Below are 140,282 nucleotides of genomic sequence, written 5' to 3' on the forward strand. Positions count from 1 at the left end.
CAGAGGGGGTGACCATTTATAAAATTTTTGTAAAGTGTTTTTGGCCGAAATCAAAAGGGGGACAGGGACAGGGAAACCTGCCCATTAAACAACTGAGTTTCCGCAGACTGAAATCACCAAAGGGACCCAAATCCACCCCCAAGTACTTGATAAAATGAACAAATATCTCTTGGCTGAAATCACCAAGGGGGATCAACCAGACCAAAAGGGAAGCTGAAATCACCAAGAGGGAACCAATCCCATTTGATTAAACAATTGAGTGTTTGAGAGTCCACCCATCATAAAATGAGGGAATTAGTGTGCAGCATTGTTTAAAGTCTATTAACCCTATAATGCCTAGTGCGACATTTTCGTAACATTTAATTAAAACGTATCTGGTGCCAAAATTATAAAGCTTTTGGAGCCGACGACGATATCAATGAAATTGTTGCACTTCACTAGTACAAATGCATACCGGTAGTGACGCATTTTAGCAGTAACCTGCTTGAATAGGGGCACATGTTTTGACAGATTGTGCGTTTGAGGTTAGTGCTCGTTGGCGTTCAGTGCATTTTACGATAATTTTCAATCTAGTGAAGTTTTAGTGTTGATATTTTTTGTATATGTTCATAAAACTGTAGTTTTTATGTCAAAGGTGTAATACGTATAAAAAACATTATATTTATTATATAGTTCCTCTTTTTCAAAATGTTCATCTTTTGAATCGACGGTGACAAAAATTATCACAGCATGGATTGGGGTTTGTTTAATGGAAAACGGCGAATTTATGACCTAGATGGAAGCGGTACAGACTCAGACAAGGAACCAGATACTAATAAGGATGAAACTGGTAAATAAAATGTGTATTATATTTAAAATTTTTGATTTTACTATATAAAATTTTATTTATATTGCTATTCAAACTATTTTGATAACAATATTTATTTTATCCCATGATAGGAAGTGAATATACGCCCGAATATTTTGATTTGGATGAATTAGAAGACCTCGTAGTTAGTAATGATAATACTAGTGAAGATGAGTTAGAAATTCCAATAACTACAAGTTCAAAGCCATCTACATAAAAAAATCGAAGAATTCCTGTTTGGCGGCACATTTCTGGAGCTAGTTCAAATGTAGTACTGAAATTGGCCCAATCAATTCCTGTTGGATTGAACCATTTATTATATTTTGATAACTGGTTTACGTCACTTCCTTTGATGACAACTTTATCAAAGAAAAAAATATTTAGCTTGGGAACTGTTAGAATCAATCGTTTGCCTGGCATCCCACTAATCAAGGACAAAGATTTGATGAAAAGAGGCAAAGGGTCCCATCAAGAAGTGACTGCTCTAGTTGAAGATACTGAAGTACGTGTAGTGAAATGGGCAGATAATAGAGTTGTAAACCTTATGTCAACTTTTGCCTCGGCAGAACCAAAGGCCAACTGTAAGCGATATGACAAAAAGACAGAACAAACCATCACAATCGATTGCCCCGCTATTGTGAAAACCTACAATCAGTTTATGGAAGGTGTTGATTTAATGGACTCGCTAATTGCACTGTACAGAATTCACATCAGATCGAAAAAATATTATCACAAATTATTTTTTCATTTTATAGATGTGACTGTTGTGAACTCTTGGCTACTTTATCATAGAGACTGTGAGAGCCTTCAGTTACAAAAAAAAAAAAGATCCAAAGTCTGCAAGAGTTCAAAATGAGCATCGCCGAAGCTCTTCTTCTTGAAGGAAAAAGTAATAGACCAACAAAAATAGGCAGACCTTCTACTAGCTCTACTGATGTTGAGTTTGCTAAAAAAAAGAGAAGAGGTCCTGCCACCAAAAGTATCCCTGGAAGATGATGGATGGTCTTCACCATTACCCTAAGGTCACAAACAGGGGAAGATGCAAAAATGTAAATTGCAAGAGTGCACCAGTATTTGTCTGCAGCAAATGCGGTTCATCTTTGTATCACAAAAGAAAAAAATTGTTTTGTTCAATTTCACACTAACTAAAATTATAAACAAATACATTTTGTATTATATTTTATAAATAAAATAAGTTTTCAGTTTTTTTTTTTTATTTAATAATAAAATAAGATGAAAAATAATATAGAAATGAAGGTGCATTTTTTATTCTTGTATTATAAATCCATGGACGAATATGACAATTTGGTTACATTTAAAAAACACATTTTATATTTTTTTAATATATTTTGGTTGTTATATATATTGGCAACTATGAAAGTAAAGAATAAAAACAAAAAAAAAAATTTTCCTGAAATTAAAAATTCAGGCATTATAGGGTTAAGGAGCTCTGTTCATGAAGTCACCCAGGGTTCTCCTGGGTCTTTAACTGGCCCTGGTTAGTACACTTGGTGAAACCAAACCTAGTGACACCACTGCCTTTACAGAATGGGTGCTTGTATTCACCCTGCAATGAACTGGCACCCCATCTAGGGATTGTTGCTGGGACAGACATGACCTTGGATGGGTGGATAGATGGAATAATTAAACATGCATAGCAATAATGTATAGCTCATTGCAGGGTGAATATAAGCACACACATACACTTGTAGCATCAAATTAGCTTCACCAAATCCCCTAACCCGCATGCGATTGGAAGGAAACCTAAACACAAAGTGGGAAAGCCCACCAGGAAAACATACATATTCCAGACAGGGACACCTGGAACGTGACCCCCATACTGCGAGGCAGCAGTGTTTCCTCCATGTCACCGTGCCTCTACATGTTTAATTATTTAAATAATGTATACTGTTAATAAAGTTAACAATTTATCTGTAAAATATAATATAGTAGGGAGCTCCACCCTCTGCTTGCTTCGCTCTCCAACCCCTTGTTTTGGTTAACTCAAAATACATTTTAAAGAGATTCGTTTTGTCTTGTTAGTTGTTATATACGCATTATGTTCACTTTTACTTTAAAACTTCAGTAAAAACAATATTTGGAATTAACCTGTCTTCAAGATTGCATTGAATTGTGATTCCTTGTTCGGTCTTACATCGTGATAATGCAATGTATAACTGGCCGTGAGTGAATATTGTGTCTTTCTCTCTTATAAATAAACCAACTGTTTTGAATGTTTGTCCTTGGGATTTTTTCACTGTCATTGCAAAAGCTATTCTCACAGGAAACCGTAAAGTTTTAATACAAATGGCATATCAATATCTCCTTTTGTGTCTAATGTTATTCGCGGAATATGTACTACATTACCTTTCTTGTCACCTGTTAAAATTTTACATGTTAGAATCGTTCTACCAATTTTCAATACAACTAATCTTGTCCCATTGCTCATTACGATACATCCTTTTTTCAACAGTAATTCGGCCGGTGGGAGACCGGATGGTGTTAATGTTTGTAGATATTCTGTGGGATATTGTAAATTGATGTTTTCATCTTCGGTACTATCATCATCAACTGTTTCAGCATTTCGACATGCAGATGCTTCTTCTTTGCTAAGTCTTTGTTTACATTTCTTTTTTTCAGAATTTGCACTCTTTTCGCTCCTGCGCTTTTGTGTTTCTTTTCGTCACGCCTCTCTTTCTGCTTTGCTTAATTTGGATGTGTCATCTTTAACTTAATATTTTTTTAAGCTGCTCTTTGTTCTGTGTCGTGGGATGTGAAAGTGTGTCTCTGTCTCACTTCAAATGTCTCTCTGTCTCTTTTCAAATCTGTCTGATGTGGATGTCAGTATGACGTGACTTGACCGTGTCGTGTGTGTCGCGGGACGTGAAAGTACAACGTGACTTTACGGTGTCGCAAAAGTGTCTTTCTGAAGTCCCTCTTTGCAGTGTCTCTCTGTGTCTCTTCAAAAGATCATGTCTCGTCGCCCAAAAAGTGTCCTCCCAAGTTTTTTTTTATGTAATTGAGAGACATATTTAATGCATTTCATCATAAAAATATCAGTTATACATCCTAATATTCTAACACCACACAGCTCCAAGTGGATAGCTCTTGGACATCTAAATCAACTTAGAAGCCAGTTATCATCATGGGACAGGAAATCAGTATGATCTCTAAATATGCACTCTCTTCTAATTCTTCCATTTGTGACATCTTCTAACAACTCTAAAACAGCCATGGTAGTTGGAATAGTTTGGCCATTCTATGCACCATTATATTGTTACAGATTGATTATAATCAATAGCCTTAAATTTGTAAACAATATGCAAACTAATTTCAGCGTATTTGTTAAAGCTTGCATCATGGAGGTGAATCTAAAAAAGAAAGAGAAAGCACATAGAAACAGAAGCCCTGCTTTGATACTGGGTGCTGACTGTTTGCAAAACCGAGCGGAATCTTGTGTACACATGTTCTGAGACTGCTGCGATAATATGTGTAGCTTTAGTATTTATTCATCTCAAAGTGAGTGTAGAAATGGGTATATTCAACATTTTTGTGCATATACACCCCAGGCCTTCTTGAAGTTATTGGAGGGGATCACATAAAGGTCCTAATGTAGGACACCATAGATCTGCTGGGAGATTTCAGTGCCCACGTGGGTAATGATAGAGACACCTGGAGAGGCATGATTGGGAGGAACAGCTCCCTTATCTAAACTCAAGTGGTGTTTTGTTATTGGACTTCTGTGCTAGGTATTGTTTGTCCTTAACAAACATGATGTTCGAAAATGAGGCTCATAATTGTACTTGGTACCAGAGCACCCAAGGCCAAAGAGCTATGATCAATTTCATAATTGTGTCATCAGATTTGTGGCCAAATGTTCTGGACACTTGGATGAAGAGAGGGGTAGAGCTGTCAACTGATCACCACCTAGTGGTTAATTGGGTCAGATGGAGGGGGAGGCACCTGGACAGACCTGGAAAGCCCAAGCAAGTAGTGAGGGTGGACTGGAAACGTTTGGGGGAGGCTCCTTTTCAGAAGACTTTCAATTCCAACCTCTGAAAGAGCTTTTTCTGTATCCTGTGGGAGGATGAAAGCATAGAGTCCAAATGTTGAAAGCCTCCATTGTGTAAGCAGCTGCAAAGAGCTGTGACCTGAAAGCCATAGGTGCTTCTTGAGGTGGCAACCCAATGGTGGACACCAGAGGTAAGGGATGCCATCAGGCTGGAAAAGGAGGCCTTCCGTGTATGATTAGCATGGAGACTGGGCCAAAAGTGCCACTGCCTTGGCGGTCAGGGAAGTAAAAACCTGGGTGTGGGAGGAGTTCTGAGAGACCATGGAAAGCAATTACTGAACAGGCTCAAAGAGGTTCTGGCAAATCATCAGGCGACTCAGAAAAGGAAGGCAGATATTCACCAGTGCTGTTCTCAGCATGGGTGGAGAAGTGCTGACCCGGACTGAGGATGTTATCTAGCAGGGATGCTGGATGAAGATCAGCATGGTGCTGCCTCAAGTGGAGGAGTTTAAGTACCTCGGTGGTTTGTTCGCAAGTGAGGGGAAAAGTAATGATGAGCTTGACAGACAGATTGTGCCAGCAAGAGTAGTTATGCAGTTGCTATACCGATCTATAGCAGTGAAGAAGGAGCTGAGTCAGAAGGCGAAGCTCTCAGTTTACCAGTTGATCTATTCCCCTACCCTCACCTATAGTCACGAGCTTTGGGCTTGACCAAAAGAATGAGATCATGGATATAAGGGGCAGAAATATGCTTACTCCACAGAGTGGTTGGGCTCTACCTTAAAGATAGGGTGAGAAGTGCAGACATTCAGTAGAAGCTCGGAGTATAGCCGCTGAGCCTCCACATCAAGGGTAGCCCCTGGTATAGATTTTCCAGGCATGACCAGCTGGAAAGAAATCCAAAAGAACTTCAAAAATCCCCAAAACCATTTCAGGGAATTTTGTGTTTCACAATTTTTCAAAATCTCCTGTGAAACAAATTTTATCACTACTTACAAATGTAATGAGAAGTCAAGCAAAATGACATCTTTTATTGGCTAAGATTACAATATGCAAAGTTTCAAGGCAGCTCGAGCCCCTTCTTCAGACAAGATCAACATACTGCTCAATGATTATATTTTGAGATTTTTTTTAAAGAAAAGGAAACCGAGTGTGTACACGGCTTGGTTTTTATATTTTTGCTTTTTTCCATTTACTAATCTGATAAGGTAAAAAGTTGTGTATTTCACAATACTACTCCATTTTTTTTATAAAATGTCTCCGGATTTCAGTCAGTGAAGGCAAACATTGCCACAGAAAAAAGAATTCTACCTTGAGTTAAGGTGGTGTGATTTTTGAGATGTGGTTATTTATGGCACACATATCTCTTTGAACTTGAACCAGAATGCTCTAACTCGGGTTCATCTAACCACATATTAATTTCCAACATCACAGCTGGGTCACTCTTCGGTGCTTTCACGTGGTTCTTATTCAGTAATGGCTAATGTGTCACTCTCCCATACACGTTAGTGTTCTGCAGGGCCCTTGATATGGGTTATTGAACTGGAGGAGAGGTGCACCAGATACTGAACTCCATAACATCTTCAAATTGATTGTTGCCCACTCTCTGGGTTCTCACACAAGTTTCTTCCTTGTCTGCTCAGAGTGCTTTGAGGTAGAACCATTTCTAGGCAGAATCTGGGTGGTTTAACATGGCATCCATGTGCTGATAATTAAACCAACAAAACCCACTGAGATAGTCAAATATTCATTTGCAGACTTTTCTTATTTTTACTTTTGCATGATGATATCTTTACCTTTGTTGGAATGCACTTGAGATCTTCAGTCTCTGATGTGCTAATTGATAGTGTACTCGACATAGTGAACTCATCATTAGATATGGGGGTCTTTCCTGACTATCTAAAGACTACAGTTGTTAAACCCCTGCTCAAGAAAAATAAGCTTGACTCCTTTGTTTTTGAATACTTTAGACCAATTTCTAACCTCCCTTTTTTAAGTAAAATTCTAGAAAAGGCAGTTATTAAACAGCTTAATGATTAGTTGATTGAACATTCTGTCCTTGAGAAGTTTCAGTCAGATTTTAGAACAAACCATAGCACAGAATGGAGCTGGTTAAAGTAGTAAATGACTTGTGGGTTAATGCGGACTGAAACCGTGTATCTGCTCTTGTTCTCTTAGACCTGAATGCAGAATTTGGCACCATAGACCGCAGTATGCTAATAAATCACCCCTGAAAGTGGGTGGCCCTCTCTGGCAGAATCTAAAATTGGTTTCAGTCTTATTTAACAGGTAGTGATGATTGTACTTCGGAGCCCCGTAATATTGTATATGGTGTACCACAAGGATCTATTCGGGGTTTTTTTACTTTTTTTCAGTCTATATGCTTCCATTAGGTCAGGTTATCTCAAAACACAAAGGCGAGCTACCACAGCTATGCAGATGGCACACAGTTGTATTTGTTGATGGTGTTTGATGACCCTGATGCTCTTGGCTCTCTGATCCAATGTCTTACTTGCATTTCCAAATGGATGAGTAGTAACTTTTTTCAAACTAAATAAGAAGAAAGCAGAAATCTTTAAGTGATTGGCAAATGTGGATATTGTGAGAATATGGGATTAAACTTGATACCTTAGGTTTAAAAGTCAAGACAGAGATAAACAATTCAGAGGTAATTATTGACTCTTACTTAAACTCTAAATCACATATTAACCATATTACATTTTTTCACTTAAGGAATATAGCAAAAGTCCATTTATAACTTTACAAGACATTTCAGTTGTATTCCTTATAGACTATATGGGTACAGAATTATCATATTCTTCATGGTTCTGCAATCTGTTCTAATCTCTATCTTTTCCGGTTCTTCTTTGGTGGTGATCTGCAGCACCAGCATCATGCAGCCTCCTGAGATGATGGATTGAAGGTGGGTGTCCCAGCTGTCCAGAAGATTAACATCATCAAATACTATCATGTCAAGCCTGAAAGCAAAGAGGACTGATTTACAGCCATTTATGTTACGTAGAATTCCCAGTGGGAATATGGGTGGTCTTTGTGGCCTTAGAACCCTTGCAGATTAAAGTTTTTTCCTTTAGCCTAACTGGATTTCTTTTTATGTTCTCTCGGCCATCTCTCCTTACCTTTTGCCTTTGTTACTTATTTTTATATTATTGCCTAATCTTATAAAGTTTTTCATTTCATATAATTTTTGTTGTTTTGTAAAGCACTTTGTGCTACACTACCTGTGTGAAAATGTGCTTATAAATAAATGTTGCTGTTCAGATGTCCTTCATATTCACAATGATTCCTTAACTCTGGGATTTACTTGTGGAGGTTAACCGTAAGGTAAACTACTGCCACGTCTATGGTAATAAAAATAAAATTAATCATGGGTAATTCCTTTATTGACTGTGTGGAGCAGATCTAGGCAAAGCCACACTTGTAGTGGATTTCACTCTGCACAAGAGAGGAGTCAAGCTGTAAGAGGCACCAATGACACTCCAATAATAGGCCCTTTGAGGACAACATTAAATCTGGGACTGCAGAGACACCACAAGCCAGTAGAGGGCTGTCTAACCTGGAATGCCTGGACCAGCAGGCAGTCACAAGATGACCTGATGGGACTCTGGAAGTGTTCATGGGAAGGGGCCTTAAAAGGATTTTCTGGTCATTGGGTCATCACACTTCGTGGCAGGGGGTGTCATGGACAAGGGTTCAACTGGTGGGAGGATGCAAGGTCAGAGTTAATGAAGAAAAGGTGTGGGAAGTGAGAAAGGAGTGTGCTGGAGTATGTTTGTGGTACCCCCACTGATAGGCGTGGGGGGGGGACGGACCGTATCTGTTAGTAAAGGCCTGGATGGCCACCAGGTTTATTAGCTTTCCTCTTTTATTGTTACTTTGAATTCTCCTTGAATTATTCCATTTTGCATTTATCATTTATTTCATAATTCAACATCATTTTTAGGCATTTTGTCTACTTGGACATATTGGGGTTCAGGGCTCTACAGGGCACAAGTAAGAATGTTAACTATGGCATTAACATGCAATTCACATGTAAGTGGTCCTCTGTATAGTGGATACTGTGGTCTACTGTCAAAGGTTTATCTGACACAGATAAAGGCAGCCTTGTGGGCTACTGGGGTATCTAGCTTGGAAATGTTTTGCCAGATTGGATTTGATTGGCTCCTCAGATTTCCATGTGGCATTACCACAGGATGTCTTCATAAACAAGACAGTGGAGAACCAATCCCAGCAGTAGAATACAAGGCATGAACCAGTCCAGAAATTGTCTCTGGGCATGGGAGTGAAACCGGCCTTTCACTTTAGTTTACATTCAATAATAAAGCTTGCAGGCACAGTGCATAGCTAGGAAACAAAATGCCAACTGCTATGCTAGAACCTATCCTACGGCAATAGATTTACAGGGTCACATTCGTTGTTTTTTTTTTTTTTAATTTAAAAGTATAATGCTGTGTTAAGAAAGTACATCACTACAAGAGATCTACTAAAAAAGTATAGTTTGGCACTTCACTTTAATCAGTCTTTTAGTTGTATATGACAAAATGGAAGCCTGAACAGTATGGATCTAAAAGTCTTTCTTTGCGAAATGACCGAATTGCTCAAGAGCACTGAAGGAAGAGCTGAAAGGAAGGCAGCCGTATCAACTTAAAATGTTAGAATTGGCCCAAGATGAACATGACTAGTGTTGTTTCTTTGCAAGCATTTTGTCCATGATAGAATAATTTTAAAAGAAAGGGACATCACAAATGAATAGAGTCCAGCATATGACTTTATTTACCACAGAGGCCATGGTGGCCCATGACAATCAATTGCATTTCAATATAAACACTCATCTCTCCTTGCAGAGCAAGCAACTGAATGTTACACAGTCAGCAGAGCAGCAGCAACACAATAAGGCCAAGTGTCACACCAGACACACAACGCTCTTCTGATTCCACTGCTTTCCATTTATTTAGGGCTGGGTTTACTCCATCAATAACAGTTCTCTACAGGCCTTGGCATTAAACTTTAACAAAACACCTGAACATGAAGTATCACGGAATGTTACAGTTCACCACAGCTTCTTGGGCCAGAGTCAAGGTGTGGGTTTTTTATTAACTGTTCTGCATTGTCTTCCTTCCAGAAAAAAAAACAGCATTTACACTGTAAGAAGGCCCTTTGTAGAACATGCCTGATGAACCAACAAGTTTTAATGCTATCATGAAAATGTTAAAAGGCCTCAAGTTGTTTAGGGATGTATAGTACGGCACATGTTAAAATCTGCCCAATTTTAGTCCCTTCCTCTCCTCCACACACATTTGGAGAAATCAACCTATTCATTTTCTTATTTTGCTTTTTTTCCATATCAGGGCTGTGGGAAGCCTGGAGCCATTCCTGAACGAGGAGATGGCCTATTCAGGATCCACAAACCCAGACCCCCTTCACCTTTGGACAATTCAGTGACAACAATGAACTTAACTTCATTTGGGGTTGTGGGTGAAAAAACAAAATTTCTAAGAAAAACATTCGAAATACAAACGTATTCATAAAGTATTCACATTAAAAGTAGCTGCATAAAAAAAAAAAAAAACTTTAGACTCCAAACCGTAAACACACATTGACTGTAGTGGTTTAGGACCACCAATCACTCCATTTGATTGTTTGTGGACTATGAGAACCCAGAGGCAAGCTTCACAAACTGTACACAGAAAATACCACCGTCAAGAATCAAGCTGGGCTCCAAGGTTTGTCTCGCCCACCACAGTACATGCTCTTTCTATGCATTAACTTTTCAAACCCTCTTATGTAATAGAAAGTCATGGGCAGTCAGAGCCCATCCTGGAGGAGTGACTTCTGTTCTCAGGGAGTACTCACATATACACAGGCAATTTCAAGTCACTTTTCGTTTTCTATAAAGAGGCATTTTAAGTAAATTGCTTTTCATTTGATTGCGTTTTGAAGTGTAACTCTACAGCCCAGCTGATGTTTCCTTGCTTGGTCAAGTCTAAGTTCCTGACATGCATAAAAACTGTCAAAGATGCAAACTTTAGAACCATCCTCTTCTATCAGGAAGCACCAAATTCTTTTCTGCGTTCTTCTGTAGACATCTTTTTAGCCTAGTGTGACAGTCAGTCAAGCTCCTTAATAGTAACATTTATATGATGATGTGCAGACCATGTGCAAAACTGCTTTGTTTCTTCTAATGGTTATTAGCAGTATCAATAAAAGGTCTAGAAATCAGACATGATGAAAAAAAAAAAAAAGTCTGTTTTTGCTGTCTACTATTATGAATTTTCCCTTGATGAATGGTTGTGCACAGAAATAAGGAAACTTTGCAGATTCTTCAAACAAATTTCTCAGCTTCTTTGGTATTTACATAACCAAGGAGATCTAACACTTAAAACGGTAGTGATGCACATCATGTTAACTAGCTAATCTAGAACACTAACAGAGCAGATGATCAGATGCCAGAAATGCTGGAACATCTACTGTACTTAAAGGAAGGGTGAAGCCATGGAAGGCAAGCTATAGTGCTGATGCAATGCGACTACAGGCTAAAACTGATGCAGTGCTCAGAAGACAATGTGATGTAACCATTAAGCACATGCTAACTGCTAAATATAACCATGTTTTTATAAGGAAATTCCTTTGCATATGCATGTTGCGCTAGCGGTCATTAGTGTTACTGGCTACAATAACACATGCATTAATCTTGCTCTGTTTATGAGGCAATCACTTATACATAATGTGTGATATCAAGGAGGGAACAGCACTAATCTGATCCTTTAAAAAGAAACCTGAGAAAGAATGTACTGTATGTAGCTCTCCTCCTTTCTACTAAACTACACTGTCTGCTGATCTTTTATTTACACAAAAGAATCCACAGAATTTCACATAAAATCTTAGTTTTCGCCAATGGCAAATGTAATTTGTTATGCTTCACTTCCTGTTATATTTTTAATATCCATTCCAGCATTTGCACACCTGCTTATTTCATTTTAGGCACTGAAAATCAAGCTTTAAAGGACTACTCCTCCCATGTTTTTTTACATGTTACTTAACCCCATGTAGTTTGTAGTGATGGGCAAAAAAAAGTTTCTAAAGAATGGGCATCTATGGAAACCAATGCTGGACCATATTCTGTCATAAGATTTGTTATCTCTGTTTTCCATGACAACTTAAGATTAAAAATTGTTCTCTGCCTTCACTACAGAGCACATGGGGTGAATAACATACTGTATAGAAATATAATTTCTTGGAGGAGAATTCCTTTAATCCTAGCAGCAGATTCTTTGGGCTGTAGGGCAGGAATATGGTCAAACACTAAACTGAAAGAACTACACATCCTGGAATCAAACCTTCAGTCCAAGTGCTACAGGATGAAAACAACTTCCTCTACCAGCCTGACATCTAACACTTTAGGACATGTGGCCGCAATCCCCTTTACTGCTCATCATCATGTCTGTCACATTAAAAGATATCTGCCTACATCACTTACACCACCTCCTACCTCTTGCAGCACAAAGACTACCTGGCTAACAGTGCTGACTAACAGCTCCAGGGACCTGGGCTAAATTCACTCAGATTTCACATTCTCCTTTTATCTGCATGAACTTTCCTTGGATTCTCTCAACAGCTCCCACATACCAGATATCTGCAAATCAAAACGAACCCCAGAGTGAATGTCTCCCATTCAGGGTTAACTTCTGGCTTGTTACCTACTGTGGCGCTGATGTAAGCTTTGGCTTCTTACAAAACCTTTGTAAAAAGTATGGGGTTAGGAAATGGACAGATATAAACTCAACGTTACATTTATTATGAAGGCTTATGCAAGGTCTAAGTAATACTGATCTTGATATTTCTGTATAGTGTGTAGCACAAAGACATTTATGTTTTTAAATCTTAAATGTGGCTTTACATAAAATGTGAGCTTTACTACTGTATAATATTTATGCTTGTATTTAAAGTGATGTCTATTTTACCCTTTCATATATTTTTTTTAAAATGTGCATTTCCATGTTGGTATTCATTTAAATTTTTTTCCACCTCTGTCCTTTGCAGTATCCATTTAATACTTACAGTATATTGTAATGTTTTTTAATTGAAATGTTATTTATTTTATCAGGTAGATTGTCATTTTTTAGTTTTATAACACTTAAAGTGACTTTACTGATTGAGTTTAAAGCGTACAATATATTTTCATCTGTTTTATAGCCCTTAAAACAGGCTAAATGTGTTCTAAATACCAAATGCAAATTTATTTTAATAAATATGGTTATAGCAGAACACGGTTTTATTGACTGAACTTTTTACCTTGTATGTACTAAGTGTAGTAGGGATGGTGCCCCCACAGTACAAGTTACTTCACCTCAGGACTTGAGCACCAAAAAAGCAAGAACCCGCTCACCCTCTGCCACTGCAGCACGGCTGCTGATTGTTCATCATTGCAGAACACAAGAGAGCTCTGTTGGTCCACAAGACAACATGAGAGGTGTCTTCACTATCTGCGACTAGTCCATCCACATTAGTCCTATTACGTGAGCACAGAATTTTATATATTTACACAGGTGTTTATTTTTATAATTAAAATGAAAAATATAAGATAGGCTATTACAAGCCAAAGTATGTATATTTTTGTTTAGTGCATATAGAAAATGTCACATAAGACTTTTCACAAAAATCTAAAACTTAATTTCAAAACATCAGATAAAAAAAGAACTTGAAACATTATTATCTTTTAGGGCTTGGCACACCAGATCAGTTGAATCATGATGGGTTACCTTTAACTGGCAAAACAAACTCAAAGAAGCCATGTCCCTAAAGAATACCACAGAATGAAATGCATCCTTTGACACAATAAATATAATACAATCCAGATCATTTTGTCAGTGGATACACCATGGGACTGGAGGCAAAATGACTTTGCAAGCTTCTAACTGTATGTTGGAAGAACTTCCTCATTAAAACAGGCATGTGTAGCAAAACAAAAAACAAAACACGATAAACTCCATGCACAGAGATAACAACTAATTCACAACTGCTTATGGTGGCCAAGATCCAAAAATGAAGGCAAAACAGGTAGAGAACTGCGAACTCAGCATCTCAATGTCATTTTAAGGCAGGAAAAGGGAATATCCAGCATTTAAGAAACTCAAGAGTACTCAACCTCTAAAAGCAGATTTCCTTAAATATAATATTAAACAAAATATATAGAAAATCTTAAAAAAAAGGCACTGGTATAAACAGAAGATACTTAAGGGTGCTATTACACTTGGGCACCTAAAAAAATCTAAAACTCTTAATTAAACATGTTTTAAAAGATTACCCAATATTACAAAATAAAAAGGAATGCAAAAAATAATAAAATGAATTCAATATCAAAACACAGAAAAAGCAGTATAAAATAAGTAGAGATAATCCAGAATTCAAAGGGAATGTTGCTGACAAAGATTAAGGGTCACCTTCTTTTAAGTCATACCTGTGAGGACAAAGAAAAACATAAAATTAGAAATAAGACATTGTTATTCCATAGCATGCTGTAAACTCACTCATTGGATTGGTCACAAATGTCTTAACTGCTGCTGACTCAACACCTAAGGTATAAAGTACAAGCTGTGATTTTGAGCTTCAATCAAGACATGAAAGTCTTGTCCAAGAATGCAGGATATAGCAAACAGTACAGTTGAATGTCCACAGGTGAAACAGATTATTAGGCATTATGTTGCCAACCAACCACATCTCATTTAACTTTTAGCACCATGAGGAATTATTAACCAGAATCTCAGTAACACACTACTCTGCCAATGTCTGGATGTATAAATAAGTAAATTTACACTGAGCTGCCAGTTTATTAGGTCAACCTAGTGTGGTGAGCCTCCTTTAGTTGTTGTCCAGGCAGGGATCCTACAAGATACTAGATATATTATTCAGGAATGGTGTACCATGACGAAATGATTGTGTGGCACAGTTGGTGCAAATTGGACAGTTGCATAATCTTGCTCTGAAGAGCCCTTTCTGCTTGACAAGGGTGACATCCAAGGACTGTGAGGATCACTGAAGCAATCAATGTTCGCTGTCACATTCCCGGAACAATGTTCCACAATACAGTGCAAGTGTTTATCGGAATATGGATAAATAGTAGCCATGAAAAGATGAACTTGGTCAGTAACAATGTTCACATTTACCTTCCAATTCAGATTTTCTTCAGTGGCTAACAGAAGCTCTAATATGCGTTAGAAATATACTCCCTAACCATCACAATGCTACCACCAGTCTGTACAGTTGACCCCAAAGTCATGTATCTCAATCCAAATTCTGGTCCTTTCATCAGCAAGATGGAAAAGGAACCTGGATTCCTCTGAACAAAACTTTTTTCCACTTGTAAGTCAAGTTTTGATGTTTCTTTGCCCACCAGAGATGTGCTTTCTTGATTTTCGTGGGCAGCATCAGCACCAGATATGGTACTTCATTGTTGTGGCCCATTCAAGAGAAAGTCAGAAACACAGTGGAATCTAAAATAACATTATGCACACCAATATTAATTTGTTTCTAATTTGCCTGATTGAGGTCTGTCAGTCTCCTTTGATCCCTCTGATCTAAAATCTGATTTCTTCCACAGGATCGCCTATAACTTTGTTTTTGTCACCATTCTTAGTAAACCCTTGATATGGCAGTGCGCCTATGATCATATTAATTAGAAAAATTATTGAACAAACACAACTAGCAACAACTAACAGTCCACGTTCAAAACCAGGGTTTTCTCACTGTAATATTTAAGTGAACACTAACTGATGCTAGAAACACTGGTTTGCCCATATTGTCTCACACTGTTATCACATGACATAACATGAGTTGGAATGTAGAATTTGTGAGAACGTGTGAAGGGAGGATTCATCTAACAAACTGGCAACTCATCATTATGCTGCTCTTTTAATTTTTAGATCTTGCTCCGAGTTCTGTGGAAGAATACACTGACGTGTGTCATGAATGGCAACACCAGATTATTATAACTGTTTCCTGTTCTGGGAATTCAGAATTAACCTGTTACACAACTTGCATAAAGTAATTTTACAGTATCATGATAAAAAAGGTTTGCTTTTTTGTTTAATGTAGATAATAATGTACTGTACTCTACTGAGTAGTGTCTAATGTGACAGTGAATTAGCTCGCTCGCTACAGGACAGGGCAACTGAAGGCACTGTGCAGCTCACTGAATTTTAATTTTAGGCACTCTAAAATTAAACTTTCTTTGTTCTGTAACCCTTATTTCTTTCCTTTACCTCATCCTTGTCTTACTGATTAACTTTCCTGTTTACTCCATTATTTAATTTCTACTATAGATATGTTTACTTGTACCATGGCAAAGAATTAATTACATAAGATGAATATATACATAGGGTAATCAAAGAAGAAAACATCAGAAGGAAAGCAATGTTCGAGTAGAATATAGGGGCAGAGAGACCCACCACAACAGTAAGCAGTACTACTGTATATACAGACATTCACTAACTATCAACTATATTCAGATGCACCATATCTCAAAATTTTATTTACTACAGGCACTGCCCTCATAATTTTACCTTGAGCTATTCAGTCATAAGTCAGTCCTTCCCTTCACCAAAAAATGCTGGCAAATTATACTTACCATTCTCCAACCCCGGAAGACAGGTCAGCCTGTGACAAGTCGATCAGGACCTGTTTAAAAAGCAAAACCACCAGAGTGACAAAGAGCTAAACACACCAGCATGAGAGATGATCAAAACTATCCCATCTAGGATGGACATGGCCTCTAGTGAGGGTATGAGAAAGAAATGAGGAAGCCAGTACCCAACCCTACCTCACTATAACACTTCTACATCAGGCCTTGCACTCTTGCACTTACTAACACATTTATCCGACTAAAGAAGCTAATTCCATGCTGAGCTCCGGCAGCGCTTCTTTTACGGAGTGTCTTTAAATCCAATAATTCTATTAATACCTATTATATCTGCTAGCCATTTCTCTTAAAGGCAGGATGAGCATGACAGTACAAGATAGTGAACCATGGCTAACTATATCCTTTTGAATAAACAGGTAACAGGATGTCATGTTATGTGGAAATCATATAAAGATTTTACTAAAACATCTGACTGGTGGAAGAGGAGTAAAGACTCGTCCTATTACACTAATTCACTAACTTTACCTTTCCAATCAGCTCTCTTTCTCTGGACATGAAGGAAACGCTGTTCTTCACAGAAACCTCCAGCTTCCTTTTACGGACTTCCTCCTTTGCCATTTCAAAATCAAACCTGGAATCAGCAAGAGGACAATGAATAAATGGAGGATATGCAGAAACTGTTAAAATAAATCTATAGTAGCACTGGTAATGCAGGCCAGGTGGCTTGTATACTAGGCCTCTAAAAAGAAAAGAAAAACAATTCCAGTAAGAACTAATTTTTTTACTATGTATGATTCAAAATCAATTCACAAATTCCAAAAAGCTATTTTTTTTCCAAATGTTCTAGTTTTATAATAAAATGAAATTACTGTGCACGTTTACACACACAGTTCCAGAAAGGACAGTTTAGCCTAGATAAAAAAAAAAGTTTTAAATAAAGTTTGCTTAAATTGCTTTTGCATCATATGGTACATGCAGAGGATACCTTGTCTTGCGGGTAATTTAAAATTTGCATTTACCCATCACTTTAGATGAAAATCTGCCCAAACCGGTGTGTAGAGGGTTGATATAGTGGAAAAGGTTTGTAGAAAAAGAGTGGGAGAGGATGTGTGAAGTGACAGGAGGTGTGAGGTGATTAAAGAAGGATGTGGATGAAGTAACTAGGAGCGGAAGGAAAAAAAATGCTGAATAAATTCAGGCTAAAAAAATGTGTGACCAAGTCAGTGAAATAGTGCATCTGAAAAGGATGGTTAACGGTGTGCTAGAGGTGTCTATATAGTGCATGTTGGCAAGTATGTGCTCCATACCAGAAACAAATGGAAGCCCATTGGTAATGGAAAGTTAAGGGTATAGTTTTACTTAATGAGTGAATTTTCCTGATATTCCAGGAGGTTAGGCCGACCATTGGCTATAACCTACTACCTGGAGTTCCACATGGATGAAACAGGCATTCAGTTTATCATGGTGGAGCTGAATAAGAATTCAAGGGGAGCCATGAATAACTGTGACAGTCATTCAGCATTGTTAATTTTTTTTTATTATTATTATTTGTTTGCTTGTTATATGCAAGTGAAGAGCCAGGCCAGTTGCTCTTTTGGTCGTGGGGCCACAATGCACTTAAGCCATGACACAGGTCCGCAATGTTGGGTAAAGACCATTTTGTGTATAAAGGGTACACAAACACGGACAATTCATATGAGTTTATAGGCAGCACATGTTATGTTGCATATTTGAGTAAATGTTTCTAAAGCCAAAAATCGTACTGACTTTTATGTAAATTATTAATATACACTAAATGGATAAAAGTATTGGGACACCTGACCATTACACTAACAGGGACTTTAATGACACCGCATTCAAATACACACACTTTAATATGGAGTTGGTCTACTCCTTTACAACTACAATAGCTTCCACTCTTCTTGGAAGGTTTTCCACAAGATGATGGAGTGTTGGCGCAGTGGTAGCGCTGCTGCCTCACAGTAAGGAGACTTGGGTTCGCATGTTCTCCCTGCATCTGCGTGGGTGTCCTCCCACAGTCCAAAGACATGCAGGTTAGGTGCATTGGCGATCCTAAATTGTCCCTAGTGTGTGCTTGGTGATGTGTGTGTGTGCCCTGCGGTGGGTTAGCGCAACATAAAACGCTAAATCATTTTGACCACTAAATCCTTTTCAGGAGAGTGTTTCCTATCTTGTATTTATGATCGACATTCCCTTTTGCCCATCCATAGCGTTTTACATTCCTACATTAAATTGCATTTTTCAAGTGTTCACCCAGTTCTGAAGCTTGTACTTCTGCCGAGTATTTTTTTAATTGTTTTTGCTGCCTTCAAAGTGTCTGCCATTCCTGCATTTTTAATATCATTTGCGAATTTCTCAAGTTTATTAAGTATACTGTAATCTATGTCATTAATATTAACCAGAAAAAAGTAATGGTCCAAGGACAGACCCTGAACTTCACTGATGAACTCACTCCATGCGATTGTTCTCTTTGTCTCCTGCCAGTTAACCAGCTTGAGATCCAAATTTTCAGGTTACCTCTGATGCCCAATTTCTACTTTCAAAAGAACGCAAGTTTATAAGAAATTAGGGCTGGGTGTTACAACAGTGTATTGCAAAATTGTTTATGTATGATTAAATACACTGGGTTATCATGCTATCCAGGGTTGCTTTCCATGAAACTAGTCTAGTTAGAAAACAGATCTGCGGGTCAAAATATCTGTTTGGCCAGGTGCAATTTTTTAGGATTTTGAAATGTGGTTGAGGCAGTGCTGTAAAGGTAATGCTGTAATTTGTTCTAAATTTTTAATTAGATTTTTTTTTTTTTTAATTTCACTGTCAGTACAGAACAAATTAAATCGGCAGTAGAGATATCAAATGAACCAAAAATTAAGATTTGAATACTCATATTACAAATAAGCATATAGTCAAATATACTCAAAAGTAGATTAAATATTCTGGGTGTTACATATACGTTTGTAACATATGCCCTTTTTTTATATTTTTTACTTTTAATATTTTTACTTGTGAACTGTCAAAACACCGTGACATTTATGGCTCAGCTGTTAAAAAAAAAACAAAACAAAAAACCTTCAAACATGTGAAAACAAAGCTCTTCACAAAAACTAAATTCTCTGTGTGCATAAAATAAAAGCAGAATGGCACCCATCTTGTTTGTACACAAACATTTTGTTTCTCCTCTTCCTTAATTTGCAGTTGCCCAAGATGTAGATTGAGTTTTAACTGTGTGCTAGCTGAGGTAAACAAACATTGATGACATTGAAAAAGTTTTTAAAATGGTGACTTTGAAGCAGATAAAACAAAAGGAAAGACATAAATATGGTACGGTATAAACCAGTAAAAACATGAAATCACAGAAGGTTAACAAATGCAAGTTAACTTAATTTACATTTCACATATCAAAAAAAATTCTAAAACTCACCAGTCATATGTGAGTCACTAACTGTAGAAAATATTTAATAAAAAATACAGGGGCCTGTTTGGGAGCAGTAATTTGGAAGACATTGGGGGTCACCATGGAAAATACTTGGAAAGAATTATTATGTGGGAGAAGTAAGTAAAATATACTGTAAATAGCAAATTTAATACAACAGGCAAGGAGAACCTCTTTTAGATTTGTATGTTGGGTGTTTAGGGATATCCAGCCCTACCTCTTAATTGTAATGTTTAAACCCACCAATACACACCTTTCATTAAAGTCAGGGTTGAGTGACTTTTTCTTTACTGCTGTTTTTCTCTTGGTAACACGATTCTTGTCTGGCAGCAGAATCAGAGAGACATATGGATCAGAGCCATCTTTAGAACAAGGTTTCAACTTCCTGTGGAAAAATAAATGCAGATAATGTGAAACAGTCTGGAAAACTGCAGCACTGCAAGCTTGCATATCCAGTTATTAACATGAGGTAAAGACACAAGCATACAAAACAGTGCCATCATACCTGCAAGAGTGGACCAACAGCACCAGCCTGTGTTCTTCATCAACATATTGTATAGTTAATCTAACCTGTCCAAGGCTTGACTCCTCCTGCCCACTCTTGCTGCAAAAGATGAAAAAGAAATTCAAAGAACTGGAATTATGGTCCACATTATACTGTTTTTTTTTCTCCGGACTCATAAAGCCACATTTACAGCTACCGTATTACAAAGTGGCATTGCCATTCCTTTCCTTTGGAATGGTGCATGAAACTGCACACTTATCAACAAACTCCTACTTCAGCCAAAGTACAATTTTTAGACAAAGAAAAGATACATTTCTCCATGGATCTGCTATCTAGATATATATAATTCACTAAGGCAAGACAACCATGGAAAGCACGCCGGAAGGGGCGTGGATTCACTAAGCCACCGACAAGTGAGACACCTATGGTGCACACAGGAAGGAGCCACGCCCACCAACTCCAAGACCATTGGATACGACGACAACTCACAGAGCCACGCCCACCAACTCGGACGTGACGACACAGAAAAACCGGCGTCATTTATATTCGTCTGTCGTAGAGGTCACATGCAGCTCCGACCCACGTTGACTGTTAATAGAGGCATGTTTCTCACGGAGGTGAATCGCCATAGGCGGCGTGTAAAACTGTTTGCGAAGGGTATCCCATGGGATCCTTAAAACGTTCCTTTACAACTGAGGTTAAAACACAATGAAGTGAGCAGTCTTTAAAAAATGAGTTTTTGGTTACGACGCACGACCACGTGCACTATAGCAAATTGTTTTACACGCTACATACAGCAATTCGCATCCGCGACAAACATGCGTCTTCTTAGATACTCCTGCACTTTGTACACACCCCCCTCCCACCATGGTCGGGTGTCTTGGTGGATTATATATAGAAAGGCAGCCAAAACCGCACAGAGCAATGAAAAGTCTACGTGAGTCACAGGTGCATCTGGACTGTACAAAGATGACAACGACTCAAGTGACGAGTTGGAGGTGGGCACATGAGCAGGCAGTGTATACTGAACGAGAAATCAGCAGACTAGCATGACGGAGGGAGCGGAGTGGATGTCTTTCTCCTCTCCTCCCGTTCCACCCTGAGCGCCACATGGACGACTGTGTGTTGGTTCGTTCCGTGCATTGGTTAAAACTCAATGAAGGAAGCAGTCTTTAAAAACCAATAAGCCCTGTGCCTCTGTTTTATTACCGTCTCACCTTTTTCACCAATGCAGGCCCCGCAACAGGCGATCCGGCGGCGTCATTCCCATGACCCCCGGCAGCCAACCGGGTAACAAAGTCTTTGGGTTCAGGGGAGTATGGTTACAAAGCTGAAACTTAAAGGAATTGACGGAAGGGCACCACCAGGTGTGGAGCCTTTCGCTTCATTTGACTCAACACAGGAAACCTCATCCGGCCCGGACACGGACAGGATTGACAGATTGATAGCCCTTTCTCAATTCTGTGGGTGGTGGTGCATGGCAGTTCTTAGTTGGTGGAGTGATTTGGCTGGTTATTTCCGAAAACGAACGAGACTCCCGCCTGCTAAATAGTTACACGACCCAACAGCGGTTGGCGTCCAAATTCTTAGAGGGACAAGTGACTTTCAGCCACGTGAGATTGAGCATTAACAGGTCTGTGATGCACTTGTATGTCCGGTATTGCACGCGCGCTACACTGAATGGATCAACGTGTGTCTACCGGCGTGGGTAAGCCGTTGAACCCCATTCGTGATGGAGACCGTGGCTTCCAATTGTTCCCCACGAACGAGAAATTCCCAGTATGTGCGGGTCATACGCTCACACTGATTACGTCCCTGCCCTTTGTAAAGCCCCCCCATGGTCGGGTGACTTGGTGGATTATATATAAAAAAGCAGCCGAAACCGCAAAGAACAATGAAAAATCAACGTGGAAACCGACTGAGGCGGTGTTTGGAAAATTAACAGTCAACGTAACTCACAGGTGCGTGTGGACTGTACACAGGCAGCGACTCAGGTAGGGAGTTGGGGGCGGGCACATAAGCGGGCAGTGCGTACTGAACGAGCGCCATTCAACCCCGTCCTTCGCTTTGGAAGGAGAAAGCGCGACAGCGCTCCTCCGGTTTTCAGTCACTTACAATTGTATGTTGGTTCAAGTGCATTGTTGCAATGTTACTTTTCTTGGTGGTTTCTTAAATTACGGATTTTTCAAATGTTTATTTTTTCCTCTGTGCTTAAAAATCATTTAAAAAGCGGCCTGATTATGCGGCGTAGCGCCGCAGGTTGGCTAGTAGTATGAATTTCTGTCTGCATGCAACATCTGTTATTTCTATCTGATAAAGCAATATCAATCACAGTTGAATGACATTCTTTCTAGCACATCTCATGACTCTCAGGCGCCTGTTTCATCCTGTGATCAGCAAGGTGAATGAGCACAACTCATTTTTGTAGCCTCGAACAGCAAACAACTCAATACACCAATTGTCATTCAAAAATTTAGAATTGTGCACACACAAGAATCTAAAGGAAAACCTGCTTCTGTTTTCTGTAGTAGATTTCCTATTCCTTAGGACATGACTTGCAAAAAAGTTTTAAAGGAAAGTGAGATACACACAATCAAGACAGACCTATGTAAAAGTAAGAATGTATTTTATACTACTAAGTGAACCCTCAAATGACTGCTACTGAAGTAAAAGCCAACACTGAAAGACCAGGACAATGGAACACAAAGTGTACTCTCCTTCTACGTGTACCCTCAAGACCTCTGGTTAAAGCACTGCCTCCATCCCTTGAGAAGTCAGCACCTGAACAAAAATTAAGTGCTATTATTGCTTCAAAAGCTATTTTGTTTCTTGTAATCTTATAGAAAAGTGTAAAATCCAGTGGATATATTATTGTATGTACTATATTTCTGGTGGCTGGTTTTAATTAAATGTGTATCAGGTAAACCTTTAGGTTCTGTGAGTTTCTTCCTCCAAATTTAAAGAAAAAACTAAACTCCCAACAGAAAACACCTTACATTAAATTCCCAGCTTGTATCTTTAGACAATATATACAACACACACACAGGTTTTGGGAGAAGAAACTCCAGCTACATCCAAGGAAAGAAGGCATAAGGAAATCTATGAAGGAGGCTAAGATTTTTCCTTGAACCACCTATGAGACAAGAAATCTTCAAATCTTCAAATACATTTAAAAGTCAGTCTCAAATGAATGATATGTCCTTGTAGGATTCTTTGGGAAGTAAATAAAACGGAGAAATGTATTTGGATAATTCAGAGCCTTCTGTATATGGTAAAGAAAGAATGAAAGCCAGTCAGTTTATGTTTTATATTGTTTGCCTATTGTCTTTTAGGTCTAGATATATACATGCCTATATATGTCAGGGTTTAAATAAAACAGTAACATTTCTGTGCTATTTTAATTTATTCTTCTTTATCTCAAGTTTTTCATGGCTGCTGCCATTTAGTTGCTAGGTCATTGTGTGTTTCTAGGCATATATTCTAGGCCTTTGTCTTTTGTGTGATGTCATGGGCAGCCAGCTATTCCATAGCAGATCAGATGGCAGCTGGCATGCAAAATTTGTGAAAATAAAGGAGAGATTCTGCAAAGGAACAAACAATTCTTGATCAGTCTTCTAAAAAGAAATTCCCTTTTGTTTATGACAACCATAAGTTTAATGGCTTAGAGATTTGTTCTGTGTTTGTATGGTAATCTCCGATTTACTGCTTTGACCCTGCCCTATTTGACTACTCAGACTAAGCAGATCAATGCTTAAAACATAACACACAACCCCCCTTAAAGCACAATACTATGCCGCTTTAGCATACTGCATTTGAAAGTGGAAAATGATAAACAATAAAATAAAAACAATTTACATCCTGCCACTCACCATAAAGCATCACAAAAATGGAAGTACAATACAAAGGGCAGTGAAAGTTGTGGCGAGTATAAATGAATACCAGTTTCACTTAACTCTTTTTCCTTTTCCTTTTTTTTGCAAATTTAAGAGACCTATGCCAGGTTAGTGACCAGCTGATATCTTTCTGTGTCAAATAAAAACCTTTCAAATTCACACCACCTATTTTATTCTATGTACAAAAATGTTCTTAGTTGTCTCCATCTCTATATAATGAGGTTTGTTGTCATTATCATCATTACTGTTCTAACAGCCATTGTTTGGATTTATCCAAAATGGCCAGTTTCTACCCAAACCTAGATCTTATACCTCAACTTCCCAGGCATCTTTGAAATTAATTTTATTATTTCTAGGTAATCCACCACTATCTCCTTCCACTTCCAATGCCTAGCACCTAGTTAGCCTCCACATATTTTAACTAATCATCCCTCCACATGTCTGAATCATGTCAGTTTGTTTCTGCTTGTTTCTCCTTAGCACAACATCTATTGCCTCCACAACACACCTTTTTTACAACTTGGTATTCATCTTCTTCTCATTCTGTGACATACCACACATCTATCAATCTATCCATCTTATCGCATTATTTGCAAGTTCTTCTCATTTCTGCCTTCAATGGTCACTTCTCAGCATACTACACCCCACACAGATTTCTTAAACATTTTCCTTCATTGTCAGAGAGGCTGCTTTAGAAATCAGAATGATGATATTCCAATGCAACACTTCCTTTTACTATTACTGTCATTCATTCTATAAACAGGAACTAAAAATAAAAAAAAATATTGACTCAACCAGTAACTAATGACTGCTCTGCTCACTGGTGAATACTATGCCTGCCCACATAGGATTATGCTAGAATGACAGCTACCTTGGGGAGGAAACTGCTCTCTGACGAACATCCTGTGCAGAACTTGGGGTGTCCTTGCTGGGAATAGTGACTGCAGGAGGGTCCACTGCCCCTCTATGATGGTCTTCAGGTGTGGTACTGTCAGGCTCAGGATGTCCAATTTTTGGCTCAGCAATGCCTCGCTTCATAGATTCAGCTTGCAAAGCGGTGCTCTTCAAAATCTGCATGAAAACCAGAACTTAGAAACTTGCTAAATATCAGTGTGATATAGGGAGCATTTGACATATAAATATATGGTAGCTTACCCGGAGAGTGGCACGTAGGAGAATCTGACTATCTGTACCAGCACCATCCAGAGGTAGCCACTTGTCCAGAGTTAAATCCGGTTTAGTCAATAGGTCCTTCAGTGATATGACCAGAGAACCAATAGAAAGAGACCAATCATGTTTGAGCTGCAAACATAAGGAGACAGATCAATCAATCCGATGGTCTTTAGTGTCAGTAATGATACCATCATAATACAGAGGAATTAAGATTAAAAATAATAAAAAAAGGCTCTGGTAAAATTAACATTGTTAAATGGTACTATATCTTAAAAGAAAAATGCATTTTTGAAATATGCAAGAAGATTGTGGATAAGACCCAACATCAAAAAAAGAGAGCAATGAACTAAAGTAGTGGGTCAACTGTGTAAAGGTGCTATGGATAACACCAGTATGCAACAAAAAATAATGGGAATCATCAGGAGTAAAGTAGTTAGAACAAGCGAGACCGTTACCAGAAGACTAATTGAGAGAGAACATCAAACTCAAATTGTAAGCCAAAACCCATAATCAAAATACTAAAGCTAAACTCAAGAGCAGGGAATTCTTTAGAGGACAATAAGGAAAAAAACAGTGCAAAAGTTTTTGACAGGAAATATGGGTCTGCCATTCCGATCTTTGTACTGTTGCACCAATTATGACATTATCGGAACTTCAATGACTGCTCTCGCGACCAAAGATTTGGCACAGCATCAGCAACTGCAAATGCCAGTGACTGGAAGTAACCAAAATGACAATGAGCTATTTTAAAATAAATTATATTTATGAAAAGGAATAAAAACACAAAAAAGGGAAAAATATGAGTATGGAATAAGAATCATAACAAAAGAACAGAAGCTGATTTTCGTTTTAAGTTATTCATTAATCAAAGGCAATTAATCTGCCTAGGGCTGAAACCACACCGCACAGCACTGTCAATTTTTTACAAAATAAAACTAACAGAATATAAACAAGGAGAGTGATTAAATATGGTTTGAATTTAAATTTAAAATTGACTGTAACAAAAAGTTAAGAATGGTACTACGCAACAATTATATTACATCATGTTTAGAAAACAGATGTATAGAAGAATAATCACATGAAAGATCTTTGAAATATGAACTGCTTTCTATTTACAAGAACACAGAAATAAACTTAAGTTCGACAAATGTTTTACTAGTATCAAACCACACACTACTAGTCAATATACTAGTGTTTATTAATTAGTTTATTGAATTTTTAATGAACCTTAAAAACAAGATAATTTATCAGTGAGGAAATGCTGTTACTACATAACACTGCCTCCCTTTTGTGTCTGAAGAGGTGCAATGCATTGGCTGAGAGTTGCCTTCTGCCTTTTCTGCATGGGTACAGTAAATTGTTACAGTTGCATGATGCAAAGGAAGAGTACAGTGTGGGAGGAAACCGGAGCACTCGGAGTAAACCCACGCACACACGGGGAGAACATGCAAACTCCATGCAGGGAGGACCCGGGAAGCAAACCCAGGTCTCTTTACTGCGAGGCAGCAGTGCTACCACTGCACCACTGTGCCGCCCGGGGCAAGAGGTTCTACATTTAATGTGTACTATCTGATAAATTTTAAAATAGCTCCAGTAGAAATACATTACACAGCTAAAATCTGTTTCAAACCTCTTTTTTTATTTTTTCATCATTAAAATAGCTTACCCTTTTTTCCTTTTGTATACACTAACTCCATTATTTTTACTATCAATCATCCAAACAGAGTCATTTTTTTTTTCTGGAAAAGATAATATTACTTGATTGCACCAGATGTTGGTCCATCTTGTTTATCAAATAGGTAAAATGAAACTAATCTCTCTTTATAATAAACAATGCCTTCTATCCCACTTACTTTAACTTTACTACTCCATTCCCTTATGCCACCGACTAATTGTGCGGCTGCTTAAAGTGAAATTGAATTCTAAAGACAAAAAGAAATTAGACATGAGGTTGTAAATGACATGCTTGCAGTATTCATGGGGAAAAAAAGTTAAAAGTTTGTGATTTGTGGATGACATTAATCTTAGGCTACACCACAGCCTCCGAACTAAGTATTCAGTATAGCTAAAGCCAAAATTGCATTATGTGACATCTAATTGGAGGTGATGTCAAACTTAATGACTGCAGTTATCAATTTGTTTGCCTAGGTATGTCAGCTTACACAACTACATATTGACAAGCATATCCAATGACATAACTGTATGACAACTTTCCAGAACAGTTTCACATTGCCATGACTCTGTAATAGACTAAGTGGGTAAACAAATTCAAACCATAAAATTGGAAGGTTTCTAAACATGTGGCAGAATGAGCTATAATCTCTCTTAGACTTCAAAACAGTGCCAACTACCAGAAACATTAATCATAAATGTAGCCATGTTCACCTTGGGACACCTAGAGACCAACTTCTACCTTGTCCCTCACTGTTTGGATCAAGAAAAACAAACCTCAATGCCATCCAACTACTACCATGAAAACCAAATTATTGCATGTTTGAATTGAACAGCCAAATAAATTCATAATCATCAACCACATGTTTTCACAGTCTCGCCACACTAACACTAGTAATTTTACTTTGAAATCAAGCATACTTGGAAGTAGGGGGAGAAAGGATAAAAATTCCACTTTTAGCTAAGTTCTGGACTGAATTCCTTGTAAGAAAATCAGCAAAGACTACAGGTTTACATTTGCAACATACATCATCTAAGTAGAATAACCACCATGAGTAAGATCAGGAATAGACTCTCTCATGTAAATACCTTGATCAACAGCAAGTCCTCCAGTGGATTCTGAACCAGAAAATGGAAAGCTTCTCCCCAAACTGGGTCAGTTGAGCGGTCACACATCTGAGGTAAAAAAAAAAAAAATGTATATTTTTTTATATAATAAATAATTTAAGTCACTACCACATACAAGGAGAATAAGCAAAGCTCTCATAGACACAGGGCAGTAACAATGGAAGATACACACGTACAATATAAAAAAATCTCACAGCAATATTAAATAATTTCTTTGAGGTTTTTCATCAGCAGGTGAACGGTCTTCCCACTGATTTTTTAACAAAGGTTTCAAAAGATGCTCTTTTCTTTGCATACCTTCCAGAGATTTTGTCATCTAAGTGCTTTACGTGTTTGACTTACATTTGTAATTTTGATTTATAGAATACTACAGATATATAGTACATTGCATGCAAGATTGGAATATCCTTATCTCATCTGATTAGTGAACCTATAGGAAACAAACAACCACCGTTTATGAGAAAGTGCACTAAAATGTAACAGAATTAAACAGCCACTGAAATGACAAAAAGAGTAAAGAGTCTGGAAGAATTTAGAAGAGACTCCATGGTTAGCATCCCAGCCTTTAAGGATCTTTCATTGATTCAGTAAGTCTGGTACCCATTTGTGGAAGCATGGTGTTGCAACAGCTGCCTCAAATCTTCAGAGTCCTGAGTTCAAATCCCAAACTAGATACTGACTATGTGTGATTTTTCCATGTAATTTTTCTTTCTGCAAGTATTTCAGTTCCCTCTCATATCCTAGAGAAATTCTAAACAGGTGAACCCTTGGCTCTAAATTGTCCCCACATACTAGTAAGTATTGAGTAACATGCACTGGCCTGCCTCTCAAGTATTAGTTTCTGCCTTGTTGCCCAGTACCTTGACTTGGAGTGTGCAAATTCAGAAAAGAAAAACTGAAAGTTATATATTTCATTTCTGATGCAATTGCTCCTCAAAAATGTCTTGGAACAATTCACAGGTGTAGAATTTTGGGTTTATGTCTGCTACCTGCTTGTTAGTCAACCCCAGTTACTGTTCCAATCCGTAATTCCAAAAGATCGTTCAAATGACTAGAAATAGTCTGGTCAAACAACGGAATAAATTTGATCAGGTTATGTTACAGTATATGGATGTAATAAAGAAAAGATTTCATTTTGGAATATAAACTTATGGCAAAAATACTGATTGAAAGTTATCTGACAAAATAAACATATCTCTACACGTGAATCAAAGTCCAAATTTACTTCTTCTCATTCCTTTAACTATTCTAAAAACACAGCAGCTATAACAGTACTTGTATTCAGACTATTTAAACCTGGCAATGATCTAATAACCAAAGGTACTAGAAAACTGCAATTTCTTTAAAATGCATGGATATACCATGCAGAGCATATACATGTGTGGTAATAACTATTTTAAAACATAAATGGAACACATTTTATTTTTAAATAGTATATATTGCTGCATTAAAACAAAGTGAGTTTTCTAAAAACAGCATGCCATTCAGTCATGTGCATCCCAAAAGAAAGTCTGCTTCAAAATGATTTCATCTGTGTCTTCAACTCCTACATGCCATCTACTGGTGAAAGGAGTGAAAGTGCACTGTATCTTGCACAATAGAGTCTGGCTGCAGACATGGGTGCATTACACAACAAAGTGCACTATATCACATTTAAAAGTATTATGCCATTTGTCCCCAGGTGCTTTTCATAATGTTAAAATTGTCAGTTATAAGAAGTTCTAAGTCAGTAAACCTTTAATGCTATATAGTACAGAGATGTTCATAGTAATTCAATGTGCAAGAAAAAATCCACATCAGAAAACTTTCTAGGATCAACCATGGTGTGCTCTTGTCCTTAAAATTTCATTGAAGTGCAAGCTCAATACTACAAGCAGCCTTTAAACCAACAGTATCAATAATGATTAGAATGAAGGCTGTTGTCATGATGCAAATCATAACAATCATTTTGTGTATATTGTATAATAATAAAGCATAACAAACTGATTCCGGTGAATATCTCAGTACTTAAATGTATTCAATCTCTAAGTTATTTTCATATTAGTCCATACTATTTTTTCCACTAGTGTGATATTCAAAAACAAAACATGTATTTAAAGATCGGCCTTTAAAGCAGAAATACTCATTATAAAATTTGCAAGTCTGGCCTGGTTATAGTACTAAATGATTTTCACACAAATGTTTGTGGTTACATTCAATGCATAAAAAGTAATTTGGTCTGCTATGGATTGCAATGCATCCTCTCTTGCTTTCTTACTAGGAGACAAATTTCCTTTTCCTGTTATTATATATCCATTATTATTTCTTGTTCAACTGCTGAAATGAGTGTCACTATCTCTGTTACACATTCTTCTATTTTATGACAATTAAATAAAACTCTATAAACTTTTCCAAGCTGTCCTGTAATACATAAAGCACCCATCAGCTAATTTACACTTGAAGTCCTGAGCGCTCAGTCTGTAGATGTTATGCTCTCCTCCATCTTTATCAGCTCTGGTTGATGTTCTCAATGACTGGTTCTTGGAGCTGCTTAAAGGTTGTGAGTGTGCACATCATTGTGGATTGCCTCAACCCGTCTCAACTTAATCAGAAACTCTTTGCAATTGTGGAACTTAACGAGTCTCAATTGTAAAATGAGTCTTATTCATACAAGACATACTGAGCAAACTCTGGACTTCTTAAGCATGCCTTATTCCTTTGGTGATGGGTGCCACGACCCTTTGCCATGACATCACTGCATTTTAAATGAAGTGTATTAAGTTTGATTGAGTTACACTTGTGGCTGGAGAGAGTTTGTTGATAAAAGTTATTAAAAGGTAATAAAAATTGAGATTTGTTCTTACCATATGCTGAAAACACAAGGTACAAGCCTGTTTAACAGGATAGGCTACACCTTTCTCAAACCTGCACTTAAGTAAGTTGATTGTTTAGCTGTGAGCAAAGCAGCCAATTGTGTCCACTATTAAAGACAGACCCTGAAGGTAGGCCCGCAGAAGGCAAACTGGAGCATTTGCTGATTTGCACTGCGTTCTAGTTAATTTTCAGATTTTCCACAATCAAGAACCTCTCTTTTACTTTTGGTAAAGTATAGTTACCTATATACATAAACACATACACTATACACACACACATATACATATACATATACACACACACTCAAAACTCAAACTTTTAAGACAATTCACTTTCAGATGCTGTATGATAAACAAACAGAAAGGTTTAACATTACCACAGCTCAAACAAACACTGACCACAGAGTTGCTCTTACCTTTGACCTGTACGTCAGATTCCCTAAAGAAAGTTCAGCTCCTGCCTTTGGGGGTTTCTGGGCCTTGCTGAACTAAAAAAAATATAAAAATTGTCATAAACAAAAATAAAAGGTGTAGTTCTTTTTGCCTTTTAGTCATAAAAGTCTGGTACTCTTAGAGCTCAGTAAAGCCTAGGTCACATTACACGACTTTTCCAGTGATTTTCAGTTGTAGTCTTCAATTACATAATCTTAGCAAGTTGTAGGCAGTTGGTGGAATCCTCCTGTGAAGCCGCTCCATCAAAGGGACATACCCAACAACTCACTTCAACTAGTCTGCGGCTCACTATTCTCCTTATTTTCTCCTTAGTCATAGGTTTTAGCTGTCAATGATTGCTCATCTGGAAGTGCAATGCACAGAATATAGTGACAAGGAATGCCCAGTTTTGAACCTCACAAACAGAAAATAGACTTGTCATTCAGATGTTTCATGTTTTACCTACAAAAGCAGAATGGGTAAAAAAAGTGCAGGGACTGTGGCTAAACTCGTTGTACCTGTTAACCCTTCGTCAGCCAGCAGAGGGGCATTGGACCTCCCAATCTGAAGAAAGGCATAGATTGGTGCTAAACATCCCACAGCTGTTAACAATTTGTACAGTTCCGGTTTTATTAAGCAGTATGCTATTGGCTGTCAGAAAAAGGGGAGAGCACAACTGTGCTGGACAGTCACTATGTCATTGCTAAATGTGACATACGCAGTGATTTTCAGTCATTTAAAACTTACGTGGTCTGGCAACGAGCTCAACAACTGCGCTTTAGGAATCTGATCTGCCCACAATAAAAAGTTGCGCAATGTGACATCACCTTTAGTTACATATAATAGCGATCAGAACATCAAAAACAATGAAATACTTACAGGAAGAGAATGGCCACGATCAAGATACACATATAAGATGGCAGCAGAGGGATGAACCTTATTTTGGTAAGAAGCAAGACTGTTCATGTGGATTATCTAGAAAACAAATTACACAAAAATAAAGATTATTTTTTAAGAACAGCTATCTGCAGATGTATCGTGGTCTAATTGGGTGCCCTAATTTAAAACTATTCCAGTTCTCCAAATCCCAGCACATCAACTGGATACCTTGACTATCTTTCACAATATTGCTGCATATATGTCATAATTCTCAAACCAAATTTAGCCAAAATTCACAATCCCAGTATAAATGAGTTCACCAATTTCTCTATGTAATTCTGTCCTATCCACAGAAACTTCTAACTACATCTCCATTTTTCCATATGTTATACCTGCTGAAGCGCAGTGGTGTCCGCGATACGTGGAAGCCATTCCAAAATGAGGTGAATGCTCCCTGATTTAACTTCTGACAGAGTGAACCACTGAAACAAAAAAAGAGATGGACCGAGAGTTAGAATTCCAGAACTGAATGTTAAGAGTTTGCAGGCAAAAAGCAAAATTGGCGGTTATGTAACATGGAAGACAGATCAATAACTGTAAACAAAAAAACACTGCTATGGGGTAGGACTGATGAACTCTAGCTCAACTTCCACCTTAAAGTATGTTTTTGATCTTGCACGATTATTGTTACCATTGTTTGTTATGGAAGACATAAAATCTACCTATCAAGAATTTTACACTCCCAATATAGGAATTTATTTAAGTAGATGTGAAGGAATGATACTGATGTGCAAAGAAGCAAAATGTTGCTACACGTATCAGAATAACCTTGGATGTTGTTGTCTCCTAGTGTTGGCTGAAAAGTACAGGTGTCTACCTCCTTCATGCACCACGGCATGTTACACTGAGTAAGAAAACTTTCTTGCTCCTTCTACAGTAAATGCATAAATCACATTACAATAATAACTAAATATTGAAATTGGAATGGACATACCTCATCTGTGTACTGGTTGGTGGTGATGTCCAGCATGTTGATTTTTAACCTGCAATAGAATTCAGAAATCACATTTCTTTCTGTTTTGCTGAAACATTTGGGTAACAAACCGAGTAATTTATAGCCTAAGGCATTGAACTGTAAAGTGAAAGATCATTGGTTCAATGTTCACATTTGGATCACAGTGTAACCCAAAGAAAGTCACTTCATCCAGGACAGGTCCAATTGTGGAAATATGGAAACAATATTATTATGTATTTGTCCTTTGGACATAAATTCTAGTCACTTACAACTGTAATACGTCAGTTTGCTCCAGAAGAGTAAATACAAAGATTTGCTTAGGTTCTCTTAAAGAAAATGTCAGATTTAAGCAAAGTGTCGTGGAACATGGGAAAAAATAGATATGCTTACTTGAACAATATATTCTAAAGTGACCCTTAACATCATAAAAAATTGTGCATATAATGTTTTTCGCCGAGGCTTGCGCCATTGACTTTCTTTGGTGTTGGAGAATCATAACACTAGACTGGGTCACAGCTGTATATCCACATTTCATCTCAATAGCCTGAGATACTTCTTGGAACACTGGATGTGGTGATGGTTGATTTCAAGAGTCAAAGTGCACAGACAACTGACCATCGACTAATCCCTATAGTGTCTTCAACCTGATGCACAGTCAATCTTTGATTATGACTCACTCCACAGATGCAATATGGTTGTCGATGTTAAATTCCATTAAGATCTTGGGTAACATCTGAGAAACATTCTGCCACAAGTGAAGTTTGCAGCACTTTTCTTGACTATAACATAACTGGTCCTGGTAAACATTGGCTAGCCATAAATAATAGGCATATTATACTCTAGTGTTTGAAACTGAAAGATAACACCATAATGTATTTTGCATAATCAGACCTGATGTTGGTTTGGTTCTGAAATATGAGACATATTCTATAAAAACTACAAATGGTAAAAACCGAATATTTTAGCATAGATAAATTCATCTTTATAAAATCAGTATCACAGATTCAGTTCCAAGATGTTTTGATCACCACTTGAATTAAAGCTTGCCTTACAATGTTACAAAAACTGTCAAATAACATTTTCATGAACTGTAAGACATTTCTGGGCATGTATCAATGTAGAATAATGAATAGGTTTTAATTACTAATCCTCATTTAATGTCATCTGTTTCATATTATAAAAACAAAATAGCAAGCAGTCATACCCTTACACTTCAGAATACATATTCTATAGGATGATAAGCATGTTTGAGCCTGGTCAATACTTGGATTAGAAACCATCTAGGAAAAGCTTGGGTTGTTGCTGGAAAAGGTGTTGGTGAGGTCAGCAGGGGGCATTTTCCCTGTGGTCTGTGTGTGGACCTTAACATCCCAGTACACTGATGGGGACAGATCAGACATAAAACTGATGTCCTAACTCTCTGAGGTCATAAATGCTCCCTAAGTATCTTTTGAAAAGAGTGGGGGTGTCCTGGCTAAATTGCTCATCGTGGCCTCTTCAGTTCTGCCCCCCTAATCATCACCTGTCTCTAACCGGCTAACTTTCTATCTCACCCCTTCATTACCTCTAATAGCCAATGTGTGGTAAGTGCACTGGTGCAAGAATGGCTGCCATCACAGCAACCACCACCATTGTCCAGCATCCAACTGGATGAAGTGCCCCCACTCTAGGTAAAACACTTTAAATAGTTAGAGAAGCACTATATAAATGTAATTAGTTATTATTAAGTAATTATTATTATAAGTATTATTAAATTTAAAGAATCCACTGCACTGCAACTTTTTTTTAAAATTAGTTGCTTTTGCAACTGAATCTTGATACCCTTGCTGTCCACCACACATCATCACATCTATAAGTCAACATCACTGCATTTCCATCTCAGTTAGCATGATCAAAAACCACTTAACCGTGCTTCTGTCTCTGCTGTTGAAAGGCACTTTCTGGCTACTATCCACCTGTTTTCAATATAACATGCTCTAAAGTGTTCTCCCTTCCATGATGACCATTGTACAAAGTTTTAGTAAACTGTTGCCGTTATGCAATGAATGCCTTTTAAAAGTGATGACTATGTTGTCATTGCCCTCCCAAATCTTTCTAGAGTTAAAAGAATAACTAATGTTTGATGCATGAATGTCTTGTGTATGTATAGTGTCAACAATATTAACAAATGGATTTCTAAAATCTGTTGTTGAACTAACCTCTTTGTAGGACTGTGCTGTCTGCAAAATCATCTAATGTTAACTTATGGAGTCACCCAAAAGATGATCTTACTTCACCAAAGAATGTTAACCATTATTCTTTACACTACTTTAAGCATCAAGTCATAGGCTTTTGAATCAATGTACTAACCTGCCTAGAAAATCGTCTTCATCAATATCTTTATCAAATAGTTCAAACTCCAATTCCTGTCCTGGTATCATAGTCATAACTACCTGAAGAGAGAAAGAGACAAAGAGAGTGTCTGAGAGGTTGACTACAGGGGTAGAAACTGTGTTCTTGAATCAAACTAACCACACAGTTATTCCAGGTTGTCTGCAGGTCTCCTGTGATGCTGGGCAAGCACATTTACTGAAATTATGGATGGTTCTACACAAACAAGTATGTCCATGGTCTCACCTCATAAAGTTCTCCCCATTTAGGATTCAGGTTTTCTTTGATGACACGGCTGCGGAAGGAGTAGGCACCTGCCCGAATTACTACATAGGGGTCACTCTTCCCCTGCATCATGCCTTTTAAAAAGTTGTCTTTGGCAATCAAGTTCTCAGCTTCAACCAGGTGAATACGTAGCACCCCCTAGAAGAAACACATTGTTAATGCCAACCTTGGTGTATGTAATAACAAGGACTATGACATGTCTGTTATAGAAGAGCTGTGTAATACAATCAAGCAACATCACAAATCAAAACTAACCTCAGAGGTAAAGTCCTCATCAACACTGGAGCACATTTGCTGTGGTGCACCTGACTGCTGTATAACACTTGAAGTTCCTGTAACAACTTCTTCTGCAGCCTTCTCTTCTTCTTTCTTCGGGGGATCACTGGGTTTTGGCAAAACTTCTCCAGGGGTTGGTAAACAGGGTGAAGTACTAACAGGTGATTTAGGTGCACCAGCACTCTCAGATGCTAAAATCTGAAACAAAATCAAACAGCATTTCAGCTAAATACATTCTGTTCCAGGATACCATTCAAGTTTACTTTGGTCGTCTTTCTCACTTTCTTCCTTACACTCAACAATAAAAAATGGATAAGAAAAAGGCTCAAAATGGGGATGACTTGGACATTATCTTTGTTCTTTTCCATAACAGTAAACATTTTCCTTAATTTTATATTCTTAAGACAAAAGCATCATCTAACTCAACTGCCAGTTATGTACTATTCCCCATACTGGAAGTGATTTTTTTCTCTATGCATAACAGTTTTTACTTATTAGATTAGATAAACTTTATTAATACCATGGGGAATTCAAATGCATACAGAAGCATAAACATAAAACAAGAATACAGACTCAAAGGACAGATAATACAGCCAAATCAATCAATCAACAAATAAACTTAACAAGTACATCGGATGGAAGCATTGAATTGTCTGATAGCAGTAGGCAGAAAAGACAACCGGTAGGGCTTCTTAGCACACCATGATGGAATGTGCCTATGGCTAAAAGTGCTCCAAGATAGCACCTCCTGGAGGTGATGGAAGGGATTTTTCCTGATAACACCCACTTTTATCATCCTGTTTTCCACCACAGCTTCCAGTGTGTCCACAACATTCAACTGTGATTGAGCAGGCTTTTCTGGTAGGTTTGTTCAGGCATTGTGCTCAGGTTGATTCTCCAAGAGACAGCAGCATAGAACACCACACTGGCTACTATGGTAAAACATTTCCAGCAGCTTGCTGCACACAACAAAAGACCAGAGTCTTTTTAGCAAGTAGAGTCTGCTCTGGCCCTTCTTGTGCAGTGCCCCTGTGTTGTCTGATCAGTCCATTTTGCTATTTATCTACTTGTATCTCTGCACCACTTCCACAACCTCCCCCTGAATGGTGACTGGTCTAAGAGGCTTCTAGGCACGTCTGAAGTCGACCATCAATTCTTTTTTCTTGCTGATGTTGAGTTGCAGGTTGTTGCACCTGCATGACAAGACAAAGTTCTCCATAACCTCCCTGTACTCTGACTCATTTCCATTATTAATGCAGCCTATGATGGATGACTCATCTGAATTTTTCTACAGATGGCAAGCGCTGGTATTGTGCTGAAGTCAAGACAGTTTGCTCTGCCTTCATGGACAGATGAAATGGGTAGCATCGTGGAACCACTAAGGAGAGTGGCCAAAATACCTGATGTCTCAAAGCTTGTCTTGCTTTCTTGTCAGAATTGGACACGAAGCATGACATACATGAAAGACCCAAGCGAGTGACACCAAACATTAAAACAACATTGATGAGAATAGGTCATTCAAATCAACAAAACTTGTCAATCCTGTTCACCTAATTTTTCTAAAATAACATTGAGTCCCAGAAGTACCACGTTCTACTGCACTATATGGTAAATTATTCTATTTGGTAATCTACGTGAAGATAAACTTTACAATATTTGTTTGAAATCTGTCCTTAAAAAGTTTCCATCGGTTTCCATGCCTGGAAGCCAGTCACAAAGGATCAAAAGGAAAAACAAAAAATGGAGGAATGACACCTCTTGTGGCTACATGACCCTAGAATGGATAAAAATGACTGCTGATAAAGAAGGAAAGTTGATCGATAATAAATGGAAGTAACACTGAGAGAAGAGGCTCCTGGCCACTATAATTAAGAGAATTACATTCCTATGCTAGCAATGAACATAAAAATTTAAGCGTGGCCTTTTAGGCACATTCTTACAAGAGATTCTCTGCATTTTCACAACAGAGTGTTTGAGAAAATCTTCTGCAATGAGAAAACTGAACTGCTTAAGTGAATACTGCCCATATGGAGTTTACACAGTCCGCTCATGACATCTTAGGTTTCCTCCGGATACTCCAATTTCCTCTGACAGTCTACAGACATGCAGGTTTGGTGAACTGTTAAATTGGCCCTAGTAAGTGTATCTGTGTGTGTTCTCCTTGCGATGGACTAGCGTTCAGTTCAGGTGTTGTTCCCGTCTTGCACCAGATGCATGTCTGAATTGGCTCCCACTTCCTTACGGCCCTGCCTTGGATAAGCAGGTTCGGAAAATGGGATGGATGTGTGGCAGCATGCATGTACTGTACAATATATTTGCAGTATAATGTCTTGGATTGCTTAAATGTCCCTAGTGGACTTGCTGTATATTACACCATTACAGTTTTGTAATTTAGGTGGTGTGTGTATGTGGTTGTCTTATAGAGTGAAACTAGTATACTAAGGGAGACTGTAAATATCCCTTTTCGTTTTGTATTATGCAAATCATTAGCTCAAAAAAACCAAACATGTTTTTTTAAAGTATTACACATTCTTTCTATTTCTTACAACATCTTGAAAACTTTAGGAAATGTTTTATTATGTGAAATAGCAGTGTATTTAGTTTAGAATGTTATAAAGGGTACATTTCAAAATAATTAGGAATATTTTAATTGTTTCTCCCCCTCCCCGCCCCCTCCATCTAATTATACGAAAGGATGGGTTGATGTGAAAAAAAAAGTTGTAATGCTCTTCATTTCAAAGATACACAGCATGTATTCAATTATTAACTGCTGCCTATGAATTTGCTGACTTTTTCTGTTAAGTGCTTTGAACACAATAAGATAAGATTTCTCTACAATATATATACAGTTTATTTTGGAAACCACTTAATTGCATTTGCTACAAAGACTACATTGCAATATGAAGCATTATATGCACTTTGTTCAAGCCATGCTCTTATACTTATCTGCATTAAGTCAGTCAGTCATTTTCCAACCTGCTATATCCTAACACAGGGTCATGGGGGTCTGCTGGAGCCAATCCCAGCCAGCACAGGGTGCAAGGCAGGAACAAATCCCAGGCAGGGATTACCAGCACGAAAAAACTTTTTTCAAATTTTCTCGAGCATTTCTTACATTTCAACATATGAAAAGCTAAATTGTAAGATGGTATTCAACATCTATTCCTCAGTATTTCCAAACTTGATTTTTTTGCATATCTCATAACAAAGGCTTGAATACTACAAAAATATATTCCATCGTCTACTTGACCTACTGTACATAAGTAGTGGACTACATGGGTTAAATGAGTAACATTTCCACATCAACTGGATGAATTCTGACTCGATTCCAAGGTTGGTGTGTGGTCTGTGTGGAGACTAAAGACTCAATACATCTCCATTCACATCAGACTAATAAGTACTAATTATTCAATTTCTGTCATTGATAAGAGATAGTCTGACTCAAACCTTGCATTTACTCTGTGTGTTCTTTTGGCTTTCTTCCCGCAGATCACAGACATGCAAGTCAGGTCAATCAACAATTCAAAAATGGCCCAGGGTCCGTTATTGTGAGAAAATGCAACAATATTCCCTATGACGGCCTTGTGCTGAAACTGAGGCTGGTATTTACCCTGTGTCAAATATGTCATGGTAGACTCTGGATTCATATGGAAATTAATGGTTCAGAAAACTAATAAATGAATGAAAGGATGCAACAACTTATATATTTCTTACAAAGCATCCTGCAAGTACTTGGAAGGTGAACTGGCATTGCTAAATTGGCCCTACTGTGTGTTTTTAGGTGTTACGTATATAATCCTGCAATGGAATGGTTACTGCTTTGCACTCGATGCTTGTTAGAAAGGGCTTCATCTTTCCCGTTAGACCCTGTTCAGGACAAGTGGGTTTGAAAAATGAATAAATGGATGGATGGATGGTCTCTGTGATTCAATACTGCACATCAATCTGCCTGATCATCTATTCAAAGTCAAAACTAAATAACCTGTTAATATAACATTAGCTTAAAAGTTACAAATCTTTTAAACAATATAGCTTTAAGTAATATCCTGTAATTCTACATGTTCATTTTGTTGTCCAACTATTTAAACACATCCCATCATCCTTTTATATATGCAGTATTGGGACTCAAATGAATAAGCCTTAAGTACATCACATTATATTAAGTCTCAACCCAATTTTAGTGTTTCTTTATTGGTCCTGCTTTTACAGAGTGTGCCAAAACCACAAATAACTGAAAGTATGCACAAAGCCCTCTTGTTAGATCTGGTAAACACTACGTAATCATGCAGTATGTGCCCATTCTTGGAATGCTAAAAGCAGGGAGGTTACATTCCAGCAGACATCATCCAAAACAACCAAAGGGCCATGATTTGCATCACACAGTCTGCAATTTTAAAGAGATGGGTTTGTAAACATGAATATAGTTTTTACATTTAACATGGCACCATCCAAAATCATGAGTCCTATGTGGAGTTTGTTAGGAAAACACACATTGTAAAAGATGCAGGACTATCCAATACAACCAATATAAACAAAAATACCATGTCTGAATACATATGCTCACCCTCAAAACGATTTTCATGTACAGGCGACTAGCAGAGCCTGAATGGTCCAGCTGGAACCACTGGTCAAGTGTGAGGTTTTCACTGCTTAGTAAACGGCTCAGCGGGAGAGTTAAAGAGCCAAGTGCTAGTACACGGTCATCATCCTTCACATGTAAGTCAAGTTCTTGGGTTTTTGGGTTTTGGATAAAAAAGTGAAAAGCATCTTCCCACACTGGACTATTGGTTCCATAACAGGTCTACAAAAAGAGACAATATCAGTTAGTCAGATGCTGAAATCTATGGCTGAAAAGCAGCAAAAATTCAAAAACATATAGGCACTCACCCGACTCTCCTTGGTCACATCCTGAACAGACAACTGCACCATGGGATTTGGGTTCTTGCTTCCATTTTTCAGCTAAAAATAAATAAATATATATATATATATATATATATATATATATATATATATATAATGTATCTACAGTACTGCAGTTGTTGACCTAGACAGTCTGAACACCCAATAAAGACATGCAGTGCATCCGGAAAGTATTCACAGCGCATCACTTTTTCCACATTTTGTTATGTTACAGCCTTATTCCAAAATGGATTAACTTCATTTTTTTCCTCAGAATTCTACACACACCACCCCATAAATGACAACGTGAAAAAAGTTTGAGGTTTTTGCAGATTTATTAAAAATAAAAAAATTGACAAAGCACATGTGCATAAGTATTCACAGCCTTTGCCATGAAGCTCAAAATTGAGCACAGGTGCATCCTGTTTCCTCTGATCATCCTTGAGATGTTTCTGCAGCTTAATTGGAGTCCACCTGTGGTAAATTCAGTTGATTGGACATAATTTGGAAAGGCACACACCTGTCTATATAAGGTCCCACAGTTGACAGTTCATGTCAGAGCACAAATCAAGCATGAAGTCAAAGGAATTGTCTGTAGACCTTCGAGACAGGATTGTCTCGAGGCACAAATCTGGGGAAGGTTACAGAAAATTTTCTGCTGCTTTGAATGTCCCAATGAGCACAGTGGCCTCCATTATCCATAAGTGTAAGAAATTCGAAACCACCAGGACTCTTCCAAGAGCTGGCCAGCCATCTAAACTGAGCGATCGGGGGAGAAGGGCCTTAGTCAGGGAGGTGACCAAGAACCCGATGGTCACTCTGTCAGAGGTCCAGATGTCCTCTGTGGAGAGAGGAGAACCTTCCAGAAGGACAACCATCTCTGCAGCAATCCACCAATGAGGTCTGTATGGTACGTATTGATTTATTTTTATTATTTTTAATACTTCATTCATATACTCATTTGTTTCTAATTCATTATTTTATTTTTACCTGCAATTGTTTTTCCTCTTTAACATCTTGTAAAGCACTTAGAGCTACAACATAAATGGTTTGTATGAAAATGTGCTATAGAAATAAACATACAACATAGAATACCAGCTTTGAAACAAGATTAGCCTACTAACAATCGTTGATGCTGTTTAGCACCTGGAAATACATTATAATTTGTATACTGCCCTACTACATGAAACATAATCCCAAGGCACTTACAAGTACATCACCTTGGTACAAAGTTTACTCTATTTATTTTCACAGCTGAAGCACTTGCAAGTTACATGGCTTGCATAAAGTCACAGAGTGGACTGAAGACAGGATTCAAACCTTGCTCAGTATACCATACTGTTCATTTTAACGACTGCATCTCTTTGTGCATTACAAAAAAATAGCACAATAAAATATACACATATTAAGTAGATAGCGTATACACATGACAGGTTTAAGGTGCTTTGATAAGAAAGAACAAGGAAACTGTAAGGAGAACATCTATATTTGTAGCTTAAATCCACTGCAAATTTATCTGCCATCACCAAGTATTTTGGATGCCCATTTCAGAATTTAACAGACTGCAGTTTCTGCTAGAACAAGTGTGGATTCATTCATTGATGGATAAATTGTGTTTAATATTAAATAGTTTTCACTAACTTTCTTAGGCATTTATTACTCCTAAAGCAACTATCCACAAAAATAAACTAGATGTCCTATACTAAGAAACATCTAATTAGATAAGCTTAATTTTAAATTAAACCTTGTGTGGTATCATCATCCCAAAGTTCATTAATATGTGTGAGAAAATTAAAATAATAAAATCACAGGACAAGAAAACTTAAATGGCATTCCTGTTAAATATGGCTGGCTGTAGGTTCAACCAACAGAAAAACCTAAGCTTAAATGCATGATTACTTCTGATCAATTATACAATTATAAAGCTCTCATGAAAACAACATTGTAACTGACTAATTCATACAAGTAGTTTGTTGGAAAAAGGTGGTTAAAGAAAAAGAGTTGAGCATCCCTAGTGTACCAGAAAGTGGAGAGCAAAATGTGAAAAAACAGAAGTGGTGAGTATGCAGGATATATTGAGGAAGTACAGAACATGCATTTACAAACAAGTGTGGGATACCAACAGGAAAACCACAGATGAGTAAGGGACCTTGTGATAAGGAGAAAACAAACTTACAGGCAGCTCCTGCGCTCGGTCTAAGTACACCGCCAGTATAGCAGCTGAGGGAGGGTCGCTGGTTTTAAAGGTGGTTCGAGTAGCACGGTTTACCTGAAGAACCTGCAGAAAGTCAGAAAGCAAGAAAGAAAAAAAAGAAAATTCTAGGTTCATTTGAGTGACAACAAAATGAGGATTAGTTGAAGATGACGGAGATGGCTTCACAAACAGTTTAAAGATAAAGAATCGTTCCACATGAAAGAACACAGCTGGGCTGCAAGCAAGTTCATATTTACTGAACTGACCTGATCCAGACTGGATGGATTGGTGAGCAGAGACAGCCACTCCAGGCGCAGATGCACTTGTCCCTTTTCTGTGTCCTTTAGCTGGTACCACTGTTAGAAAAGAAAAATAAGGTATCGGTTTCAGGCCTGGCCCCATGGGAAGTGGCATTATACTACACTAATGTATTTGTACATGTATGCCTACTCTCATTTCTAATAACACTTGCTGAAGAAAAGAACCAAGTACCAGGTGGTATAACACATGTTTTTGAATGCTTACAAAGAACAGAATTTTAATCAGAACTATGCTTGCAGATTTATCTATATGTAGTAGTGGTAGTAGTATAAAAGCTTTGGTGAATTTGCAAACTTGTCTATCTTAAAAGAGGGAAAAAACATTCTGTGCAAATTCAATTACATACTAATTTTCAATTCCAAATATACTTTGACAGAGGTCACTTCAACTTGCGTATTTTAAGTCATGCAACAGCTGCTTCTAATGGCAAAATGGATCCCTAGTACAAGTTAGTCATATGCCAGAAGAGGTGCATGCCCAAGCCGCATATATACCAGCTCACTTTTCCATCTGCCGGAGGTACATTAACAGTTAATGTATGTGAGAAGAAAGGAACTGTGTCACTCTGTAAACAGAAAATGAACACATATACAGTTTACTCGTTATTTACAATTTACGAAAAACAAGCTTATAGCTGCACTATCTGCAAATTATAATGATTGAATATTTCTCTGACACTACCGTTTATTTGCAAAGCTTCAGACCAACTCTCAATCATGGTCTGAAATAGCCAAAAATGTGACCTTTAGATTTCATAGGTTTTAAATCTCCATCTCCATCAGTACTTCTTTTAAAAATGTCATGTCTACAAAGTTTGAACTACAATTAGTCAGTCACTGACCCCCCACAAATCACAACTAATATCAGGCCATCAACCAATGCCATTTTACAACACTTGAATTGGAATCTGCTGTCTATAAAAGCTATTGAGTCACCACAAGCCTACCTTAGATAAGTTTTTAACTACATGATATTGTGTAGTGTCGTTAAACAGCTTGCACTTAATGTATCATAATAAAGCATGTAACGGTATCCTATTTTCAGAGTTATTTTTGAATTTGACTCACTGTTACAAAAATATTTAATAGACAAAAATGTGATAACTGACTCTTTGAAAAAAGTAACTAAAAAATTTTTTAAATGCATCAACTTTCTAATCAGTTAACCAAGTCCCCAATCGTATTTAATATCCTGGCATGCTAACAGTTTTCTTACAATAGCATTTGTAATTTTGACCTAAACAGATCCTGACTAAAACTGTGGAGATGCCACATAAAATTTTGGCTTTAGCAAATACTAATGTATTACATACATACAAATTCAAATTTACGGTGTAGCTCACAAAAACAGTGAGCATCAGTAAAAGTCACTAAACAGCTATTTCTGTGTCCTACTTTTTCTATATTGTTTAAGCCAGCAACATAGCTAGATCTGTTTTTTTTATTTGTTACTGGAAAGAATGTGTGGTGTACATTTGTCTGTAATGAAATGAGGTCATGGGGTAATCAGGAAATCATTGGCTTTCATTCTAGATTGAGGACAGTTGAAGTAGGAAAATTAATTCACACAGCTGTCTCACCATTCTCACTCCAACTACTGATTAATATTTGCTTTACCATTTAAAACACAATGGTCTGAAACAGGACAATTTTACTTTCAAGTATTTAGTATCAGATGGCCTCTGGAATGTAATATTAATTCTCTCTCCTACACGTCTCATAATTCTTTGCGCCGATTACCCACTAGCGGAAGGCAGTTCTGGAACATTAATGACACTTACCCTGTTGTCTACACTCCTAAACGGCACATTACAGCAGACTGTACCACAATGAACCAACATGCAGTTGCATCGTTGCTGAGAGATTTTAGCATGAAAAGGAATGTTTCACGACATGTTATATAATCTTGAAACTAAAGTACTGCTAAGCAGGCAGATTAACACAACATCTATGACAAATTATTTACAAATAACAATATTCAAGATTCAGTAATGACTGAAAGAGATTGTGAGAGAGTACATCACCCAGATACAGAAAGAAAAAAATAGAAACAAGAAGGTTTTGGATTTCAGTTTCCCTCACTGAGACCTTTGTGACCTGACGTTAATAACATCACATACTGTATCTGTGTTCTGGCTGTATGAATGTGTGAACAGTGCGGTACATATTATGGAGTCAACATAGCCAAACATATGATTAGTTTTATCTGTATTTGGGTGGATTGAAGATGGGTTGTTCACTTGTCTATCCCTTAATGGTCTTCTGTAAAATATACCTTACAAAATAACATTCTTACTATTATGACCTTAAGAATCGAATTAAATTAGAACCTAATTAAAATAATATTAATAAACGCTCTATTTAGGTTTTTCACCTGTAATCTGGTTTTCTTCCCACTTCCTAAGGTTGTGCAGTCTATGTTTATTGGTGACACTTCATTAGTTTAGTGTGAGTGAGTGTGGCTGTGTGTGTGTCCAACAAAACACAATTGTCCTGTCCAGGATTAGTGCCTGCTGTCAAGCCAGGCTCTGTCAGAGTTCACACAACACTGTACTGAAGTAGGCAAGGTCAAAAATGGATAAATGGATACATATCAACTTTCTTCTGCTCTTTGTTGAGCGTTATTTAAGTATTTTACTTTAAAAAATTGGGGGATTGAGGGGTGGAGTATGGCCTGCAATGGACTAACACAAATTTTTATCTAGATTTTCTGAAGATTTATCTAAAAGTATAATTATGTGACCAAGAAATGTGGTGTACAGTATAAACATTCAGCTAAAGAATAATGAAGGCAAAAATTGAAAACACAGTGATAAAGGATAAAGAGCTCAAAACTGACTGTACATGTGTTTTCTTAACTTTGCTACTACATTACTAGGATGCCATGGGTTAAAGCTTATCCTGGCAGCATTGGATACAAGGCATGAACAAGGCCTAGATGGTAAACCAGTCCATAACAGACATCATTCACAAACATACTGACTCATACCAGGACAGTTTGGAGTTATCGAACCACCTCATACTCACACACATACAGACAAACACACAGACACACACACCTTTGAGATGTAAGACTACAGTAGTGAATTGCAAATGGTGCTGTAGCTGCAATAAACACATACAGTATTTAGATCTCAATATTTCAATAAAATGAGTTTGTAAGTAAATATTCTCCCGTGAGCTCAATCAAAACAATAATAGACTTAGAAAGACGCCTTATATGCTTGGGGCGGAAGCTATCACTTTTTAGGTAGGTCCGTCTGTCTGTTGGTTGGTTTGTGAAAAACAAGTTACAAGGGTGTTGTCTTTCAGTTGAACGGTGGTATCAAGGAAGCGGACTTCTGTTTGAGCAATTCAGCTTCAGCTTTATGTTGGGGTGAAAAGAATTATGTTCATTATGAAAATGGAGGAGGTCCTTCTCACAATATTAGGACAGACTCGCATAATGCTTAATCTAAATGACACACCCAGATTCACTAAAATAAATATACTGATAATGTTTACAGTAATCCCTCCTCAATCGCGGGGGTTGCATTACAGAACCCCCCGCGATAGATGAAAATCCGCGAAGTAAAAACCATATGTTTGTATGGTTATTTTAATATATTTTAAGCCCTTATAAACTCTCCCACACTGTTAACATTATTAGAGCTCTCTAGACATGAAATAACACCCTTTAGTCAAAAGTTTAAACTGTGCTACATGACAAGACAGAGATGACAGTTCTTTCTCACAATTAAAAGAATGCAAACATATCTTCCTCTTCAAAGAATGCGTGTCAGGGTTTGGAGAGAGAGAGAGAAAAGCAAACAATCAAAAAATGAATACGTGCTTTTAGGTCTGCCAAGCACCGCGATAAAGTGGTATTTTTTAGAGGAGCGTCCGGTATCCTCTAGGCAAACAGCCTCTGTGCAAACAGCCCCTCTGCTCATACCCCCTAAATCAGGCAGAGAGAGTGAGAGAGACAGAAAAAAGCAAACAACCAAGCACCGCGCAGGAAACAAATCGTATAGCATTGAGGAGTTTTATTTAATATGCAATACTCTGATTGGGTAGCTTCTCAGCCATCTGCCAATAGCGTCCCTTGTATAAAATCAACTGGGCAAACCAACTGAGGAAGCATGTAGCATAAATTAAAAGACCCATTGTCCGCAGAAATCCATGAACCAGCGAAAATTCAGTGATATATATTTAGATATGCTTACATTTAAAATCCGCGATGGAGTGAAGCCACGAAAGTCGAAGCGCGATATAGCGAGGGATCACTGTATTTGGATTCCATGTATCTGATTTGCATTTTATCAATATAAATATTACCATTATAAAGTAGGACTGTATCTGACAATTTATAATTCTAAATTCTTTTTAATTTAATTGTGATAGAAGGAACATCATATTGAGTAAAAACAAATGCAAGCAGATTTCTCTAGTGTACGGACAGGTTTGTGTGTTAACCACCTTTTTAAACATAAAACTCCCCCACTGACTATGCACAGATCCTAATATGTAAAACATCACTCCTTTCATTTCCATCTGTAAGCCAAGTTCTGGGGCAGCTTCATTTAGTCAGTTAGTGAACAGGCTGGACAACTTAGTTTATTATTCATTAGTGTCCTTTACCACTCAGTAAAACACCATTAACCATACCCATGGGGCATCTAGGGACAGTTAAAACCATGTTCCCTTCATTCCTAAAGCTAAAACTCTAAAGGTCCCAGAGAACGCATAGGTTATTATTTATAGAATATTATGTTTTTATAATTAACATATAGTATGTGTGTGTGTCTCTGTGTGAAGGGGTGCCTCAAAGGAAAAAGGTGCTGGTGACAGGTGCTCTGGTTGCAAAGCTTATGGATCCTCTTCCTCGACTACTACATGCATAATTTGATTAATTTTTCACAATTATGTTTATTTAACAAGAGTTTTTTTTTTTTTATATAAACGGTGTCCTATAGAAATGTGCTATATTAAATAAACTTAATTGGCAATACTTTGTAATTTTCTTTTCTTTAAATAATACAGTAGATGTTATATAAAAATAGTAAACGTTTAAGTCAGTGACTTCTTTAGTGGCCATCTGGAGATGTGAACACCAGTTAATAGTTTTTTATTACAAAGACTTAATGGTGGACCGGGGAGTACCAACTGACTGAGCACCTTACCTGATCCAGAGAACGTGTTTTCTTAACATCTCCAAGGTCCATTTTCATTCTTGGAGAGACAGAGAAAGAGAGAGAGAATCCTGAAGTAACTCATCATAGCTCCAGCCAGCCAGAATTACTGCCTTACACTTGCACCTTCCACCCATTATCCTTTTTTTCAGCAGGTTTTCATAATGCATAATTCATAATGCATGGTCTTATTTGGAAAACTTACCTGCCTAAGAAATCATCTTTGTCTGGATCTTTGTCAAAAATCTCTAACTCCAGTTCCTGTCCAGGGACTTCATGGACAATAACCTAAGAGCCAAAATATAGAAATAGTGACCCCTCCTGCCAAGCACAGAGAGAAAGCCATACCTTTCTGAATTTTTTTTTTTTTTTTAAACTTGAAACTTTATTGCTAGGCAACATACTTGCTAGGAATTTCACTTAAGCAAGAACAACAAGAGTTTCCTACAAATTAACCTACACCAACAGTTACAGTAAATAACTGAATGTTTGTTTTAATTACAACTGCTGCATTAAACATATGTGTTTATATGCATGAGAACATGAGACAAACCCAAGGTGTCAAAGTGCAGAACAACTGAAACCAAGACTTCTAGTGTTCTTCTGTCTGTGAGCCTGGTCCAACTCACATTCCTCATCAAAGCACTTTGAAAAATTACTGTCTTCGTCATCTCTAAAATACATGTCTATAGCTTTGAGTCTTTAAGCCAGTGAGACTTTTCTCCAAGTCATCTGATAAATGTGAGTTTCCCAGACTAATACAATGCCCTTAATTCCTTAATGCCTTAGTTATCAATGCTCTTTAAATAATCATTTTATAAAGTCATGAACCTAATTTCAATGGCTACACACTGAAGTAACTTCTATTTTTTTTGCATATGGTTTGCACTGTCAGGAAGAGAATAATATTAATTAATAATAAAATTAATAACCCTCCTTAATCTCACAACTCTTTTCCCTCAGTAAACCTTAGACATACCATTCACATATTCTTCCTGTACAGGTGCCCATTAATAACACCCCATTACCATGCTTAAGACTCTCTATACTTTGAAGGCCTTCTATTATCAAACTCACCTCATACATCTCATTCCATCGTGGGTTCAGATTCTCATCAATGACCTTGCTTATGAAAACTTGAGTCCCAACACGCACAATGGCATATGGGTCAGATTTACCCTTAATAACTCCCTTCATGAAGTTATCCTTGGATGTTAAATTCTGTGCCTCAATCAGGTAGATTCGCACAATACCCTAAATCAAAACAGAACATGGTCAGCGTCCAATGATAGACTGAATTGGGGAATAAGTAAAAACAAAAGGAATATTTCTGAAAGGGACTGAAACCCTAAGACAAGGAGAATATAATAAAATCGTGCTAGAACTACAGATGACCCTTATAGATGGAGAAGTTGCTAATAAACTACATTGTCTTACCCGTGGCAGTGGGGACCGAAGCTGGGCCACCTGAACATCAGCAACTATAGGCACAGTCAGCCGATTGGGAAGAACCAGGAAAGAGGCAATGGAGTCCATGATCTTGGTGTCAGACAGAGAGCTGAAATAAAACAAAACAAATGTTATCTTCTTCAGATTCATTTTCAGGTATAATTTCAACCTTAAACATTTATCATTTGTACATCATACAATGGAATCTTATCTTGCATGTCTGCAATATACTAGAGAACAGTAAAATATCAATGTGCTATACATTGAATATAACGTATATAAAAGAAAACACTCAGTTATCAGTATACATGGCTGTTGGACCTGAAGATAAAAACTTCCCTGAAATGTTGTGGAACAAGCTGTAATAGTTCTGTAGCATTTGCTTGAAAAAAGGTGGGAGAAAGGGGACTGTACAGGATGGCTAAGGTCTTTAATAATAATAATGTTTGGTTTTCTATTGTAGCATTTCCACCAACCTCCTTAATGTGCATTTTGAAATTAATGAACAAAAAAAACGGTAATGGAAAAAACAAAAATGTTTATATGCTCGCTTGAGGTGGCTTTTCAGGGAATTCAACAAAGCAATAATTCGCAAAACTGTAACTGTAATTACAAACTTCCAGAAGAAGGGGCTTGAGTTGCCTCGAAAGCTTGCATATTGTAATCTGTTCAGTTACCCAATAAACGGTGCAAATTTGCTTGACTTCTCATTGCATCCATAATGGCTAACACGGTCCAATACCCTACCACTACAAAACTGCCATGGAAACACTTTTTTCTAGATCACATGACATGATGTAAATGTTCAAATACCTATGCAAATGTGATGCGTCAAGAGCACTTGTGGTTGACCCAATACAAATGTCCTTGATCATTAATCTGTTGTCAACAACCGCTTGCAGAACAACAGATGTCCAGCATTTCCTGTTAACATAATCCTGATAATCATCACTTGGTGCAGAAACGGGGATATGTGAGCTGTTGGCTGCACCATATACCGGAGGTATTTTGTGTGCCTCATAACTGCCATGCAAAAAATGCTGTGCCTCTTCCACATCAGAGAAAGTATTATCTCATTAGTTTGGAGCATATGGCCTGACACACCCCATATACACACCTGTGAACAGTGATTTTGCTCACACCAAAAGTCTTGGCAACAACCCTGTAACACTGCACAGGGAGCCAGTTTATAAAGCTTGATGGCTATGTGCTTTTCAGTCGGGACTGGCTCCCTCCGGTATGCTAAGGCAAGAGACACAAGAGGGCCTATTTCGCTGCATAATTCCATGAATGTTTAACAGCTCATTCAAAAATATTGTACCCACAGTCCTCAGTAAAACCTCTGCAATGATTTCAAAGAAATCCTTAATACATGGCCTCTACCAAGTATATGGAGTTCGCCTTCCCTTTATTGTATTCACTTGCTCTCATTGCCTCCAATTACAAACTAACAAGGTGACTATAGACACAACTAAAAAAACAGAACCAACACCCATCATATTGGTTGTCATTTTTAATTTCAGGTGATAAAATCATTCAATGCAAACACAAGACAACACAAGACCTATTGCTCCCTCACCAAGGTTTTTCTCTCAATCAGCATTCAGCCAGAGTGTATACAGGCAATGCTAGGATCTGTATGGAATATGGGAATGAAGCACACCTGATGAAGGAAAGAAACTAATTAAAGCTGTAAAGGACTGCAAGTGGAGGAAAATAAAACAGGCAGTATTACATTGCAGTATTTACTGCTGCACTATTTTAATTATTTACTGTGTACAGGTATACAAATAATTACTTTATTTACATTTTATGGATTATAGTTTTTTTATTTTTATCTATTTTGATTCTGTACAATAACAATTTGCTCTAGAGTTGTTTAAAAGGAGCAAAGACTTTTTTCATGCGGCATGTGACAAAGAAATTGGCAATGGATATATTTTCATTTGGTTTAAAGGGATCAATGACAACAGTCAACTATAGAGTGGCTGCAGACATCCTGATACAAGTTCCTCTCCTGGCATTTAAAGCGAACATCTTCTCTCAATTTATTATGAAAACATTACAGAGAAACTACCCCAATTAAAAAAAAAAAAAAACATAAGTGGGATAAATTGATTTTGATTTTTATTTACAACAGACTGGCACCTTTTTAATAACAGGAACACAATCCAGTTTTATACCCCAGTCAAATAAAAAAGAAATCTCAATTAATCTCAAATTTCCATTTTTATGTCTCAAAATGAAATCACATTTTCATCACATTGTATATGGATAATATTTTATTGTAGCATCTCTGGCAATTCTCACCCCTATAAAGTGATGATAGAAATAATTCAGTGGCTAAGCAGAGCAGATTAAAAAAACAGGACTGATGATAAGCTGGTGTATCGCCACGACTGCTGAAGGCCTGTGCGTTGGAACTGGAGAGTCCTCTACAGGGCATCTTCAACCTGAGCCTGGAACAGGGGAGAGTCCCAAGGCTTTGGAAAACATTTTGTATAACCAGAGTACCAAAGGTATCACGTCCTAGTGAGCTGAATGACTTTCAACCTGTTGCTCTGACGTCACATGTGATGAAGACCATGGAGCGGCTGCTGGTTCACCACCTGAGGCCACAGGTCCGAAACGCCCTCGACCCTCTGCATTTCGCATACCAGGAGAAGGTGGGAGCGGAGGATGTCATCATCTATATGCTACACCAATCCCTCTCCCACCTGGACAGTGGCAGTGGTGCTGTAAGAATTATGTTTTTGGACTTCTCTAGCGCCTTCAACACCATTCAACCTCTGCTCCTTAGGGACAAGCTGACTGAGATGGGAGTAGACTCACACCTGGTGGCATGGATCGTGGCCTCTCTTACAGACAGACCTCAGTATGTGCGTCTTGGGAACTGCAGGTCTGACATTGTGGTCAGCAACACAGGATCGCCACAGGGGACTACTTTCTCCGGTCCTGTTCAGCCTATATACATCAGACTTCCAATATGATTCGGAGTCCTGCCACATGCAAAAGTTAACTGATGACACTGCTATGGTGGGCTGCATCAGGAGTGGGCAGGAGGAGGAGTACAGAAAGCTAATCAATAACTTTGTTAAATGGTGTGACTCAAACCACTTACACCTGAACACCAGCAAGACCAAGGAACTGGTGATGGATTTTAGGAGGCCCAGGCCCCCCATGGACCCCGTGATTATCAGAGGTAACTGTGTGTAGAGGGTACAGACCTATAAATAACTGGGATTGTAGCTGGATGACAAATTGGACTGGACTGCCAATACTGATGCACTGTGTAAGAATGGTCAGTAGTATAATGTCAGGCGGCTTCTGTCAAAATTTAATCCGAGTTTGATTGATGAGATTAAACCACGCCCCCTTTTAATCGAAGACCGGAAGTCCCGCCCCCACCCACCATCTGTTGTTAGTTGACCTTTGATGACCTTTCAGGAAGTACCCTCCCCACCACCGGTTGTTTTGTTGACCTTGGATGACCTTGATCCGGGCCCCTGTTGATTAATGACAGGAAGTCCCCACCCCCAACCACCGGTTGTTTGTTGACCTTTAGCCCAGCCATCTGTTTTCCCCAGGAAACTGTCAAGGGCAATTTGATGGATGCCCCCACCCTCCTTGAACCCCCCACCACGCCCCTGCTTGGCCACCTGCATTGCCCCATCTCACTAGGGCAAGTTCAGACATGCCCAAGGGCTGCCTAGGCCCCCTTGAACCCATCACCACCCCACCACTTCCCAGCCCCCCACCCCTCTTCCAAAGAGGTTCAGGCATGCTGCAGCCGGTCCCTGGACAAGTTCAGGCATGTTCCTATCCATACCCAGACTGAATGGCCTGCCTAAGCCTCACCGCAGCACATGATGTCTGGCCCCTCCACTTCCTGGGCCATTTTTCGAGGACATAACACACACACACACACACACACACACACACACATGCTCCGTTCCTGCCAATATTGCTTTGGGTAAGAATCCTTATATCTATGTAACAATTATTTTTAAAATATCTATCTATCTAATCGATGCTATATCATTTGTATGCCACTTTTATTTTTACCTAAGCCCACTTACAGATCAAGCCTTTTCACAGAACAACAGCCATCTCACAGACAGGCTCTGAGTTTAAAAAGCCTTTCAACATCGCACACAGAAAGACAAGCAGTCTCTGCGCAGCCCCGCAGGCACACTGAAATACAAGCTGTCCGGCTCTCAGATCAGACAGCCCCCGCGCTCGCGAAATGGTCAGGGCCGAAGCTCTACGCAGCCTCCGAAAAGATACGTAGCTGGTAAACTGCACCCTGTATGTCCCTGCAGCGCTGACGAGGATTGATTCAGACCCTACTGAAGCGTGCGCGATTGTCTTAACACAGATGCCAAAACCCCCCACCCCCCCGCCCGCTCAGCGCTGATTCAGTCCAGGAGCGTACATGCTTTTCATCAGCTGAACGTAAGCCCCCATCCCCATGCGCTTAGCACTCAGATACACAATTCAATCCCCCGACGCATGTTTCTTAAAAAGTTAAAGGCTTTCATGATAACGTGTAAAAAACGTGATAACTAGTTCGCTATAAGTCCTTTAAACATCACACAGTTAAATAAGATGCAGAAGTTCCATTTTAAAGCACATTGGAGCGTCTAAATGCTAAATGAATTAATATATTTATAATTTGTATTAAAATCGATCTAAAACCAACCCTTTTTCTACCCCTGTTAATCCTCCCTCATGAAGAAAGGCGTTTAGTTTTTTTCTAAAAGTTTGAATGCCTTAATCAGAGCGGATATCTCGGGCTGTGGTCTTTGGGGAATCGGTGGCACTTCCGCATCATAAACGGCCTGAGCCGCTGATGACCTTTAACCTCGGAGCAAAACAGAATGCGTCTGTTTAATCAAATCTACCAGTTACAACGGAATCTATTAATCAAATTCGGATAACCCTTAACTTTGTGACCGGAACAAAATTTTTGCAAAGGTGAAAAGGTCTTGCGGAGATACGTACAGATGTTTAAACAAATCTATTAACCAAATTCCTGACTTTTTTAGCGTCCGCCGAAAGTGGTGCCTAGACACCGGACAAAGGCCATTATACGGATGTCCGATTAAAATGATTGGGGCACATTCCAAAACACCCAGCTTTTTGGGTCTATAAAAGTGTTCAGACTGGTCCATTACTCAGCAGGCCGTTAATACTGAAAGAGGACACGAATCTCGTCGGAAACATCAAGGATCACGGTATGGCATATTTTTGATTATTATATGCGCCAAACAAGTATGTTTTTAGAAAACGGATGGATGAACCCTTATATTTTATTCTTACTATGAATAATTTCCAAGTTTATTCTCAAGTGCGTGCGCGTGCGCGACTCGTGTAACGCATGAGCGCGTATAATATAAGATGTAGCATTTATATCCATCTATCTGCGTGTACGACGATTAATGTACAAATTCATAGGACTGAAGCAAACAATATTAGCTTTTTCATACCGAAAAGGGCTTTACAATCAAGTAGTTTTGTCTCGGCGTCTGAAAATTCAAACAGAGCCTCTTCTCTGAGAATACTCAGGCATGGTTTAAAAGCGCAGGCCGGTTGTGTATCAGCGCTGGCGTAGTAAGAGGTCAGTATTCTGAACTACGTACAGAAGGGTCCCGTTTGTGAAATGCGTACTCTTTCGAATCGGGCTTACTGTAGCAGGGGAATGTCTGCACCAGGGTCCGCATGTTTTAAAAGTCTGGGATATCGAAACATTTTAACTTTATAAACTCTCATTTGTTACAACCGGTTGGAGACAGCCTCCAATGATGAACGGGATCCAGGAGCATATATCGAAGCGAATGCTTAATAGACATAAGGCAACTGTGTTTTCATTCATTTCGCTAAATGAAAAGTAATTATTTTAATACGGAATAGTAGCCCCACAAAGGCCGGGTGATTTTAGACGTGCGAGTAATATAATTAAGTTATTTTTAAAAGTAATCCCACACTGCACAAGAGACAGATTCCACGTGTGTTTTAGGATTTGCTGCGGTCAGTGATGATTTTAATTTTTCCTTAGCTCATTTCTATAACATAGGAGCCTTTTGACAAAGGAAAACTCTGTAAATACACTTGTGCATTAAAACGGAGATTTAAGAAAGCAGGTTTCTACCTTAAGACAGATTACTCACCTTAACCCAGTTTTGTACGTGCATGTAAAAGCACTCACTGTTGTTACACTAGCACAAAATTGATATTTTCTGTCTACTCAAAAACTAAAATTATTTCTATTAACACAGGTGATAACTGGAAAGCATTTTCACTATTTTTAATTAAAAGTTAAACAGAAAAGCTCAATTATGATTTTTGTTTTGTCATGCTAGGGTCCTAGGGTGACACTTGTGCCCTTTATACTCTCTTATGTAGACCTTAACACATATTCTTACCAAAATAGTTCATCACTTCCCAATTCCTGTAACTTCAGGTAATTAGACAGAGTGAGCTCCATAACAGGCAAGAGAAAAGTATTATAGGTCAGATACACAGAGCCATAAAACAAAAGCACTGAACGCCACACAACCTGGTATTGCTAGATGTATTTTGTTACCTGGAGAAAGAAGAAAAAAAAAAAAAAAACATTTTTAGTAGTCACGTAAAATGACCAGTTGCTTTAACATGAAAATAAAACATCTTTAGAAAATAAAGCATCTAAAAGCATCTTTGTAAAGGACCGATTTTAAAACATAAGAAAAATCCTTGTTTCCAAAAGAGTTCTGCCCATTTTTTCCAGCAGTTTTCTTGACTGATCTCATTTTAAATGATAATAGCCAGTATAAAGTCCGTAAAGGAACTGGGTAGGAACTGGAGACATCTGATATCTTCTAGCATATCTTTTTTGCGAACAGAGTTTTCATAACAGTTTTAATCGAGCCCTTAACGTTTTTTTTTGAAAGTAGACCACTATTACCAATATGTCCTTTTTAAAATTAATGATATACCATAGATGCATATTTTATTATAATTACTTAACTTTTATCAACTTTTATCTAACTCAATATTTATTTTTCTAGTATCAGAATGTAGTTCAAGTTATTTTGTTTTCGGTTCAATAGATGTATTTTTCATATTTGATTCTTTGTTTTTTCACATCTTTGCCCCTTTTTGTTACTTGCCCCTAGGGGCCATCCCACAGTTTGAGAACTACGGTTGTAGGGGATTATTTGTAAAACGCTCTGTGGCACTTCAAGCTAAATTAGATTTCCTTGGTTATTCAGCCGTTCATCGGTGTTCCATTTTGTTATAAATTGTATTTAGTCTCTCTTTATTTACTAAACATTTTATATTTTGAATAGAAAACAGTTATTTTGTTCAGGCTTTAATTTAAAACCGCATTTTCATCAACAGGCTATAATCACTTTGGTACTTAGGATGCTTTGTATAATACAAAGTTTTAGAAATTCTGTTAATGCTTGGTAATAGCCTTCCATTTTACATCAGTTATGAACCCCTGAAAATAAGAATGGTTATAGTAGGTTATAGGAGCCTGTACACTACAGGGCCGATGATTAGGCTTATACTGGACACGTTAGGCAAATCAGGATGGACATTTTTTAGTAAATAGTTACATAATATTATATGTGTTTTACAAGGATTAAAATTTTACTAAAACTTTGTGGTTTATTCTTTCTTTTAGTTAGTCCAGGTTACATAGGACAGCTATCATTGAAAACTGCTTTTCCCTCTGTTTGTGAAAAAGCACCCTTGGTTTTGGTAGCATTCAGGGTGAAGGGAATGTAAGTTTAAACTGTGATTCCAAGAGTCAACAAGTGTCTGCAAACGTCTTGAATACGAGTCAAAGGACCAGGGTTTGTGCAGGGATCATAGTCAGGGGCAGAGTTACGCTAGACATTATTATTCCAAAATGTAACATTGACTCGCCCATATCACAAATATAAGATAGTAAAACTAAAATTTACAAATACTAAGTCACAGAGGAGATTAAAAACATAATTAAGACCGGATCAACAAGGGATCACCCCAAAATCACAGCACACTACAACAGAACCTACGTTTTCTGAGGTATATTATCAGCTAAACTGTCATCTGTTTACCAGTTCCACGGGTTGCAAAGAGTTAGGGAAAAACGTTATTTAACATCTGCTAGTATGAGGCTGATTAACATGAGCGGTTATTGTTAGAATCTTATCTGGAACTAAAAGTCAGGTTTGTGTTCCTCCTGATTCAGGAAGAATATTAAATATTGGAGTTTAGAATATGAACTAGACTGGTAAGGACATTTATGCCTAAATAAATAAATAAAGTTAATTATGAAATAAATAATTACATGAAAAAGTGGATTTATAAAGGAGTTATTACAATTTGAAAAACTGCTGTGATGTATAAAAAACATTGATAGGTGACAAAACCAGCACGAAAAGAAACCTTTTGAAATAAATAAGCTTTTTTGACATGCGTAGTCTGGAATAGTCTGAATATGTCTTAAAGAGTTCATTTTTTAATAAAACAAAAGGCAAATTAAAAATAATAAATAGTAAACCCGAATAAAACACAGAAGTATCATTTAATGATATCAATTAGTGTTAAGTATTATCAAGCACCGGGATCTATTTATAAGGATTATTTAATTTAGTTATAAACAAAATGATTGGTTGCATTTTGCTTTGAAATTAACAATAGTTTGATACCGCTTTAAGAATTAGAATGCAAGACAAACCTATACACTTAATAACAAATATTGCGGATGCAATAGGAGTATCTCGGATCTCTGTTTTATTTTAACCTTTTGACAGGGAAGTATACCACCTATATTGAAAATGAACAGCGCCGACATGCTAACTAAATAGATATAATCGAAGATGTTTTAGAATATGGACCTGGGCACTAACCCATGATTCTGACCAACTAAAGGGTCTTTACTTAATTGTCGAACTTCCTGTGGGTGCTATGGATCTCGTAATGGAGAGTGCAAAAGATTCTAGAATCTTTACTCTGTAATGGTCCATATGACGGAGATCTAGCGCCTGTGTCCACAGTGTTAACCAGTCATAGGACATGATGTTCAAAATTCACCTAGGGTTTTTCAGAAGAGATAGGACAAGTGCGTGTGTGTTCTGTATTCTCTTTTCTGTATTAACTATTCACAATGACCATACTCCCGAGACCTTAGGTTTTTATGCAGAAGTACATTTCACAGACCCGAATAAGAGACATCCATCAAAATGTTCTTGACACAAAGGAGGCCCAATCAGGCCGGTGGGGTGGGAGTCTCTTTTCAAAGAGTCTTTGCCCCCAAGCGCCTGGATTTGTTGGGCTATAAAAAATTTTTCAACGACCCTCCATCCTTGGCGAAAGAAATTAGGGTTAGAATTTAAAAATCAAATGGTACTTTATTGGTCATTTTCAAAAACAATATTAAAATTGAAAGAGGTTTTACCAACCACTTCAAAACATATTACAACTTAACAGCGTGATTAAAAGCAGACAAAAACTGGTGATCTCACCGGTACATTCAGTTCAGACACTTCATCTGATTTTCCAGGACGTATACCCATAAAACCTTAAAGGTCCATCAGACCTATTAGGTCCATAAAATGGCGTTTAGAGAAAGTCTCAGCTATTTCAGGTATTTTTGAGTAAGAGTCAGCATCCATGTTATGAAAGGCTTGTACAATCAACTCCTGAATAGACTGTTCATTTTTCCAATCATCGACAGCACTTTGTACAAAGGCGTGAATCTGGTGAAAAGTAGAAAGATGTTGAAGCAGCACAGAGTATTTATGACTAGACTCCTGAGCCACGGTTTGTGGAAAACAGACAGCCGCTGTTGCTGAGCCGGTCAGTGTCAAACAGACACGTAGGCCGTGTCTGGCTGGGTTGGTCTATTAAACATCCCTGCCCGGTACTTTTTAGGTGCCTATGCGTTATTATATCCGGCAGAACTGTAATCAAACTCTTGAACAGCTATTGAGCCTTTCGAAATGTCTCAATCAGGGTCCGTCAGTTTGTTCAGGGGCCAGGTCTGCATAATCCCATCCTTGGGTGATATGTTCCAAACGGCTGGTGCCTGTACCAGGTCATCCACGGCCTGAATGGCTATCTCCTCACTCCCTGCTAGGAGCCCTGGAACATCATTAGCAGATACAAAAATGTCAGGTACTGCGCGGTTCTCCAGGAAACGATCCGACCAATACATATCACCATGGGTAGGTACCTGAGGCTCAGGATCCTAGATCTGGTCAGTTCAAGGCATAAGAAGGTCTGGCCAAGAAGATTGGTCTGGAGGTTAGCTGTTAGTCGTAGAGTACTCGGAGTCGGGCACGATAGCCTCAGGTCAAAACAGGCCATCGAGGTGGCCGTCTGGTCCTTAGACCATCATGCCTGATCAGGAGCATAGCCGAGAGATGTTGATTGTTAACCGTTCAAAACACGTTGTTGAAAAATTTTTATAGCCCAACAAATCCAGGCCGCTTGGGGGCAAAGACTCTTTGAAAAGAGACTCCCACCCCACCGGCCTGATTGGGCCTCCTTTGTGTCAAGAACATTTTGATGGATGTCTCTTATTCGGGTCTGTGAAATGTACTTCTGCATAAAAAAACCTAAGGTCTCGGGAGTATGGTCATTGTGAATAGTTAATACAGAAAAGAGAATACAGAACACACACGCACTTGTCCTATCTCTTCTGAAAAACCCTAGGTGAATTTTGAACATCATGTCCTATGACTGGTTAACACTGTGGACACAGGGCTAGATCTCCGTCATATGGACCATTACAGAGTAAAGATTCTAGAATCTTTTGCACTCTCCATTACGAGATCCATAGCACCCACAGGAAGTTCGACAATTAAGTAAAGACCCTTTAGTTGGTCAGAATCATGGGTTAGTGCCCAGGTCCATATTCTAAAACATCTTCGATTATATCTATTTAGTTAGCATGTCGGCGCTGTTCATTTTCAATATAGGTGGTATACTTCCCTGTCAAAAGGTTAAAATAAAACAGAGATCCGAGATACTCCTATTGCATCCGCAATATTTGTTATTAAGTGTATAGGTTTGTCTTGCATTCTAATTCTTAAAGCGGTATCAAACTATTGTTAATTTCAAAGCAAAATGCAACCAATCATTTTGTTTATAACTAAATTAAATAATCCTTATAAATAGATCCCGGTGCTTGATAATACTTAACACTAATTGATATCATTAAATGATACTTCTGTGTTTTATTCGGTTTACTATTTATTATTTTTAATTTGCCTTTTGTTTTATTAAAAATGAACTCTTTAAGACATATTCAGACTATTCCAGACTACGCATGTCAAAAAAGCTTATTTATTTCAAAAGGTTTCTTTTCGTGCTGGTTTTGTCACCTATCAATGTTTTTTATACATCACAGCAGTTTTTCAAATTGTAATAACTCCTTTATAAATCCACTTTTTCATGTAATTATTTATTTCATAATTAACTTTATTTATTTATTTAGGCATAAATGTCCTTACCAGTCTAGTTCATATTCTAAACTCCAATATTTAATATTCTTCCTGAATCAGGAGGAACACAAACCTGACTTTTAGTTCCAGATAAGATTCTAACAATAACCGCTCATGTTAATCAGCCTCATACTAGCAGATGTTAAATAACGTTTTTCCCTAACTCTTTGCAACCCGTGGAACTGGTAAACAGATGACAGTTTAGCTGATAATATACCTCAGAAAACGTAGGTTCTGTTGTAGTGTGCTGTGATTTTGGGGTGATCCCTTGTTGATCCGGTCTTAATTATGTTTTTAATCTCCTCTGTGACTTAGTATTTGTAAATTTTAGTTTTACTATCTTATATTTGTGATATGGGCGAGTCAATGTTACATTTTGGAATAATAATGTCTAGCGTAACTCTGCCCCTGACTATGATCCCTGCACAAACCCTGGTCCTTTGACTCGTATTCAAGACGTTTGCAGACACTTGTTGACTCTTGGAATCACAGTTTAAACTTACATTCCCTTCACCCTGAATGCTACCAAAACCAAGGGTGCTTTTTCACAAACAGAGGGAAAAGCAGTTTTCAATGATAGCTGTCCTATGTAACCTGGACTAACTAAAAGAAAGAATAAACCACAAAGTTTTAGTAAAATTTTAATCCTTGTAAAAACACATATAATATTATGTAACTATTTACTAAAAAAATTTCCATCCTGATTTGCCTAACGTGTCCAGTATAAGCCTAATCATCGGCCCTGTAGTGTACAGGCTCCTATAACCTACTATAACCATTCTTATTTTCAGGGGTTCATAACTGATGTAAAATGGAAGGCTATTACCAAGCATTAACAGAATTTCTAAAACTTTGTATTATACAAAGCATCCTAAGTACCAAAGTGATTATAGCCTGTTGATGAAAATGCGGTTTTAAATTAAAGCCTGAACAAAATAACTGTTTTCTATTCAAAATATAAAATGTTTAGTAAATAAAGAGAGACTAAATACAATTTATAACAAAAATGGAACACCGATGAACGGCTGAATAACCAAGGAAATCTAATTTAGCTTGAAGTGCCACAGAGCGTTTTACAAATAATCCCCTACAACCGTAGTTCTCAAACTGTGGGGATGGCCCCTAGGGGCAAGTAACAAAAAGGGGCAAAGATGTGAAAAAACAAAGAATCAAATATGAAAAATACATCTATTGAACCGAAAACAAAATAACTTGAACTACATTCTGATACTAGAAAAATAAATATTGAGTTAGATAAAAGTTGATAAAAGTTAAGTAATTATAATAAAATATGCATCTATGGTATATCATTAATTTTAAAAAAGGACATATTGGTAATAGTGGTCTACTTTCAAAAAAAAAAATAAAAAAAAAAACGTTAAGGGGCTCGATTAAAACTGTTATGAAAACTCTGTTCGCAAAAAAGATATGCTAGAAGATATCAGATGTCTCCAGTTCCTACCCAGTTCCTTTACGGACTTTATACTGGCTATTATCATTTAAAATGAGATCAGTCAAGAAAACTGCTGGAAAAAATGGGCAGAACTCTTTTGGAAACAAGGATTTTTCTTATGTTTTAAAATCGGTCCTTTACAAAGATGCTTTTAGATGCTTTATTTTCTAAAGATGTTTTATTTTCATGTTAAAGCAACTGGTCATTTTACGTGACTACTAAAAATGTTTTTTTTTTTTTTTTCTTCTTTCTCCAGGTAACAAAATACATCTAGCAATACCAGGTTGTGTGGCGTTCAGTGCTTTTGTTTTATGGCGCTGTGTATCTGACCTATAATACTTTTCTCTTGCCTGTTATGGAGCTCACTCTGTCTAATTACCTGAAGTTACAGGAATTGGGAAGTGATGAACTATTTTGGTAAGAATATGTGTTAAGGTCTACATAAGAGAGTATAAAGGGCACAAGTGTCACCCTAGGACCCTAGCATGACAAAACAAAAATCATAATTGAGCTTTTCTGTTTAACTTTTAATTAAAAATAGTGAAAATGCTTTCCAGTTATCACCTGTGTTAATAGAAATAATTTTAGTTTTTTTGAGTAGACAGAAAATATCAATTTTGTGCTAGTGTAACAACAGTGAGTGCTTTTACATGCACGTACAAAACTGGGTTAAGGTGAGTAATCTGTCTTAAGGTAGAAACCTGCTTTCTTAAATCTCCGTTTTAATGCACAAGTGTATTTACAGAGTTTTCCTTTGTCAAAAGGCTCCTATGTTATAGAAATGAGCTAAGGAAAAATTAAAATCATCACTGACCGCAGCAAATCCTAAAACACACGTGGAATCTGTCTCTTGTGCAGTGTGGGATTACTTTTAAAAATAACTTAATTATATTACTCGCGTCTAAAATCACCCGGCCTTTGTGGGGCTACTATTCCGTATTAAAATAATTACTTTTCATTTAGCGAAATGAATGAAAACACAGTTGCCTTATGTCTATTAAGCATTCGCTTCGATATATGCTCCTGGATCCCGTTCATCATTGGAGGCTGTCTCCAACCGGTTGTAACAAATGAGAGTTTATAAAGTTAAAATGTTTCGATATCCCAGACTTTTAAAACATGCGGACCCTGGTGCAGACATTCCCCTGCTACAGTAAGCCCGATTCGAAAGAGTACGCATTTCACAAACGGGACCCTTCTGTACGTAGTTCAGAATACTGACCTCTTACTACGCCAGCGCTGATACACAACCGGCCTGCGCTTTTAAACCATGCCTGAGTATTCTCAGAGAAGAGGCTCTGTTTGAATTTTCAGACGCCGAGACAAAAACTACTTGATTGTAAAGCCCTTTTCGGTATGAAAAAGCTAATATTGTTTGCTTCAGTCCTATGAATTTGTACATTAATCGTCGTACACGCAGATAGATGGATATAAATGCTACATCTTATATTATACGCGCTCATGCGTCTACACGAGTGCGCGCACGCACGCACGCACTTGAGAATAAACTTGGAAATTATTCATAGTAAGAATAAAATATAAGGGTTCATCCATCCGTTTTCTAAAACATACTTGTTTGGCGCATATAATAATCAAAAATATGCCATACCGTGATCCTTGATGTTTCCGACGAGATTCGTGTCCTCTTTCAGTATTAACGGCCTGCTGAGTAATGGACCAGTCTGAACACTTTTATAGACCCAAAAAGCTGGGTGTTTTGGAATGTGCCCCAATCATTTTAATCGGACATCCGTATAATGGCCTTTGTCCGGTGTCTAGGCACCACTTTCGGCGGACGCTAAAAAAGTCAGGAATTTGGTTAATAGATTTGTTTAAACATCTGTACGTATCTCCGCAAGACCTTTTCACCTTTGCAAAAATTTTGTTCCGGTCACAAAGTTAAGGGTTATCCGAATTTGATTAATAGATTCCGTTGTAACTGGTAGATTTGATTAAACAGACGCATTCTGTTTTGCTCCGAGGTTAAAGGTCATCAGCGGCTCAGGCCGTTTATGATGCGGAAGTGCCACCGATTCCCCAAAGACCACAGCCCGAGATATCCGCTCTGATTAAGGCATTCAAACTTTTAGAAAAAACTAAACGCCTTTCTTCATGAGGGAGGATTAACAGGGGTAGAAAAAGGGTTGGTTTTAGATCGATTTTAATACAAATTATAAATATATTAATTCATTTAGCATTTAGACGTCTCCAATGTGCTTTAAAAGGGAACCGCTGCATCTTATTTAACTGTGTGATGTTTAAAGGACTTATAGCGAACTAGTTATCACGTTTTTTACACGTTATCATGAAAGCCTTTAACTTTTTAAGAAACATGCGTCGGGGGATTGAATTGTGTATCTGAGTGCTAAGCGCATGGGGATGGGGGCTTACGTTCAGCTGATGAAAAGCATGTACGCTCCTGGACTGAATCAGCGCTGAGCGGGCGGGGAGGTGGGGTTTTGGCATCTGTGTTAAGACAATCGCGCACGCTTCAGTAGGGTCTGAATCAATCCTCGTCAGCGCTGCAGGGACATACAGGCTGCAGTTTACAGCTACGTATCTTTTCGGAGGCTGCGTAGAGCTTCGGCACTGACCACTTCGCGGGAGCGCGCAAGGGGGCTGTCTGATCTGAGAGCCGGACAGCTTGTATTTCAGTGTGCCTGCGGGGCTGCGCAGAGACTGCTTGTCTTTCTGTGTGCGATGTTGAAAGGCTTTTTTTAAACTCAGAGCCTGTCTGTGAGATGGCTGTTGTTCTGTGAAAAGGCTTGATCTGTAAGTGGGCTTAGGTAAAAATAAAAAGTGGCATACAAATGATATAGCATCGATTAGATAGATAGATATTTTAAAAATAATTGTTACATAGATATAAGGATTCTTACCCAAAGCAATATTGGCAGGAACGGAGCAGTGTGTGTGTGTGTGTGTGTGTGTGTGTGTGTATGTCCTCGAAAAATGGCCCAGGAAGTGGAGGGGCCAGACATCATGTGCTGCGGTGAGGCTTAGGCAGGCCATTCAGTCTGGGTATGGATAGGAACATGCCTGAACTTGTCCAGGGACCGGCTGCAGCATGCCTGAACCTGTCTTTGGAAGAGGGGTGGGGGGCTGGGAAGTGGTGGGGTGGTGATGGGTTCAAGGGGGGCCTAGGCAGCCCTTGGGCATGTCTGAACTTGCCCTAGTGAGATGGGGCAATGCAGGTGGCCAAGCAGGGGGGGGTGGTGGGGGTTCAAGGAGGGTGGGGGCATCCATCAAATTGCCCTTGACAGTTTCCTGGGGAAAACAGATGGCTGGGCTAAAGGTCAACAAACAACCGGTGGTTGGGGTGGGGACTTCCTGTCATTAATCAACAGGGGCCCGGATCAAGGTCATCCAAGGTCAACAAAACAACCGGTGGTGGGGAGGGACTTCCTGAAAGGTCAACAAAGGTCAACTAACAACAGATGGTGGGTGGGGCGGACTTCCGGTCTTCGATTAAAAGGGGCGTGGTTTAATCTCATCAATCAAACTCGGATTAAATTTTGACAGAAGCCGCCTGACATTATACTACTATGTGGACAGAAAGGCAGCAAACAGATGGTACACTGTAATGAAAGTGGAGTGGGGAAAATGAAGACCAAGGTCAAAGATTAAATACTGGCAGTTTATACAAGAGCAAGTTTCATCTGCAAGATACCTTAGAACTAAAAAAAAGTGTGGAAAAGGAATATGACAGTATCTGGGGAAACCAAAACAAGCCCATGTAATGGTTGTTCATTTGGCTGTTCTTTTGTTTTTAGTTTTTTTCCTAGTATTTCTCCCACCCATAGGGATATGCTCCTCCTTCCTGTCTGCTTGATGCTTACAGTTTCTGAAATGCTCCATTATGAGTATGTGTGTCTCTTAAGATGCTGAAATTGTAGCATTTCAAGATTACAATGCCAAAAAGGACCAGGTGCTCCTTACCCTTGATCCGTAGCACACAAAGGAAGCAAACATAGATTAGTTGTACTTTTCAAAACTTAGTATTAAAATATTAATGATTTCCAGAAATAGTAAAATAAGAAACTCCATTAAGTTAATGCTGAGCATAAACAAAGACAAAGTTAGCAGATACTGTAGCCAATCTAGACTACTGCTGCCCAAGCTATTTTCCTTTGCAAATCAATAATGAAGGCACATATTGGATAGGAAGCATTTTTAATGTGCAAGACTGACGCTGCTGTTTCTTAAAGCTCACATTTAAAAAAAGAACAAATAGTCATATAGCTTTTACCTGTAAAAGGCTTATGCTACATGAGATGAATAGCAGAAAAACCTACTGAGCAAATACATAACCTTAAGAAAACCAATAGCAACATACTTTGGCAGATTCTTTGACTAGCACACCATTATGAAAGGCAGTAGCAAACAGAGCAGCTTGTCTTAGAAGGGTAGGTATAGTGTGAAATGTTAAAATATCTGTTTTGTGAATGCTGTATTGAATCTCATATACTATACATTGTTTATTTGTAGATTAAAGACCAATAAAATACAGCCAGATTTATGAAAAATCAAATAAAATATTTATGCAATATCCTGTAGTGAATAGCACAATTCCCAAACTTCTATGGCTGTATATTGATGGGCTCACATTTTTTTCTTCTTTCAGCTGTTCCAGTTAGGGGTTGCCTCTGGCCTAGCAGCTTTATCCTTAGCATCCTTTTCCCAATATACCCAGCATCTCTTCTCTGCACATGTCCAAACAAACGAATCTCGCCTCTCTGACTTAATTTCCAAACCGTCCAACCTGAGCTGACCCTCTAATGTACTTGTTCCTAATCCTATCCATTTTAGTCACACCCAGTGCAAATCTTAGCATCTTTAACCCTGCTACCTCCAGCTCTGTCTCCTGCTTTCTGGTCAGTGCCACCGTCTCCAACCCATATAACATAGCTGGTCTCACTACCATCCTGTAGACCTTCCCTTTCAATGTTCCTAACACACTAAAAAACTATTTTCACTGTGTGTGTTGCAGCTGGCCAAAGCATTGGCTCAGTACATTACTACACACACAGCCATACAAGTATCTCATCAATAAGTGGAGACTTCCTCCAAGACTTGGTTGTTGATGGAATCTTACTGCACACTCTAACCGGCCTTTCCAGTTTACACAGCATCTTTCTATAATGAAAGCAAACCTAGTATGTTTCAAAAGAACAGAGTCATAGTAGACTCCTTCACAAGTATTTTCTTACAATTGAAAGCCAGGGAGGTTGTGTGACCTGTTCACAGCTACACATTAATTTAATTGGCAGTACTGTATTGTACTTCAGTGCCTTAGCCATTAGGCAACATTGTCAGCCGGGGGACAATAGCCTTATCATAAGCATGCTTGTATGGACTCATGCAGACTGATGACATTCTCCCCGATAGAAACTACTTAAGTGTGCACAGGTACAATAAAAGGGCTCAGGCACATTCATGTAAGACAAAGGCTGCATCTCAGTCTTTGCCTGGACTCTTATAAAGTCACTTAACCTGCTTTCCTCTGTTAAAAAAAGGTGTAAATGTTTTACTATAGCTCTGTATTTGTAATGTTTTTGTGGTAATGTTTACTACAGAAAAAAATCACAGTAGAAACTAAAGAATTATTTTGGTTGTTTGGCCAATTTATGCCACCGGAAAGGTTTCACTTTGAGGAGAATAGGCTGTCTGGGGATGCTGAGTACTGAGTGGCACACTAATGTATGTTTAGGGCTGTACACAACAGTGATATGACTTTAAATTGGGATATATGTAAAAGGGTGTAGTGTTGTCATTACTGCAGATAAGGGGCACGCTTTACTGATGCAGTATGAATTTTGCTTATATGTGTTCCCCTTGTGTGCATTTCAACCATTTCCACACAACAGTCGAATTGTTTTCATCATGTTAAAGTTCCTTGGAGAAATATATTGAAATAGTGGTGAATTCTGCTTTGTAACAGCTTGTGGTGATTGCTTGTGGAGCTGCCTTGTTCTCCCCATGTCCATATTAGTTTACTCAGTTTTTTTCACACATTTCTCATGCACACATGCTAGGTTACATAGTAACTATAAATTGGGGTGCTGTGGGCATGTGCTAATAAGTGTGCCCTGCCAAAAACTGCTAGCTCATTTGGAGATGGTTGATGCCTTGCACCCAGTGCTATGCAAACAGGCCTTGAGCTATAATGAACCTTAGATTAAATATATTTTAAAAATAGGCCATTGAGGTTGGGGTTTCTCTATCATACTGTATATTATACACTGATAAATGATATGGTAAATCACATTTATGAAGTGAATTTTGCACTTTTGATGGGTGCATAAAAATAATAATAAATGTTATTTATATAGTGCTTATATATATATATATATATATATATATATATATATATATATATATATATATATATATAAGCACTATATAATTCTAATATACTATACTAATTCTCCAACTTCACGTGTAGGTAGAAGGCTGAAATTTGGCAGGCTCATTCCTTACAGCTTACTTACAAAAGTTAAGCAGGTTTCATTTCGAAATTCTATGCGTAACGGTCATAACGGTTGACAACGTTCGCCATGTTGAACTTTCTTATTTATGGCCCCATTTTCACGAAATTTGGTAGGTGGCTTCCCTGTGCTAACCAAAACTGATGTACGTACATATTTTGGTGGTATGACGCCACTGTCGGCTGCCATATTGAACTTTCCAATGTCACTAATTCTCCAACTTCCCGTGTAGGTAGAAGGCTGAAATTTGGCAGGCTCATTCCTTACAGATTACTTACAAAAGTTAAGCAGGTTTCATTTCGAAATTGTACGCGTAACGGTCATAACAGTCGACAACATCCGCCATGTTGAACTTTCTTATTTATGGCCCCATCTTCACGAAATTTGGTAGGCGGCTTCCCTGCGCTAACCGAAACCAATGCATTACTTATTTTGGTGGTATGATGCCACTGTCGGCCGCCATATTGAACTTTTCAACGGTCTTTGTTACTTATGGGCCCATCTTCAAGAAATTTGGTACACGGGTTCCCAACGCTAACTGAATCCTACTTACGTACATATATACGTCCATAGCCTGCAGCTTGGTCACCGTGTGAGGCGGCGTTGGGTCCCTAAATAAGGCTGTCTGTCGCTCCAGTCTCTACCTTTCGACAACCGCCAATGCCTCTTAAACATCTTAGATTGACAGGTGACGATTTCAGTAGTGGACACTTTGATGTTTATGAATGTTTAAACTCTCAAAAGCTGGATGTGAAGTTATCGATGAAACCAGTTGGTCATATTACAACCGGAGGGCCTAACTCACAATGTGGTATACAAAGAGATCCTTAACAAATAATTATTGGTATATTTTCCCTCAGTTTAAAAAGTTTTAATTTTCTTCTTAATAAAAATTTTAAGGCAGTACTTCACATCAATGTGTAAAAATCCATTAAAACAGTAAATGTAAACACCATCTAACAGACTCAACACAGTACTGTATATTCCATTAAGCTCACAGGAAACACAAATGTCAGGTATGTATCCGCTGTATCTACTTAATTTGCTATTTTGGTCATAAAAAAAATAAAAAATAAGCAAACATGCAAAGAAACCAATATGAGACTGAACAAATAATCTGAATTTTAATCTTGTTTAAACAGTTTGAACTTGGAAGTGCTAAAAATAAAAAAGGCACACAATAAGGAAATCTAGGTTCACGTCCCAAGATCTCCATGTCTGCCCGAGTTTCCTTGAACAGTTCAAAGACATGCAGGTTAGGTACATTGGTGATACTAAATTGGCTCTGGTGTGTGATTGGTGTGTAAGTGTGTGTGTGTTTGCCCTGCAATAGACTGGTGCCCTGTCCAGGGGATTGTTCCTGCCTTGTGCCCTGTGCTAGCTGGAGCAGGCTCCAGCACCCCCAGGATTAAGTGGGTTAGAAAATGAGTGACTTATTTAATTTACAATGTCAACTGAAGTTCCTTAAATTTTCATTTCCAAATGTCTGCACAACCACAGCAAAACAGAGCATCCTGAGAGCATGACACTCAAAAATATCCAACCACAGCTAAACACTGTGAACCTGCAAATATTCACAAATAACTTCCAACTTCAACAGCCACTGTCCTAAAACCCTCCTCATCAAGCTCAAAGGTTAGGTATACTCAACAGGTCCAGAGAAATTTTAAGGCAACTCTTACCTCAGTCCCGGAATGTCCAGTAAGTTTGTCATTCCTGTCCAGTTGATTTCAAGCCTCTAAAATGAGTGAAATAAATAAATAGAGATGATTATGTGGCCATAATTCACGACAGGAATGCAGAACAACAAAAGGGAGGCACTTACAGGTCTCTGAATAAAAAACATGGTAATGGCACCAAAGAAAGGTGGGTTGCTAATCATGGGTTCCAATATGACACGCAACATCCCATGCAACTGTGAGGATAAAAAAAAAAAAAAAGTACCAATTACTACAACATCTTTTTTTTTTTTTTGACCTGTGTACAGTCTTGAAAAATGTGTGCTTTTGCTCACCTGGATTCCCTTCACTCCAGCTTTGATCAAGTATTTCTTTACTTCCACATTGATTTCAACATCTCCAACATAGCTGTGGAACATTACATGCACGCCATGAGTGAACTGATCTTAATAGGAAGCAAGGCTGAGCAGACACATGACACTGGAAGGTGAACAGTCCTATTGTGACAGTACTTCAATACATCCCCCTCATCTACTGACAACCAGGCCCCCAGAGATCAACCAATAAAAACATTGCTCACTTTAACATTTCTTATCCTCAGCCCTTCTAATGAAGTTCTTCATTCATAATTACCTGATATAGACGTCAAGCAGGACCTGATGCTTGTTCATCTCTGTGTGGGCCTTCACTCCGATCACTCGGATAGGCTACAAAATGGAAAGGCAGTTGGTCAGGTAAATATAAGCAAGTTTAACGAGACAAGAGAAGCCCAAATCCAATTTACTCAAAAACAGTGTGTAAAAAAAGTTTACTTTACTGTACTTTTTATTCAGTTCAATAATTTTTTTTTATCTGCTTTTCCAGTTCAGATTCACAAGGAGCCAGTGCCCATCCAACAGGTACCAACCCTGAACTGGGCCATAGTTTATTCATATTTATCTTCACAATTGCAGTCTTAACCCACAAAATGTTAGAACACACGCACAACATTTCTTAAAACTCATTATTCTGTGTATGAGGAGTATTATACGGTTAACAAAATGGAGTCAGGCAGTGGTGAGTCATCAGCCTCCCACAAGAATTAAAGAATGACTAAAAAAGTGCTAATAATCCATATGCTGGGTAATTGTACATTCTAGAAAGTACAATTATAAGTAACCTGTTTAAAAAGCAAGTTGAAGCAAAATATACTAGCCCCACAATCATGTTTGATTTTATCAAGATAGAATGTTTAATGTAAAAAATTATGAATCCCTGTGGGGTCGACATGGACACAGCCAGAAAATCCATTTAGCAGCAAACACCTTACAAATGGCACATCATTTTTAAGAAGTATTACTTATGAGCTAAATAGAAACCACTAATGCAGAGATCAATTTCTTGACAATAAATGGAAAAATAAAGGGTTCTGGAAAAATACCAAAATTATTTGTGAAAAATATTTTCTCGTGAGGCATTAGGAAAGTTAGTCAATTGAAAATGCAAGAATATCTTCTTTCAACATTGCATTTTTTAAAGATGGAGACATAACTGAAAATCATTCTGTCTTCAGAAAACCTAAAAAATATTAATATAACCTCAGGTCACAAACAGTACAAAAAAGATTTTACTTGGCCAATTTTTTTTAACATTATTACTTGAGCTGGACAAGCTATTTTTATTCAACACATAACAAGCCAACGTTCATGTTGGATAAAAAATAGATATATCTTGTATGCAATCTAGCAGTTTGTGCTTACTCTGGACTCTTCTGGTCTCTCCTTCTTTATCTCTTCCTGTGTGTTCACACACACACACAAAATTACCTTTATATAAAATATGTACTTAAATTAAGGTGAAATCTTGATACTGTAGGTCCACATGTTACAAATTTCAAAAAATAATTATGGGGTCTACTTGATTTTTTTCAGATGACCACACACATATATGGTACATGTAATATTTAGAAAGGATGTGCATCACATTTATATCAACAAATAAATTACCTTTATTAAGACATGTTGCATTCAAATTACTATTTATTTAAAGATATGCAGTTTTGAATATATTGCATGATGTTTTTCTGTTTATATTTCAATATTATGTTTTGTGTTTGTTATATTTCATTTTTTTGCAATATATTTCTAATTAATTGTACAACACACTGTATTCTTAATTGGAAGTATGCATAATACCCACAATAGAAATACATACAGTGCATCCGGAAAGTATTCACAGCGCATCACTTTTTCCACATTTTGTTATGTTACAGTCTTATTCCAATATGGATTACATTCATTTTTTTCCTCAGAATTCTACATACAATACCCCATAATGACAATGTGAAAAAAGTTTACTTGAGGTTTTTGCAAATTTATTAAAAATAAAAAAACTGAGAAATCACATGTACATAAGTATTCACAGCGTTTGTTCAATACTTTGTCGATGCACCTTTGGCAGCAATCAAAGCCTCAAGTATTGTTGAATATGATGCCACAAACTTGGCACACCTATCCTTGGCCAGTTTCGCCCATTCCTCTTTGCAGCACCTCTCAAGTTCCATCAGGTTGGATGGGAAGCATCGGTGCACAGCCATTTTAAGATCTCTCCAGAGATGTTCAGTCAGATTCAAGTCTGGGCCACTCAAGGACATTCACAAAGTTGTCCAGAAGCCACTCCTTTGATATCTTGGCTCTGTGCTTAGGGTCGTTGTCCTGCTGAAAGATGAACCGTCGCCCCAGTCTGAGGTCAAGAGCGCTCTGGAGCAGGTTTTCATTCAGGATGTCTCTGTACATTGCTGCAGTCATCTTTCCCTTTATCCTGACTAGTCTCCCAGTTCCTGCCACTGAAAAACATCCCCACAGCATGATGCTGCCAACACCATGCTTCACTGTAGGGATGGTATTGGCCTGGTGATGAGCGGTGCCTGGTTGCCTCCAAACGTGATGCCTGGCATTCACACCAAAGAGTTCAATCTTTGTCTCATCAGACCAGAGAATTTTGTTTCTCATGGTCTGAGAGTCCTTCAGGTGCCTTTTGGCACACTCCAGGCAGGCTGCCATGTGCCTTTTACCAAAGAGTGGCTTCTGTCTGGCCACACTACCATACAGGCCTGATTGGTGCATTGCTGCAGAGATGGTTGTCCTTCTGGAAGGTTCTCCTACCTCCACAGAGGACCTCTGGAGCTCTGAGAGTGACCATCAGGTTCTTGGTCACCTCCCTGACTAAGGCCCTTCTCCCCCAATCGCTCAGTTTAGATGGCTGGCCAGCTCTAGGAAGAGTCCTGGTGGTTTTGAACTTGTTCCACTTACGGATGATGGGAGGCCACTGTGCTCATTGGATTCTTCAAAGCAGCAGAAATTTTTCTGTAACCTTCCCCAGATTTGTGCCTCGAGATAATCCTGTCTTGGAGGTCTACAAATAATTTTCATGCTTGGTTTGTGCTCTGACATGAACTGTCAACTGTGGGACCTTATATAGACAGGTATGTGCCTTTCCAAATCATGTCCAATCAACTGAATTTACCACAGGTAGACTCCAATTAAGCTGCAGAAACATCTCAAGGATGATCAGGGGAAACAGGATGTACCGGAGCTCAATTTTGAGTTTCATGACAAAGGCTGTGAATACTTATGTACATGTGATTACATGTGAAACCTCAAGTAAACTTTTTTCACTTTGTCATTATGGGGTGATGTGTGTAGAATTCTGAGGAAAAAAATTAATTTAATCCATTTTGGAATAAGGCTGTAACATAACAAAATGTGGAAAAAGTGATGCGCTGTGAATACTTTCTGGATGCACTGTAATTATTTATTTGCAAAGGTACTGTTTTAATATGTTAAAAGAGGAGATAAGAAGGTAATCAATACATTATTCACTATCAAATTAGATAGAGTTGAAATAATTTTTCTTTATATAATCTCAAAACACTGAATTTATCCTTTGACAAAATTATAATGCTTGTAATAATACTAAAAGAATACTGATGTGTAACTTTAAATTGTCTTTCATCTTGGTTTTGTGAACTTTTCTGCAGTGGATGGAACGGATATGAATTATCAGAAATTTCCACACAGCACTCTGACCACAGCTTCTTCAACATTTACCATGTAAATGGATTGGTAATAGGTTATTATTTGAAGGAGATGGGGAGCAGTTTTTTTTTTTTTTATTATTTATTTAAGCAGCACTTTATTAATAACACTGTCATGGAGTGTTGATTGGTGCATTCAGGTAAATCTGTAGAGCATTTGACTTCCCTTGAAGGCAGGGTTCCCACTCTTTTTAAAATATTTTTCAAGACGCTTTCCAAGTAAACACATTAACAAGTACAGGCTTTATAAGCCTCACTCTATTTTATGTATCATATCTTAAAATACAGTATAGAAATATCAAATGAAAGCAAATGTTAATCTTCATTAACATATAAACAGTTTAATAACTACTTTTCTAATTAGGCTCTTATCAGCAATTGACTACCTTTGCAAAATTTAGTCAGCACAATTTAGTGTCTTTTCAACAAAAAATGTAATTTTCTTTCTTAACTCCAACAGGTTTAGCAAAAGAAAATTAAATATACTGTATGTTGTCTCCACAGCAAATACTCTTAACTTAAAAATGTCAACCTTTTTATAACAAAATCATAAAACTATAACTCCTTATTTCTTATACCTTTTAAACATTTCTGAATTTCAGTAAAGAAGTAAACAAAACCTTGTCCCAAAATGTCATGGTCTACTGTGTTTGAATTGTATTTTGCAATGCAGAGATGGGCTCTGGACTATAGGAGTCTTCTTGTGGTAGACCACCTGGATACACAGCAGTTTGCCTGCCGGAAAAAGACTGGCTTATTTTTACCTACACAAAGCTTGCAGCACTTTGAGAATTATGCATTTTCATTTCTCCAGTGTTTTCAATACCATCCAGCCATCCCTGTTAAAGGGTAAACTTAGAGATATGCAGGCGGATGAGCCTATGGTGCCATGGACAATGGATTCCTTGTCAGAGTGCACTTTGTGAGACTCAATGATTGTTTTTCTGATAAGGATGTGAGCAACACTGGAGCACCACAAGGAACAGTTCTTTTTCTCTTCAATCTGTACACCTCCGACTATAAATATTAACACTACTTGCAGAAATTCTCAGATGATTCTGTACTTATGGGGTATATTAATAAGGGGGATGAGACAGAGTATAGGGGTCTGGTGGAGAATTTTGTTTCTTGGTGCAAAGAGAATGAATCCTAACATCAGTCAAAACAAAATACTAGTTATTGACTTTCTCCACACCAAAGATCCTATATGTCTGGTCACTATTCAGGGAGAAGATGAGGTGGTCAGCTCCTACAATTACTTGGAGGTCCACATTCTCTCCTTTTCTCCTCAGCTGGTGTAGGGTGTGTCCCATAACTGAGCCTGCCCTTTTAATTATCTAGTTAATTTGGTGGGCCTCTCCTGATGTGAAGTTACCAACCCAGCACACCAGCTAGTTAAAGGTAAACAGATACTGAATAATACAACCATACTGTCATATTGCTGGATGTGCGCTATCTTCAAGTAGGGTGACCTCTGATTGTATGGAACACAGACAGACACTTCTTCACTTGTAAATATATATTTTTGTATTTTTGATTTATTTGCACAAAATATTTTGCTGTGTCAGCCAAAACGTGTGCAGAAGCAATTAGATTTATATTTTATCTCTATATATAATCTTCATTTGGATCTTGATCTTTGTTTGTCCGCGAATGAATTAGAAGCACTAGATGGCAGTAGAGAGACAGCTAAAACATAGGCATTGCATTAAGAATCTCCTCCAGGCTTATACTACTGAAGGCTGTAGTACTCCAGTCACACCTCAAAACACAGACATTCAAACTAAACAAATTGTTGTGCTTTAAATTAACTAAAGAGATCTTCATTTAGATCTTGATCTTTGCTTGTCCGCGAATTCCACGCATGCGTAGACCACCTTCCAGTTTAGTACGTTGTTGTTACACATGGATGTCAACAATGTGCCGGAATAACGAAAGGGGTGGTGGACAGTGTTACGCTGGTTAGCTCCTGAGGCCTGGAATGAGATTGCCGAAGATAAAAGGTACGTGCCTACGTAACATATGAATGAAAGAAAGACAGTGGGTAAAATGAATGACAACGTAACAGCACGTTCCGGAAATTATTGTTACGTTGTAGCCGGCGAGTGCTGCGCGTCTCACAGTTGTACCATGCCTTGCTCACATGTCAGTGAAGTTATCCCTATTTATGCTTTAAAGAGCCTAGATACCGATGTGTCCCCTTTTTATAACCATTGCTCCATATATATTGCCTTACTCTTTGGATTGCCACAAAGCAACCTGCAAGATTGGAGAAAGGTTGAGAAGGCATCGTGAGAGGAAACGATAGCGTCTTGAAAGCGAGACGGACTGTGAACAGACAGAAACAGAAATACTCCAACACCACCACATAATTACTATTCGGACAGTGATTCGGAGTAGGCCGTTCCTATCGAATCAATGTCCAAGGGTTTTCTTTTGTAATTTTGTTTCCCTTATAAAAAATCATAATGCTGTGCGACGAAGGGCCCAGTTCATGACTGGCAACCATGTTTAAATAAGAAGCCCTTCACAGACAACTTTAACACGCAACGTAGTTGGGCGCACATAGCTAGTACTTAATAATTTGCAAGTTTTCCAAAACATACAACATGTTGCTCAATTCCCAGGTTTTTTCAGGACTGGAAAATTTTGTTCATTTGAACTATAGCGGGGTTGGATAATGGATGGATGGAACGTTTTGCAAATTAGGTTCTGACAGCACAATGTTCATAACATGGGAGACAAAAAGGATTATCTATTACATAGCAAAGCATTAAATGACAAACTAGAAACCATGCAAGATGCTAACCCATTCACCTATACTATATCTTCTGAATTTGCACTCGTAAATAGGCTTCTAACAGATGCTTACCTTTTCTCCCAGGTCAACTTTGGTGAAGGCAAATGTCTGCAGGTGAGCATTGGAGCTTCGGATGGAAGGGGCAATTGACTCAACTAGTAGTTTTTCCATAAACTGCCCTAAAAATGGCCAAGCCTGCTTTAGCACCTGTGAGGGGGAGAAAGGAGATTCTCATCAGAAACAGAAAGAATTTAGCACTATTAATTTATGGAGCAGATGCAGGAAAAATATTCAGGCATATCCTGTTTATCTGCTCTACTGCCTTGCCTTTCCACAATACTTTCCCCATCAACAGTTTCAATGGTAGCAGGTGTTCTGCCTCCTTTCAACATCTTACTGTTCAGCAAAAAGCTCCCTCTAAATGACGTCTCACCCTACAGACCTGCAAAAAAGCCACATGCTCTCTCAGAGGCCACTTTTTCCCAGGAGCCACTGATTTTCTTTTACATGAAAACGTGAAAAAAAATCTAATAATCAATCAATCAAGCTAGAATGAGCAAGGTCTCTTTATGAGCATTGAACTGCTCAGTTCATCCACTCTACAATTTTAAGACCCTCTTACATCCTTTGGATTAGAGGAGTGTTAAAGATTATGCCAGAAGCAATAAGCAAAAAACAAGACCACAGCCTAATCCATTAAAAGGACCACAAAAAACATTGGTGTCAATTTTTTCAAAGGCTCATTGCTGGCTTCACAGTCTTAATTTGTAAATAACAAAATCAACATATGTGCATTTATCCTGTAAATGTAGGGGACTGCAAAATGGATGTGTCAGTCTAGGAATTGAAGCAAGATCCAGACACAGGCCGTCGTACAACCCCAAAGTATGAAATTGCTGATTCACAAGGAGTTTATTGAACAAACCAAAAGAAAAAGATATAGAGAGTAGGCTATTGAAAGTGGGGCAGCCACTCCTTGTCCCAGTGTGCGGACACTCCCTTGCTGGCAGATAATATGCTGTAACTCTTGTTAAATTACCACTTCACCTGCACTGTTTACATGTATTTTTGAACTGCTAGCAGCAAAAATATTCTGGGACCATATAGAACAAAGTGGTGCATCCTGCAGTACTGTGGTTTAAAAATTCACAAAATGAGTGACCAGGTCCTTATAGACATGCATAGTCTCCAGCTGAAACAACTTAATAGAAAGGGCAGAATTTGAAAAAGAAATAAATCTACTCTGAAAGCCCTCTGTGCTCATCAGTCTCCTGATGGATATTACGGCATACTGCCATGTCTGATTATTCTGTCGAACTGGGAAGCTGCAGAGAAACAGGAAAAGCTTTTAAGTAAATTGCAACAGTTACTAAGCCCCAGGCTGCTGATTCATAGACTTTTTTAAACAGCTAATTTATTTGAGACAAATTAATTTATATTCATCACAGAGCAAGACTGAGAAAGAGTAATACATTTCACAATGGGGAAAGAGGAAAACGAACAACCCGAGAGTATAAATAAAGGAGATCACTTTTTGCCACAGTTTCCAAATCTTGCAAATGGACGCCAAGGGCAGCAAGCACATCACTGCTAAGTTGACACAGCAGCTTCTAAAGGTGCACCAAAAGGTAAAATCCAACAACAGCCTTGATGATTTGGACAGGATGAATTTTGAGAAATGATACTGCTTTCTCACCTTGTTTAGCCACTCTGCCTTCTCCACATCCGGGAAGTTTACCTGCACAACAGAGAAAACAAAAAGATGCATTAGAATCTGGAGGAAAGTCTTGAATATTGGCATTTTGACAGCACCTTTTAAATATTAGATGCATTATACTTGACACATACAGATAGACAGGCATACATGCACATGAGACATTTTCTATTAGTATTCCCAGATACCCACCAGTGGCTTGGTTAGGATACAGCAGCATAATACAGTAATTAAAAGGCTTCAGGCAGCATAACACCCAGCAATGTAATGGTCCTTTATCTTCACCATTCCTGTTTCAAACTGCTGTCTTTTTTATCTCTTATTAGTATCGTGGACTTAGTAGACTCCAATTGCTTGCCTACCATCACTTTGTGGACACTAACTAGACCCAACGCACTGTTTATTTACTGCCACAGCCCTTCTGCTTTGACAAGGGGCATGGTACTTTTACACTCAAAGGAATTCAGTTTCTACAAGTCCTGAGATCCAAACTCTGGAACTGCAAAAGCAAAATATAATGCCCAAAACTATGTGCAAGCTATTGTTTATAAAGAGCCAGATGCTGAAAGCAAGTTGGAGGATTATAGATACTGTATTGACCTTTGGGTACTGGTCTATGATCACTTCATAAGCAACACTATGATGCTTTCTGCCAGCAAGTTGGAAAATGTATCAAGAGACAACAGGTTTTGTAGCCAAAAACTAGTTAAATATCAGCCTTGTTGTAGTTTGAAGACCATAGGTGGGTCAGGAATTGTTCTGTCTGTCACTTTTTATGCATATTAACTGCTGTCTGTTACATATGCCTATATATTTACCCAACTCTCCTTTATGTATAGTTGATGCTATAGCTTTGTAGAATGAAAAATTTGGTACAGTACAGTTTTTTCAAGACCGTAATAACAAAACATATACGTGAACTGACAATGGAGAATACCCATCACCATGTCAATGCAAGAGTTTTGTTTTCCGAGTTCCCCTAATAAACCACAGGAAGCAAGTCAGGCAATCATCTTTCAGGACACTTTCAGAGCATACAAACCAGAGATTTCCAACTATGTTTAATTATCTATTAACAGAGAGGAAGCCTGCTGGAAAGCATGTGGTCCCAGAAGGAATGTCTGGGACTGTGCTATCCTTCAAATACTGCAGGAAGCTGTAAAGTTACCGAGGTTACCAGGGAGATTTAACCCTTTAAGACCAAAGTCAAGCTCAAGACTGCAGGGAAACCAGGTGTAACTAGGCAGAGCTTTACCCTGGCATATCTGTTGCAGTCCATACCTCCAAGGTAAATGTCATAGACAAGAACATGATTGGCCACAAACACACAGTCTTAAACGTGTGAAAGAAAGAAAAATAATATCCATTTATATAGCGCTTTTCTAATCTGCTCAAAGCACTTTACTCAGACATTGGATAACCACTTCAACCACCATCAATGTGTAGCATGTATTGGGATAATGAAACATTCTTGCACCAGTACGCTAAACACATACTAGCTATTAGGTGGTGAAGGGATCAGAGAGATAGTTATCCGATAAGGGACAGGAGATAAATAGGGGGACAGAGGTTAACTAAGGTGCCAGAATGAGCAGACTGTAATGGACAATTTAGCCTGGACAGCGGGGTACACCCTAGTATTTTCAAAATACATTCAGGAAATGACCACAGTGAGTGAGGATGTTTTACATCTCATCTGAAGGATAGTGACATTTTTTTTTACAGTACAGTATCTCTGTCAAAGCACTAAGGCATTGGGATCCACTCACAGACAATAGGGTAAGTGTCCCTCGATGGCCTCTCCAACACCTCTTCTAGCTACAACCCAACCTTTTCCTAGATAGTTTCTGGCATTACTTATCTTAGTTCTTGTCTGCATTGTATGTTGGTTCTGGCTTTTATTTAATCCATCACGTCATTATTTTTTCTTAAACTTTGGGTGCAATTGCCATCATTCTAGGGTTCTGAGCCACTATAACAACCCCCCCATCAAGTTCACACTGTATATCAATCCACTCCTCCTTTGTAGATTTAAAGGGTCATTAATGTCACATGTACAGAGTACAGTGAAATTCTTACTTGAATGTGCCACTCTCTGGCACCAGGGTTAATTAGTGTAGCTACCTTATATTATTGTATACCTGTATGCACCTGTATATTCATCCATGCTTCTCTTAGGTATATATACCTGTGTTTTTAAAATCTCTCTTTCTTCTTAGCCATCTCTTTGTCCACTTAATAGTGGCAACATGATCATTCCCTTTGGCTATCTGCTTCTGAAGTCACTGCCTCAGTCATTAACGGAAACCAGCTTATTTAAACCAAGGACCATGTCCTCTGAATTTGCATGTTCTCCCCGTGTCTGCATGGGTTTCCTTCCACAGTCCAAAGACATGCAGGTTAGGTGAATTGCTGATCCTAAATTGTCCCTAGTGTGTGCTTGGTGTGTGCCCTGTGGTGGGCTGGCGCCCTGCCAGGGGTTTGTTCCTGCCTTGCACCGTGTGTTGGCTGGGATTGGCTCCAGCAGAACCCCGTGACCCTGTGTTAGGATATAGCGGGTTGGAGAATGACTGACTGACCATGTCCATGTCCATGTCCTAGAAACGAGTCAATGTGCAGTTTTGACACACCTTGGTCAACCAGGTAACATGACATTTAAAAAAGAAACCCACACACATGGGCAAAGTGAACAGAATATCACCAAGAATTCCATCAGTGAATTTCAACATGAACCAGCAAGCCCACTCTTCATATTTCTGTGATTTCTCACAAGCTGTTAAATGTACTTTCCAGCCACTGTTGGATAAACAGCAAGCAAGGAGCACCTCAACATTCAAGGCACCCCACAGAGCTTGTGGGAGCTGCTGAGCGATAATGCTTCTGGTCACTGATGCAGGCAGACAGATAACTTAGCCTTGAGGTTTTCCTGCATCTGGTGAAACTTCCTTTTGAGTCTTGTCATGGCCACCACCTGTTTTGGTAACAAAGATAGAGATGACAGTTTGTGAACTCTCCACTAGAAAAAGAATTAGGGCATGTCTGTATGGGCTGAAGTCTCAGCAATTATGAAACTTTCTTCTTAGGATTTGCAGGTGCATGAATGAAGTGTATAAGAGAGGAGTAGCAGAAATGCCACTGAATAGCATTCTCCTAGTTGGAATACCTGAACTCCCTAACTTTCATTCAGATCGCAGAAGCAAGTGGAAAAGTGGTCTCTGAGAGTGCACTTCTGCTACACTGAAGTTGTGTCACTCTAAAGTAGGGTTGTCATAACAAGATTCCTAACTTCAATGTAATACTAAGTATTGAAATTCAATACCATTTTTCATACTCAATACAATATGTAATATAACTTGCAAATTTAAAATTTAAGCTGGTTTCCCCAGCAGTATGAAGAAATAAAAACAAAACAGGGCCATCACAAAAGTACAAAAATCAACAAATCACAACCACTGCTCTGCTGAGTAGCACTTTTTGTGATGCAGTTCAAAGGAAAAAGTGTACAATGCTGCTGCATTAATGTAGGTGCCATCTGTGAAGCAGATGCCACAGCCAGCCAAATCCAATCAACTTTCAATTTTCAGTCATTATATAGTAAATGTGATGAAATATAATTTTAAAATCAGCAGGTTAGATGTGCAGTGAAGTGTTTAAAGATTGAGAGAGTGATGGAGTCCTAGTACTAAATGGTGTTGACCCTGAATGAATGGCACTTAATTTGTAAAAAGTTTAACTGACTACAAAAAACATTTTAACCTGTATTAAAACAATAAATGTCATATCCCTACTTCAAACACAACAGTTTACAGGCTTATACTGATCAATATATATTTTGATACCGTACTGACATTCCTACTCTAATGGAACTTTCAAATTAATACACCAACCTAAATAGTAACTGAGCAGCTACTATATAATAAAACACTAAAGGTCTATGTGAGTGTCCTGTCCCTTAGATCAATATGATTGGTCAGTTTGGCTTTGGTGATGCAATCGAAAGAGGAAGAGCGAGTGTTAGACACAGAAGGCCTTCAAAGATGGAAGTATAAAAGTTTGAAGGAGGTGAGAACTGTGCCTTGAAAATAATGGGGGAACTGGTGAAGAGAGGTTCAGACACGTGAATACAGAGGAAAGGCGTCGATGGTACAATTGGAGCAAGAGACAGCAAATACAATGCATTTTTAAAAAATTATTCAATTGCCTGTCTTTCACAGGTAGCATGGCTAGTTATTTATAAATATGAAAATAAAAATGTGTGACATAAATAATTAACTGTCATGACATTTTTGTTGCTAATTTCTTTATGCATTTATTATTTCTTCATTTATTTACTCTTTTCAGTGACATGGAACATGAAATACAGTTGGAAATGAAAACTGTCCTTTTCACCTATTAAATTTGAGAGGGTAGGCAGTAGAAATTACTGCTTTTGGTTTGGTGAATCATTGGCTGAAGGAATGATGACAGGATCCTCAAGGAAAGCAAAGGGCATGCTAAAAGCCGAGACTGTGCATGTTCATAGCAGGCACAAAAACAAGGAAAGGTTGGCCAGAATTATTTAATGAAGAAGCTACTTTAATTCAGGAAACCATGAATTGATCAACCACTTAAGAGTCTGAAAGGTGGTATCTGCCAATAAATGTAGCTATTGGTGTTCAAAGACTTGTGAGCGCTCAGTACTCACTTGAGCACACACTCTCAACTTTGACAGATGAAAAATGATAGTTTCCATTTCAAATTATATTTCATGAGGTATGCAGTGTTGCTGAAATAAACTAAATGAAGAAATAATTAAATACTGCATATATTCACGTAGGTCAGGTCTTGAAACACGAATAAATCGATCATAAAATCAGACCCCGACTTATACACCAGTTCAAAAATACAACACTTAATTTTTTTAACACCTTCTTGCCTCCCCCAATCTCGCACCAGTTTCTCAGATACATTAAATTTTGTTGCAGCAGCACAGCTACCAATTTCTTTTGCCACTTCAATGACTTTTAACTTAAAACTTGCTTCCCAACTTGCTCTTATGATAAAGGTGTATGAGGGTGTGAGATACAACAGTGCAAATATCGCTTTTGGAATAGTTTGGGTATTGCCGTGTGGTCACGTAGGCACAATACATAAAAAAAAAGGCTGTGTGCTCCGTGGTTATTGTCTCCGGTGGGCATTAGCATATAATAATCTCTTGGACCAATAGCGTGAGTTTTCCGCATTCGACTTATACGACTGACATTATAAAATACCGGAAATTATCTGCAGGAGAACTTAAACGCGAGCATATGCGGTACATAAATAAATAAGCAAAAAAAAAATATCATATGGTGTATTGTGTTTTTGTCCATTTTAACTGTGTCCAAAATGTTACACTATAAAATGTGTGAGCTCACAATACTTTGGAAATTTGAAACTGTGCTGGAAAGTCATCATGGAGTCATTTAAATTGTCAGGCCCCAAGATTCTTAGTTGTGTAATCCGACATACAGCAACAGCAGTCCTCAAGTTTGACATCGCCTAAAAGTCAGGTAATATGCCTCCAGATTTATTCAAAACTCCACTCCCCTATTGATCTAGAGCGGACAAAGGAAAGGCAACTTAATCTGATTTTTTCATTTAAAGCTGATGAAGACTAGTTAATTTGGCAACAGTCCAGAAGGCTCTATTATTTAAGGGCAACATTAATGCCTGCCATATTCTAAAACAAACAAAACAAAATTTTACTTTCTTCTAATTTTATATAACATGGGACATCCTCATCTGATTTTGTTATGGTAGATTGATTAGGAATATTCTAGTTGAGATAGCGGGTTGGAAAATGACTGAATGACAACGGAGCAAGATAAGAGAAAATCTGCAATGCATTGCTAACATGACCGATTGTTAATTAAGCTGTGGCATTCAATTGGTTGTTAAACTCTTAGAAAATGGCACTGTTTAGGTTAAGTGCCCTGTTGGAGTGATTTGGAAGGAGCTTCAAAAAATGAAATCTTCAGCATGAAAGGCGTCATATTAAACAAAGAATCTACATGGATTGACAATGTTGTACACTGATCGGTCATTGCTGGCATTTACCTAGTCACCTAACCCGATACTTGGTGAAACTCCGTATAAAACGGAACCTGGCCCTTACACAGATTGAAACGCTTGGACTTACCAGGCAGAAGTAACCAAGCTTTATAGTACACATCCTGGATGAGCAGGACTATTAGAGAAGCAGGAAAAGTGCTAGTAGACAGCATGTTCTGATGCCACCCAAAGGAGATGCCCAAGAAAATAGTTAAAAACAATAATAAGAAAACCCAAATGACACAAAGATCACCAATATAAGCAGTCAGTATATGCTTGCATAGGAGTATCGCTCACATTTGTCAGACTCATTACTGACAGCTTAACTTGCCTTTTCCTCTCCAGAGAATAAGGCAGCTTCCATAAAGAATTCTGACTGAAGAAAATAAAAGAGAAATGAGAAAAAAAAAAAAAGAGATTCTTCTAAGAATTTTCTAAACATTGTTCTGAAAACTGTTATACTTTATTGTTCAAACTCTACAAAGTCTCCATGTATACCTCCCAAGATGACAATCTTACCATATACTGAATTACCAAAATACTGAATGGCAGAAGTTGGCACCAGCCTATCCACTGCTGTATGTGCTGGTGATAGTTGCAGAGGACATAGCCGTAGACCATCACGTGGAACATTTGGAAGGAAAAATTTATTTTTTGCAAGGCTGCATGCTCCACTCTAATGTTTTAACCTAACCTATTTAGATCTGAGGTTTTCAAAGAAATCATTAAAAAAAGAAGACGTAACATGATATTTTTAACAGACTCATAGAAAGTGGCAGCTCATGCTGCTTGTACTTCTTCAACTTTGTACTTTCAACTAAGGTGTGATAAGCCAAGCCTCAACCTTTACTGTTCAATGTTAAAAAACATGCAGCATAACTCTTCCGATTTTCTTTTTGCACCATTTCATGAACCATTGTGTCTTTTTTAAACAGTGAGTTAAGCAGAATTGCACATTATCTTGGGCCCCAACATGGGTGAGCAGGACTGCAGTGATGACTGTAAATTGAAACTGCATAGATTCAAACAATACATTATGACAATGTTCTCCAAATATATCTATGCATTTAGCATCATCAAGAACAAATGAATTACAATCTCTAGTGAAGGGTACAATTCATTAAGTAGATTTACCACAGGGCACACTTTTCAAGCCTTATTCAGAGAAAGAAAAACGTTCATTAGATATGATAGAAGCATTTGCAAACTGCATATTAGGGTTGAACTCAGGCTATCAGAAAAATTGAAAATACAATGATGGCTTCTGTTTTGATTCTTGAATATGAAATACAAAACATTTGTTACTTTCACAAACTCTGACTTTGTCTTCTAAAACACAGTGGTTATAAATGTACTTAAGCCATGCTTCTTTTCACACACAAAAAAGACACATAGCAGACAGCAACTGATGACTAACACAGGAGACCAATACATCCAATCAAGCCATGCTGGCACAATGATATGTAGTCTTCCCATTCATCACCAAGCAGCATTTTGGAGTTTTGAAAGGCTCTGGTTACGTGGTTCCTGTCATATCTCTCTTTGACAACACAAAAATGTCAAACATTGACCCCCCCTCCCCCCCACCCATTCTTCCCCATTAGCTAATCTGATGTATTCTCTATTTTACTACAAAATACTGAAGCAAAACTATTGGGCCAAATACTCATTTATCAGAAAAAACTCTTGGATTTATTGATTTACTGGCTGTGAATAGTGTTGTTTTAAAAATTGTTTTGAACTTAATCTTATTGAATTGTGCACCAAACAGACAAGCCAACGAGACAACTGCTTGTCTCAGCGACCTCATGGAATTCTGCACACAAGTATCAAAAATCACAGGCTTATACTAGATTGTTGTGTATTCAATTCAATTCAATTCATTTTTGCATAGTATTCTTCACTGAGTGCAGGCACAGGGAGCAGTGACGAGTTCACAAATAGATGGAAATACAATCTTTATAAATTACTAATTAAATAATGAGTACACAAAGACACAGATTTTTTTAAACTGGCAAACTGGTTTGAAACCGATTAAAATGAAAGGAACTTCACAATATCTGTCCATTAATAAATTGTTGAACTATGGCCAATATCAATACAAATCTACAAGTCTTTTTCCTAACTTACTTTTTTAGCCTTCTTCACAACTTTTGTATTCCTAAGCTCCTCTCACTAGCTTTCCAACACACTCTATCAACTTAATTTTTTTTACACCTGGGTTGTAGATAGTGCTGGGCGGTATGACCAAAATTCTATATCACGGTATTTTTCAAAATTATAAAAGGTTTCATGGTATTTGACGGTATTTTTGTCCCATGCACAAGTGGATGTTAACCACATTTTCCACTGCAATTATTGCAGTAGACTGGCTAAGAATAACCTATTCCGCTGTTGTGAGAATTGTACATTGTACAAAAAACATTTTTATGTGCACACAAGTATTAATACAGGATGCATGGCCCCATAAAGTGATAGTTTTCAAGGGAGTGGCACTAATGAAGAGAAGGAATCACACTGCATGACAGTTGCAGTTAAAATATAGAACCTTTTTATTGAACAAATTTTGCAAACAACTTAAACTATAATTTTGACAACATATTTTCAACCATCCAAAGAGGCATTTAGACTTAGTAAAATATCCAGAGGTGCTTTTCAAAAGTTATATTGCACTGAACATGTCTTAGAAAGGAATAAATAGTAATTTTTTTTGTAAACCAACTACACTTTCTGTTCATGTTAACAATCTCTGTCCACTGAGACGTTAGCTATATGGATTGTAATAGCATTGAGTTATCTTGATCCACCGCTTGCTTTTGTCGTAGGCAGTACCTTTAGCAAACAGATCTACAAGTGACATCTGACTTGAGTGTCCTCTAGCTTTTGCAGTTTTACCTGAGGACATCGAGTGTGCCAATCTTAGTTCCATACATTAATGGTACTCCAAAGCATGTTTGTGGCTAAGGTGGTGCAGCAAATTGCTCGTGTTGCTGCCTCCAGCGACAACTTTAGTTCGACAGCATTTGCAGTAAATAGTTGTTTGGTTCATATCCGTCCTTTTAAAACCAATGTATCTCCAGACAACAGACACGGCTCCTTTTTTGGCAAAAGTTCTTCTGTTTCATCATGTTCAACTTTGTCTGCTACAGCTTCAGTTTCAGAAGGTTCTCTGTTCATTTTCACCGCTCAATACCTCGACTAATGCATGTACTCCATTACATGCGTGTTTAGTGGTGTAGCAGTGATAAAGGTTCCCCCTTAAACAGTTCCCCAATGTGCCATGTTCCGAATGTTGTTTAGGTTATTTAAACCAGTGTTGCGACATAAAAAAAATCCATATCATTACAAAAATAAAAAACGGTTTTCGTTATGAACCAGTATACCTCCCAGCACTAGTTGTAGAGCATTAGGAATGGATGAAGGTTAAGTGGGGTATGTCCTGTGGAGCCAGTGTGGAAGTAAGCTTGCTTTCCCCTCCTGTATACTATACACTGTCTAAATTGAACATTAAATATTTTTTGCTCACTGTAAGCTTACTTATGCATCCTGCGGATTTGTGTCTACTGCTTCAAGAGTGTACTAAAGCTCTAACAATCTGAATATTTCAATCAATCTGCTTATGGGCCACAGTAATTAATACTGTTATGGTGCTAAATATTGCATCAGCCAGGGGATGGAATTAGCGATGCGTCACCAACAGTGACATTTCATCATTTAAATTAGTAGCTTCAGAGTCCCCTTGCAGGGGAGACTATACAAACAGCAAGCCTGCTGCAGTCACACAAATTCCAACTATTGCAATACACTGTCCTTCTAAGGGGAACAATCTACCTAAAAGAGCAAATTCAAATGGAAAATCCATTTGTTCAGCTCCAGAGAGCACCATGATGTGCCATAACACTAAGAAATATTCACAGTAGAATTTCAGTGAATACAAACACCTCTTTGACAAACAGCTGGAATGATTTTCTATTGTACAATTAATAATAGTCTGGCAGCTTCCTTACTAAGCGAAATATTGACATTTTACAGCATATATCAGAAACTTAATAGCACAACTCGAAATTGGCCACCCTCATTCCAATTCCAGTGTTGTTTTGGTCTGGATTGGCATAATTGAGCAATGAGCCATCGGTCGGCGTATTGACGTTTCATGTAACAACCATCCACTTGCTGTAGCTACCAGTCTCCAGCTGGGGAAGTCTGCATCTACTGCAGCCATGACAAGACCAACTAATCGCTTCTGCATAAGCAAGCAGTCGCATTCAATTTCCATCTGTGTCCCATATGCAATAGAATATGGCCATGACTTTAATGCTTTTTTTGAAATTAATATATCTTTGTAAATACCTAAATCAAAATAAAAGAATAAAAAAGACACACAATATCATACATTACAACACATTAATTTAATACAATACTAGTCTATTTGGATAGGCAAAGGTGATTTCATATATCTAACCCTGGCCAATTTATCAGTCCCAAACCAGTCAGCAAAACTGTGCCAGTTAACAATAAAGCGGAATATCAAAATATCTTCATGCAGGAGAATAACTGTCAGAATTAGGGCAATCATTACCAAAAAGAAGACTGTCACACTAAGGGGCCTTCTGGGGTACAGAATGATTACCTTGATGTTCCATAATGTGAGGCAGAAATGCTTCTATCTTGTGCTTGAAGCCATTACTTCTCTAGGCTTGCATAACAATAGAAAGGAATAATATGAGCTAGCGGTTTTCAGCATGAGGGAAAACTCCAGGAATACTGGCTGTGTGGAAAAGAGTGCTGCTTGGAACCTGGATGGCTAGTGAATACATTTGGCCTTGACAGCAGATACTGATATTAATTATCAGAACTTTAATTAGAACAATCTAGATGAGAACAGGCCATTCAACCCAACAAAGCTTGCCAGTCCTATCTAATTAATCCACCCAAAATAACATCAGTTCAAATTTTTAAACTCCATAAAGTCCTACTGTCTACCACACTACTTGGTAGCTTATTCCACTTTCTCAGTTGAACCCTTGAAACTATCTTGGGCACAGTATGCAAACAATTAAACCTAAATACAGTAATGTATCCTAAATATTAATGTGATCAATTAGTGGTGCTTACTACTTGTGAGATGTCCTCCATGCACCTCCCACATGGGGTGCACCTGACACTTCCTAGTCAAAGGCCAAATTTTCTTTAATTCCGATTGTTCAACCACATTCAGTACTACCTGCCATGTGAGATGGAAGCTGATGTAATCAAAGAGAACAAAAATAAAAAGCTCAAAAAGTGTGTTTTAGTGTGTGAGGGACTGTCAAAACTGTTTCCACTCAACACAACCTTGAACTTTATTTGGTAATTTTCAGTATGTTAATAAAATAACCAACTGTTATACAAGCTTATGCATGCTGCTATACACACACTACGTTGATCAGCAGAGAAAGCCAACAGGCCAGTTAGGCTGCCCCATACTTCATGCAACCCATATACTCAGTCTCAAATGCATGAAGACTCATAACTTATTTTCTCATTATTAAACAGAAATTAAACATGTTACAGTGTACTCTCTCTGCATTGACATATTAATAAGAGTTTGAAAGCGATGTATTTCCCTTGTCCAAAAGACAATACTATTTCAAACTTCCCATGGTGAAATTAAATTAAGGCTCTAAATAATCAAATTGTCCAAAAGCTGTATGATATGAAAAAAGTCTGAATAAGAGTAAACCACTCCATTTCAGGGTATTCATATGAAATGTAATGATTAAATTCACAAAGAATAATTGCATAATAAACTAGTTGCGTCTAATATTTGAAATATTAAAAGGTGTGCTTCAGTTTAAATGTTTGAAGTCTAAATATTCTTCATTGTAATAGAAACATTTCATTTTTCACCCTCTGACTGAAGTCCACAGAGGGTGAGATCCCTATGTTAAAGGATCGAAAATAACATCAAATTCATAATCATCGACCTTGAAATAGTCTAAAATGATAACTCGCATGCTTATGCTTGAAATTTGTCATTTTAACCTTTTGGGAGTGATTTAGAGGGCTAGAACAACAAGTAAAGAATCAAATATGAAAAATATATTCATAATAGGCAACCTCAAAATAGCATAAAACAACACTTTATGCCTATATTAATGATCCCCATTTTTTCTACATTTTGGGAAAAGAGGTTATTTTGACCCCTCATATCCCATTAGGGACCTTTGGGGTCAGTTAATGTAGTAGGCATAAGTTCAAGTCTTTCTGATCATTTTGCTGAAGACACCTGGTACTGTACTCTTTATGAGAAGGATATAATTTCTTACACAAAATGTGTTTCAGAAATGCCCTAAACACAAGGGGTTTTCAAGTCTAGATGGTCAAAAATAGGTAGATCTATGATAAAGCTTGACATCTTGCATAACTAGACATTAAGACAAGTTGAACTATATATCATATGTGAGGGTTTTCTTGTCGCAATCAGGGGAGCTGATGGAACAGTCCTTACGGATGACACTGTAGTTGTGACCTCCTGGGCTGGCTACTTTGAGCAGTTGTTCAAAGCTGATCCTCCAGCTAGGACGTTGGATATACCTGGTCCATTGTTCTTGAGGCTGATCCTCCAATTAGCTGTGAACCACCCAATCTCACTGAGATTGCACAGGTGGCGAATGAGCTGGGGGGGAAGGGCTGCAGGGATCTGTGGTATCCAGGGTGAACTTCTCCAGGCTGGTGGTAAGGCTGCCCTCCTGGCATTGCAAGCAATCTTTGCTTCCATTTGGGAGACTGGCATCATCCCAACTGACTGGAAAACAGGAGCAACTACAGGGGGATAACAATGCTCTTGGTGCCGGGTAAGGTCCTTGCTAGACTCGTCCTCAATAGGATCCGTGATCACATGCTCACCTACCAGCGACCGAAACAGTCTGGTTTTACGCCTAAGAAGTCTACCATCGACCGCATTCTGGCACTGAGGGTTCTCATAGAACGCAAACGTGAATATTGGCAGAGTTTCTTTGCAGCCTTTCGTCGATTTTTGCAAAGGGTTCGACTCAGTTGATCGAGTTGCCCTATGGGACAGCCTGAGGGTTTGCGGGATCCCCTCGAGGTTGCTGGATATCATGGCCGGCCTCTACACTTGTACTGTGGGTGCTATGCAGAGTGGAGGCAGGACCTCTGCATTTTTCCCAGTTGATTCTGGGGTTTGTCAGGGGTTTGTCAGAGGGGACTGGGCGGTCTCTTGGTCTGGAATCCCTACAGATTTTATTTTTTTTTCTCCAGCCTCTGGAGTTTTTTTTTTGTTTTTTCTGTCCACCCTGGCCATCGGACCTTACTTATTCTATGTTAATTAATGTTGACTTTGCTGACGATGCTGTGATCTTCGCAGAGTCAATGGAGGCTCTGATCGGGTGAAGATCCAGGCCTTTAATGACCTCTTGGGCACAGCCATCAGCAGTGTGTCTGTTTGCGGAAAGAGAGTGTTGACCTTGTTGAGAGGTTTACTTAACTTGGCAGTGACCTTCGTGTCTCTGGTGACTCTTCCTATGAAGTCAGTAGATGGGCTGGGAGAGCATAGGAGATCAAGAGGTCGCTGGAAAGGGGTGTGTGGTGCTCCCGATATCTATGCAAAAGGACGAAGGTCCAAGTCTTTAGAGTCCTGGTGCTTCCTGTTTTGCTATATGGTTGCGAGACATGGACGCTATCCAGTGACCTGAGAAGAAGACTGGACTCCTTTGGTACTGTGCCTCTCTGGAAAATCCTTGGGTACCATTGGTTTGACTGTGTCGAATTAGCGGTTGCTCATGGAGTCCCATTACCTGCATTGTGAGGGAGTGTCAGTTACGGCACTACGGCCATGTGGCACATTTCCCAGAGGGTGATCCATCTCATAAGATCCTCATTGTTGGGGATCCAAGTGGCTGGACCAGGCCAAGGGGTTGCCCACATAACACCTGGCTGCGGCAGATGGAGGGTCATTTCCGGAGGGTAGGACTGGACTGTGTGTCTGCCTGGGTGGTTGCCAACCAGAATCCCAAGTTGTTTTGCCATGTAGTGGGTACGGCAACACACTGTACCAGTGCATGCTCCCCGACTTGACTTGGTTTTCTTGTACCGGTTAGTCAGGAGGTGCCAGACCAAAAAAAAAGCATTCATAATGAATTCTTATGAACAATACTACTACAAAAGCAATGGCCTAATGCAAATTTTTCTGCTACATTTAAGAGCTCAATATTCTCCCGTTTAGACAGCAATATGATTTACAAATGGTAAAATAATGAAAAGATAGAAAAAAAATAATGATAAAATAATATATTAGAACAGTTTGAGATTTCATTCAAACAACATTAGATAAGGCAGTATGCAGAAATGGGGAAAAGCTTCCTATAACCAGTAAGGTCAAAACAAGAAACAGGGCTGAGGTTACCAAAAATTCATTTAATACTTAAACTGCTGAGTGACAGCTGAGCCACAAAGAACACACACTCACACTCCTTTAATCGTGTGTCTAAAAAGAAAAGAAAAAAAAAAAAAACGCCATTAGAGAGCAAAAAGCTTGTTTTAGGCTTTGTGAACTGCAGGCAGCAGGTGGAAAAAGAGGTCAGAACTGGAAAAATTAACTTGAATAAATCTACTCAACCCCTCCCCATTAGGCAAAGCAGCATAACACAAATCGGTCAAGGCAAATTTTCCACAGCAGATGGCTGAGCAAACAGCACATGCATTGGTAAAAAAGGCCAGCTTAAACACTTTAAGCACTGCTGTTCATCACACTTTATATTATTAACATCTGTTCTGCTGTTTTATCAAATCTAAATGCAAGTGTTGCCTAGTACAAAAACATCTGCAAGTGGGAGAGTGTATGATTTTTATCCTAACACACATTAAACAATGAAAAGTGTCAGGGCTGGAGATAATCTACACTGATTAAGCATTTAGCTGCATGTCTAAAGGTTACCATCAAAGGTGTTTTAATGCATTGAGCTGTAATAAAGTAAGGACACCCTCTGTTGTTTTTATTAACAGAAAAGATGCAGTCATTCAGTGTTTGGCTTACGCTGTCTTAATCTAAAAAGGACATATTGTATATGACATACTGTACCTTGTACAAAGTTACATACATCACTGTATTATTATTATTATTTATCCATTAGTTTTAGATATCATGACAGCATGCAGATTTCTTGGAAAATAAATTCATCAGCTTTAGGGTATTCTCATCAAAATGCCATCTCATAATCCTATGTTTGGGTGTCTAATATCAGATATCTCTACATGGAAGCGTGGTGAAAAATAAACTCCGACACCAGCTTTTATCATAAATCCTAAGAGTTTTCCCAAGACAGAAGAACCCACAGGACAGTAAAATAGGTTTAGCGGAGGTAGAATATAGCAGAAAGAAATCCGATACAATGAAAACAGCCCCCATACAAATCTCCAATATCCTCACTTTTTCCCCCCAATCCATACAGGACGTACATTTGACCTTCAGTTCCAAAAGCTATTATGAAGTTAATGGCCTAGCTAAATGCATAACTTTCTAATGTGTGCAGAGCCTTTTCTATCAATCTCATACAAGGTCCCAGCGTTCATTCCAATGAAAAAAAGCAAAGAGGGGTGGCACGCATTGTGGTCAGTACGAGTGGGAGTGAAACCTGATACACTATAGTAGCAATTTTTTGTGATTTTTTTTTTTTTTTTAGTTTGAAAGCACACTGATCTTTTTTGTTTCTTGAAAGGACAGAAATGGCATGCAAACAATTCTGTTTGGTGTAAGAATAGTCACCAGTAGTAATGCTAGCATGACTGCAAAGTTTCCAGTATACAAACTGCTCTTGTGCTCATTGAAGCTGAGCAAAGAGTCACTTTGGTTTGTAAAATGTAACAAGGAATAAGGAGCTTGACAAGAAACATGCATTTGCAAACCATATATTATGCAAGCATTGTTATATAAAAATGTAAGTTCTCTGGCATGTTGCAAATATTACATAAAGGAACATGCATGTTATGTACTGTAACCATGTGCTTTCTGGCTTAGTGTGGAGACTGAAGATACCAGAATTACATTATCACATTTTATCATGTGGGACAAACTGATTCAAGGGTTTTACATATTAGGTGCAAAAGACTGATACATTTTGGTTCATGGGCATTTAAAGTCACCTTTATCTTAATATAAGTAAAAATAATCAATTGCAATAAAATGTAGATCACATTTATCTTAATATAAGTAAAAATAATCAATTGCAATAAAATGTAGAATAAAAGCACACAAAAAAAACATAGTGTGGATGAATGTGAATATATGTGAAGGAGTGTGCCACATGAGGAACTGGTAACCAGGTCAGCCTTCCACTAGATGTTGCCAAGAACGACTTTGGCTCTTAATACTATATATTAGGTTAAGTGGGCTTATGTTTAAAAACTGGTGGATGAATAAATTATGTAAAGGAATTCTTGTTAAACTGTCACATTTTGCTGTCCTTCTATTTTAAGTATTTTTAATTCCGAATTATAAAAAAATTTCCATTCAACCAAATAATTCGAAAAATATTTTAGAAATCATAAAAAAAAAAAAAAGAACAAGACGGACTGCAAGAATTTTCATGCTCTGTGCTCTGGCAGCACCAACTTAATTAAGATGTGCATCTTCACCTTAAAAAGCCTTGAGTCGACTGCATTCTGTCTACAAGTTCCTAAAATCAACTCTTTGTTAAATGACAGGGACACAAAAGTTAAAAACCAGAGAGCTTTCTTAGGACTCAAGAGCCAAAGTTAAATAAAAGATAGGTTATAAGAAAGACACATAAAAAAAATATGCGATAGTTTGCACACCCTAGGGAAGACGGTTAGCTTAGCATTAAACGCCCTGCCTAGGAAACTCAACAAATAAACAAAGAGAATTGCAAGGCAAGCCATTATGTCAACAGTATCAAAAAACACTGCACACTAGGTGAAGAAAGAGTACGCTGTTACTTGAAAACTAATAACAAAAACCCTAGCTTTTCTCTACACAACATTTGACCAATCAAACTAGGTCTTGTGGAAAAGGTTTTGTGACATTTGAGATGAAATTTCTTAACAAAATAAGTGCGATGTTTGGTAAATGCACAATACATGCATGCTCTGTATTGTGCCATTTCTGACATTCTCTTTATAACTAGAATAAAAATCACATCAAATATAAGATCACATTCTAAAGGTTTATAGACATTTCTCACTACTGTAGCATGCTGTTGGTTTGGTTCTTTTCAGCTGATTTTCTGACATTTTTTGTAATGGAAAGAAAAAACTTAGGATGCCAAGTACAGGAACATACAAAAAAAGTTTGAATCAAATAAAAAAAAATTGAGGAGAAAAAATATTTTTGTGTAGGAAAACCTTAAATAATAAAATAATTGAGAAAAAACATAAATGTCTGATTGGTATATGAATGTTCTGGACTCATTGTGTATCTGTGTCATAATCTGCTGTCTAGTGATGTCTGATACAAAGACAAAAAACAGCAAAAAGTAAAAAATACCCCTAAAATGATCACATGCTTAGACAACACTTAACCATAAGATCTAAAGTTGTTATTATTATAACCACAAAAACACAGAATATGAGAGATCTGAAAACATAAATAAGCAATGTATTTTTGGCCCATATCCCAAAAATATGCAAGTTGTGATGAGTGGTGACTCTAAACATTCCCAAAATTAATGAATTAATGAATGAATGTGGGTTTGCACACAACCAAGTGTGTGCCCTATATAGTGTTAAATCTCTCCTTATACGCAGAGACCCTGAACTGGATAAAATGGTTAGGAAATGCATAAGTGGGTTGATATTAATATTTGTAAGAATTACTTACAGTATTAATGCTTTGAAATGGGTTCTGTTTTTTTGTCCATCACCTCCAGAGACACCAGTATGAGAAAACCCCGACATTTGATATATAGTTCGACACATCTTGATGTCTAGTTATACAAGACTTCAAGCTTCTTGGGGTTCCTCCGAATTGTTGGTCTTACAGACCTTAAAAAACCCCAATCTGTAGGACATTTTTGGGCCATACATTGTGAGGGAAATGATACCCTTATGATAAACAGTGAACCTGAATGTCTTCAGCAATAATGATTCAGAAGGAACAGAAGTTGTAATAAAACCACATCAACCGACTCCAGGGGTTAACCCCCTAATGAGACACTCCTTTTATAAAGCTTCAAAAAAGTTTGACAATAGATGAAAATGAGAATAGATAATAGGTAGGTGGAGTGTCATTTTATACCATTTCAAATTTGCTGATCACAAAAATGAGAATATTTTTGATGTATGACTTTTTGCTGCCTTCTAAGTGCTATTCTCATAAGGATTAGAATGACAAATTTCTAAGAATGTGTGGTATTGTTTTAGACTATTTCATGGTCAGTGATATTTTTTTACCCTTTACTAGGGATCTAGCATTCTATGGACCTATATCAGGAGGGAGGGGGATAACAAATTTCTATTACAATCAAGAATACTTAAGAATTTAAACATTTACTGTAAATTGAAGCACACATTTTAATATTTCAAATATTTAATGAAATTATTCTCATTTATTTTATACTTCTACCTCATGAAGTAAATCGTTACATGTCTCATGAGCACCCCAAATTAGACTTTTTAACTTAGTAGACACCATTATCCAGGTAACTTACAAAAAGTCATCATAAACACAGTACACTTGAGAAATCATAGAGTCAAAATTGAACAATATACACAAGGAATGTAGCACTACAGGTAAAATTCAGTTTGAATAAGGGTTTCAATTAAAAATCCAACCTAGCTAGAATTTTATAAATATCTAATTCCGAAAAAATTCTAAAACTAGAAGCAGAGCACTTTAAAAGACAATATCTCTCCTCCTGCTGCAGCTCTCTTTCATTCTCATTAACCCAAAGTAACTTATCATGACCATGAATCTAGAGGCACTGCTGTGGAAATTCTACTTTATCGCAAGATTTTTTTCCGCTCTAACTTGTAAACACCATATCACCACACAGCTATATAGCTGTTTCTTAAGAGTGGTAACTTTTTGGCTTGCTATTTAATTTTGGTCGTCACAGCCTATTATCTTGCTAGCTATAACTAAGAAAACTACTGATGGGTGCAAGGCAAAGAGAGTTAGATTCTGGCTCTCACTTTAACAGTCATGCAAAGTTAGAGATTAATCATCTTAAAAAAAAGGGGATCAGAGTAATTACTCTGTAATCTTAAACACTTCTGGGGTTTTGACACTCAGTGTTCACTGAATACCAGACATAACAATGGATAAAACATTCTAGGCTCACACCTACTCAAACTGCAGCTTGCCTCAGAAATATTTTAGAAATGACAGACACGATACAGTTTTGAAGGTTTGCACCCTCTGGGTCATATTTGTTCCAGAGTAGCCAATTACTTCCGCACCCCTCCTCTCTGCTCTCTAGCTATATAAGGAAATTCTTGAAGAGGGTATGAGTCACAGCCAGCACACATACAAAAGATGTGGTAAAGAAGTCATGCCAACTAGTGCTCCACCCCACACAGCAGGATCTAAATCTACAGGCCTACAAAACACAGTTCAGCTTCAGTGTTTAAGGAGCAAAAAAGAAACACAGGCATATCAGCAAACAAGTACTATAGCTTACATGTTAGAATAACGGGAGGACACAGTAGCACATTTAAAAATCAGCATCTTTCAAAACCAGGACTTGAAGCAATAACCCCACATATACTGAAATGTAATCCATGAAAACCTCTCCCAGTGTTACAAAGTGAATAGTTAACTCAAGAAACCCATCGTAGGAAAATTGATATACTTTGGGAAAGGCTGTCCCCATTGTGAAAACGACAAAGTAATACATATAGCAAGACAATCAGGCTCACAGCAGCATTCACAAGATAATGAAGATGGACAAAAAGTCACCTTCATCGTAGCTTTTGAGACGCAGGATAAGCTATGCTCACTGCATCCCTCAGTAAATGAATGGATGCAGATTAAATTTTATTGTATCTCATTAGAAGCACCACATGACATTATAGAAGTAGACACTTTAAGAAACTCACTCTGACAGCTATGGAACCAGCTTAAGAGGTATGAAATCATTCTGTATCCTGATACAGTCAAGAAGGCTCACCAATGTCTTACTACTTGGGATGACAAAGGAAGGCCTGAATGTCTTCATCTATGTTCATCCCCAGCTTCTACAGGGGCCCAGTAGTGTCCATACTCATATATTGCGTTATTGTCTTAGCATGGGTTAGGTCCACAAAGCACAACAAAGAATGGAAAATGCATCACAGATTATTATTGGTGCACTGCTCGCTTCCGTTATGAACATATAAAACACAAACTGCCTTAGAACACCAAACTATATTATTACAAGACCTCAGTCTTCCTGCATAGCCACTACCGTCTCTCCACTGTTCTAAAATTAGTACAAAACTGTAAACTTTCACAAAGTTAGATTGAGAAACTGCTTTATCTACAGGTACTGAGCTCGCTCAGCACTGGCATTTACTCATTCATACAGACAACTGATTATATTTTTGTTTTTCCAGTTTTAGCACAGGCTATCTCAATGTCAGTTGCAGGATTTAAAGTCATAAGCTTTAACCACTACCCCACACTGCCTTGACTGCAGTGAACTACATGAACACTTCTTATATACTATACTGTATGTCATATTATGTAATATTAGTAGTAGTAGTAGTAGTAGTAGCTGGAGTATTGTCACATGCACACACACACAAGAAGTACAGTGAAATTATCACTTACATGTCCTGCATTCAGGGCCATAATCTTGTGTTGTACTCATTGTCTGTTGTTGGTATTGTACTACTGCCACTAAACTATTTAAGACGTGCAAATAAATTAATGTAATGTGTACACGTATTTGAATATGAACATTATAACATACTGTATTTTGGAGCCAGCTCTGTGTGCTAATGCATCTGAAACTGTGTTTTGTTCGAAGACATTCAGCAAGAATGACACATAAATAGGCAACCTAGCTTCTGGATTCATATGGTATCTCCCTGCGACTGACAAGACCCATCACCGAATGGCTTAAAGAAAATAGAGTACATGTTATCACTGCCTAAAACCAAATAACTTCCCATAAAAGGCAACCAATGGAGAAGACAGCTATTAAGCACTTCCACTGTTCCAAAATGGTAATCTGCCCATTCAGAGGCTTAACTGGGCCATACACTGCACCCAAAATTGCCTGATGAAAAGTACCAGAAGACAGCCTTCAGGGACAAACTAGCTTATAATATTGCACTATTTTTTTTTTTAGATGGCCAACATGAAACCAAATGAAGACCTAAAAACCGTGCCTGACCATTTACTGTGTTCAGAACATGAGAATTTTCTCATGAAAGCCATTTCAGGGCTATGTACTGATGAGCAAACCTGTTCTAGTGCACTTATTTTGCTGCAAATCATATTATTTCTAATAATGGTCAACAGAGATAAAACACAATGGGGAAGAGACAGACATTGAGATCTTAAAGTGTCTAGAACTGAAATGCTGCTCTTGACAGCACAGTGTGAACAAATTAGCTCTTGGAGGCCAGAGTGTTTAAAATTGCTGCAGATCACGTGGAAGTCAAACAGTAGCAAGCCCCTGAGCACTTACTATGTTAGAGATGGAACTTTGTTTCAAGACATCCTGCAGAGGAAGCACACAAGGTCTCTCTTAGCAGCTCAGTGTCTGCAATTTTACAATTTCTCAAGAAAACCAGCTTTCACCAACACAACAGAATCAAAAGTTTGTTACTACTTGTTAAATTGTAATTTGTCACAAAACAGCTGCCATGGGGATGTAAACAGAGGTACATGCCACTTCCAGAGCACTAACAGCATCCAAAATCGCACTTTGCCTCGTGAGGTCAGTTAGAAGGCACAATAAGGTAAGTAAATTAGCTCCTGCCACCTTACAGAGCTTGAAAATCATTCTAACTCAGATCACTGCCAGTTCAGGGTGATGAACAGAAAGAACAAAAAGCACTGAAAATTACAAAGATGGGCAAAGCCAACTAAAGAGTGATGGTGTGAGACAGCAATCAGTATGTGGGACACAGCCAGCTCCCATTTAGACTATCAGTAACGGGCAAGAAACACAATGCAAGAAGATCAGATGCCCAAGAGCATTAATGAAGTAACTTACAATCAGACTAGTCAGCATTCAAGAGCTATAACAGAAAGTGCCAAGTCTCAGCTGATCTGCCAGGGACTGCATACAAATACAAGAAGTCAGCATTATGGGATGTAAGGAAAAAGGCAAGTGAAAGGCAAAAAAAAAACCAAAAAAAAAAAAACACAACAATAATGACAGACAGCCTAAGAGAAATAGGCCATAGGTTCTGTAGACAGCACTAACCCTAGATATAAATGTTACGAAACAAGATACTGTAACACAGCTTGAGCCTGCCAAAGAGCTAGAAATCAACATAAATGTAGCTGGTTGCACAATGCACAGAAAAGATATCATGTGAGATATTAAGAAAAAGAAAAATCAACAGTGAGGAAGGAGGCAGGTCCTGAACTTCTGGATGACGTTAGTTGGACTTGTGCTTGGACTGCATTTTGTCCCCCCTTTATATCCCATCACGAGATGCACTTCTTAACTAGAAAGTGAGGACACCCTAAAAAATTGACTTGTTTGTCATCCAAGGGGGACTCTCATCCTACATTTACTACTCCAGCACCTGGCCTATGCTTGCCAGGTACAGAGGCTAGAAGAAAAGGATCAAACTCAAAATACCGGGAGACCCTTTGCAATTCTGTTTAAAATTTGGCTAAGTTCATCCCATTCTGTTGCTCATTGTTGACATGTTTCTTCACCTTGCTTGTTGTCTACCTGTGGTAAATTCAATTGATTGGACATGACAAGTAAAGGCACATACCTGTCAATACAAGATCCCATAGCTAACAGTGTGTATCAGAGTAAAAATCAAGCCAATAAGTCAAAGGAATTGCTGGCAGATCTTAAAGACAAGATTGTGGCGAAGTACAGATCTAGTGAAAGCTACAAAAACCAATTCTATAGCATTAAACATTCCCAAGACAACGGTGGCCTCCATAATTCTTAAATGGAAAAAATCTGGAACAACCATGATTCTTCCTAGAGCTGGCTTGCCTGGCCAAACTGAGCAATTGGGGGTAGGAAGATGTGGGAGGGCCACAGTAAGAGAAGTTAACAAGAATCCTATGGACCCTCTGGCTGAGCTCCAGAGAACCTTTGTGGAAATGGGAGAAAGTTTCAGAAGCACGACAACACCACCTTAAAACTCCACTAATCTGCACTTTATGGCAGAGTGGCCATATGAGACATGAAAGCCTGCTTGGAGCTTGCAAAAAGCCACCTAATATTCTTTCAGACAATAATTAATAATAATTCTTTACATTCATGCAGTACATTTTTCAGTACTTAAAGCACAGGGAGGACCTCAGCTATGAACTCACAATCTCATTGCTGCAAAGTAGCAGCACTACCATTGCACAACAATAATAATAATTCTTTGCATTTCTATAGCGCTTTTCTCACTACTCAAAGCGCTCAGCAATTGCAGGTTAAGGTCCTTGCTCAAGAGCCCAACAGCACAGAGTCCCTTTTGGCATTTACAGGACTTGAACCGGCAGCCTTCCGATTGCCAATGCAGATCCCTAGCCTCAGAGCTAGATTCTCTGGTCTAATGAAACCAAGATTGGCCTCAATTCTAAGCATCATGTCTGCAGGAAACCAGACACCGCTCATCAAATGTGTGATACAATTCCAGCAGTGAAGCATGGTGATGGCAGGATCATAGTGTGGAGTTGCTTACAAGTGGCAAGAATGGGGGACTAGTCGAGGCTGAGGGAAAGCCGAACAGAGCAAAGTACAGAGATATCCTTATTGAAAACTAGCTCCAGAGTGCTCTGGTCATCAGAATGAGCTGAAGGATCACTTTTCAACAGGACAATGACCCAAACCACAAAGTAAAAACAATACAGGGGTAGCTTAAGGACAACTCTGGGAGGTGCACGGCCAGAGCCCAGTCATGTTTTTTGCCATGTCATTCTGGGGTACTGAGTGTTGTTTAATGAGGGGGAAAATGAATTAAAATGATTTTAGGATAAGGCTGCAACTTAAAACAAGTAAAAAATGAAGGAGATTAAATACTTTTTGAAGGCATTGTAGGTTTTCAATATACCACAATCACATGTAGAACAGATAACAAGAATATTTAACACTTAAGATGAGAAGGTTTTAACAGCTTTTTGTGTGCTAGCCCACCTCAGTTTATTTTGCCATTGCTGATTGTGTGTGTAGAGTTTTTCTCTTCCAAGAAGACACAATATCCGTCCTTAGATGTCAGGGCAGGTATACTTGCACGTTTGCTCTCCCCAGTTATCAAGGGCTAGGACTTAAATGCAGTCATAAATAATAATGTTTAGCAGAGCTGGAGACAACAACCTGATGCAAGGCAAGAGACAGCTGTGAGATGAATTATACAAGTGGAAACCAATGCCAGAACCTATAGGTCCTATACGTCTCTCTCATAACACCCTGCATTGCCAAAACTGTCTGATTTTAAAAATGTTTAGATAAGTTAGTAATGTTGAGAATACAACAACAAAAAAACTTTAATCAATGCCTGTGGATAATTTTAGAGCAGAATTATGTGTAGTAAGCCCCACCCCACGATGGGAGTATTAGTTTCGAGTTAAATCCGCAACCACAAAGAAAAAAAAGGCAGATTTGATTTGAAAGCAGAGATCATCCGGCATCAGCTGCCTTAGTTTCTAACAGGAAAGCATGCTTACTCAGATCTGCAGCTCCATTACAAGGGCGTCACCAGGGGAAACTAAAACCGTTATTCAAAATTCCTCAAAATACAATTTAAAATATGCCTTGGATATCTGCGTGACGGCATACTAGCTCTTTGCTCAAGACATTCCCCACTAGCTTCTTGGCTGTCAGTTTTGGATAAAAATAAATCACATAAGAAATAAAATGCTCATGAGGCAAGCAAGATGAGGCTTTTCAGCCAGAATACTGCTACTTTTCCCCAATTGTCAAGACGTGATGAAATTGCCATGGTTCCATGGTGGTGGAGAAAAGAGTTGGTCTGCAGCAGCACTCTGACCAAGTTTTCATACTATCCACACTGACCAGAAGCTCTTCCTTCGAGAACTGTAACAATACATTAAGGCAGCCTCACTGCATTTTCACTATTGGGGGTTTCACAACTTGACTATGGATGTGTTATGTAAAAAGCCATTTCAGCTTCTTACCTGTCTATGCATTTTTGGCACACTGCAAAATCAGCCTACCCACATTCTGCCACATAGGACTTACCAACAAGGGTATAATCCTAATGATTTGGGCATTCAAGGATGACCCATTTAATTAAAACTATCCATTCATCCATTTTGCATCTTGCTTATCCAATTTGGGGTCACTGTTGCCAGCCCTGGGGACCAAGTCCTATCACAATAATTAAAACCAGTTATATGTAATGTGTGTACATGTGTTTAAATTTGAGTTTTATGTTACTACTGTGTAACACTTCTTATTTAATCAATTTATATAGCACACTTTACAATATATCATCAAAACATGCATACAAAAAAGTAAGGTAATGGAAATAAAGACATTCAAGCAATGCCATGACATAACAGAATGTAAATTAAACAACTCAGAAACATACATAGCATTAGAGTGACACCTAGAAATTGCAGCATACAGTTTGCACCACTATACAAGGTACCAAAAAAATTGGAAAAATTTACATGCCATACTTTTAATAATAAGGGTTGTGTGGAAAGAGGAGACAAACTCAGGCAGTGTGTTTCCACACTAAAGAAAAGGAAAAAACATTATGGAGCGATAAATGATTTATGATCATTTTTACTTGTAATTGCACTAAATAGTTCAACTTATAGATAAAAATAACCATTGTTTGCCTAAAATGCCTTCCTTAAATAAGAATGTAATTAAGCATTCCTAAACACTTGCCGGGTCATTCTAAAAATGTTTACTTTACATGGTGTTTAAAATGATGGATTGTCTAAGAATATGCCAGTGATTTCATCTACACAGATTGATTCTGTCTAGAAGTTGGTCAGAGAGAATAAAAGGAAAATCTCATAGATGAAGGAGAGTCCTAGATCTGCCTCTAATTATAAAATATCTACTTCTCTAAATTATCTTTGCAAACATTTTCAGCATACTTCTTCAGCACCCCCTTTTATTGTGAACAGATCCCCAATGGTCTTTTTGCTCCATCTCCATCAAAACCTTTATGTTCATCAATATATGCACTCATCCACATTTCAAAAAGCAATGTTATGTGTGCAGAGAAAAGAGAAAAGAAATCAGAGTACTGTGAGAGAACATACCAAGCACACAAGAAAATAAGACAACAAAATATCTGGACCAAAAGTAAAATTCAGCTCCCAGCAGCTGTACAATGGTGTCACCCACTGTATATATCCTTAATGAAAAAAGGGTATATCCTAATAGCCTGATGATTTTATGCAAATTGTTTACAAAGTGTTAGCTCCTCCCAGTTAGAATACACTTGGTACTATTGTCTGATGATAGCTACTACTCATCTACTAAAATATCTAACACATTTTTTGAGAAAAAGGGTTTTGATGCTGAAGTGTAAGATCAAAAAAAATGTAAAAAAATCATGAACAAGAATTGTTCTTTAATGAGAGTGTCTGTTCAAAAACATCAAGGTCCTTGGGCTAATTTTAGAGAGGAATAAATCTGAAGCTGTAAAAAAATTTGGATAAGAAGATACTTCTGAAAGGACAATTTAAATGATGAAAAAACTGGAACTGGTCTGTATTTGCCGATCATCAGACATTTAGTTATAATTTATTAATCCATCCATTCATTCATCATTCTGCTAACTCACTTTAGCTAATTCACAGCAGTTTGGACCTTAGTCTAACCCAGCATCACCATTCATAGTTAATCTATACATTTGAATCCTTTGTGGAGTCTGCATGCATTTTCGCAAAGTATTTTTCTTTTCTTCCCAGATCCCAAAGATTAACACAAAAGGTTAGGCTAGTTTAAATGGCAAATAAAAATGTGTCCAATGTCAGTGGTGTAACTAGAATTTGACTCTAGTGCATAAAGTAAATTAGGCATTGACCACCAAAAATGAGATACAGTAAGCATATAAGTTACATAAAAAAGTCAATATTCATAACTAAGATATATGAAGATGTATGAATGGTAACACCGTTAACTATTATATCCTTTGACTGTCATGTAGGCAAGCATGTTAATAATAACTTGCAAAGCAACAACCATGCAGTCACCATAGGCCCTGGTGCAAGGGGTCTCTCCAAAACCCACCCCACCCTGCCTACAGTTAAGCCAATGCAAGGCGGGCATGAGCATGCACCTGCCCTATGATGAACAGGCATCCTGAAGAGTTGTTTCCCACTTTGCAACCAATGCTGCCTGGCCCATGTCTCAGCTTCCTGGGACCCTAACCTGGATAAATAGAACAGAAAATGGATGTATTTAACAACTACTAATATGTAGACAATGAAAAGTCAATATTGGAGCAGAAAGATATACAAGCTTTGGGAAGCATCTGGGCAAGATTGTCAAATTTCTTATGTTCTTCAGCATTCATAATTAAGACATATGGAGTTGGGACAATGCTAACACCATTAACCTCATCTTTCAAATGTTTTGCTGACAAGTATGTCAAATATTAATAATGTGTAAAACAATAACCATGCAATCACTACGGGACACACACCTCATGGACCCTGATGCAATGGCACCACTCTCACTGTCTATAGTTACCCCACTACCAGGTAGGTATGGTCACATGCCTGCCTCATGATGAAATGGCAACCAGAAGAGTTGTTTCCCACCTTGCAACCAATGCTGCCTGGCATCAGGGCCAGCTCTAGCATTTTTGCAACCTTAGGCAAAGTTGTGAAGTTCGCCCTAAAATCTTACTTTTTTAGAGTTTGTTTGGACATAATTATAAATATATAAAATTGACGAGCAGTTTAGGGGGCTGCTGGAGGTAGTTTGTGCTTTGTACGCAATTGCATGTGGTATTAACCCTTTAAACACAGCCTCACTTTTGTCTATTTCATGCTACTTTGATTTAACTGGCTATAACTGTATCATCCTTCACTCAATATCCATGTTTTACACCTCAAAATAAAGTTCAGACATTCCTCTTTCAGTTGGAGAATTATTTATATGGTACACATATGTTACAACAATTTAAATTACAAAATTCAGTAATGTTTTTACCAAGGCCTAAACTTTGAATGTTATTCTTATTTGTACTAGGCTTCTAAACACTACAGAAATGTCAGTGAATGATTCAGGAAACCCCAGAAAAAATTATGAAATATCTATAAGTAAAATGTCTGGTTTTGCTGTTTTGAAGCAGTGCAAAAAAACAGGATTCTGTTTCTCCGCTTTAACCGTTTTCAAAAAAGTACCCGTAGTATACATATCCATTATTAAAGACCCATGGCCTATGTCTTATTTTCAAGGGCAGATCTTACACTATCAGAACATATATAGTTGAAAAAAAAAAACAAAAAAAAAACACACTTTGTATCCAAATTATAACACCAACAGTTGCAAGATTTAAAAATGGCTTTGTAATTAAAAAAAAAAAAATCAGAAAAACAGATGGGGGAAAATATAAGAAGTGGAATGTAGTTTTCACTTGAAAGTTCAAACACCTCTCTCATTTAGTAGATAATAGTCTGTCCATCAGGCTGTGAACAATTGAGTTATGACATTCAAGAAAGCCATGGGGGTTTGGATGTTCAGGTGTTGCTGTAATACAGCAATGTGGCCATCTTTGAGGGAAGAAAAAAAAAAATTCCAATATGTTATTGGGGCCACCAGAAGGAGTATTGTGGAGAAGGTCACAAAACTTTCCCGGGATATTTGTGAACCATTAAGTGGCTCCAGAGATAGCTCCAAATTACAGCATCAAGGTACTACTTGGCCAAGAGTCCTTTGTGCTTATACTTGAGAAAACAGTTGGACAATGGCTCAATCTGACATGAACTTAGTAGAAGAAAATTTGGAGGTAATTGGAGACAATCTTTTCCATTTGTGCTGGTGCAATGAGTTACCCCATGTAATAAGCAGGATCCAGACTCGTTTAGCCAAGTCCAGTGTAGTAACAAGGCTTTCCTTGCATTTGTTTGTTTCTTTGTATCTTACTACTGTCTTTTTTTTCCTCTCATTTTAGTTTTACATGATAAGATCATTTATTTTGATAAGGAATTGTTTACAGAATTTTGTTTTGGGTAAGAATGTCACCCAGCCACATCCCCGTGACAATATAATGAGAACTCTCAAACAAGTCTTATTTTTAGATTGCTCTTTCTGATGTCTCCATTAAATCCAAAGGATAACCCAGCTAGAAACAAAAGGGTTCCGAAAAACACAACAGCATAGCTCAAATTAGCTTGGTTTCTTATTACATATAATTCAAAGTAGGGAAAATAATAGTGTGCATCGAATTAAACAAATGTGGTGAAGAAAGGGTGTAAAATAGCTTTGTATTAAGAAGTTAACACTTAGACACTACAGCCTTTATGACTTCACAGGAACTGATCGACAGCAGATACTGATGGTCTAACTGAACAAGGAAGTCGTTACCACGTAAGATGTGGTTAGAATGAAAACTAGCAGCCGTGGGTTGCTCACAGGCAAAAGCTCTTCTCATATAGGATATTAATGCATATGGTTTTAAATGAAGTACTAAACTTCAGGGAAAACTAAGCCAGCCACAGGCTCACTTTTTACCATCAGGTTTTTGGACTGGAGGACAGGTGCACATCACAGTACATTTTGGATAGCTAGCCCCAAAACTTTGCATTATTGTTTTGTCCAACCAATGGGTCAAAAAACAACAGGGCTGAGTTTAAAGGGTTAATTGCAAATGGGGATTGTGGTTACAATAATGATTAAAACTATACTGCCCCTCAAAGTTTTGCCACCATAGGCGACTATCAAGTTTGCCCATATGGTAAGGACCGGCACCCTCTGGCATAGGCCTCTGCTTCCAGTGACACAGAGTTGGATTAGTAAAAAGGAAAATTGTTATATTTACCATGTTCTATGGAGCTGTGAGAATGATATCACAATTAACCTTACCCTTCAGAGCTTATGTAGGTAAGCATGTTAATAACAATCACTTACGATGCAGCAGCAGTGCAGTCACTGGGAGACCGTCATCTCCATGGCCCTACAGCAGAGGCCCCATTGACTCCAGTTACAGTTATGCCACATATGCCTGCCCTGTAACAAATCAATACTAAGAGTTGTTTCCCAGTTTGCAACCAATGTTGCCTGCCATAGGTCCCGGTTTCCTTTGACCTTAAACTGGAGGAGTGGTACACAGAATGGGTGTATTTACCAACAATTAGCAATGTTGACCACTGTATTGTTAGACAGTCAGGTTGATGATAATGAAAGGAGCCACCATCTGTTACACATTCCATGTAATACCTACTGAGCAAGTGCACTGCAAATTCATCAGGTAATAAAACACAGTGCCATCGAAGGTGAAGGTGAAATTACAAGAAGAACTGGTTACAAAAAGAATTTTTCAGCTGACAAACTGTCAACCTTGGGGCGTGGAACAAACAAGAGATGAAAAAACAGTTTAATAAGCTGAAACTGTACGCTTAAGAATATCGGAACTTCAAGGAAAAAGGGAGTGTTCCTGGAAAAAAAAATCGCTTGTAAAGTCCTGCCTATCCTAAACTACTTTTATAAATGCTCTTCATGCAGCACACATATAACTCCCGAATAATCTTAGGTCTGTTAGAAATTGCGTCTCCTGTCTATCAATACTTACCCCGCCGGTTTGTTAAAATAGAAATCAATGCAGTGGGAATGTTAATTACTTTAAGTCTGCAAGGTAAAGGCTAGGTGTATCTTAGGTGTACTTACAAAAACATGCTATATATCAAATAAGCCTTTCAGTGGTGCTGTAAAAACGCCCTCAAGTTAATTGTACACCAGCTAAAGCCACGTCAACTCGTCGGGCGCTAGGATCCGCCAGGAACATTCCACTTAATACCGCCTTGGGCAAAGGCAGGGATGTTTGGCTGTTTAACCCAAAACGAAAAAAATGTGGGCGGTATGCTGCAGACTGCGAGAGATAAACAGACAAGGCGAGCATTCGAAAAAAGTAGGTTGTGTGCAGTATTTCAAATGGTTGTGCGCCTCCTTCTCACACACACGGATTCCATTCCATTATTTCTACTGTTCTTTCGCAAGTTTACAAAGTTAGAGGAGGAAGCGTATTCGCGGGTAGTCTCGCGCCCCCCTCGCCACTCACCCAGGCCGGCAGGTCTCGGCTGTTCTTGTACATCTTCTCTTGGGTCATCCGTTCTTCGTTTTGCAGTAGCTGCATGGCGACGTCCATTCGCTTCTGCTTCTCTCCTCGGTTCACTTTCCAACCCATATAGACCATCAAGCCCACCATTACCAGGACAAGGCTGAGCCCCAGGTAACCAGCAAGGTAGACGGGCAGCAGCCATCCCAGGTACTTCGCGAACGTCCAGAAAAGCGCCACCACGTCCACTCCGGACGCCGCGCTCTCCCGCTCACTGCCTTGTTCAGCGGTTTCCGCAGGGGCTGCGTTGCGATCCATCTCGGAGACTGGTTACGTTACGCTTTCTTAAAAGAAGAGTATGTAAAATAAAGATTAAAAATGTGGACGAAGACGGGACGTGTTTACAAGGTGCGCGCTGCCATTCTGGTCTAAAATGAACGCACCCGACCTAGACAGTCAGCCGACGCAACAGCCACACGTCTTCGTCTGCACATGTGGCAGAAACGCAACAGGCTGGGGTGTCGCGGTGAGTCCCGTTATCCGGTGGAGGGATTAAAAGGAGGGGGTGAGAGGCGTGTTGGTCCGCGGAGCCCCACCCCACTGCGCATCGCTTTTGGACAGGCTTCAAAGACGCGTTGAAGAAAGTTTCGCTCACGGTGGGCGGTTTAACGAGACCCTTTTGTGCCCCACCCTTCCAAACTTTACACTATGGGGACCTAAAATTGCAACAGACCGTTCGGAAACTGTTCGCTACTGACTAACATTCTCTCCAACGAAAAATTTTGGCACCGCGCCGAGACGTACAGCAGGATCGCTTCAATTATCGATGTTATCACTCCATCACCGGTTACGAGTCAGAGACCCTCCAGCATAGCTGATGTAAAATATTCGTGATTTAAAACATGTGCCTAAGATTAACACTATTTTTTTTTCCAGTTGCTCGTTTTTCTTAATACGTTTTTGCCAGGACACTGTCGCAGTGAGCCGGAAGCAAACCTGCCAGTCGCTGAGCGCAATGCGGGTCTGCAGTACGGTCAACTGGCTTACACATCTATGGGCGATTCAGCGCATTTAGGTGGGTGATTTGGCTATGGGAAATACAGTATATCAGAAGTAATAGAATGACAGCAGGTCTTTTAAGTTCACACATGTTTATCCGTAGTTTATTTTCTTTTTTGTTGTACTTTTTTATTTTTACTGTATTTTTTTTCTACAGTCTTAAGGAACAGTTCTAAGGGAAAAATGCATGTCTTGGTCAATTCCCCACCTTCCCGTTGTAGCATGACATATCATTTGTATTTTTACAATTATGTATCACTCTTCAATATACAGTTACAAAGAGGTAGTCTATAAAGACAACAAAAAGGGCAGAGGCAACCCTACATTCTTAAAATTATGGGTTCCAAAATGATTCTTCAGAGTGATGCCATATAGGAAATACTTTTGATTCCCAAATCAAACATCCACATGATGGTCCCAAAAAGAGCTTTTATTTATATAGATCACTAACAGGATTATTGAGTAACCATGAATCGATAGATTTATGATATACTAATGAGTTCCTGATTTTAAAAATAGTCTTGTTGCATACATTAACACAGACTAAGTGCAGGTTTCCTTGATCTGTTAGCATCTTCGAAGTAAGTCTAATATATATAAAGGAGTTCTTTTTGATCAAAAATCAGGAAGTTTTTCAAAGCTAGAAATCTAATCTCATATGAAAAAACCCCTTCCCAGAATTAAATGTTTCTTTGTCAAACAATGGCGCTACAAGAAACCATACAACCCAGTGCCATTTTAGAACTATTATTTTTCGGAGTGTAGGTAATGTGCCAGTCCACTTCTGGGTTATTTAAGAGTTCATTCAGACACAAATAAAAATAAAACGGGGTTCAAGCCCATTGAAGTAGCAGTATTATCTGCAATTCCACTGTGCTACCTCTTTATAAATATCCATTCATCTTCCCATCATTTTACCAACTTAATCCAATTCAGGGTTATGTAGAATATCCTAACAGTATTAGCTACAAGTCGGGAATCAGCGACGGATGGGGTACTTCATAGATACATCTTAATTATTTTTTTTTTTCAGTAGCATAAGACATGATTCAGCTTTAGATTCAATGCAAGTCCCTCAAAGGGCACATCTGTGCGCACACATGCACACAGTTCATCCATAGTGTTCAATCAACCTAACAGGCTAGTCTTTAAGATGTTGGAAACATTATGAGAAAACTTTAGGTATGGAATTTGTAAATACCAAACCAGCTTAGAGTAAAACCCAGGTCTCAAGAGTTCAGATCCAGTTCAGAGTTGTGGATATGTCTTCACCAGTTCATTCACACAGTCAATCTAGAAACACATTTTAGCCTAACACACGTGTTAGGAATGTGGGAGAAAAACTTACGTGCAGGGAGAAAAAGTCATACAGACAGAGTGACTGTAAATTCAACACATAGAGTGACCAAATGCAAGATATGAACTTTGAATGCTGGATCGGTAATGAAGGAGTGGTTTGTAATGTTCCTTGTGCTGTAAGTCAGTAACACTTATTGACTAGTCCTTCATGGAGCTCCATAATTACTTCCAAAAATGCATAAACATCTAATTTCCAAAATGTTTCCTTGGAATAAGACTAATAATCAGCAAGAGCCTTCATTTTATATAGCAACTTCAGTGCTGAACATCATCTCAATGTTTTTTGTAGGAGGGCTCATAGTTGTAAAATGAGCGTGCAGGCAGATTTTTTTGATGCATGGGGTCGGACTTTAAGTCTTGTGGTTCAACGTTTGAAACTTTGGTTACTAAACCACAAAGAAAGGTATTTAACATGCTTTGTAAGTGTATAAAGCAAATGGCTCATACATGCTTGGAATTATTTGTACTGTTGTTCAATTGATAATCCAGTTGTAACTGCAATTAATTAAAAATCTTCCTCAAATTGTCCTCATCGTTGTCAGTACAATGTGGGTTAGTATGTCTACTTTTTCATGCTACAACTGCGGCTTACATCCTTTCAGTTAGCAGTGGTTATTAATTTTAAAATATATATGCTTTGTAAGAGGCTTAGATCAGTACTCTAATGAAAACCATGTTCTCAAAAGCAAGATGTACCTGTAATCCTACCTCTTCTAGCCATTATGCAGTATGTACAGAAACAATTCATCTGACTAGTTGCAAAAGTAAAATATATATTCCCACCATACAGATGACTTATTACATTGTGCCAGGGGGCCACTGTTCATTTTTATCTTTTTAGCTATTGCTATTCCAGATGTACTGTGGTGTGCATCTGTCTGCCCGTCCAAACCATTGATAGTAATAAATGAGCACCTACTGTAGTGAAACTCTGTGGCTGGCTTGGATTTCCCTGAAGTTTGGTACTTTCTCTCTTAAGTAGCATAAACATTAATATCATATGAGATTCAAGTTTTTGCCTATGAGCAATCATTGGCTACCAGTTTTCATTCTAACCACCTCTTACCTGGTAGCCACTTTCTTGTTCAGTTAGACCATCTGTATCTGCTGTCATTTGATCTTTTGGAGTTAGAAAGACTGCAGTGTCTAAGTGTTCATTTCCTAATAGACAGCTGTTTTACACCCTTTCTTGACCCTATTTGTTTATTTACATATGGAATATTATTTTCCTTACTTTGGATTATATATAACACAAAACTGAGCTCAGTTGAGCTATGCTGTTATGTTGCTGGCAGGGTTATCCATTGAGTTTAAGGGATACATCAGAAAGAGTAATCCAAAAGTAAGACTTGTATGGGAGTTCTCCACATATTGTGACAGGAGATATGTCTGGGTGCCAATTTTACCCTAAACAAAATGCCGTAAATGCTACTATATAAAAAATAAATAGGTTTATTCTATAAAACTAATACAAGACAGGAAAAAACAGTGGGAGAACACAAAGAAACAAACAAATAGAAGGGAAAGCCTTGTTACTGTGCTGGGCTTAACTAAACAAGTCTGGATCTTGTTTATTATGTGGGGGTTGCATGTCCATACACTTACCATCTAAAAAACATATCGCATCAGCATGAATGGAAAAGATTTGTCTCCACTTACCTCCAAAATCTTCTTCTACTACCTCTTTTCCTATCATATTGAGCCCTTGTGCAACTGCCTTCCCAAATGTAAACACAAAGGCCTCCCAGTCAAGTAGTTTGGAGCTATTTCTGGGCATACCTCTAGAGGTTTATAATGGAACATAAATGTCCTCAGACAGTTCTCTGACCTTCTCCATGACACTTTGGAGGCTCCAGATCTTCCTGCTGTCCTGAACTCCACACCCCTAATCACAATTTAAAGGACTAGCCAAAACTGTTAGCAGAAGTGCTGTTTTTGCTCTAAAATCTACAACAGGAACCCATTGTTCTTACAGAAGAATACTTTGCTGCCACCCAGAAGTCTGGAAGCCAACATGTAACCACCAGCACCAGCCACCCTCTTGACATTTCCAGCAACTTAGTACTCAAGGAATAATCACTTCTGACACATTTAAAATTAAAAGACAGATAATCCTCTAGTGAATAACCATCTGCTGTATGTTGCATTATCCATGGATCTCTTTCTTTGGAACTAGACAGCCCTCTAGTGGCTGTTGACCTATTATGCCTATAATACAAATCCCCCTCTCAAATACTGAAGTCATAACACCCATTGCAGCTATTTTTCCACACAATTCCAGAAGTGTACACTTCCTTTAAAAAGTAAAGACTGTAACAAGTGTGTGCCTTACTGTTCCTCTTCCTGTTCAGGCATGGGTAGAAAATGGAGTTTAAATGGACCCAATTGAAAACAGTAATTGTGAAGGCAGATAGACAAATCTGTAGGTAATTGGTGACTAATACTTGGTATGATGGCAACATTTGTAGTTACTAATGGGCAGGGAAAACGTCAAAGTAAAGAAGGGTGGTATTTTGTGCAGTGTTAACAGGAAGGTCTCTGAAATGTAACAGAGAGCATAAGAAATTAACAGCTGGTCTGACCAAAATGAGGGTTTGTGCATGGGAGCAGTTCTCTTGAGAATATGGATAAAGACTTCTGGATGGCCTCAGGGAGGCTTCGGCAAAAGTTGAGAACTCACAAAGAGGATGTCATTTACATTTACTTATTTGGCTTACTCCTTTATCCAAGGCAACTTACAACATTTATGACAGAATTGGTTACATTTATTTTTTGGTTTTCCAATTGGCGCACAGGTAGGTCAAGTGACATTCTCGGGGTCACACAGTGTCAGTAGTGGCATTTGAACCTGCAACCTCAGGGTTTGAAGCTTTAACCATTACACCACACTGCCTATCATCAATATGGCTGTTTTCAGTTGGGGTGGGGAAGTGTTGATGTTGACTGTAGGTATTATGAAAATGTGGAAAGAAAACTATGCAGAATCATAAACATGTGAAGCATGGGTAGGGATGGGATTTATTTTTGTGGTTGTGGTTGATACAGTGGTTACAGTGACAAGGCCATTGGGATAGATAAGTTTCTGATAGAAATGCTGAAAGCACTAGATGATGTGTGGGAGTCTTAATTACCATGTCTTTTCAGTTTTGCATACAGTTTTGAAATAGTGTATTGAAAATGGACATTTAGGTAGTAGTTCCCGTTTTATAGACTTGGAGAAAGCTTATTACCATGCACCACATATTAACTTGTTAAAGAAACTACAATTATATAGTGTTCTGGGTCACTGATCCTTACACTTCTGCAGCAACGGTTATATTTGCATACTTCCTTTTAATGACTCTACCAAGGGGTGAACCTTTGGTGTTTATAGATGATGTTGTCCACTTGGGTTCATTGATATGTGATCTTTAGAGTACCTTGGAGTGATTTGCATGCACATCTGATGCAGTCAGGATGAAGATTAGTATCTCTAAATCTGAAATCACAATTCTCTTTTAGAAAAGAGTGGTTTGTTGCCTACAGCATAGCAGAGCAGGTATTCAGTCAGCTAAGGGTTGTAATCACAAGTGAGGGTAGAAGGCACCGTGAGACTGACCATTGAATGAATACATTGACAGTGGTTTTGTTAATGTGACATGATGTATGCTGGGTTGTGGTGGTAAAATGGAAAGTTAATTCTTGAATGAAGCTTTGGATCAAATAGTGAGTTTACATCCATAATCTCAACAGAATGAAATTGTGGGTGCAAGAAGCATAACGAAGGAATACCTGGAAATTCCATAGGATAAGCTGAAGACTTTTGATGGGTATTGTGTGGTCTGGAGTATCCAACTCTTTGTCCTGCCACTGTGATCCTCACCAGGAAAAGTGTATATAGAATGATGCCTTAATTATGAGTGTCCACAAAGAGTTGTTTGATGTATACTCAAGAAAAGCTTATTAAAAATAACTGCCCTTAAACAGTAACTGAATAATTAATGGCCTATAATTCCAGTCTTATTGAAAACTGAATCCTCCTTGAAATATTTAAGTTTAGATCTTTCCCTTTTTTATAGAAAAAATAGTCTTAACTCATGTGGTTAGTGATGGTTTGACATGCTGTGTTGCAGGAAATGCTACAGTTTTAGTTTGATTAGACGGCAGGATGACTTAGAGGTTAGTGTTGCTTTCTCAGAGCTCTAAGTTTTCACTCTTAGGTCCAGTAACTGACTTTGTATAGTCAGCACATTATTCATTTACCTATATGTGACTTTTTCCCATATTTTGAGGGTTATTTGATAAGTCTAAATTAGCCAGGTATAAATGAGTGAGGGTGTGTGCTCTCTAATGGACTGGCCCATTGCTGCCGAAATAAGCACCAGTACACCTCGACTATCAAGTGGATAATTCAATTAGATTACTCTTCTAGACTTAACTGCAGCTTCATAGTTGACCACATTGTTCCATTCCATGGGAGTGACAATTCACTTGGACTGTTGGTCATTTTGGTTAGGTATTTTTCTTCATACTTTTCAAGGTATTTTCTGATTATAAAACTTGAAGCAGAACTGGGAAATACTGCTTAGAGTTGGAGTGTCCACACTACGATGAAACCGGGTCAAGTTCTGATAAAAATGTATTCTGCCCTGAAAGATTTTAAGCAAGGCTGTATTTGCATACATTTCCATCATTCAAACAAAGATTATTTCCACCCATAGTGAAAACAGGAGATGTACTAACTGTAATTGTTTTTTGTAATTTTAGTAGTTGGCTTTCTTTCTCATTTCCTTACCCTTCATTCCTCTTGGCATTTGTTCAGCTCTCTGATGCCTACATTCTAGAAGTGTCTGCCAGTGTTTGTCCACATAGCACCTTCTGCTTCAGCATTCCAGGCCCGACTTCTCCTTCTACCAGGTGTTATTTGCAAATGCATTCTGAACCCAGCAAGCAAACATTGTATTCTGATGATTAAGGAGATTGGCAGGACAGCACAAGAAATGAGGATTCCATTGGCACCATTGTCTATGTACACAATCCCACTTCACTTGTTTGTGCCATATTTTTATAAATATTTGCAACACAATTTATTATTGGTGGTAATCTGTTATAGAATTGTTCGAACATACTCATAAGATCACTTGAAGTATTTGCTACATTCCTCATTTTATACATATTTAGCCTCCATGTAGAGTCAATGGAAAAGAACAGCCCACACAAGATTTGTGAGTGCTTCTTGTGTTTGACAGTATTTGCATGGTCATGTGTTGTGTTGAAAGATGATTCCAGCAAAATTTTTGAGGTCAAACACTTGTGTAAATTTTTGATAGTGTGAATAAAGTAGTAATAGTACTGTCATGTATATTGAGTAAATTTACATTGTATGTCCAACCAACAAGGAAAATGCCACCAGTCTCTGGTGTCATGATAATGCATAACAATTCAATCCATTTGTTTTCCAGTCCCAAGTATGGCAGTTCCTTGTTACTAGTCCATCTAGTAAATATTGTCATCTTTGTGGCTGAGGTTATGGACAGCAAATGGAAATTAAATTGTAGCACAGTATATACATTTAAAGATCTGAGGTAACAGTTTGCGCATACATCAAAATCACCTCTTCTGCATCCCATAAACAGTGGCCATGACTTTCCTTGCTAAACGGTTAACCTTAAGCTTCTTTGTCAAGACATTCCATTGATGGTCTTTTAGTCTCAATGACTGAGTGATGGATCTATGTGTCATGTCCAAAGAAAGGTCAGTGACAAAAACTTTATATTTTTATTTTTGTAGTGGACAGCAAATCTAAGCACACCTCTTTCCATAGAATTACAGGTATGCGATTAGGCTTTGGGCTTTGTGGAGCCCAATGTGCTTACACCTTTGAATGTTCTAGAGCAGGGGTGGACAGATTCAGTCCTGGACGGCCGCAGTGGCTGCAGGTTTTTGCTCCAACCCAATTGCTTAATAAGAAGCACTTATTGCTCAAGTAACACTTGTGCCTCACTTTAGTGGCCTCGCTCGTTACGATTCTGAACCCTTAATTGCTTGTTTTAGTCTTAAACAGCTGTTCTCTTGGTTTTTAATGGCTTTTTATTAGCAATAAGATTCAAATGACTAAAGAAAGCAGCTTTTCTCCATTTAGCTTGTTACCATTTACCCCTGTGTGTTTTTATCATGCACTATTGGCTTTAATTAAATACTTGGAAGGAAAGTGAAGAGAAAAAAGTGAAAGATTGAGTATTATTCCATTTTAGCCTTCAAATCATTTAGATAATATCCTTACAAAGTGGAAGAACATCTAGGATGTGAGAATGGCCTGATATGGCAGAGTTAAAGCACTAACTAGCCAACAAATTAAATTATTGGCACGGATTGTTTTTTAATTAAGCAACTGGGTTTGAGCAAAAACCTGTAGCCTCTGCCGCCCTCCAGGACTGAATTTGCCCACCCCTGTTCTAGAACATCAACAGTGCTGCTTACACTTTCCTTGGATACTGAGAGCTCACCTGCAAGCTTTCTGGTTGTAATCTGTCAGCCCTCTTGAATGAGTCCATCAATACATTGAAGCAACATTGTTGCTGGATGTCCAGAGTGAGGTGCAACAATGAGCTCTCCTTAGTCTTTCTCAGAAACTGCAATTCATAAATGATTAACAGTGCTTTTTATTAACAGCATTATCTCTGTATAAATTTTAACCAGCAGTAAATAGTTGTTACTGATTGGTTTTCTAAAAAAAAAATCAATAACAGCCTATTGTTTAAAATGATTAAAATAATGCAAATGCTATTTTGAGGGACAACTTTGCACGCACTAAGAAATTCATTGTTGAGCACTCTTGCTCACACACCCCCATTCAACTAATTCAGTCCGCTATCAAATATGCTTATTTTTAGCTCTGGGCCTCAGGGGGTCCTAGGCCTATTCTGGCACCAATGTGTGCTGGGTATGAAAAAGTTCTGGGAAGGAAAACACACTAATGCCCACATCCATATTTGCTCACACCGAACCAAGTTAAAGACATCAATCAACGTTACATGGGAGGAAAATCCACATGGACACAAGAGAAAGTGTAAACCTCTCAAACACGTTTGAATGCAAGGCTTGACAGTGGTGAGGAAGCCACGCTAAACAACGTGCCACCCGAGCCAATTCAGTGTCACTTATTAATCTAATTCCTGCTTCTATAACATGCGCTAACCACTGTACAACCACAGATAGTTTGACTGACATCATTTAGTCTAATGATTATATCTTTGGGATGCAGGAGAAAACCCACACAATTATAGAGGAAAACTCTATGCGGAGAATGACTCACTGTGTCACCCTGTGTCAAAGACAAATGAATTAAGTGACACTATTAGTCGATTCTTCATCATAAGCATAAAATATATCCAGTACTTCACACACTCAAAAAAGATTCAGCTGTGTAAAGGTGGACAGAGCCGATTGAAGAACTTGTGCCTTTAAAATGTTATTCCAAAGTTGAGCTTGATCGGCTATTTTTAATGTGATCTTGTGTGTGTACCCTGCGGTGGGCTGGCGCCCTGCCCGGGTTTGTTCCTGTCTTGTGCTCTGTGCTGGCTGGTATTGGCTCCAGCAGACCCCCATGACCCTGTGTTAGGATATAGCAGGTTAGAAAATGACTGACTGACTTCTTAATGGTGGACATTTACCTGGATTCATGTGTTTCTAAATTATTTGTTTACCCCGTCACAGAAGTTTATAATGCTGCAGGATTCATCATCCCATGCCTACAGTGCTTAATTCATTCCATTGTGCAGGAATTTTATTTGATGTGACACTAAGATTTTAAAATAAAATAATATGTTTATGTTTGCCACACAGTGAAGAGAGTACTCTAGATACGGTCAACTTTGTTCTTCTAGTTGAAGCATAGGCATCAATCTAAGATCCGTGCATATAGCCCTTGATTCACATAGGTTTCGACACACACTTGCCTACCCGGTATCTGTAAACTGAAAGGGATAACAGAGGGTTGAAAAGGTCACTGCTTAAGATGACACAATTGTCTGTTTAAAAATCAGCCAAGATTAAGAAAACAATCAGACATTACATACTTACCTTTAATGCAGCTTGAAAGTGTACTGGTTAGCGGCACTGTTTCTCAGATCTAAAATTCTGGGTTTGAATCCAGCACAGAGTTTGTACGTTCTCCCTGAGTGCTCTGTTTTCTTCCCATATCCTAAAGAAGTGTGTGTTAGGCTAATTGCCAACTCTGAACTGACCCACTGCAATTGTGGACATGGTCTGCACTGACATGGACTGATGTCTCATTCAAGTGTGGTTGCTGCCTTATCCCCTCTGCTGCTGAGATAGACTTTGGCCCCTCCACCTTAGAAGGCTTTATAAATGGATAGGTGGCCGTTCAAGATATTTATGTTCTAGTTACATGGGATGGCTTTTGCTCAATCTAATGCTGCTATGTGGAAATGACACAATGACTGAATAAGTGGTATAGAAACAGGAGTAAGGAGGACCACAAGTAAGATGATTTGTGCTTTCTATTAAATAATTTGAAGTTCTGTACTTTAACAAATTCTTCTTTATCGTGGTGAAGGTGAGTTGCAATGTGTTGCAAATTGCATGCATGTAAGAATTTTTGTACATATGACGATACTCCTACTATTAGTAGTAACTGAAATATTAAAGCAAATCTAGCGAGTAATCCACAGTATACAGTACCACATGTGTGGCCTTGGTGAGCCTCTTATGGGGACTGATTTGATTGGTGCATGGGGAGGAAGGGATAAAGTTGCATAGTCATTGACCCATTTTCTGCTTCCATCCTTAAAACGGAGGATACTGGCCTTGACATTCCTTACACTCCACCTCCAACTCCACCCTTTTCAGTGGTGGAGTTTAAAAGTACAGACCAACTGGAAAGATTCACCATTTGGATAGCTGCAACACTGGAAAACACACCAGTGATGGTGAGCATGAATTTACCATTTATTAAAGGGTTTTTTTTGTCATCTTTGACCAGATGTCAATTAAATGGGAATCCTGGAATCCTAATTTTTTATGTGCAGACTCGTCTTTTCTCTTTTAACTTTATATACAGTATATGTATGTGTGGACAGAAGAAAAGCATCGTAATTACAATGAGGATCAACATAAGTTGTAAATACTTGATTTTTTAAACTTTATTTTCAGATCCCAGATACATACATTTTCAAAGCATTTTAGTAGAGCAGTAACGTTGTGCTAAACAGTTTCAGACACATTTGTGGTTTTCCTATTGTTTTACTTCCTTTTTTACATGAAAACTTCTCCCGCAAAAGGTTACTATGAACAGGCAAGTGCAGAGGAATGCATTCTTACCTTAGGAAAATTAGTTGCAAGAATTAGTGATAAAATCTATTCCTTTATTTTTTGTCAAAAACATACTTCAGAAATTTGAAAACTTTGGAGTAGACATATTTTAAACTGCAAGAACAGGCAGAGTATTTTTTATAATTTACCAAAAAAAAAATACCTCACTTAAGAACACAGTTTTCTATGTTATATTAATGTATAGCATGTTTATAGAACATACTAAACAAGGCAGAATGGTGGAGAGTACAGAATCAGCCTAATCATTACACATGGACCTAGACAGGATTGAAATTGAGTACATTTATGGCAAATTAAATTTCCATCCATCCATCATCCAACCTGCTATATCCTAACTACAGGGTCACGGGGGGTCTGCTGGAGCCAATCCCAGCCAGCAAAGGGCGCAATGCAGGAAAAAAATCCAGGGCAGGGCACCAGCCCACCACAGGACACACACACCAAGCACACACTAGAGACAATTTAGGATCGCCAATGCACCTAACCAGCATGTCTTTGGACTGTGGGAGGAAACCGGAGCACCCGGAGGAAACCCACTAATACACGGGGAGGCACTACCATTGCATCCCCGTGCTGCCCATTGTATACCATAATTGTGAAAAAATAATTTATCCTTTAAGAAGCTTGCTCAGTTGTATAGAGTGAGCCAGGAATGGAACTAGCAACCCTGTGAATTGAAGTCCAATGTCTACTACACCACACTGACTGCCTCACAGCACCAAGTGTCCCATCCAGATATGTGGTACATACTTGGACTAACAACATAACATGAAAGACATGCACTTATACCATCCATCCTTTTAACATTACAGAGTGTGCACAGCTGCAACCTTCTTCGCCAGCAATGCATTCAAGACAGGCACCAATTGCAGATGTAATCTCTACATATCCAAGCACTGTGTCAATTTAGAATCATGGGTACACACCTTTGTGATGTGGAGGAGATCAGAGTATCAATACAAATCAACATAAACTGTAAGTGGGGTGGAAATCAAACTCAGATCCCTGTGCCAGTGAGGCAGCATCGCTAACCACTGAGCCTAAACACAGCTCCATATAAATATCCATCGACTCTCCCATGTTTCTGTATGAACTTGTTCTTCCATTATTTAGGGTGTAGTGGCCTAGTCCGGCAGTAGGATCTAAATTCATGAACATGGCACCCCCAAGCATATCCCCACATTCACTTAACCAAATGTCCATTTCCCAAATCACTTTGGGACAGTCAGTCAGGTTGGATGCAAGTCAGAAAGAAAACCCTGGATGCAGAGCCCGCCAGTTGTAGGGAATACTCCTGCACCCAGCCATACTCATGGATTTCAGGGCCAGGTTTAATGGTCATTTAACCTAAGTCTTTGAGTGTGGGATAGAATTGAAGAAAAAAAAACACACAGGTATGAGAAGAGTATGCAAACTATAAACAAGAAATAAAAATACTGTGATTTGAACCTAAGTCCCTGAAGCAGTAAGCTAGCATTAACAACCATAGGACCACCATTTGTGAAATGTCTGCTTTTGAAGTAATCCTGTTTAGGTAAATACAAACAGAAATCACCAAAGTTACCTGCCACCCATAAAGAGATGAGGAGAAGCTGCAAAACAGGAATAGCTGGCGCTGATTATGATCACACATGAATGGCACTCATTGTTATCAGATACCATTAACACAACATTCCTGCAAACAATAAATAAGATAACTGCTTGATTCCGGGGGACTTCTGTGAAACAATACAAGTTAATATACACTGAAAATTTACCGAGACTAACGTTAACAGGCCTTATATGAAAACAATTTGGCTAATGTTTCAGTAACAACTAATTATGTTCCTTTATTCCTGGAATCATATTCATAAAATGAATGTAATCATTAACAGATTTTTATTCTTGCCCTTGAAGGATAAAAGAAATGCGTCCCCCCTCCCCAGATGAGCCTCAGATGTCAGGTAGACATGCATCGAGAAGCACTTTTACAGCTATTATTACACTGAACAGTATTTTCTGACTTTGGGGTACATAAAGTGTTGAGCCCCATTATCAAGGTCTTCGGTTTCTTCGACTCTCTCTATTGCATGACGTCTGTAAAGCAGACCCTGACAGAGCTGATGCTGTATGAACGGGTAACAGCTACAGTGAGTTCACATGCAACCTCTGCCTTTTTTTCCTTCTTCCCATTCTCTCATGCTAAGTAAAACACAAGCCATCGGACAGACATGCTTCTCTTCTATTTCTGAGGTTCTATTCCCACCTGCATAACTTCTCATTGCTACATTATACGCATTTTTCTTCAAGGTGAGAATTCTTTGGTTGTCAGCTTTCATGCACACAGAGCCCACACATATGACTAAAGATAAAATCAAACCTGTTTGTCGAGGCGAGTCTCAAACTAGTTGGAATGAGTGACTGGGTATGTCACATTCCGCAACTAATGTGACTTGGCCTTTAAGAGAATTTCATAACATCTCTGGATTCAAAACTAAATTGAAAAAAATTGTGCTTTTCCCAGTATAATCTCTGGGAATATCTGTAATCTGTAATATCATACCAGATTGGATAGCTGCTCTTTCATAGTGTCAAAACAGTTTAAATATCTGGGGAGAACATTCACAAATAAATTTAAATATATTTATCAGTACAATTTTGGAAGCACTATGAAAAAATCAAACAAGATGTTAACAAATGGTCCATCCTCCATGTCACCTCAGCAGAAACAAGTAATACTGTTAAAATGAACATCGTCCCTAAACTGCTCTATCTAGTCCAGATTATCTCTATATACACAAACAAAGCTTTCTTAAAGAGATTTAACTTGATTATCATATCATTCACTTGGACTTCAAAACAGCCATGCATTCAAAAGGGGACTCTACAAAACCCAGAAGGTGGCATGGCACGTAAAATGTGTGAATTTTGCAAGGCACGTTTTTTTGGAAGTACACCTGGAAATTGGACAGGCTCTAAAAATAAACGAGTTATTCTTTTTCTGAGCAGAGCAAAATTTTTTTGTATGCAGAAAAAAAACGTACTTGACACAACCAAATTCTAAAAGTGCTGAGCATGCGTAGAATAGTCAAGTTCACATTTGTGGTTAGATTCATGTAGCATAATGTCTCCATCTACACTCATCAAACTCTACAGGTGCCCAGTGGCGTCAATCAGTTCATGCATGATGAACACATGTAGGCACGGCCAGAACCAAATTAGGTGGTAGCTGCATGCCACTTTTACGACTGCCTTACACATTATCTGACAAAAAAAGGGAAGTAAATTTAACAAGTAAGAGAATTAAAATTAAACAGCAAGAAAAAAAAAATTAAAAACTCTACACAAAGAACTGAGACTGAGCATTTTTGTGAGTTTCAAAGAGAAGTAAAACCGAGACCATTGCCAAGTTTGAGGATTACTGGCAACACTGCAGTAGGCATTTTGTCTGTTATTTACCTGGAAGAAGAAACACTTTATATGTGTGTCTGGTGGTCACACATTGCTACGTAACACTTTGTAGACTAATAACTAATAACTGCACTGCAATGTACTGTAGTTCTTTACAAAATTATCTTTTATGAGGCTAATTAAAAACAAAGAAGTGTTACGGACTTACCACATAGTAATAACTATAACTAATTAACAAACACTCTGTGGGTAGGCCATATTCTAAGGGGTAATTGCTGTTTAATAAGTCTGACTTGCAGAATTACCTTGTTGTATCCAGCAGAGTTGTTAACTTCTACGGTGGGCCAGGTTTAAGGCTGGGAAAACAAATTTCAGAGAAGTAATTTCACATACAGTGCTGGCTCAAAGCCACAGCAGCAACAAAATAATCACAACACCACCACAAATCAACAACAACAACAACATTTATTTATATAGCACATTTTCATACAAACAGTAGCTCAAAGTGCTTTACATATTAAAGAATAAAAAAATGAAAGACACAATTATAAAACAAAATAAATCAACATTAATTAACATCGAATAAGAGTAAGGTTCAATGGCCAGGGGGGACAGAAAAAACAAAAAAACTCCAGACGGCTGGAGAAAAAATAAAATCAATCATGACACAAACAATATGTTCATAAGGTACATAGATTGTATTAAAGAATCCTTCAGCATACAATTTTATACTTTGGTTATTTCTGTATCAAAGCCAACAGAGATTCAGACAGCAGTTACCTGAGGTGCTCTTAGTGCCACAGCTGTCATCTTTTCCAGATACTGTCAGAGTGCAGGGTTATGGAGAGCAGCAATTACTAAGTGCCAGGATTGAGTAGATCAGCAGCTGTGGTACTCTGGCATGTCCAGGGTCCAATGGTGTGGTAACAATTTTTGTAACTCTAAGATAATGTTGCTCTGTTACATCAAGCCAGTCGGTGTACTAATGTAGCAGAAACCTTTTTTTTGTAATACATTAGCATTTTAAGCTTTTCAATTATAGTACCTTTTGCCTAACTGCTTTAATGGAAGATGAAAGTCTATTGAAATGCAAACTTCCAGGAGGCCAACTGAACTTGATGTGAAAGCATCACATATCTCTCATTTAATCTAAGACCAGATGATCCAAGGGAATCATTTTAAATTAGCATGTTATCAGCTTTATACTAAGAGGTTTTTGTATATACTCAGTGACTATTAAGGCTTTGTCAAAAAAGAAAGTTAGCACAACCATTGATACAATGTAAGGGCGACGCTTTGTATGATCCACTCCAGATTTCTTATGCTTATATATTACTGGAGTCTGAAGAAAATTTTTATGGATGAGTGCAGAGGTAATTGAAGGATAAAGATGTTTTCCCTGACACTAACTAGGAGGCTTGCCATCAATCTTTAGAATTCTTTGCAAAATAAACAACTTTCTCAGCCTTTTCTTTCAGCAGAGCCCAGGAAATACTTTCTCACATACTTTTATGGCATAAGAATGAAAGCAAAGGCAAGAAAAATAAAAAGAAAAGGTTAGCAGTGTGACACAGTGATGATAAATATACAGTATATACACATTCATACAGTATTGTATACTGTACAGTGGTGTGAAAAACTATTTGCCCCCTTCCTGATTTCTTATTCTTTTGCATGTTTGTCACACAAAATGTTTCTGATCATCAAACACATTTAACCATTAGTCAAATATAACACAAGTAAACACAAAATGCAGTTTTTAAATGATGTTTTGTATTATTTAGGGAGAAAAAAAAATCCAAACCTACATGACCCTGTGTGAAAAAGTAATTGCCCCCTGAACCTAATAACTGGTTGGGCCACCCTTAGCAGCAATAACTGCAATCAAGCGTTTTGATAACTTGCAATGAGTCTTTTACAGCGCTCTGGAGGAATTTTGGCCCAGTCATCTTTGCAGAATTGTTGTAATTCAGCTTTATTTGAGGGTTTTCTAGTATGAACCGCCTTTTTAAGGTCATGCCATAGCATCTCAATTGGATTCAGGTCAGGACTTTGACTAGGCCACTCCAAAGTCTTCATTTTGTTTTTCTTCAGCCATTTAGAGGTGGATTTGCTGGTGTGTTTTGGGTCATTGTCCTGTTGCAGCACCCAAGATCGCTTCAGCTTGAGTTGACGAACAGATGGCCGGACATTCTCCTTCAGGATTTTTTAGTAGACAGTATAATTCATGGTTCCATCTATCACAGCAAGCCTTCCAGGTCCTGAAGCAGCAAAACAACCCCAGACCATCACACTACCACCACCATATTTTACTGTTGGTATGATGTTCTTTTTCTAAAATGCTGTGTTCCTTTTACGCCAGATGTAACGGGACATTTGCCTTCCAAAAAGTTAAACTTTTGTCTCATCAGTCCACAAGATATTTTCCCAAAAGTCTTGGCAATCATTGATATGTTTCTTAGCAAAATTGAGACGAGCCCTAATGTTCTTTTTCCTTAACAGTGGTTTGCGTCTTGGAAATCTGCCATGTAGGCTGTTTTTGCCCAGTCTCTTTCTTATGGTGGAGTCGTGAACACTGACCTTAATTGAGGCAAGTGAGGCCTGCAGTTCTTTAGACGTTGTCCTGGGGTCTTCTGTGACCTCTCGGATGAGTCGTTTCTGCGCTCTTGGGGTAATTTTGATCGGCCGGCCACTCCTGGGAAGGTTCACCACTGTTCCATTGTTTTGCCATTTGTGAATAATGGCTCTCACTGTGGTTTGCTGGAGTCCCAAAGCTTTAGAAATGGCTTTATAACCTTTACCAGACTGATAGATCTCAATTACTTCTGTTCTCATTTGTTCCTGAATTTCTTTGGATCTTGGCATGATGTCTAGCTTTTGAGGTGCTTTTGGTCTACTTCTCTGTGTCAGGCAGCTCCTATTTAAGTGATTTCTTGATTGAAACAGGTGTGGCAGTAATCAGGCCTGGGGGTGGCTACGGAAATTGAACTCAGGTGTGATACACCACAGTTAGGTTATTTTTTAACAAGGGGGCAATTACTTTTTCACACAAGGCCTTGTAGGTTTGGATTTTTTTCTCCCTAAATAATAAAAACCATCATTTTAAAAACTGCATTTTGTGTTTACTTGTGTTATATTTGACTAATGGTTAAATGTGTTTGATGATCAGAAACATTTTGTGTGACAAACATGCAAAAGAATAAGAAATCAGGAAGGGGGCAAATAGTTTTTCACACCACTGTATATGAAAGAAGACTATTTCATTAGCAAGCTCTTTGTATGAGTGCAAAGCGTATTAACTACACAGACAACAGTGATACACTGAGTATTCTCAATCTTTACTGTCGCCTGCACTGGGGTTGCCTGGGTGAGTAAAGGGAAAGTTGGAAAGGTAAAAAGTAATTAAAATTATATATTTTCAAACATTATTTCCCTCAAACATGTTGCATTTAGTACATAACTATTGATAGTACTGGAAAGCATCTTTATATTGGATATTCTTGTTTTTTTCTGCAAGCGCAAAAAGAACCCCACATTTCAATAAATCTGAACGTGGATATGTTGTTTGAAAGACAAGCGTTGTGATCGTCACACCACCATCCCACCCTGTGTGGTGCTGTTTCAGATCACACGGTAGTATTTCATGCCACTCACTCCGATCCTGAGTCTGCTCCACTAGGAGACAAGGTCACACTATATGTTCAAAACTTGACTTATGATGACAAGTTCTCAACATGCAGAATTTCATGTCGGTGGCTGGAAAAACAATGTGCATAAAGTAAAAACAAAGATTGTGCTTTATAGACAACAGAGATCAAGACCTAACCAAGCATTTCAAGTGTCTAAATAAACAGCAATAGGTGAAACACATCAGCGATGCATCACACCAGTTATTAAAACCAAACAAAGCCTTTATTAAGCCTTGATGCATAGCAAAAACTTACTAATAGAAAGGCCCAACCACCACAAAATCTTTAATATTTAAATGAATATATTACTTAAATAATTTAAAAAATACTGTACTTCTGCTATGAAATCAAAGATTCAAAGTCACAAAACTCGCTTGACTTGCCAACCCCCCAGCCTGTAGTATATGCCAGCCACTTCGCGTCTCTGTGGAATGAATGTGAATGTGGTTTTCACTTTCACTAAACAACAAATCTTTTTATTTTTGCGGATACACCTCTTCCTTGGGAAGAAACACTACTTTTCCCTGATGCAATACGAATTAGGCGATCTACAGTACAAGTGTCCGGCTTAAAGTTTAAATCCAAACAATATATTCAATCTCTTTTCACTTTTCCATTATTTCACCGAGTAATAATTTCCATTTGTTTGCCCATTTGTGATTTTTACTATCATTTTTTGAGACTTTCGAATTTTAGTACTTTCATTATCTCTAACCTGCTCTGCATGTGTATCGCGCCAACGTTTTTGAATTCTTTACCACAATCTACTTTGCCATCTACTCTTTGTCTTTTATTTCCAGCCCTGGGTGTGGTTAAATCTCTTGGCACAAAGTCTTGTCTCACGGGACGTGAAAATATCTCTCTGAAAAAGTCATGTCTCGTGCCAGGATTTTTAAAATTATAATAGAGAGATATTCAAAAGATTTCCAAAATACAAAAAAATATAAAAAAAAAAAAAAGATTGACACTTGATACTAGGCAAATAAACTCTATCTAAAGAACAGAAAATCAAAAAACAGAAAAGATGGTGAAGTGAAAGACAAGATTTACAAAAAAGGAGAGGGCACAAAAGGGAAAGCAGAAGTACAGAATAGCATTGCTATAAGAGCTAATGCCATGGCAAAGTAGCTGTGGTAGCAGGTGTCATATATGGACTCTCAGGTAGTTGTTGATTGAGTCAAGGCAGCACCCGAGAGCAATAAATGACAGTGGCAGCCAGGGACAGGAGAGAAAGGACAAAGAGACAATGGAAGACAAGACATAGACCAATCACAAGGAAGGGAGTGGGGAGAAATTATGAAAGGAAAAACAACAAAACAGAACAGACACCCTAATGTCGTTATTTCTCCTTTTGTGCATGGTTTATTAAGGTTTTTTTTTTTCATGATGTTTTGTAACATTAGCTTTGCTCAATCTTGTGATTTATCTTTTGACTGCAGACGTTGCTATTTTGTCTTTAATGTCGTGGTGGCAGACATCTCTGCGTGTGCTTCTGAAGGTCATTTCTACAACGTGACTGGGAGTCATCATTACACATGACATCACAAGGCACTTCCTATCTATAATGGCAGAACCCAGCTCCTGATATACAGGCTTGTGGATAATGAATACACCATCATGCAAATGTATGTACCCCTTTTTTTGGTTTAGTTTAGAACTTGGCTTATGGTTTTTCTGATCATTTTTGGTTAATGATTCTGATTTTGCTGTTGATATTTTCTGATCTCTCTGAGTTTTACCCAGCCCCTTCACAAGTGAATCTCCTGGTTATTCTTCTTCTTCTACTTCTTTCGGCTGCTCCCGTTAGGGGTTGCCACAACGGATCATCTTCTTCCATATCTTTCTGTCCTCTGCATCTTGTTCGGGGTTTGTTTCCTGCCTTGCGCCCTGTGTTGGCTGGGATTGGCTCCAGAAGCCCCCCATGACCCTGTAGTTAGGATATAGTGGGTTGGATAATGGATGGATGGATGACTTAAACAGATTGTTTTAAAAATAAAATTTGCTTTACGAAGCTCTAACAAGATTAAATTATGTTTGATTTAAACAGATTGTTGTAAAAATAAAATACTGCTTTAAGAAACTCTGACAAGATTAAATTAACTTAGATTTAAACAGATTGTTTAAAAGGGACAGCATAAGATACATGGGCCCAGCAGAAGTGTCCTGGCATTTCTGTAACTCGCTTATTCCTTGATGCCAAAGTCTATTGCAGCAGCAGTTAGTTGCAAAGCCGGAAGCAGCTCTGGCACACGGTTATATGTACAGACTCATAAGGAGACAATTCAGAACTCCAGTCAGGTCTTAGGGCTATTTAGAGATAGAGAACCTTGTGAAGCTCCAAACAGATGTTGATTAGGTTAGGGTTTGAAGGCCACTGTAGTGAGGCAGCACTAACCCCCTGACCACCTACTTCAGTCATCTATTGTCGAAACCAGTTCAATCTCATCTGGTGTTTCAGAGTGTGTGCAAGCCTAAATACTGTTAAGTCACCAGTCCAGCGCAGTGGCAGACATTACACAGCCTATCTATCCACTATCATCCTGGTACCACTTCAACTGCTGTACTCAGTCATGCATAAGGCTTGCAAGGCTGGGCTCCAAAAGGTCAAATGTTTGCGCAGGAGCTGTGCAACCTCTTAAGAAGATATCCTTCAGAGTTCTAAGGAAGAATGTACAAAATGATTAAGCTACATTCCATGATGAATCAGACTCTGGACAGTGGAGTGATTTTGGCTCAGACCCAGCGATTTATAAATGAAGCTTAACCTAAAATGGGTGGATAGATGATGAATGATTACCTCACACAGCCAGATATCCAAGTAAGGGGTCAAGTTTTAAAATAGAGGAACTGCTACCAGGGGACAGTCAGAAGCAACTGCTGCCAGTTGCAAGGGCCAGAATCTATCAAATCTTCAGAGACTCTGTGTATTCTTTAGATAATGTTTGTTTGCTGTTGGGAAACCACCAAACATTACCTAAAGAATACACAGTCTGTGAAGCTTTTGATTATGATCATTGCAGTGAGTACCAACTATTTCAAAACACCCAAGCCCCCTTTCACACACACGCAGCCTATACTTAGAATTTTAATGATCATAGCGGGTTGGATAATGGATGGAAGGATTTGAAGTACCTGCTCAGAGACAAGCCAGTGAACAAAATCTGGAGTCGGTGCCTCTGAAAATCTGTAAGGTGACAAGCTGGAAAAATCCACCACCTCAAACTACATAAATTCTTGAGTCAAGCAAGTAAACACCTTGAAAGCCTTAATTAAGACAGACGAAGTTTAAACATACAGAGCTAATCACAAACAGGCATGCAGCGGAAAATGTTAGCATTTTTCTAAGATTAGGTTTATAGGAAAGCCCCTGAAACCGACTCTAAAATAAGGGAGTTGCTCTTTCGCATACAGTAAAAAAATGTAACATACAACCAAATTCCAAAGGTGCTGAGTGTGCACTGAATAATCAAATTCAAAATCACATATGCGGTTACGTGCAAGTAGGACAATGTCTCTGTCTGCAGTTATCAACTCATCCTCCCTGGCTGCTCAAGTTCAGTTCAGGACTGTAAAACACTGCAGAGGGTGGTGAGGGCAACACAGAATATGACTGGTGAGCCACTGCCTCCCTACCACCCCACCCAGTCATTTGCTCAGTTTAGGATCCATACTGACCCCTACTCTCTTTTCTGTTTCTTTTTCCGGTTTCTTTGTGGTGGTGGCCTGCACCACCTCCACCTGCTCAAAGCTTCATGATGCTCCAACAATGATGGATGGATTAAAAGGCAGAAGTCTACGTGACCATCATCATCAAGTCCTTCCGTGAGAACCCTAAATCCAAAGAGGACTGTTTCATTTATGTTAGGTAGATTGCCCAGAGGGGACTGGGTGGTCTCATGGTCTGGAATCCCTACAGATTTTATTTTTTCTCCTGCCGTCTGGAGTTTTTTTGTTTTTTCTGTCCCCCCCTGGCCATTGAACCTTAATCTAATTCGATGTTAATTAATGCTGATTTATTTTGTTTTCTTATTGTGTCTTATTTTTCTATTCTTTATTATGTAAAGCACTTTGAGCTACTGTTTGTATGAAAATCCATCCATCCATCCATTTTCCAACCTGCTGAATCCAAATACAGGGTCACGGGGGTCTGCTGGAGCCAATCCCAGCCAACACAGGGCACAAGGCAGGAACCAATCCTGGGCAGGGTGCCAACCCACCGCAGTTGTATGAAAATGTGCTATATAAATAAATGTTGTTGTTGTTAGCACTTGTATTGCAAGATTTAGGGACAACTTCTTATTCTCAGGACACAATGCTAATTCCACAGCCATGAATTATTACAACTGTGTCATTACAGTATTTCATATTTTACATTTACCTGCATGTATAAAAATGTTTACACACGTGCCAACACGTGGACACCCTTGACTTTTTACTTTCTCGTATATGAAGTATAGAAGTATTGTAATCATCCAAAGATTCGATATGGAGATTTTGATTAATCTCAACATTTTAGACCTCTCTGACTTTCTCATATACAAAGTATAGGGAAAGTATTGTAACCCAAAGATTCCATTTTGAGATTTTCAAGAATCTCAACGTTTTAGACCTCCCCGAGTCCGAAAATACCATTTATGGAATTATGTCTGTGTGTCTGTCCTTGTATGTGTGTATGTAAACACAATAACTTGAGTACTCTTTCACTTAGATCAACTAAATTTTGCATACAAGTATTACCTGCAAAATGTAGATTTCTTTCAACTTTTTGGCTAATTCCGTTAACTGGAAGTGGTACTATACCTTTTATTCATGCAGTTGCAGAGTCAGATTTTTTCAACTTTACTTTTATAATAATTGTTCATCCATCCATCTATTATCCAACCCGCTATATCCTAACTACAGGGTCACGGGGGTCTGCTGGAGCCAAACCCAGCCAACACAGGGTGCAAGGCAGGAAACAAACCCCGGGCAGGGCGTCAGCCCACTGCAGGGCGCGCACACACACACTAGGGACAATTTAAAATCGCCAATGTACCTAACCTGCATGTCTTTGGACTGTCAGAGGAAACTGGAGCACCCATAGGAAACCCACGCAGACACGGGGAGAACATGCATACTCCACGCAGGGAGGACCCGAGATGCAAACCCAGGTCTCCTAACTAGAGATATACTGCTGCTGGATTATGTGAATTACCCCTTGGGATTAATAAAGTATCTATCTATCTATCTATCTATCTATCTAGAGGCAGCAGCGCTACCCACTGCGCCACCGTGCCACCCATAATTGTTCAATATATTATTAATTTGATTTGATTAGTGGTAGATGGTTCTTTAATGTACATAATATTAAAGTATAATCATTGTCTTGTGGTTTCTTCCTCAAATATCCATCCCTATATCTCTCTCTTATATAAAAAAATCCTGGGACAAGACAAGACAAGACTTTTTAGCCTGGGATGAGATGTGACTTTTTCAGAGAGATACATTCACGTCCTTCAAGACAAGACTTTGTGCCAAGAGATTTAACCATGCCTGGGGCCAGAAATAAAAGACAAAGAGTAGATGACAAAGTAGAACATCGTAAACAATTGTAAAAAATGTTGGCGTGATACACATGCAGAGCAGGTTAGAGATAATCAAAGTACTAAATTTCAAAAGTCTCAATAAAATGATTGTAAAGATTGCATTAGTGCAAACAAACGGAAATTATTATTTGGTGAAATAATGGAACAGCGAAAAGAGATTGAATATATTGTTTGAATTTAAACTTTAAGTCAGAGACTTGTAGATCATCTAATTCGTGTTGCCGTCAGGGAAAAGTAGTGTTTCTTCCCAATGAAGAGGCCTGTCTGCGTGAATTAAAAGATTTGTTGTTTGGTGAAAGTTAAATCCACATATGTGAGCGGCAGAGACACAAAGTGCCTGGCGCGTAGCGCAGGCCGGGGGATTGGCAAACAAATCGAGCAGGGGGCAAAGCCACCTAGTCTCAGTATACGAGAAAGTGTAGGGGAGACCACTTCCAATTTTTTTTTTATACACATTACCAGCAAAACGTTTGGACACACCCAGGCATTTTTGTGTGTTTGAAAGAAATAGTTGTTTTTTTTTTATCAGGATACCATTAAATTGATTTAAAATGCAGCCAATGCATGATTTTTGTCTCTATTGGCAATTACTGCTTGGAATGACTGATTTTTAACTCATTATTCACATACGACTGTAGTTCCTCGAATGTCTTAAAGGTAAATGCCTTTAGCTTATCCTTCCTTGGTCATATTTAAATGCTAATTAGTTATTAGAGAGGCCTTTGTAATTGCATTACCACCTCTGAGACCGGTTATTCTGCTTGCTTGTGTTTCAAGTAACTGGTATTCCTAAAGTGCAGTTCTGGCCCCCATGAAACAGCTTCCTAGAAACACGTCAGTCAATTGTTAGAGAGGCAGAGATGCACAACTGCAAAAGTTTGGAAGTTGTGGCACAAACAGGAGGCAATTAGAGGAGATGTTTGCACACTGCATGGGTGTCTCGAGTCGAAAGTGAAGCACGCTGAGAGTTCCCTGCAGGTTTAGTGATGCACGTCTGCAGGAGGAGTTACTGATCTGGTCAGAATTAGTGAAATCCTCAAGGTGATTCACGTCCATCATGGAATACCATCTGATAGTCGTTTGAAATGTCCAAGCTGCCAATTATCCCAAACACAAGAAGAGGTCATAAACAACTATTTTTAGCAAAACAACAAACAAGTAGTTCTGCGACAGATTGTATGGCATCCACAGAACCGAGACATCATCGAGGCTGTCTGGTATTGCCTGGAGAGACAGAAGCAAGCGAGAGAGCCAGAGTCTGCAGGGGGACTCATGCAAGTTAGCCAAGATGTTTAGAATAAACACCTAGCCAATATTCTTGCAGATTGCACAGCAGTGAACAGAAGACTTTACCATAGTGAGGATTCTTCTGTCATCAGCAGTAAAGGTCTTCCTTGGCCTACCCTTTGTGGTTACTGAGCTCCCCAGTGTGTTCTTTCTTCTTAATGATAATCCGTATAGTTGCTTTAGGTTCTCCTAAGGTCTTACCATCATCTGTAATGGTCTCTAATTCTTTGGTTTCAGCCTCATAATGAATTCTTTAACTTTCATTGCCACAGCTCTTATCCTCATGTTGAACAGCTACAGACCCAAAGAGTAGAAACAAGCCAAGGTATCTTATGAAGCAATGAAACACACCTGTGATGCCAATAATGAAATGGGGGACAGTAGAAAAAAATTGTTCTTATTTCTACATGGTGACCCAAAAATATATTCAAATACCTTTAAATTATAAAAGTCTGTACACTTTAGTCACGTCTGAATTGACTCGAGCTGTAATTTGAAACTGTGGAGAACTGGGGCAAATCAAGGAAAAAATGTGTTTTTATCCCAAACATTATAAAAGGCACTCTGTGTGTGTGTGTGTGTGTGTGTGTATATATATATATATATATATATATATATATATATACACACACAGTGGTGTGAAAAACTATTTGCCCCTTCCTGATTTCTTATTCTTTTGCATGTTTGTCACACAAAATGTTTCTGATCATCAAACACATTTAACCATTAGTCAAATATAACACAAGTAAACACAAAATGCAGTTTTTAAATGATGGTTTTATTATTTAGGGAGAAAAAAAATCCAAACCTACATGACCCTGTGTGAAAAAGTAATTGCCCCCTGAACCTAATAACTGGTTGGGCCACCCTTAGCAGTAATAACTGCCATCAAGCGTTTGTGATAACTTGCAATGAGTCTTTTACAGCTCTGGAGGAATTTTGGCCCACTCATCTTTGCAGAATTGTTGTAATTCAGCTTTATTTGAGGGTTTTCTAGCATGAACCGCTTTTTTTACATACATACACACACAGTGCCTCCTCCAGACCACAAGGGGGCGACCGCCCTGGTTGTGTTGGGGGCCATGGGCGGCGCCCTGGTGCCTGAAGAACCCTGGACCTCAGCACTTCCGCCACACTAGGAAGTGCTGGGGGGAAGAAGACTAGGGACACCCAGAGGACTTCCGGGTGCGCAGCCGGCACTTCCGCCACACGGGGGTGTGTCCGCAGAAGATTGCTGGGGAGCAGCTGGAGCTCATCCGGTCTGTTATATAAGTGGCTGCCTCCCTTCATTCAGTAGCAAGAGTCGGGTGGAAGAGGTGGCCAGAAGGAAAGGCACTAGAGACTGTGAGGCCTGGACTTTAGGGGATCGGTGCTGGAGGCACTGGGTTTGCACTGACTAACTGTAAATATTTGTATAATAAATGAGTGTGTTGGGTAAACAAACGATGTCCGTCTGTCTTTGTCCAGGTCCACTATATATATATATATATATATATATATATATATATATATATATATATATATATATATATATATATATATATATATATATATATATATATATATATACACATACATATACATATACATACACACACACACATACATATCTATGCATATACACATGATATGCACAACATTGTATTCACCACCTTTTTTTCCGTTGCAGGTAAATATTGTTAAAAATATATAAAAAAAATATTATACTGTGTACACAGAACATTTCCCTGACTCTCTCAGGAACACCAGCGGACCTAAACCAAGTCAGCATGGCAGGGCAGATGTTAACTCTGTTGCCTCACAGACAAGTCTGAATCCCATCTTAGGTGCTGCCCGTGTAGGTTTTCCTCCCAAGGACATGCGGGTAAGTTAACGCAGTAACTTGAGCACTGGGTGATCTGCCGGCGTATGTTTCAGGGCTGGTGCCTACACATCCTACTGGGATAGAGTGCAGCTCCGGCAATGATCAAAAATTTGATTAAACAGGTTTGAAACTTTTATGCTGACAAAATAATAAGATTAAGTAAATTAACACTTTAATGAACAAACAATTGAACATTAAGCCTGTGGGAATGGTAACTGCTTATTACCTGTGTTGAGAAACCTGCTTTTGTTATAATTTGTTTCCCTCATTTACTTATTTTTTATTTAGTTACCTGTAAACTGCAATAAAACAAAAAAATGGATGAAAAAATGATCAGATTTTAATATAAATAAATCTGGGGGGTTAAACTAGAAATACATGTCAGCCTCTGAACATTATTTTGCACGTTTTGTGAAATCAATACTGTACTTATATGGACTGCAAATCCTAGCAACCCCCCAGGAGTTCTGTTTCATTGGGCAGCTTCAGTGGTTACTTTGAGGGCTGCTGGGTAATTCTCAACCACTAGAAATCTACATCAGCATCATCGGAGCACAAAAGTTTACATAACTTTCATGAGGCTTTTTATAAGAATATTTTATTTCAGAACTATACCACCATCTTCTGCAACTGCGAAACTCAAATGTGTATCTGTTATATTAATCATTTTTGTCACTCATTACCATAAATACACACACACAGAGTTATAAATAAGTTCCAATTTGTAAAAAGTTAAGAGTTCACTAAAGAACTGCTGAACTATGCACTTTGTCTGGGGGGATGCCCTGTACCTTTGTCTCGGCAGATAGCCCCAGGCATGTGATTCGCTTGCACGTTGATTATTCTATTGTGTATTTCTTGCAACGTTTTGCATTATTATTTAGTGCGAAAAACCTCAGAATATACAGTAATCATGGGCCCAGAACAGATTTGTGGATTATTGCATTTGCAGGGGTCCTCTGTCTGCAAACCCTGTGAACTGCAAAGGATACCACTATTTCAGTTTCTGGGAATATTTTGCTCCAACATGGATGAGATCAACTCAGCAGGGTGTACGACAGCCTCTGTTTTCAACAACTGAGGTGGTGTAAGTCGGCAACATGCACTGACCATGCCTCAGATCATAA

General features: G+C 38.3%; 1 protein-coding gene across 2 annotated transcripts; it reads right to left on the bottom strand.

Moving 5' to 3' along the window:
- Positions 1–9,627: 9,627 nt before the first annotated feature.
- esyt1a (extended synaptotagmin-like protein 1a) lies at positions 9,628–112,254 on the bottom strand. 2 transcript variants are annotated; one of them, XM_039747279.1, is made up of 31 exons: positions 111,593–112,254; positions 86,574–86,618; positions 80,153–80,194; positions 78,529–78,663; positions 72,215–72,288; positions 71,917–71,989; positions 71,728–71,817; positions 71,585–71,640; positions 50,467–50,587; positions 50,107–50,283; positions 49,235–49,317; positions 49,021–49,069; positions 43,805–43,894; positions 43,521–43,622; positions 41,333–41,404; positions 41,010–41,246; positions 36,425–36,643; positions 36,131–36,307; positions 35,864–35,946; positions 33,494–33,542; positions 32,892–32,981; positions 32,500–32,595; positions 31,605–31,676; positions 28,298–28,384; positions 25,520–25,666; positions 25,236–25,435; positions 20,472–20,570; positions 20,220–20,351; positions 17,038–17,143; positions 16,501–16,550; positions 9,628–14,334 (listed from the first exon to the last, which is right to left on the bottom strand). In XM_039747279.1, the coding sequence occupies exons 1-31, from the start codon at positions 111,905–111,907 to the stop codon at positions 14,307–14,309; spliced, it is 3,396 nt and encodes a 1,131-aa protein (XP_039603213.1). In that variant the 5' UTR covers positions 111,908–112,254; the 3' UTR covers positions 9,628–14,306. The 2 variants fall into 2 exon arrangements, with proteins under 2 accessions (XP_039603213.1, XP_039603214.1); XM_039747280.1 differs by lacking the exon at positions 86,574–86,618 and having other exon boundaries at positions 111,593–112,252.
- Positions 112,255–140,282: the final 28,028 nt, after the last annotated feature.

This window comes from Polypterus senegalus, chromosome 3, assembly GCF_016835505.1.
Source record: "Polypterus senegalus isolate Bchr_013 chromosome 3, ASM1683550v1, whole genome shotgun sequence".
Classification (NCBI taxonomy): domain Eukaryota; kingdom Metazoa; phylum Chordata; class Cladistia; order Polypteriformes; family Polypteridae; genus Polypterus; species Polypterus senegalus.

Excerpts from the sequence above, each read along its gene's own strand:
- esyt1a (XM_039747279.1), bottom strand. The coding sequence starts at position 111,907 with ATGGATCGCAACGCAGCCCCTGCGGAAACCGCTGAACAAGGCAGTGAG. Across the intron at positions 71,818-71,916 it reads CTGGAGTGAAGGGAATCCAG|TTGCATGGGATGTTGCGTGT; the intron begins GTGAGCAAAAGC and ends TTATCCTCACAG. Across the intron at positions 25,667-28,297 it reads AGGACTTGCTGTTGATCAAG|CTCAAACATGATTGGTCTCT; the intron begins GTATTTACATGA and ends TTATGTTTGCAG.